This window comes from Astyanax mexicanus, chromosome 8 (assembly GCF_023375975.1).
Source record: "Astyanax mexicanus isolate ESR-SI-001 chromosome 8, AstMex3_surface, whole genome shotgun sequence".
NCBI lineage: Eukaryota > Metazoa > Chordata > Actinopteri > Characiformes > Acestrorhamphidae > Astyanax > Astyanax mexicanus.
Genome location: NC_064415.1, coordinates 44,940,172 through 45,072,441, shown reverse-complemented (window position 1 = coordinate 45,072,441; position 132,270 = coordinate 44,940,172). Strand labels below are relative to the sequence as shown.

The 132,270-nt window shown below is 39.7% G+C and overlaps 2 protein-coding genes across 4 annotated transcripts; both read left to right on the top strand.

Moving 5' to 3' along the window:
* Positions 1 to 41,943: 41,943 nt before the first annotated feature.
* On the top strand, positions 41,944 to 84,907 carry mfsd14a2 (major facilitator superfamily domain containing 14A2). Its single transcript, XM_007236327.4, has 12 exons — positions 41,944 to 42,136; positions 53,044 to 53,139; positions 62,806 to 62,868; positions 64,764 to 64,891; positions 65,188 to 65,302; positions 65,620 to 65,838; positions 65,947 to 66,060; positions 66,935 to 67,006; positions 74,688 to 74,800; positions 80,171 to 80,268; positions 80,908 to 81,074; positions 82,429 to 84,907. Exons 1-12 carry the CDS (start codon positions 42,053 to 42,055, stop codon positions 82,639 to 82,641), a joined length of 1,482 nt encoding a protein of 493 aa, XP_007236389.3. The 5' UTR covers positions 41,944 to 42,052; the 3' UTR covers positions 82,642 to 84,907.
* A 19,641-nt stretch (positions 84,908 to 104,548) lies between these two features.
* On the top strand, positions 104,549 to 122,350 carry LOC103040697 (proteoglycan 4). Of its 3 annotated transcripts, none has more exons than XM_022663595.2 (7): positions 104,549 to 104,717; positions 105,737 to 105,994; positions 106,567 to 106,869; positions 107,763 to 107,945; positions 108,541 to 108,999; positions 121,764 to 121,823; positions 121,949 to 122,350. In XM_022663595.2, the coding sequence occupies exons 1-7, from the start codon at positions 104,660 to 104,662 to the stop codon at positions 122,098 to 122,100; spliced, it is 1,473 nt and encodes a 490-aa protein (XP_022519316.2). In that variant the 5' UTR covers positions 104,549 to 104,659; the 3' UTR covers positions 122,101 to 122,350. The 3 variants fall into 3 exon arrangements, with proteins under 3 accessions (XP_022519316.2, XP_022519314.2, XP_022519313.2); XM_022663593.2 differs by having other exon boundaries at positions 104,553 to 104,717; positions 107,760 to 107,945; positions 108,544 to 108,999; XM_022663592.2 differs by having other exon boundaries at positions 104,555 to 104,717; positions 107,760 to 107,945.
* The last annotated feature ends 9,920 nt before the right edge of the window (positions 122,351 to 132,270 follow it).

The following is a 132,270-nucleotide window of genomic DNA, read 5'->3' as shown; positions in this document are numbered from 1 at the left end:
CCAGGATCAACCAGTTATTAAACACAAAGTTAATTGTGTTCACTGTGAATGTTAACATTATGTGTTCAATAAAACCATGCAAACATATATTTTTTTGTGTGGTATTAGTTTAAGCAGATTGTGTTTGTCTATTGATCTGATTTAAATAAAGATTAGAACACATGACCAATTTATGCAGAAATTCAAGGAAAAGGGTTCACACACATTTTCTTGCAAATGTATATTGTGAAAAGGACTAAGACAATGCCATAAAATTATTCATGTAATTTACAAATGATTCTAATGTATGTACTGCTAGATTTTAAGGGCACCCAACTCAATTTAAAAACACACCTAACAGTAAGACTTCTGTAATCAATGCTGCAGTCTCTTTTGCGATTTTTCAGTTTAAAGGCTGCAGATCTTCTTTCTGATAATGTATTTTAAAAGTAGGATGAGCTTCAGAAAATCTACAATCACAGTTCACTATTGATTATAAACTATACATGACTATGAAATATATGATACATAGGACAGACAAAATGGCAAATACATTTTATAGAAAATATAAAGAAAGTTGATGTCCCAAGAAGCCGGGTCACTGGTGTACTTCATGCTAAAAACCATAATATTGAAATTAAAGCAAAAATGATGGCATTACTTCATTATCACTGGTGTGACCTACTTTTTCTTAGAGAAGTGTGAAAACATGGAAGACAACTAGATTAAATAACATATTTTAGTATATACACTACCAGTCAAACGTTTTAGAACACCCCCATTTTTAGGGGTTCGAGCACGTAGTGCTAGAAACCCTATTGTAATTGTTCTGATTATTATTATTATTATTATTAGGGGTTCGAGCACGTAGTGCTAGAAACCCTATTGTAATTGTTCTGATTATTATTATTATTAGGGGTTCGAGCACGTAGTGCTAGAAACCCTATTGTAATTGTTCTGATTATTATTATTATAGTTCTTATTCTTTTTCTGCCATAGAAGTGATTGGGCAGAAGAAACCGTAAGGCCTACAGGGCTGAGACTTGGTCATATGGTAGTACTTCTCACCGCTACTCAGATTCAAAACATGAGCCCGATCGGCCTCAAGGGGGCGCTATGGCGAAGGTCAACGCGTTTGGCCTCGTAACTCCTACGCCCTGATAGCTAGAGCAAAAATTCTTGCATTATATGATTCCTTGGTTAATGGCAAATCAAAAAGGTCAATAGAACCACTAAGCTCCGCCCACTTAGATTTTTTGCTATTTAGCATAATATGCAAAACCTACTTTTGAGAACTTGTCCTAGGGTCATTGACCAATCCTGTCATATTTGGTGTCAAACAACTCAGCAGAGTCCCAACCTTAATAATTATCGAAAAAATTGTGAAATCTGTAAACAATATGGCCGCCATATGCAAATTAATCTTACCATAGCACACCCAAATTTACTCTAACAGCTGTAACTTTTGAATGCTTAAACCTACACTAATGCCACTTTACAACTTTGATGCCAACATGATTCTGAGGTAGCCTGTCAATCTGTGTAGACATACGCCTCCAGGGGGCGGAGCCAAAGCTAAAAATCTGTTTCTCAGGAACCGTACAAGCTACGAAGCTCTCCTTTGGCATGTATCATCTATGGCCTATGTTCTAATGTTTCACAGAAGGAAAATTTGATATGCAAATTTTTGCGATCGCTATTAGCCAATCAGATTCCAGCAAGCTTTTGACAGGCTAAACAATCACCAATCAGGACGATACTTATACCCTACATGTATATGAGGGCCTTCTATCATCCATTAAAATATGGCCTTGATTGGCCTCAAGGGGTCGCTGTAGCAGAAAATCAGTTATATCTAAAGGTACAAGTGGCCTAGGCTTGTTATTCTTTTTTAATTGTATACTTTGCTGTAGCCTTTACAACTTTGTAATTACATGTATTTACCAAAAATGCAAAGATTTTCATCAGTGGCCAAAAGAGTAAAAATTGCTCTTTTCGAACTTGTCTTTAAGTCCTTAATCAATCAAAACAAATTTGGTCTTGATGCAATCTTGAGACGCTGTAGGTAAATAATTATCAAAAAAATCTTGACATTTTAACTTTTTGAGGCCCATAAACCTTGATCAAACATGTACGTGAAAGCCTTTTCAGAGTTATTTGGCCAAAACTCTGTCAAAGTTTAAAACATGCCAAAACTGTTGAAGCTACTAATTAACAATGACATTTGAAGCACACTTGCCAAGTATGAGCCAAATAAGTCTTCAGTAGGCTCTACAGTGAAAAAATAACTATTTTCAATTTATTCTATTTATCGCTATTTTCCAACCTAAATGGACAGAAGACAGGAACCTTTCACCCTATCAACACACAAATTTATACACATATATAGACTGATAATCTGATCTTGATTGCAAATTTTCAGCCACATCGGACATTTTTTCCCTCTACAACGGCTGGAAAACTACAGCGATTTTGTAGGCCTCAAGCCTGTATTATCGCTTTTTTCAAACCTAAATGGACAGAAGTCAGGAACCTTTGACCCTATCGACACAGAAATTTACATACATATATAGACTTATATTGTGATCTTGATTGCAAATTTTGAGCCAAATCATTTTTTGCCTCTAATATGGCCAAAGAGCAACAGCCATTTTGTAGGCCATAAGCCTGTATTATCGCTTTTTTCAAGCCTAAATGGACAGAAGTCAGGAACCTTTGACCCTATCAACACACAAATTTACACACATATATATACAGACCACTTGATCATGAGTACCAATTTGGAGCCCAATCGGACTTTTCTTCTCTTTTTAATAAATAGAAACACACTGATAGGGAATGTTCTGTCTTACTTATAGAGTGATAGATTTCCAGCAGGTTATATGTGGTCTCTTGCTGCGCTCTGGTGGTCATTTGGTGAAACAGCTACAGTTGAATTATTCTAAATAAAAGCTCTGCTGAACTTATTTAATCTTGCTTGTCTTGCTTAATTGAACATCTCTATCCTTCTTGGTCATGCTGGTCAGCCACCTGGGTCATTCTTGTTTATGCTCCATCCAATTTTTTTTTTTTAATTTGCATAATATGCAAAACCTACTTTTGAGAACTTGTCTTTGCCTCCTTGTCCAATCATGACATGTTTGGTGTCAAACAGTTCAGCAGAGCTTACTCCTCAATAATTATTAAACAAAATCTTTACATTTATAAACAATATGGCCGCCATATGCAAATTAGTTTTTCCATGGTGCAGTAAAATGTCTTCTAACACTTATAACTTTTGAGTGCTTAACCTGACATTAATACCACTTCAGTCCTTTGATCATTACATGATTCTCAGATACCCTGTCAGTTTAAGTAGACATACACCCCCCCAGGGGGCGGGGCTAATGCTCGATAGCTGTTTCTCTAGAACCATACAAGCTATCAAGGTCATCCTAGCCAATTATCATCTATGGCCCATGCACTAATGGTACACCAAATGAAAATTTGATATGGACACTTTTGTGGTCACTATTAGCCAATCACATTCCAGCAAGCTTTTTACAGGTGGAATGTTAATCAGGTCAAAACTTGTACACTATATATGGGTTATTTATATGCCCTTTTTATGCCTTGTGTTTTTTCAATGTAAGAACTGAATTTGTTTCACCAAATGCCCACTACAGTGCAGTAAAACACCACATAAAACCTGATGAACACTACAGCTCAATTTATCAATGCTTTTCAACTAGTTTACTCACACCACTCATCTAGCATTGTCATTATGGTCTTTATGGTCACGCTGGTCACCCAGCTTGGTTATGCTGGCCATCCAGCTTGGTCATGCTGGTCATTCACATTGGTCATTATGGTCCTGCTGGTCATTCAGCTTTGTCATCATAGTAATGCTGGTCATCCAGCTTGGTCATACTGGCCAACCACTTTTGCCATGCTGGTCGTCCAGTTTGGTCATTATGGTTTTCCAGCTTGGTCAATATGGTCAACAAGTTTGTTCATGCTGGTCAATCAGCTTGGTCATGCTGATCATACTGGCTAACCAGCTTTGTCATTCTGGTCTTGCTGGTCATCCAGCTTGTTCCTGCTGGTCATTCAGATTGGTCATTATGGTCCTGCTGGTCATTCAGTTTTGTCATCATAGTAACGCTGGTCATCCAGCTTGGTCATACTGGCCAACCACCTTTGCCATGCTGGTCATCCAGTTTGGTGATGCCGGTCAACCAGCAACATGTTTTACGCCTAACTGGCCTCCAGGGGCGTCTTTGCCTGTAACGCTCGAACCCCGTAAATCGCCGCTTGCGGCTATATTTATTATTAGGGGTTCGAGCACGTAGTGCTAGAAACCCTATTGTAATTGTTCTGATTATTATTATTATTATTATTATTATTAGGGGTTCGAGCACGTAGTGCTAGAAACCCTATTGTAATTGTTCTGATTATTATTATTATTATTATTATTATTATTATTATTATTATTAGGGGTTCGAGCACGTAGTGCTAGAAACCCTATTGTAATTGTTCTGATTATTATTATTATTATTATTATTATTATTCTTATTCTTTTTCTGCCATAGAAGTGATCGGGCAGAAGAAACCATAAGGCCTACAGGGCTGAGACTTGGTCATATGGTAGTACTTCTCACCGCTACTCAGATTCAAAAGATGAGCCCGATCGGCCTCAAGGGGGCGCTATGGCGAAGGTCAACGCGTTAGGCCTCGTAACTGCCACGCCCTGATAGCTAGAGCAAAAATTCTTGCACTATATGATTCCTTGGTTAATGGCAAATCAAAAAGGTCAATAGAACCACTAAGCTCCGCCCACTTAGATTTTTTGCTATTTAGCATAATATGCAAAACCTACTTTTGAGAACTTGTCCTAGGGTCATTGACCAATCCTGTCATATTTGGTGTCAAACAACTCAGCAGAGTCCCAACCTCAATAATTATCAAAAAAATTGTGAAATTTGTAAACAATATGGCCGCCATATGCAAATTAATCTTACCGTGGCACACCCAAATTTACTCTAACAGCTGTAACTTTTGAATGCTTAAACCTACACTAATGCCACTTTAGACCGTTGATGCCAACATGATTCTGAGGTAGCCCGTCAATCTGTGTAGACATACGCCCCCAGGGGGCGGAGCCAAAGCTAACAATCTGTTTCTCAGGAACCGTACAAGCTATGAAGCTCTCCTTTGGCCTGTATCATCTATGGCCTATGTCCTAATGTTTTACAGAAGGAAAATTTGATATGCAAATTTTTGCGATCGTTATTAGCCAATCAGTTTCCAGCAAGCTTTTGACATGCTAAACAATGACCAATCAGGACGATACTTATACCCTACATGTATCTCAGGGCCTTCTATCATCCATTAAAATATGGCGTTGATTGGCCTCAAGGGGGCGCTATAGCAGAAAATCTGTTATATCTAAAGGTACAAGTGGCCTAGGCTTGTTATTCTTTTTTAGTTGTATACTTTGCTGTAACCTTTACAACTTTGTAATTACATGTATTTACCAAAAATGGAAAGATTTTCATCAGTGGCCAAAAGAGTAAAAATTGCTCTTTTCGAACTTGTCTTTAAGTCCTTAATCAATCAAAATAACTTTGGTCTTGATGCAATCTTGAGACCCTGTAGGTAAATAATTATCAAAAAAATCTTGACATTTTAACTATTTGAGGCCCATAAACCTTGATCAAACATGTACGTGAAAGCCTTTTCAGAGTTATTTGGCCAAAACTCTGTCAAAGTTTAAAACATGCCAAAACTGTTGAAGCTACTAATTAACAATGACATTTGAAGCACATTTGCCAAGTATGAGCCAAATAAGTCTTCAGTAGGCTCTACAGTGAAAAAATAACTATTTTCAATTTATTCTATTTATCGCTATTTTCCAACCTAAATGGACAGAAGACAGGAACCATTCACCCTATCAACACACAAATTTATACACATATATAGACTGATAATCTGATCTTGATTGCAAATTTTCAGCCAAATCGGACATGTTTTCCCTCTACAACGGCTGGAAAACTACAGCGATTTTGTAGGCCTCAAGCCTGTATTATCGCTTTTTTCAAACCTAAATGGACATAAGTCAGGAACCTTTGACCCTATCGACACAGAAATTGACATACATATATAGACTGATATTGTGATCTTGATTGCAAATTTTGAGCCAAAACAGATATTTTTTGCCTCTAATATGGCCAAAGAGCAACAGCCATTTTGTAGGCCATAAGCCTGTATTATCGCTTTTTTCAAACCTAAATGGACAGAAGTCAGGAACCTTTGACCCTATCAACACACAAATTTACACACATATATATGCAGACCACTTAATCATGAGTACCAATTTGGAGCCCAATCGGACTTTTCTTCTCTTTTTAATAAATAGAAACACACTGATAGGGAATGTTCTGTCTTACTTATAGAGTGATAGATTTCCAGCAGGTTATATGTGGTCTCTTGCTGCGCTCTGGTGGTCATTTGATGAAACAGCTACATTTGAATTATTCTAAATTAAAGCTCTGCTGAACTTATTTAATCATTTTTGTCTTGCTTAATTGAACATATTTATCCTTCTTGGTCATGCTAGTCAGCCACCTGGGTCATTCTTATTTATGCTCCACCCACTTAATTTTTTTTTAATTTGCATAATATGCAAAACCTACTTTTGAGATCTTGTCTTTGCCTCCTTGACCAATCATGACATGTTTGGTGTCAAACAGTTCAGCAGAGCTTACTCCTCAATAATTATAAAAAAAAATCTTTACATTTATAAACAATATGGCCGCCATATGCAAATTAGTTTTACCATGGTGCAGTAAAATGTCTTTAACACTTATAACTTTTGAATGCTTAATCTGACACTAATACCACTTCAGTCCTTTGATCATTACATGATTCTCAGATACCCTGTGAGTTTAAGTAGACATACACCCCCCCAGGGGGCGGGGCCAATGCTCGATAGCTGTTTCTCTACAACCATAAAAGCTATCAAGGTCATCCTTGCCAATTATCATCTATGGCCCATGCACTAATGGTACACCAAATGAAAATTTGATATGGACACTTTTGTGGTCACTATTAGCCAATCACATTCCAGCAAGCTTTTGACAGGCAGAATGTTTATCAGGTCAAAACTTATACACTATATATGGGTTATTTATATGCCCTTTTTATGCCTTGTGTTTTTTGAATTTAAGAACTGAAGTTGTTTCACCAAATGCCCACTAGAGTGCAGCAAGACACCACATAAAACCTGATGAACACTACAGCTCAATTTATCAATGCTTTTCAACTAGTTTACTCACACCACTCATTTAGCATTGTCATTTTGGTCTTTATGGTCACGCTGGTTACCCAGCTTGGTTATCCAGTTTGGTGATGACGGTCAACCAGCAACAGGTTTTAAGCCTAACTGGCCTCCAGGGGCCTCTTTGCCTGTGACGCTCGAACCCCGTAAATCGCCGCTTGCGGCTATATTTATTATTATTATTATTATAGTTCTTATTCTTTTTCTGCCATAGAAGTGATTGGGCAGAAGAAACCGTAAGGCCTACAGGGCTGAGACTTGGTCATATGGTAGTACTTCTCACCGCTACTCAGATTCAAAAGATGAGCCCGATCGGCCTCAAGGGGGCGCTATGGCGAAGGTCAACGCGTTTGGCCTCGTAACTCCTACGCCCTGATAGCTAGAGCAAAAATTCTTGCATTATATGATTCCTTGGTTAATGGCAAATCAAAAAGGTCAATAGAACCACTAAGCTCCGCCCACTTAGATTTTTTGCTATTTAGCATAATATGCAAAACCTACTTTTGAGAACTTGTCCTAAACTCATTGACCAATCCTGACATGTTTGGTGTCAAACAACTCAGCAGAGTCCCAACCTCAATAATTATTAAAAAAATCTTGAAATTTGTAAAAAATATGGCCGCCATATGCAAATTAATCTTACCGTGGCACACCCAAATTTACTTTAACAGCTGTAACTTTTGAATGCTTAAACCGACACTAATGCCACTTTAGACCTATGATGCCAACATGATTCTGAGGTAGCATGTCAATCTGTGTAGACATACGCCCCCAGGGGGCGGAGCCAAAGCTAAAAATCTGTTTCTCAGGAACCGTACAAGCTATGAAGCTCTCCTTTGGCATGTATCATCTATGGCCTATGTCCTAATGTTTTACAGAAGGAAAATTTGATATGCAAATTTTTGCGATCGTTATTAGCCAATCAGATTCCAGCAAGCTTTTGACAGGCTAAACAATGACCAATCAGGACGATACTTATACCCTACATGTATCTCAGGGCCATCTATCATCCTTTAAAATATGGCGTTGATTGGCCTCAAGGGGGCGCTATAGCAGAAAATCTTTTATATCTAAAGGTACAAGTGGCCTAGGCTTGTTATTCTTTTTTAGTTGTATACGTTGCTGTAGCCTTTACAACTTTGTAATTACATATGTTTACCAAAAATGCAAAGATTTTCATCAGTGGCCAAAAGAGTAAAAATTGCTCTTTTCGAACTTGTCTTTAAGTCCTTAATCAATCAAAACAAATTTGGTCTTGATGCAATCTTGAGACCCTGTAGGTAAATAATTATCAAAAACATCTTGACATTTTAACTATTTGAGGCCCATAAACCTTGATCAAACATGTACGTGAAAGCCTTTTCAGAGTTATTTGGCCAAAACTCTGTCAAAGTTTAAAACATGCCAAAACTGTTGAAGCTACTAATTAACAATGACATTTGAAGTACATGTGCCAAGTATGAGCCAAATAAGTCTTCAGTAGGCTCTACAGTGAAAAAATAACTATTTTCAATTTATTCTATTTATCGCTATTTTCCAACCTAAATGGACAGAAGACAGGAACCTTTCACCCTATCAACACACAAATTTATACACATATATAGACTGATAATCTGATCTTGATTGCAAATTTTCAGCCAAATCGGACATGTTTTGCCTCTACAACGGCTGGAAAACTACAGCGATTTTGTAGGCCTCAAGCCTGTATTATCGCTTTTTTCAAATCTAAAAGGACAGAAGTCAGGAACCTTTGACCCTATTGACACAGAAATTGACATACATATATAGACTGATATTGTGATCCTGATTGCAAATTTTGAGCCAAATCAGATATTTTTTGCCTCTAATATGGCCAAAGAGCAACAGCCATTTTGTAGGCCATAAGCCTGTATTATCACTTTTTTCAAACCTAAATGGTCAGAAGTCAGGAACCTTTGACCCTATCAACACACAAATTTACATACATGTATATACAGACGACTTGATCATGAGTACCAATTTGGAGCCCAATCGGACTTTTCTTCTCTTTTTAATAAATAGAAACACACTGATAGGGAATGTTCTGTCTTACTTATAGAGTGATAGATTTCCAGCAGGTTATATGTGGTCTCTTGCTGCGCTCTGGTGGTCATTTGATGAAACAGCTAGAGGTGAATTATTCTAAATTAAAGCTCTGCTGAACTTATTCAATCTTGCTTGTCTTGCTTAATTGAACATATTTATCCTTCTTGTTCATGCTGGTCAGCCGCCTGGGTCATTCTTGTTTATGCTCCACCCACTTAATTTTTTTTTAAATTTGCATAATATGCAAAACCTACTTTTGAGATCTTGTCCTTGGATCCTTGACCAATCATGACATGTTTGGTGTCAAACAGTTCAGCAGAGCTTACTCCTCAATAATTATTAAAAAAATCTTTACATTTATAAACAATATGGCCGCCATATGCAAATGAGTTCTACCATGGTGCAGTAAAATGTCTTTAACACTTATAACTTTTGAATGCTTAACCTGACACTAATACCACTTCAGTCCTTTGATCATTACATGATTCTCAGATACCCTGTCAGTTTAAGTAGACATACACCCCCCCAGGGGGCGGGGCCAATGCTCGATAGCTGTTTCTCTAGAACCATACAAGCTATCAAGGTCATCCTAGCCAATTATCATCTATGGCCCATGCACTAATGGTACACCAAATGAAAATTTGATATGGACACTTTTGTGGTCACTTTTAGCCAATCACATTCCAGCAAGCTTTTAACAGGCGGAATGTTAATCAGGTCAAAACTTATATACTATATACGGGTTATTTATATGCCCTTTTTATGCCTTGTGTTTTTTCAATTTAAGAACTGAATTTGTTTCACCAAATGCCCACTAGAGTGCAGTAAGACACCACATAAAACCTGATGAACACTACAGCTCAATTTATCAATGCTTTTCAACTAGTTTACTCACACCACTCATCTACCATTGCCATTATGGTCTTTATGGTCACGCTGGTCACCCAGCTTGGTTATGCTGGCCATCCAGCTTGGTCATGCTGGCCATTCACATTGGTCATTATGGTCCTGCTGGTCATTCAGCTTTGTCCTCATAGTAATGGTGGTCTTCCAGCTTGGTCATACTGGCCGACCACCTTTGCCATGCTGGTCATCCAGTTTGGTCATTATGGTCTTCCAGCTTGGTCAATGTGGTCAACAAGTTTGTCATCCAGATTAGTCATGCTGGTAATCTAGCTTGGTCTTCACGGTCATGCTGGTCATCCTCATCCAGTTTGGCGATGCCGGTCAACCGGCAACATGTTTTAAGCCTAACTGGCCTCCAGGGGTCTCTTTGCCTGTAACGCTCGAACCCCGTAAATCGCCGCTTGCGGCTATATTTATTATTATTAGGGGTTCGAGCACGTAGTGCTAGAAACCCTATTGTAATTGTTCTGATTATTATTATTATTATTATTATTATTATTATTATTATTATTATTATTATTATTATTATAGTTCTTATTCTTTTTCTGCCATAGAAGTGATTGGGCAGAAGAAACCGTAAGGCCTACAGGGCTGAGACTTGGTCATATGGTAGTACTTCTCACCGCTACTCAGATTCAAAAGATGAGCCCGATCGGCCTCAAGGGGGCGCTATGGCGAAGGTCAACGCGTTTGGCCTCGTAACTCCTACGCCCTGATAGCTAGAGCAAAAATTCTTGCAGTATATGATTCCTTGGTTAATGGCAAATCAAAAAGGTCAATAGAACCACTAAGCTCCGCCCACTTAGATTTTTTGCTATTTAGCATAATATGCAAAACCTACTTTTGAGAACTTGTCCTAGGGTCATTGACCAATCCTGTCATATTTGGTGTCAAACAACTCAGCAGAGTCCCAACCTCAATAATTATCAAAAAAATTGTGAAATTTGTAAACAATATGGCCGCCATATGCAAATTAATCTTACCGTGGCACACCCAAATTTACTCTAACAGCTGTAACTTTTGAATGCTTAAACCTACACTAATGCCACTTTAGACCTATGATGCCAACATGATTCTGAGGTAGCCTGTCAATCTGTGTAGACATACGCCCCCAGGAGGCGGAACCAAAGCTAAAAATCTGTTTCTCAGGAACCGTACAAGCTATGAAGCTCTCCTTTGGCATGTATCATCTATGGCCTATGTCCTAATGTTTTACAGAAGGAAAATTTGATATGCAAATTTTTGCGATCGGTATTAGCCAATCAGATTCCAGCAAGCTTTTGACATGCTAAACAATGACCAATCAGGACGATACGTATACCCTACATGTATCTCAGGGCCTTCTATCATCCATTAAAATATGGCGTTGATTGGCCTCAAGGGGGCGCTATAGCAGATAATCAGTTATATCTAAAGGTACAAGTGGCCTAGGCTTGTTATTCTTTTTTAGTTGTATACTTTGCTGTAGCCTTTACAACTTTGTAATTACATGTATTCACCAAAAATGCAAAGATTTTCATCAGTGGCCAAAAGAGTAAAAATTGCTCTTTTCGAACTTGTCTTTAAGTCCTTAATCAATCAAAACAAATTTGGTCTTGATGCAATCTTGAGACCCTGTAGGTAAATAATTATCAAAAAAATCTTGACATTTTAACTATTTGAGGCCCATAAACCTTGATCAAACATGTACGTGAAAGCCTTTTCAGAGTTATTTGGCCAAAACTCTGTCAAAGTTTAAAACATGCCAAAACTGTTGAAGCTACTAATTAACAATTACATTTGAAGCACATGTGCCAAGTATGAGCCAAATAAGTCTTCAGTAGGCTCTACAGTGAAAAAATAGCTATTTTCAATTTATTCTATTTATCGCTATTTTCCAACCTAAATGGACAGAAGACAGGAACCTTTCACCCTATCAAAACACAAATTTATACACATATATAGACTGATAATCTGATCTTGATTGCAAATTTTCAGCCAAATCGGACATGTTTTGCCTCTACAACGGCTGGAAAACTACAGCGATTTTGTAGGCCTCAAGCTTGTATTATCGCTTTTTTCAAACCTAAATGGACAGAAGTCAGGAACCTTTGACCCTATCGACACAGAAATTTACATACATATATAGACTGATATTGTGATCTTGATTGCAAATTTTGAGCCAAATCAGATATTTTTTGCTTCTAATATGGCCAAAGAGCAACAGCCATTTTGTAGGCCATAAGCCTGTATTATCGCTTTTTTCAAACCTAAATGGACAGAAGTCAGGAACCTTTGACCCTATCAACACACAAATTTACACACATATATATGCAGACCACTTGATCATGAGTACCAATTTGGAGCCCAATCGGACTTTTCTTCTCTTTTTAATAAATAGAAACACACTGATAGGGAATGTTCTGTCTTACTTATAGAGTGATAGATTTCCAGCAGGTTATATGTGGTCTCTTGCTGCGCTCTGGTGGTCATTTGGTGAAACAGCTACAGGTGAATTATTCTAAATTAAAGCTCTGCTGAACTTATTTAATCTTGCTTGTCTTGCTTAATTGAACATATTTATCCTTCTTGTTCATGCTGGTCAGCCGCCTGGGTCATTCTTGTTTATGCTCCACCCACTTATTTTTTTTTTTATAAATTTGCATAATATGCAAAAAATACTTTTGAGATCTTGTCCTTGGATCCTTGACCAATCATGACATGTTTGGTGTCAAACAGTTCAGCAGAGCTTACTCCTCAATAATTATTAAAAAAATCTTTACATTTATAAACAATATGGCCGCCATATGCAAATGAGTTCTACCATGGTGCAGTAAAATGTCTTTAACACATAACTTTTGAATGCTTAACCTGACACTAATACCACTTCAGTCCTTTGATCATTACATGATTCTCAGATACCCTGTCAGTTTAAGTAGACATACACCCCCCCCAGGGGGCGGGGCCAATGCTCGATAGCTGTTTCTCTAGAACCATACAAGCTATCAAGGTCATCCTAGCCAATTATCATCTATGGCCCATGCACTAATGGTACACCAAATGAAAATTTGATATGGACACTTTTGTGGTCACTATTAGCCAATCACATTCCAGCAAGCTTTTAACAGGCGGAATGTTAATCAGGTCAAAACTTATATACTATATACGGGTTATTTATATGCCCTTTTTATGCCTTGTGTTTTTTCAATTTAAGAACTGAATTTGTTTCACCAAATGCGCACTAGAGTGCAGTAAGACACCACATAAAACCTGATGAACACTACAGCTCAATTTATCAATGCTTTTCAACTAGTTTACTAACACCACTCATCTAGCATTGCCATTATGGTCTTTATGGTCACGCTGGTCACCCAGCTTGGTTATGCTGGCCATCCAGCTTGGTCATGCTGGCCATTCACATTGGTCATTATGGTCCTGCTGGTCATTCAGCTTTGTCCTCATAGTAATGTGGTCTTCCATTTTGGTCATACTGGCCAACCACCTTTGCCATGCTGGTCATCCAGTTTGGTCATTATGGTCTTCCAGCTTGGTCAATATGGTCAACAAGTTTGTCATCCAGATTAGTCATGCTGGTAATCTAGCTTGGTCTTCACGGTCATGCTGGTCATCCTCATCCAGTTTGGCGATGCCGGTCAACCGGCAACATGTTTTAAGCCTAACTGGCCTCCAGGGGTCTCTTTGCCTGTAACGCTCGAACCCCGTAAATCGCCGCTTGCGGCTATATTTATTATTATTATTATTATTCTTATTCTTTTTCTGCCATAGAAGTGATCGGGCAGAAGAAACCGTAAGGCCTACAGGGCTGAGACTTGGTCATATGGTAGTACTTCTCACCGCTACTCAGATTCAAAAGATGAGCCCGATCGGCCTCAAGGGGGCGCTATGGCGAAGGTCAACGCGTTAGGCCTCGTAACTGCCACGCCCTGATAGCTAGAGCAAAAGTTCTTGCACTATATGATTCCTTGGTTAATGGCAAATCAAAAAGGTCAATAGAACCACTAAGCTCCGCCCACTTAGATTTTTTGCTATTTAGCATAATATGCAAAACCTACTTTTGAGAACTTGTCCTAGGGTCATTGACCAATCCTGTCATATTTGGTGTCAAACAACTCAGCAGAGTCCCAACCTCAATAATTATCAAAAAAATTGTGAAATTTGTAAACAATATGGCCGCCATATGCAAATTAATCTTACCGTGGCACACCCAAATTTACTCTAACAGCTGTAACTTTTGAATGCTTAAACCTACACTAATGCCACTTTAGACCGTTGATGCCAACATGATTCTGAGGTAGCCCGTCAATCTGTGTAGACATACGCCCCCAGGGGGCGGAGCCAAAGCTAAAAATCTGTTTCTCAGGAACCGTACAAGCTATGAAGCTCTCCTTTGGCATGTATCATCTATGGCCTATGTCCTAATGTTTTACAGAAGGAAAATATGATATGCAAATTTTTGCGATCGTTATTAGCCAATCAGTTTCCAGCAAGCTTTTGACATGCTAAACAATGACCAATCAGGACGATACTTATACCCTACATGTATCTCAGGGCCTTCTATCATCCATTAAAATATGGCGTTGATTGGCCTCAAGGGGGCGCTATAGCAGAAAATCAGTTATATCTAAAGGTACAAGTGGCCTAGGCTTGTTATTCTTTTTTAGTTGTATACTTTGCTGTAGCCTTTACAACTTTGTAATTACATGTATTTACCAAAAATGGAAAGATTTTCATCAGTGGCCAAAAGAGTAAAAATTGCTCTTTTCGAACTTGTCTTTAAGTCCTTAATCAATCAAAATAACTTTGGTCTTGATGCAATCTTGAGACCATGTAGGTAAATAATTATCAAAAAAATCTTGACATTTTAACTATTTGAGGCCCATAAACCTTGGTCAAACATGTACGTGAAAGCCTTTTCAGAGTTATTTGGCCAAAACTCTGTCAAAGTTTAAAACATGCCAAAACTGTTGAAGCTACTAATTAACAATGACATTTGAAGCACATTTGCCAAGTATGAGCCAAATAAGTCTTCAGTAGGCTCTACAGTGAAAAAATAACTATTTTCAATTTATTCTATTTATCGCTATTTTCCAACCTAAATGGACAGAAGACAGGAACCTTTCACCCTATCAACACACAAATTTATACACATATATAGACTGATAATCTGATCTTGATTGCAAATTTTCAGCCAAATCGGACATGTTTTCCCTCTACAACGGCTGGAAAACTACAGCGATTTTGTAGGCCTCAAGCCTGTATTATCGCTTTTTTCAAACCTAAATGGACATAAGTCAGGAACCTTTGACCCTATCGACACAGAAATTGACATACATATATAGACTGATATTGTGATCTTGATTGCAAATTTTGAGCCAAAACAGATATTTTTTGCCTCTAATATGGCCAAAGAGCAACAGCCATTTTGTAGGCCATAAGCCTGTATTATCGCTTTTTTCAAACCTAAATGGACAGAAGTCAGGAACCTTTGACCCTATCAACACACAAATTTACACACATATATATGCAGACCACTTAATCATGAGTACCAATTTGGAGCCCAATCGGACTTTTCTTCTCTTTTTAATAAATAGAAACACACTGATAGGGAATGTTCTGTCTTACTTATAGAGTGATAGATTTCCAGCAGGTTATATGTGGTCTCTTGCTGCGCTCTGGTGGTCATTTGGTGAAACAGCTACATTTGAATTATTCTAAATTAAAGCTCTGCTGAACTTATTTAATCATTTTTGTCTTGCTTAATTGAACATATTTATCCTTCTTGGTCATGCTAGTCAGCCACCTGGGTCATTCTTATTTATGCTCCACCCACTTAATTTTTTTTTAATTTGCATAATATGCAAAACCTACTTTTGAGATCTTGTCTTTGCCTCCTTGACCAATCATGACATGTTTGGTGTCAAACAGTTCAGCAGAGCTTACTCCTCAATAATTATAAAAAAAAATCTTTACATTTATAAACAATATGGCCGCCATATGCAAATTAGTTTTACCATGGTGCAGTAAAATGTCTTTAACACTTATAACTTTTGAATGCTTAACCTGACACTAATACCACTTCAGTCCTTTGATCATTACATGATTCTCAGATACCCTGTGAGTTTAAGTAGACATACACCCCCCCAGGGGGCGGGGCCAATGCTCGATAGCTGTTTCTCTACAACCATACAAGCTATCAAGGTCATCCTTGCCAATTATCATCTATGGCCCATGCACTAATGGTACACCAAATGAAAATTTGATATGGACACTTTTGTGGTCACTATTAGCCAATCACATTCCAGCAAGCTTTTGACAGGCAGAATGTTTATCAGGTCAAAACTTATACACTATATATGGGTTATTTATATGCCCTTTTTATGCCTTGTGTTTTTTGAATTTAAGAACTGAAGTTGTTTCACCAAATGCCCACTAGAGTGCAGCAAGACACCACATAAAACCTGATGAACACTACAGCTCAATTTATCAATGCTTTTCAACTAGTTTACTCACACCACTCATCTAGCATTGCCGTTATGGTCTTTATGGTCACGCTGGTCACCCAGCTTGGTTATGCTGGCCATCCAGCTTGGTCATGCTGGCCATTCACATTGATCATTATGGTCCTGCTGGTCATTCAGCTTTGTCCTCATAGTAATGGTGGTCTTCCAGCTTGGTCATACTGGCCAACCACCTTTGCCATGCTGGTCATCCAGTTTGGTCATTATGGTCTTCCAGCTTGGTCAATATGGTCAACAAGTTTGTCATCCAGATTAGTCATGCTGGTAATCTAGCTTGGTCTTCACGGTCATGCTGGTCATCCTCATCCAGTTTGGCGATGCCGGTCAACCGGCAACATGTTTTAAGCCTAACTGGCCTCCAGGGGTCTCTTTGCCTGTAACGCTCGAACCCCGTAAATCGCCGCTTGCGGCTATATTTAGGGGTTCGAGCACGTAGTGCTAGAAACCCTATTGTAATTGTTCTGATTATTATTATTATTATTATTATTATTATTATTATTATTATTATTATTCTTTTTCTGCCATAGAAGTGATCGGGCAGAAGAAACCGTAAGGCCTACAGGGCTGAGACTTGGTCATATGGTAGTACTTCTCACCGCTACTCAGATTCAAAAGATGAGCCAAATCGGCCTCAAGGGGGCGCTATGGCGAAGATCAACGCGTTAGGCCTCGTAACTGCCACGCCCTGATAGCTAGAGCAAAAATTCTTGCATTATATGATTCCTTGGTTAATGGCAAATCAAAAAGGTCAATAGAACCACTAAGCTCCGCCCACTTAGATTTTTTGCTATTTAGCATAATATGCAAAACCTACTTTTGAGAACTTGTCCTAGGGTCATTGACCAATCCTGTCATATTTGGTGTCAAACAACTCAGCAGAGTCCCAAACTCAATAATTATCAAAAAAATTGTGAAATTTGTAAACAATATGGCCGCCATATGCAAATTAATCTTACCGTGGCACACCCAAATTTACTCTAACAGCTGTAACTTTTGAATGCTTAAACCTACACTAATGCCACTTTAGACCTTTGATGCCAACATGATTCTGAGGTAGCCCGTCAATCTGTGTAGACATACGCCTCCAGGGGGCGGAGCCAAAGCTAAAAATCTGTTTCTCAGGAACCGTACAAGCTATGAAGCTCTCCTTTGGCATGTATCATCTATGGCCTATGTCCTAATGTTTTACAGAAGGAAAATTTGATATGCAAATTTTTGCAATCGTTATTAGCCAATCAGATTCCAGCAAGCTTTTGACAGGCTAAACAATGACCAATCAGGACGATACTTATACCCTACATGTATCTCAGGGTCTTCTATCATCTATTAAAATATGGCGTTGATTGGCCTCAAGGGGGCGCTATAGCAGAAAATCAGTTATATCTAAAGGTACAAGTGGCCTAGGCTTGTTATTCTTTTTTAGTTGTATACTTTGCTGTAGCCTTTACAACTTCGTAATTACATATGTTTACCAAAAATGCAAAGATTTTCATCAGTGGCCAAAAGAGTAAAAATTGCTCTTTTCGAACTTGTCTTTAAGTCCTTAATCAATCAAAACATATTTGGTCTTGATGCAATCTTGAGACCCTGTAGGTAAATAATTATCAAAAAAATCTTGACATTTTAACTATTTGAGGCCCATAAACCTTGATCAAACATGTACGTGAAAGCCTTTTCAGAGTTATTTGGCCAAAACTCTGTCAAAGTTTAAAACATGCCAAAACTGTTGAAGCTACTAATTAACAATGACATTTGAAGTACATGTGCCAAGTATGAGCCAAATAAGTCTTCAGTAGGCTCTACAGTGAAAAAATAACTATTTTCAATTTATTCTATTTATCGCTATTTTCCAACCTAAATGGACAGAAGACAGGAACCTTTCACCCTATCAACACACAAATTTATACACATATATAGACTGATAATCTGATCTTGATTGCAAATTTTCAGCCAAATCGGACATGTTTTGCCTCTACAACGGCTGGAAAACTACAGCGATTTTGTAGGCCTCAAGCCTGTATTATCGCTTTTTTCAAATCTAAATGGACATAAGTCAGGAACCTTTGACCCTATTGACACAGAAATTGACATACATATATAGACTGATATTGTGATCTTGATTGCAAATTTTGAGCCAAATCAGATATTTTTTGCCTCTAATATGGCCAAAGAGCAACAGCCATTTTGTAGGCCATAAGCCTGTATTATCACTTTTTTCAAACCTAAATGGTCAGAAGTCAGGAACCTTTGACCCTATCAACACACAAATTTACATACATGTATATACAGACCACTTGATCATGAGTACCAATTTGGAGCTCAATCGGACTTTTCTTCTCTTTTTAATAAATAGAAACACACTGATAGGGAATGTTCTGTCTTACTTATAGAGTGATAGATTTCCAGCAGGTTATACGTGGTCTCTTGCTGCGCTCTGGTGGTCATTTGGTGAAACAGCTACATTTGAATTATTCTAAATTAAAGCTCTGCTGAACTCATTTAATCTTTTTTGTCTTGCTTAATTGAACATATTTATCCTTCTTGGTCATGCTAGTCAGCCACCTGGGTCATTCTTATTTATGCTCCACCCACTTAATTTTTTTTAAATTTGCATAATATGCAAAACCTACTTTTGAGATCTTGTCTTTGCCTCCTTGACCAATCATGACATGTTTGGTGTCAAACAGTTCAGCAGAGCTTACTCCTCAATAATTATTAAAAAAAAATCTTTACATTTATAAACAATATGGCCGCCATCTGCAAATTAGTTTTACCATGGTGCAGTAAAATGTCTTCTAACACTTATAACTTTTGAATGCTTAACCTGACATTAATACCACTTCAGTCCTTTGATCATTACATGATTCTCAGATACCCTGTGAGTTTAAGTAGACATACACCCCCAGGGGGCAGAGCTAATGCTCAATAGCTGTTTCTCTACAACCATACAAGCTATCAAGGTCATCCTTGCCAATTATCATCTATGGCCCATGCATTAATGGTACACCAAATGAAAATTTGATATGGACACTTTTGTGGTCACTATTAGCCAATCACATTCCAGCAAGCTTTTGACAGACAGAATGTTTATCAGGTCAAAACTTATACACTATATATGGGTTATTTATATGCCCTTTTTATGCCTTGTGTTTTTTGAATTTAAGAACTGAAGTTGTTTCACCAAATGCCCACTAGAGTGCAGCAAGACACCACATAAAACCTGATGAACACTACAGCTCAATTTATCAATGCTTTTCAACTAGTTTACTCACACCACTCATCTAGCATTGTCATTTTGGTCTTTATGGTCACGCTGGTTACCCAGCTTGGTTATCCAGTTTGGTGATGACGGTCAACCAGCAACAGGTTTTAAGCCTAACTGGCCTCCAGTTATTATTAGGGGTTCGAGCACGTAGTGCTAGAAACCCTATTGTAATTGTTCTGATTATTATTAGGGGTTCGAGCACGTAGTGCTAGAAACCCTATTGTAATTGTTCTGATTATTATTATTAGGGGTTCGAGCACGTAGTGCTAGAAACCCTATTGTAATTGTTCTGATTATTATTATTATTATTATTAGGGGTTCGAGCACGTAGTGCTAGAAACCCTATTGTAATTGTTCTGATTATTATTATTCTTATTCTTTTTCTGCCATAGAAGTGATCGGGCAGAAGAAACCGTAAGGCCCACAGGGCTGAGACTTGGTCATATGGTAGTACTTCTCACCGCTACTCAGATTCAAAAGATGAGCCCTATCGGCCTCAAGGGGGCGCTATGGCAAAGCAAAACGCCTTTTGCCCTGTAACTCCCACGCCCTGATAGGTAGAGCAAAAATTCTTGCATTATATGATTCCTTGGTTAATGGCAAATCAAAAAGGTCAATAGAACCACTAAGCTCCGCCCACTTAGATTTTTTGCTATTTAGCATAATATGCAAAACCTACTTTTGAGAACTTGTCCTAGGGTCATTGACCAATCCTGTCATATTTGGTGTCAAACAACTCAGCAGAGTCCCACGCTTAATAATTATCGAAAAAATTGTGAAATTTGTAAACAATATGGCCGCCATATGCAAATTAATCTTACCGTAGCACACCCAAATTTACTCTAACAGCTGTAACTTTTGAATGCTTAAACCTACACTAATGCCACTTTAGACCTTTGATGCCAACATGATTCTGAGGTAATCTGTCAATCTGTGTAGACATACGCCTCCAGGGGGCGGAGCCAAAGCTAAAAATCTGTTTCTCAGGAACCGTACAAGCTACGAAGCTCTCCTTTGGCTTGTATCATCTATGGCCTATGTTCTAATGTTTCACAGAAGGAAAATTTGATATGCAAATTTTTGCGATCGCTATTAGCCAATCAGATTCCAGCAAGCTTTTGACAGGCTAAACAATCACCAATCAGGACGATACTTATACCCTACATGTATATGAGGGCCTTCTATCATCCATTAAAATATGGCGTTGATTGGCCTCAAGGGGGCGCTATAGCAGAAAATCAGTTATATCTAAAGGTACAAGTGGCCTAGGCTTGTTATTCTTTTTTAGTTGTATACTTTGCTGTAGCCTTTACAACTTTGTAATTACATATGTTTACCAAAAATGCAAAGATTTTCATCAGTGGCCAAAAGAGTAAAAATTGCTCTTTTCGAACTTGTCTTTAAGTCCTTAATCAATCAAAACAAATTTGGTCTTGATGCAATCTTGAGACCCTGTAGGTAAATAATTATCAAAAAAATCTTGACATTTTAACTATTTGAGGCCCATAAACCTTGATCAAACATGTACGTGAAAGCCTTTTCAGAGTTATTTGGCCAAGACTCTGTCAAAGTTTAAAACATGCCAAAACTGTTGAAGCTACTAATTAACAATGACATTTGAAGTACATGTGCCAAGTATGAGCCAAATAAGTCTTCAGTAGGCTCTACAGTGAAAAAATAACTATTTTCAATTTATTCTATTTATCGCTATTTTCCAACCTAAATGGACAGAAGACAGGAACCTTTCACCCTATCAACACACAAATTTAAACACATATATAGACTGACAATCTGATCTTGATTGCAAATTTTCAGCCAAATCGGACATGTTTTCCCTCTACAACGGCTGGAAAACTACAGCGATTTTGCAGGCCTCAAGCCTGTATTATCGCTTTTTTCAAACCTAAATGGACTGAAGACAGGAACCTTTGACCCTATCAACACAGAAATTTACATACATATATAGACTGATACTGTGATCTTGATTGCAAATTTTGAGCCAAATCGGATATAATTTGCCTCTAATATGGCCGAAAAGCAACAGCGATTTTGTAGGCCTCAAGCCTCTATTATCGCTTTTTTCAAATCTAAATGGACAGAAGTCAGGAACCTTTGACCCTATCAACACACAAATTTACACACATATATATACTTGATACTTGATTATGAGTACCAATTTGGAGCCCAATCGGACTTTTCTTCTCTTTTTAATAAATAGAAACACACTGATAGGGAATGTTCTGTCTTTCTGATAGAGTGATAGATTTCCAGCAGGTTATATGTGGTCTCTTGCTGCGCTCTGGTGGTCATTTGGTGAAACAGCTACAGGTGAATTATTCTAAATTAAAGCTCTGCTGAACTTATTCAATCTTGCTTGTCTTGCTTAATTGAACATATTTATCCTTCTTGTTCATGCTGGTCAGCCGCCTGGGTCATTCTTGTTTATGCTCCACCCACTTAATTTTTTTTAAAATTTGCATAATATGCAAAACCTACTTTTGAGATCTTGTCCTTGGATCCTTGACCAATCATGACATGTTTGGTTTCAAACAGTTCAGCAGAGCTTACTCCTCAATAATTATTAAACAAAATCTTTACATTTATAAACAATATGGCCGCCATATGCAAATGAGTTTTTCCATGGTGCAGTAAAATGTATTTAACACTTATAACTTTTGAATGCTTAACCTGAAACTAATACCACTTCAGTCCTTTGATCATTACATGATTCTCAGATACCCTGTCAGTTTAAGTAGACATACACCCCCAGGGGGCGGAGCCAATGCTTGATAGCTGTTTCTCTAGAACCATACAAGCTATCAAGGTCATCCTTGCCAATTATCATCTATGGCCCACGCACTAATGGTACACCAAATGAAAATTTGATATGGACACTTTTGTGGTCACTATTAGCCAATCACATTCCAGCAAGCTTTTGACAGGCGGAATGTTAATCATGTCAAAACTTATATACTATATACGGGTTATTTATATGCCCTTTTTATGCCTTGTGTTTTTTCAATTTAAGAACTGAATTTGTTTCACCAAATGCGCACTAGAGTGCAGTAAGACACCACATAAAACACTACATGAACACTACAGCTCAATTTATCAATGCTTTTCAACTAGTTTACTCACACCACTCATCTAGCATTGCCATTATGGTCTTTATGGTCACGCTGGTCACCCAGCTTGGTTATGCTGGCCATCCAGCTTGGTCATGCTGGCCATTCACATTGGTCATAATGGTCCTGCTGGTCATTCAGCTTTGTCCTCATAGTAATGGTGGTCTTCCAGCTTGGTCATACTGGCCAACCACCTTTGCCATGCTGGTCATCCAGTTTGGTCATTATGGTCTTCCAGCTTGGTCAATATGGTCAACAAGTTTGTCATCCAGATTAGTCATGCTGGTAATCTAGCTTGGTCTTCACGGTCATGCTGGTCATCCTCATCCAGTTTGGCGATGCCGGTCAACCGGCAACATGTTTTAAGCCTAACTGGCCTCCAGGGGTCTCTTTGCCTGTAACGCTCGAACCCCGTAAATCGCCGCTTGCGGCTATATTTATTATTATTATTCTTATTCTTTTTCTGCCATAGAAGTGATCGGGCAGAAGAAACCGTAAGGCCTACAGGGCTGAGACTTGGTCATATGGTAGTACTTCTCACCGCTACTCAGATTCAAAAGATGAGCCCGATCGGCCTCAAGGGGGCGCTATGGCGAAGGTCAACGCGTTAGGCCTCGTAACTGCCACGCCCTGATAGCTAGAGCAAAAATTCTTGCACTATATGATTCCTTGGTTAATGGCAAATCAAAAAGGTCAATAGAACCACTAAGCTCCGCCCACTTAGATTTTTTGCTATTTAGCATAATATGCAAAACCTACTTTTGAGAACTTGTCCTAGGGTCATTGACCAATCCTGTCATATTTGGTGTCAAACAACTCAGCAGAGTCCCAACCTCAATAATTATCAAAAAAATTGTGAAATTTGTAAACAATATGGCCGCCATATGCAAATTAATCTTACCGTGGCACACCCAAATTTACTCTAACAGCTGTAACTTTTGAATGCTTAAACCTACACTAATGCCACTTTAGACCGTTGATGCCAACATGATTCTGAGGTAGCCCGTCAATCTGTGTAGACATACGCCCCCAGGGGGCGGAGCCAAAGCTAAAAATCTGTTTCTCAGGAACCGTACAAGCTATGAAGCTCTCCTTTGGCATGTATCATCTATGGCCTATGTCCTAATGTTTTACAGAAGGAAAATTTGATATGCAAATTTTTGCGATCGTTATTAGCCAATCAGTTTCCAGCAAGCTTTTGACATGCTAAACAATGACCAATCAGGACGATACTTATACCCTACATGTATCTCAGGGCCTTCTATCATCCATTAAAATATGGCGTTGATTGGCCTCAAGGGGGCGCTATAGCAGAAAATCAGTTATATCTAAAGGTACAAGTGGCCTAGGCTTGTTATTCTTTTTTAGTTGTATACTTTGCTGTAGCCTTTACAACTTTGTAATTACATGTATTTACCAAAAATGGAAAGATTTTCATCAGTGGCCAAAAGAGTAAAAATTGCTCTTTTCGAACTTGTCTTTAAGTCCTTAATCAATCAAAATAACTTTGGTCTTGATGCAATCTTGAGACCCTGTAGGTAAATAATTATCAAAAAAATCTTGACATTTTAACTATTTGAGGCCCATAAACCTTGATCAAACATGTACGTGAAAGCCTTTTCAGAGTTATTTGGCCAAAACTCTGTCAAAGTTTAAAACATGCCAAAACTGTTGAAGCTACTAATTAACAATGACATTTGAAGCACATTTGCCAAGTATGAGCCAAATAAGTCTTCAGTAGGCTCTACAGTGAAAAAATAACTATTTTCAATTTATTCTATTTATCGCTATTTTCCAACCTAAATGGACAGAAGACAGGAACCTTTCACCCTATCAACACACAAATTTATACACATATATAGACTGATAATCTGATCTTGATTGCAAATTTTCAGCCAAATCGGACATGTTTTCCCTCTACAACGGCTGGAAAACTACAGCGATTTTGTAGGCCTCAAGCCTGTATTATCGCTTTTTTCAAACCTAAATGGACATAAGTCAGGAACCTTTGACCCTATCGACACAGAAATTGACATACATATATAGACTGATATTGTGATCTTGATTGCAAATTTTGAGCCAAAACAGATATTTTTTGCCTCTAATATGGCCAAAGAGCAACAGCCATTTTGTAGGCCATAAGCCTGTATTATCGCTTTTTTCAAACCTAAATGGACAGAAGTCAGGAACCTTTGACCCTATCAACACACAAATTTACACACACATATATGCAGACCACTTAATCATGAGTACCAATTTGGAGCCCAATCGGACTTTTCTTCTCTTTTTAATAAATAGAAACACACTGATAGGGAATGTTCTGTCTTACTTATAGAGTGATAGATTTCCAGCAGGTTATATGTGGTCTCTTGCTGCGCTCTGGTGGTCATTTGGTGAAACAGCTACATTTGAATTATTCTAAATTAAAGCTCTGCTGAACTTATTTAATCATTTTTGTCTTGCTTAATTGAACATATTTATCCTTCTTGGTCATGCTAGTCAGCCACCTGGGTCATTCTTATTTATGCTCCACCCACTTAATTTTTTTTTAATTTGCATAATATGCAAAACCTACTTTTGAGATCTTGTCTTTGCCTCCTTGACCAATCATGACATGTTTGGTGTCAAACAGTTCAGCAGAGCTTACTCCTCAATAATTATAAAAAAAAATCTTTACATTTATAAACAATATGGCCGCCATATGCAAATTAGTTTTACCATGGTGCAGTAAAATGTCTTTAACACTTATAACTTTTGAATGCTTAACCTGACACTAATACCACTTCAGACCTTTGATCATTACATGATTCTCAGATACCCTGTGAGTTTAAGTAGACATACACCCCCCCAGGGGGCGGGGCCAATGCTCGATAGCTGTTTCTCTACAACCATACAAGCTATCAAGGTCATCCTTGCCAATTATCATCTATGGCCCATGCACTAATGGTACACCAAATGAAAATTTGATATGGACACTTTTGTGGTCACTATTAGCCAATCACATTCCAGCAAGCTTTTGACAGGCAGAATGTTTATCAGGTCAAAACTTATACACTATATATGGATTATTTATATGCCCTTTTTATGCCTTGTGTTTTTTGAATTTAAGAACTGAAGTTGTTTCACCAAATGCGCACTAGAGTGCAGCAAGACACCACATAAAAACTGAGGAACACTACAGCTCAATTTATCAATGCTTTTCAACTAGTTTACTCACACCACTCATCTAGCATTGTCATTTTGGTCTTTATGGTCACGCTGGTTACCCAGCTTGGTTATCCAGTTTGGTGATGACGGTCAACCAGCAACAGGTTTTAAGCCTAACTGGCCTCCAGGGGCCTCTTTGCCTGTGACGCTCGAACCCCGTAAATCGCCGCTTGCGGCTATATTTAGGGGTTCGAGCACGTAGTGCTAGAAACCCTATTGTAATTGTTCTGATTATTATTATTATTATTATTATTCTTATTCTTTTTCTGCCATAGAAGTGATTGGGCAGAAGAAACCGTAAGGCCTACAGGGCTGAGACTTGGTCATATGGTAGTACTTCTCACCGCTACTCAGATTCAAAACATGAGCCCGATCGGCCTCAAGGGGGCGCTATGGCAAAGGTCAACGCGTTTGGCCTCGTAACTCCTACACCCTGATAGCTAGAGCAAAAATTCTTGCATTATATGATTCCTTGGTTAATGGCAAATCAAAAAGGTCAATAGAACCACTAAGCTCCGCCCACTTAGATTTTTTGCTATTTAGCATAATATGCAAAACCTACTTTTGAGAACTTGTCCTAGGGTCATTGACCAATCCTGTCATATTTGGTGTCAAACAACTCAGCAGAGTTCCAACCTCAATAATTATCGAAAAAATTGTGAAATTTGTAAACAATATGGCCGCCATATGCACATTAATCTTACCGTGGCACACCCAAATTTACTCTAACAGCTGTAACTTTTGAATGCTTAAACCTACACTAATGCCACTTTACAAGTTTGATGCCAACATGATTCTGAGGTAGCCCGTCAATCTGTGTAGACATACGCCCCCAGGGGGCGGAGCCAAAGCTAAAAATCTGTTTCTTAGGAACCGTACAAGCTATGAAGCTCTCCTTTGACATGTATCATCTATGGCCTATGTCCTAATGTTTTACAGAAGGAAAATTTGATATGCAAATTTTTGCGATCGTTATTAGCCAATCAGTTTCCAGCAAGCTTTTGACATGCTAAACAATGACCAATCAGGACGATACTTATACCCTACATGTATCTCAGGGCCTTCTATCATCCATTAAAATATGGCGTTGATTGGCCTCAAGGGGGCGCTATAGCAGAAAATCAGTTATATCTAAAGGTACAAGTGGCCTAGGCTTGTTATTCTTTTTTAGTTGTATACTTTGCTGTAGCCTTTACAACTTTGTAATTACATATGTTTACCAAAAATGCAAAGATTTTCATCAGTGGCCAAAAGAGTAAAAAATGCTCTTTTCGAACTTGTCTTTAAGTCCTTAATCAATCAAAACAAATTTGGTCTTGATGCAATCTTGAGACCTTGTAGGTAAATAATTATCAAAAAAATCTTGACATTTTAACTACTTGAGGCCCATAAACCTTGATCAAACATGTACGTGAAAGCCTTTTCAGAGTTATTTGGCCAAAACTCTGTCAAAGTTTAAAACATGCCAAAACTGTTGAAGCTACTAATTAACAATGACATTTGAAGTACATGTGCCAAGTATGAGCCAAATAAGTCTTCAGTAGGCTCTACAGTGAAAAAATAACTATTTTCAATTTATTCTATTTATCGCTATTTTCCAACCTAAATGGACAGAAGACAGGAACCTTTCACCCTATCAACACACAAATTTATACACATATATAGACTGATATTGTGATCTTGATTGCAAATTTTCAGCCAAATCGGACATGTTTTGCCTCTACAACGGCTGGAAAACTACAGCGATTTTGTAGGCCTCAAGCCTGTATTATCGCTTTTTTCAAATCTAAATTGACAGAAGTCAGGAACCTTTGACCCCATTGACACAGAAATTGACATACATATATAGACTGATATTGTGATCTTGATTGCATATTTTGAGCCAAATCAGATATTTTTTGCCTCTAATATGGCCAAAGAGCAACAGCCATTTTGTAGGCCATAAGCCTGTATTATCACTTTTTTCAAACCTAAATGGTCAGAAGTCAGGAACCTTTGACCCTATCAACACACAAATTTACATACATGTATAGACAGACCACTTGATCATGAGTACCAATTTGGAGCCCAATCGGACTTTTCTTCTCTTTTTAATAAATAGAAACACACTGATAGGGAATATTCTGTCTTTCTGATAGAGTGATAGATTTCCAGCAGGTTATATGTGGTCTCTTGCTGCGCTCTGGTGGTCAATTGGTGAAACAGTTACAGTTGAATTATTCTAAATTAAAGCTCTGCTGAACTTATTCAATCTTGCTTGTCTTGCTTAATTGAAGATCTTTATCCTTCTTGGTCATGCTAGTCAGCCGCCTGGGTCATTCTTGTTTATGCTCCACTCACTTAATTTTTTTTTAAATTTGCATAATATGCAAAACCTACTTTTGAGATCTTGTCCTTGGATCCTTGACCAATCATGACATGTTTGCTGTCAAACAGTTCAGCAGAGCTTACTCCTCAATAATTATTAAAAAAAATCTTTACTTTTATAAACAATATGGCCGCCATATGCAAATGAGTTCTACCATGGTGCAGTAAAATGTCTTTAACACTTATAACTTTTGAATGCTTAACCTGACACTAATACCACTTCAGTCCTTTGATCATTACATGATTCTCAGATACCCTGTCAGTTTAAGTAGACATACACCCCCCCAGGGGGCGGGGCCAATGCTCGATAGCTGTTTCTCTAGAACCATACAAGCTATCAAGGTCATCCTAGCCAATTATCATCTATGGCCCATGCACTAATGGTACACCAAATGAAAATTTGAAATGGACACTTTTGTGGTCACTATTAGCCAATCACATTCCAGCAAGCTTTTAACAGGCGGAATGTTAATCAGGTCAAAACTTATATACTATATACGGGTTATTTATATGCCCTTTTTATGCCTTGTGTTTTTTTAATTTAAGAACTGAATTTGTTTCACCAAATGCCCACTAGAGTGCAGTAAGACACCACATAAAGCCTGATGAACATTACAGCTCAATTTATCAATGCTTTTCAACTAGTTTACTCACACCACTCATCTAGCATTGCCATTATGGTCTTTATGGTCACGCTGGTCACCCAGCTTGGTTATGCTGGCCATCCAGCTTGGTCATGCTGGCCATTCACATTGGTCATTATGGTCCTGCTGGTCATTCAGCTTTGTCCTCATAGTAATGGTGGTCTTCCAGCTTGGTCATACTGGCCAACCACCTTTGCCATGCTGGTCATCCAGTTTGGTCATTATGGTCTTCCAGCTTGGTCAATATGGTCAACAAGTTTGTCATCCAGATTAGTCATGCTGGTAATCTAGCTTGGTCTTCACGGTCATGCTGGTCATCCTCATCCAGTTTGGCGATGCCGGTCAACCGGCAACATGTTTTAAGCCTAACTGGCCTCCAGGGGTCTCTTTGCCTGTAACGCTCGAACCCCGTAAATCGCCGCTTGCGGCTATATTTAGGGGTTCGAGCACGTAGTGCTAGAAACCCTATTGTAATTGTTCTGATTATTATTATTATTATTATTATTATTATTATTATTCTTATTCTTTTTCTGCCATAGAAGTGATCTGGCAGAAGAAACCGTAAGGCCTACAGGGCTGAGACTTGGTCATATGGTAGTACTTCTCACCGCTACTCAGATTCAAAAGATGAGCCCGATCGGCCTCAAGGGGGCGCTATGGCGAAGGTCAACGCGTTAGGCCTCGTAACTGCCACGCCCTGATAGCTAGAGCAAAAATTCTTGCACTATATGATTCCTTGGTTAATGGCAAATCAAAAAGGTCAATAGAACCACTAAGCTCCGCCCACTTAGATTTTTTGCTATTTAGCATAATATGCAAAACCTACTTTTGAGAACTTGTCCTAGGGTCATTGACCAATCCTGTGATATTTGGTGTCAAACAACTCAGCAGAGTCCCAACCTCAATAATTATCAAAAAAATTGTGAAATTTGTAAACAATATGGCCGCCATATGCAAATTAATCTTACCGTGGCACACCCAAATTTACACTAACAGCTGTAACTTTTGAATGCTTAAACCTACACTAATGCCACTTTAGACCGTTGATGCCAACATGATTCTGAGGTAGCCCGTCAATCTGTGTAGACATACGCCCCCAGGGGGCGGAGCCAAAGCTAAAAATCTGTTTCTCAGGAACCGTACAAGCTATGAAGCTCTCCTTTGGCATGTATCATCTATGGCCTATGTCCTAATGTTTTACAGAAGGAAAATTTGATATGCAAATTTTTGCAATCGTTATTAGCCAATCAGATTCCAGCAAGCTTTTGACAGGCTAAACAATGACCAATCAGGACGATACTTATACCCTACATGTATCTCAGGGCCTTCTATCATCCATTAAAATATGGCGTTGATTGGCCTCAAGGGGGCGCTATAGCAGAAAATCAGTTATATCTAAAGGTACAAGTGGCCTAGGCTTGTTATTCTTTTTTAGTTGTATACTTTGCTGTAGCCTTTACAACTTTGTAATTACATGTATTTACCAAAAATGCAAAGATTTTCATCAGTGGCCAAAAGAGTAAAAATTGCTCTTTTCGAACTTGTCTTTAAGTCCTTAATCAATCAAAATAACTTTGGTCTTGATGCAATCTTGAGACCCTGTAGGTAAATAATTATCAAAAAATCTTGACAATTTAACTACTTGAGGCCCATAAACCTTGATCAAACATGTACGTGAAAGCCTTTTCAGAGTTATTTGGCCAAAACTCTGTCAAAGTTTAAAACATGCCAAAACTGTTGAAGCTACTAATTAACAATGACATTTGAAGCACATTTGCCAAGTATGAGCCAAATAAGTCTTCAGTAGGCTCTACAGTGAAAAAATAACTATTTTCAATTTATTCTATTTATCGCTATTTTCCAACCTAAATGGACAGAAGACAGGAACCTTTCACCCTATCAACACACAAATTTATCCACATATATAGACTGATAATCTGATCTTGATTGCAAATTTTGAGCCAAATCAGATATTTTTTGCCTCTAATATGGCCAAAGAGCAACAGCCATTTTGTAGGCCATAAGCCTGTATTATCGCTTTTTTCAAACCTAAATGGACAGAAGTCAGGAACCTTTGACCCTATCAACACACAAATTTACACACATATATATGCAGACCACTTGATCATGAGTACCAATTTGGAGCCCAATCGGACTTTTCTTCTCTTTTTAATAAATAGAAACACACTGATAGGGAATGTTCTGTCTTACTTATAGAGTGATAGATTTCCAGCAGGTTATATGTGGTCTCTTGCTGCGCTCTGGTGGTCATTTGGTGAAACAGCTACATTTGAATTATTCTAAATTAAAGCTCTGCTGAACTTATTTAATCTTTTTTGTCTTGCTTAATTGAACATATTTATCCTTCTTGGTCATGCTAGTCAGCCACCTGGGTCATTCTTATTTATGCTCCACCCACTTAATTTTTTTTTAATTTGCATAATATGCAAAACCTACTTTTGAGATCTTGTCTTTGCCTCCTTGACCAATCATGACATGTTTGGTGTCAAACAGTTCAGCAGAGCTTACTCCTCAATAATTATAAAAAAAAAATCTTTACATTTATAAACAATATGGCCGCCATATGCAAATTAGTTTTACCATGGTGCAGTAAAATGTCTTTAACACTTATAACTTTTGAATGCTTAACCTGACACTAATACCACTTCAGTCCTTTGATCATTACATGATTCTCAGATACCCTGTGAGTTTAAGTAGACATACACCCCCAGGGGGCAGAGCCAATGCTCAATAGCTGTTTCTCTACAACCATACAAGCTATCAAGGTCATCCTTGCCAATTATCATCTATGGCCCATGCACTAATGGTACACCAAATGAAAATTTGATATGGACACTTTTGTGGTCACTATTAGCCAATCACATTCCAGCAAGCTTTTGACAGGCAGAATGTTTATCAGGTCAAAACTTATACACTATAAATAGGGGTATTTATATGCCCTTTTTATGCCTTGTGTTTTTTGAATTTAAGAACTGAAGTTGTTTCACCAAATGCCCACTAGAGTGCAGCAAGACACCACATAAAACCTGATGAACACTACAGCTCAATTTATCAATGCTTTTCAACTAGTTTACTCACACCACTCATCTAGAATTGTCATTTTGGTCTTTATGGTCACGCTGGTTACCCAGCTTGGTTATCCAGTTTGGTGATGACGGTCAACCAGCAACAGGTTTTAAGCCTAACTGGCCTCCAGGGGCCTCTTTGCCTGTGACGCTCGAACCCCGTAAATCGCCGCTTGCGGCTATATTTATTATTATTATTATTATTATTATTATTATTCTTATTCTTTTTCTGCCATAGAAGTGATCGGGCAGAAGAAACCGTAAGGCCTACAGGGCTGAGACTTGGTCATATGGTAGTACTTCTCACCGCTACTCAGATTCAAAAGATGAGCCCGATCGGCCTCAAGGGGGCGCTATGGCGAAGGTCAACGCGTTAGGCCTCGTAACTGCCACGCCCTGATAGCTAGAGCAAAAATTCTTGCACTATATGATTCCTTGGTTAATGGCAAATCAAAAAGGTCAATAGAACCACTAAGCTCCGCCCACTTAGATTTTTTGCTATTTAGCATAATATGCAAAACCTACTTTTGAGAACTTGTCCTAGGGTCATTGACCAATCCTGTCATATTTGGTGTCAAACAACTCAGCAGAGTCCCAACCTCAATAATTATCAAAAAAATTGTGAAATTTGTAAACAATATGGCCGCCATATGCAAATTAATCTTACCGTGGCACACCCAAATTTACTCTAACAGCTGTAACTTTTGAATGCTTAAACCTACACTAATGCCACTTTAGACCGTTGATGCCAACATGATTCTGAGGTAGCCCGTCAATCTGTGTAGACATACGCCCCCAGGGGGCGGAGCCAAAGCTAAAAATCTGTTTCTCAGGAACCGTACAAGCTATGAAGCTCTCCTTTGGCATGTATCATCTATGGCCTATGTCCTAATGTTTTACAGAAGGAAAATTTGATATGCAAATTTTTGCGATCGTTATTAGCCAATCAGTTTCCAGCAAGCTTTTGACATGCTAAACAATGACCAATCAGGACGATACTTATACCCTACATGTATCTCAGGGCCTTCTATCATCCATTAAAATATGGCGTTGATTGGCCTCAAGGGGGCGCTATAGCAGAAAATCAGTTATATCTAAAGGTACAAGTGGCCTAGGCTTGTTATTCTTTTTTAGTTGTATACTTTGCTGTAGCCTTTACAACTTTGTAATTACATGTATTTACCAAAAATGGAAAGATTTTCATCAGTGGCCAAAAGAGTAAAAATTGCTCTTTTCGAACTTGTCTTTAAGTCCTTAATCAATCAAAACAAATTTGGTCTTGATGCAATCTTGAGACCCTGTAGGTAAATAATTATCAAAAAAATCTTGACATTTTAACTATTTGAGGCCCATAAACCTTGATCAAACATGTACGTGAAAGCCTTTTCAGAGTTATTTGGCCAAAACTCTGTCAAAGTTTAAAACATGCCAAAACTGTTGAAGCTACTAATTAACAATGACATTTGAAGCACATTTGCCAAGTATGAGCCAAATAAGTCTTCAGTAGGCTCTACAGTGAAAAAATAACTATTTTCAATTTATTCTATTTATCGCTATTTTCCAACCTAAATGGACAGAAGACAGGAACCTTTCACCCTATCAACACACAAATTTATACACATATATAGACTGATAATCTGATCTTGATTGCAAATTTTCAGCCAAATCGGACATGTTTTGCCTCTACAACGGCTGGAAAACTACAGCGATTTTGTAGGCCTCAAGCCTGTATTATCGCTTTTTTCAAACCTAAATGGACATAAGTCAGGAACCTTTGACCCTATCGACACAGAAATTGACATACATATATAGACTGATATTGTGATCTTGATTGCAAATTTTGAGCCAAAACAGATATTTTTTGCCTCTAATATGGCCAAAGAGCAACAGCCATTTTGTAGGCCATAAGCCTGTATTATCGCTTTTTTCAAACCTAAATGGACAGAAGTCAGGAACCTTTGACCCTATCAACACACAAATTTACACACATATATATGCAGACCACTTAATCATGAGTACCAATTTGGAGCCCAATCGGACTTTTCTTCTCTTTTTAATAAATAGAAACACACTGATAGGGAATGTTCTGTCTTACTTATAGAGTGATAGATTTCCAGCAGGTTATATGTGGTCTCTTGCTGCGCTCTGGTGGTCATTTGGTGAAACAGCTACAGGTGAATTATTCTAAATTAAAGCTCTGCTGAACTTATTTAATCATTTTTGTCTTGCTTAATTGAACATATTTATCCTTCTTGGTCATGCTAGTCAGCCACCTGGGTCATTCTTATTTATGCTCCACCCACTTAATTTTTTTTTAATTTGCATAATATGCAAAACCTACTTTTGAGATCTTGTCTTTGCCTCCTTGACCAATCATGACATGTTTGGTGTCAAACAGTTCAGCAGAGCTTACTCCTCAATAATTATAAAAAACAAATCTTTACATTTATAAACAATATGGCCGCCATATGCAAATTAGTTTTACCATGGTGCAGTAAAATGTCTTTAACACTTATAACTTTTGAATGCTTAACCTGACACTAATACCACTTCAGTCCTTTGATCATTACATGATTCTCAGATACCCTGTGAGTTTAAGTAGACATACACACCCCCAGGGGGCGGGGCCAATGCTCGATAGCTGTTTCTCTACAACCATACAAGCTATCAAGGTCATCCTTGCCAATTATCATCTATGGCCCATGCACTAATGGTACACCAAATGAAAATTTGATATGGACACTTTTGTGGTCACTATTAGCCAAACACATTCCAGCAAGCTTTTAACAGGCGGAATGTTAATCAGGTCAAAACTTATATACTATATACGGGTTATTTATATGCCCTTTTTATGCCTTGTGATTTTTCAATTGAAGAACTGAATTTGTTTCACCAAATGCCCACTAGAGTGCAGTAAGACACCACATAAAACCTGATGAACACTACAGCTCAATTTATCAATGCTTTTCAACTAGTTTACTCACACCACTCATCTAGCATTGCCATTATGGTCTTTATGGTCCCGCTGGTCACCCAGCTTGGTTATGCTGGCCATCCAGCTTGGTCATGCTGGCCATTCACATTGGTCATTATGGTCCTGCTGGTCATTCAGCTTTGTCCTCATAGTAATGGTGGTCTTCCAGCTTGGTCATACTGGCCAACCACCTTTGCCATGCTGGTCATCCAGTTTGGTCATTATGGTCCTCCAGCTTGGTCAATATGGTCAACAAGTTTGTCATCCAGATTAGTCATGCTGGTCATCTAGCTTGGTCTTCACGGTCATGCTGGTCATCCTCATCCACTTTGGCGATGCCGGTCAACCGGCAACATGTTTTAAGCCTAACTGGCCTCCAGGGGTCTCTTTGCCTGTAACGCTCGAACCCCGTAAATCGCCGCTTGCGGCTATATTGGTATTTATAATCGCTTCCCGTTCTTTTTCTGACCTAGAAGTGATTGCACAGAACAAACCGTAAGGCCTAGAGAGCTGAGAGTTGGTCATATCGTAGTACTTTAGACCCGTACTCTGCCGCATGATATGCGTCCCAATTGGCCTCAAGGGGGCGCTATGGCGAAGGTCAACGCGTTAGGCCTTGTAACTCCCACGCCCTGATAGCTAGAGCAAAATTTCTTTCGTCATATGATTCCTTGGTTAAGAGCAAATCAAAAAGGTCAATAGAACCACTAAGCTCCGCCCACTTAGATTTTTTGCTATTTAGCATAATATGCAAAACCTACTTTTGAGAACTTGTCCTAGGGTCATTGACCAATCCTGACATGTTTGGTGTCAAACAACTCAGCAGAGTCCCAACCTCAATAATTATCGAAAAAATTGTGAAATTTGTAAACAATATGGCCACCATATGCAAATTAATCTTACCGTAACACACCCAAATTTACTCTAACAGCTGTAACTTTTGAATGCTTAAACCTACACTAATGCCACTTTAGAAATTTGATGACAACATGATTCTGAGGTAGCCTGTCAATCTGTGTAGATGTACGCACCCAGGGGGCGGAGCCAAAGCTTAAAATCTGTTTCTCAGGAACACGTACAAGCTATGAAGCTATCCTTTGTCATGTATCATCTATGGCCTATGTCCTAATGTTTCACATAAGGAAAATTTGATATGCAAATTTTTGCGATCGCCATTAGCCAATCAGATTCCAGCAAGCTTTTGACATGCTAAACAATGACCAATCAGGACGATGCTTATACCCTACATGTATCTCAGGGCCTTCTATCATCCATTAAAATATGGCGTTGATTGGCCTCTAGGGGGCGCTATAGCAGAAAATCAGTTATATCTTAAGGTAAAAGTGGCCTAGGCATGTTATTCTTTTTTAGTTGTATACTTTGCTGTAGCTTTTACAACTTTGTTAATAAATGTGTTCGCCAAAAATGCAAAGATTTTGATCAGTGGCCAAAAGAGTAAAAATACCTCTTTTCGAACTTGTCTTTAAGTCTTCAATCAATCAAAACAAATTTGGTCTTGATGCAATCTTGAGACCCTGTAGGTAAATAATTATCAAAAAAATCTTGACATTTTAACTATTGGAGGCCCATAAACCTTGATCAAACATGTACGTGAAAGCCTTTTCAGAGTTATTTGGCCAAAAATCTGTCAAAGTTTTAAACATGCCAAAACTGTTAAAGCTACTAATTAACAATGACATTTGAAGCCCATATGCCAAGTATGAGCCAAATAAGTATTCAGTAGGCTCTACAGTCACAAATTAACTATTTTCAATTTATTCTATTTATTGCTATTTTCCAACCTAAATGGACAGAAGACAGGAACCTTTCACCCTATCAACACACAAATTTATACACATATATAGACTGATAATCTGATCTTGAATGCAAATTTTCAGCCACATCGGACATGTTTTCCCTCTACAACGGCTGGAAAACTACAGCGATTTTGGAGACCTCAAGCCTGTATTATCGCTTTTTTCAAACCTAAATGGACAGAAGACAGGAACCTTTAACCCTATCAACACAGAAATTTACATACATATATAGACTGATATTGTGACCTTGTTTGCAAATTTTGATCCAAATCAGATATAATTTGCCATTGATATGGCGAAATAGCAAGAGAGGTTTTGCAGGCCTCAAGCCTGTATTATTGCTTTTTTCAAATCTAAATGGTCAGAAGACAGGAACCTTTGACCCTAATAACACACACATTTACACACATATATATACAGACCACTTGATCATGACTACCAATTTATCAATGCATTTCAACTAGTTTACTCACACCACTCATCTAGCATTGTAATTATGATCTTTATGGTCAGGCTGGTCACCTAGCTTGGTTGTGCTGCTCATCCAGCTAGGTCATTCTGGTCATTCACATTGGTCATTATGGTCCTGCTGGTCATTCAGCTTTGTGATCATAGCAATGCTGGTCATCCAGCTTGGCCTTACTGGCAAACCACCTTTGCCATGTTGGTCATCCAGTTTGGTGATGCCGGTCAACCGGCAACATGTTTTAAGCCTAACTGGCCTCCAGGGGCCTCTTTGCCTGTGACGCTCGAACCCCGTAAATCGCCGCTTGCGGCTATATTTCTCTTTATTTTTGCCATTTAAGCCCTTCCGGCCTAGTCAATAACTGGAATTGTTAAAACAAATCCAGTGTACAAAAGTTTGCAGTAAACTGCCAGAGCCTTTAAGGAAAACAAATAAAAAAACTGAATAAAAGTCATGTTTATATTCTAAAACAAATAAATAAATAATAAAAAAAACATATATACAGATTTTGATTTTTTTTACAAACTGATATATTTTCTGATTCTCAAACACTATTTTAGACAAAGATAACCTGAGTCAAACTAAAAGGAACTTTTTAAATGATAATTTTATTTATTAAAGCAAAAAGATATATACAAACCAATCTAGCCCTGTGTGAAAAAGTGTTTGTCCCCTAAACCTGATAACTTGGTTAGGCCACCCTTGGTGGCAACAACTGCAATCAAGCTTTACTGATAACTGACAATGAGTCTTTCATCTCTGTGGAGGAATTTTATTTTACTCTTCTTTACAGAATTGTTTTAAATCAGACACATTGGAGAGTTTTCCAGCATGAACCACCTGTTTAAGATCATCCATAGCGTCTGTTGTAGAAAAGAAAATGAAAGGTGGGCTACCCCCACCTCTCGTCCGGGGTACAACTCCCCTGCGTGTTCGTTTGATAGAGAGAGTCAGACAGGTGGAGTGAAGCTGAAAGCAAACCAAGTGTTTATTACAAAGTACTGAATATTCAGGAGAACCAACACATGAAAGACCGTCTGACAGCCGCCCCAGCATAAGTTCTGCCCCCCCTCTAATCTGACTCCTTGTTTATACCCAAAATGACGTAAGCCTGTTGATGAGGCGTTGTTAAAATCATCTCATGTTAGCATGCACGTGTTAGTACTGAAGTTTCACGTGTCTGACTGGACCACTAGCGTTTGACCTTGACTGTGTTCTTCCAGAATGGAACCTCATGGCACTATCTGTGTGTGTGCGTCACCCCCCGCTTTGAAGCAGAGGTTTTTTAGGGAGGCACTCACTCACCAAAAGGCGCTTTGATCTAATAGCCTTTTTTGTAGCAATTTAGCCCCGTACCAGTCGAGTTGATGACCATTAGTTAGGGTCATGCAGTAAACCAAAATACTTCAAGCCTGAGCTACATCTCATATGTTATATGTTAATGTGTTAATATACGCCTTATGTATCATGTGGGTTAATTTGTCATAATAAGGGTGGTGTTAATCACATGCTTGATCAAACAGTGTTTTACTATATATGTATATATATGTATATATGTACTGTATATGAGTATATTGTGATTATTAGTTAATCTTTTATATAAATGCGTGTAAAATACACTGTGAGTAATAAAGATGATCAAATACAATGTGAGTATTGGTTATGCATATTGAATACAAGGTTTCACACAATGATTATTGTCATTATATATACTAAGATAAGTAATCATAACTGAAAGATATTTGTCAATAAACCCAAAGTATAATAAACAGTTACTCTTTACGTCTCAATCAGACTTTGACTAGGTCACTCCAAAACTTTCATTTAGTTTGTTGAAGCCATTCAGAGGTGGACTTGTTTGTTTGCTTGGGATCATTGTCCTGCTGCAGAACCCAAGTTCACCTGAGCTTAAGGTCACAAACAGATGGCCGGATATTCTCCTTCAAGGTTGTCTGGTAAACAGCAGAATTCCTGGTTCCATTTATCACAGCAAGTTTTCCAGGCCCTGAAGCAGCAAAGCAGCCCCAGACCATCACACTACCACCACCATGTTTAAAGTTCAGTATGATATTATCTAAAAATTATGTTAGTTTCACACACACCTTCCAAAAAGTTCCACTTTTGTCACGTCAGTCCAAAGAATATTTACCCAAAGTTCTGGGGATCATCAAGATGTTTTTTGGTAAATGTAAGTTTGTGTTCTTTTTGGTCAGCAGTGTTTTTTGCCTTTGAACTCTCCTAATAAGACCATTTTGGACCAGTCTCTATCTAATTATTAAATCATTAACACTGACCTTAACTGAGGCAGGTGAGATACGTCGAAAGGGGGAATTGTGGGAAATCTTACGAAGAAACCCTGTTTTACCTTGAATGTATTGACACATATCTCACAATCATGATTACTTATCTTAGTATCTAAAATTACATAATCATCGTGTGAAACCTTGTATTTTATAGGCATTAACCAATACTCACATTATATTTGATCATTTTTACTCACAGTGTATTTTACACGCATTTATATAAAAGATTAACCAATAATCACAATATATCCTTTACACATATAGTAAAACATTGTTTGATATGGCATGTGACTAACACAGACTTTATTATATGACAGATTAACCCACATTAACATATAACATATGAGATGTAGCTCAGGCTTGAAGTATTTTGTTTTACTGCATGACCCTAACTAACGGTCATCAATTCGACTGGTACGGGGCTAATTTGCTACAAAAAGGCTATTAGATCAAAGCAGCCTTTTGGTGAGTGAGTGCCTCCCTAAAAAACCTCTGCTTCAAAGCGGGGGGTGACGCACACACACAGATAGTGCCAGGATGGAAGAATACAGTCAAGGTCAAACACTAGTGGTCCAGTCAGACACGTGAAACTTCAGTATTAACACGTGCATGCTAACATGAGATGATTTTAACAACGCCTCATCAACAGGCTTACGTCATTTTGGGTATAAAACATGGAGTCAGATCAGAGGGGGGTCAGAACTCTTACTTAGACGGCTGTAACACTGTCTTATATGTATTGGTTCTCCTGAATATTCAGCTTGTAATAAATACTTGGTTTGCTTTCAGCTTCACTCCACCTGTCTGACTCTCTCTATCAAACGAACACGCAGGGGAGTTGTACCCCGGACGAGAGGTGGGAGTAGCCCACCTCACATTTTCTTTTCTACAACAATAGGTAAAGCTAATCTATGTAAACTAAACTGTAATTCTCAAACTTGCACTGGATGTTAATCTACACAGATTCTTTTTTCCCTGAAAACAGTTTTTTGATAGATAGATACTTTATTGATCCCCGAGGGGAAATTTTGGTAAAGCCCTTCCGTTTATTTGTAGTAAGCTTAGATTTCCAGATTTCCACTAAGGCTGGGTGCAACAGCATTAGCATTAGCGGCTAAACACTAGCAATGGCCACAACAGTGCTACACTGAGGAACCCTGAGTGTTCCGGTAGGTCAGGGTGATATTAGCTAGCGGTTCATTCCACATAGCTTGTTTAAAGGCCTGGTTGTGGTTAGTAGTGAAATTTAACTCAGTTTTTCAAAAAGGGTGAATAATCACAGTTAATGTATTTTTTTCCTTTAAAAAATTAAATCATTATTGCTCTTTTTATTTACTTGGGTTATATTTGTCTAATATTAAAATTAGTTTGATAATGTAAAACATGTAAGTATGACAAAAAAAAACCTAAATGGCTGATGATGATAAATGTGGAGGCAGGTTCTCTGGTCAGATGAAACCGAAAAAAAAATAAAAAAATTGACTTTTTGGTCACAATGAAAAACGCTATGTTTGGTGAAAAAGTAACACAGTTCATCACCCTGAACACACCATCCCCACACTTGTACATCAATGGAAATCAAATATCTTATCCAATGGATGGAGTTGAAAAACACACACGCATATATATATATATGCGTGTGTGTGTATTTTTTATCTTTTTATTTATTTTTTGCCTTGATGAAGTGAATATTAATGCATGTAAAAATATGCGTTAAAGTGTTTAAAGTCGATTTCCAGCTGTAATTTAAGTGGACTTTTTAGCTTTTTTGTTTTGTGTACCACATTATGTTAATGACCATTGCTTTAGGGCGATGCCTTGGGGCCAATAGCGTCGCGCAGGCCTGTCTCTTCCTCCTGTCGCGGACCAATAGGAGGGCGCCGTCGTGCATAACAATCAGGTGAATTTGCATGAGGAGGAGAAATCGTTTAGCGGCGAAGCTAACGGAGGCCCAGCGCTTAGCCGGCTAAGCTAACCTAAACCTTCGTCCACAAGAATGGATATAAGTTAACGATGACTGGAGAGAAAAAGAAGAAGAAGCGGCTGAACCGCAGCATTCTTCTGGCCAAGAAAATCATCATAAAGGACGGAGGCAGTGTGAGTTAAACCGGCGCTGAGACCGGCCGGACTAGCGCTGTGTCAGCCGAGCCTTAGCTTTAGCTTTAGCTGATCTGCTGTGTTGTCAGACAGGGGAACGCTCTGTACCTTAAATGTAGACTTTAAAATGTACCAAAAACTGTTCTTTTAACACATCCCTGTCTTGTTAAAATAAAATAACCTGCGCTGAGTTCCCTGACTAGCCAGCCCGGTTAGCCTGGAAGCTAACCTGAAATACACACATGCTGGAGAATAGTGACTTATTTTTGTGCTTAATTTTACTTTCGTTTACCTGATTAACCCGGGAAACAGGAGCACAGCTGTCTGGATGAGATAAATACTGGTGTTGTTGTATTATAGGTTCGATTGGACAGACTGTCGCCTTCTCTTAGCCCCTCTAACAAGTAACAGATGCCCATTCAGTCTAATAGAAAACCTGACGTGTGTTTGTCCTCCATAAGGCTTCTGTGTGTGAAGATTCTTCTCATTATACACTTAATGTACTATTATTAAATCCATATATAATCCATCCATATATTAACTACCTTTATAGTTAAAACGCAGATGTCTTGCCTGGCTAGGGTTGTATAGTTATTATTATTTAAGTTATGCAGAAGTATGGCCCTGGATAATAGAAGTTGGAAGGATTTTGTGGCTTAATAATTAGACAGACTGACCAATTATGTCTAATATCTGAATTGAAGAGGTCCAGGTCAGATTGGGATAAGAATTGCATTATAGGATAAGGTGAAATTGCTCTCATGTGGCCTCCTGTCAAAAATCTGATTTCCACTACACAAAACACCTAAAGCTTTCTGTTTAGTCTTTAAATCCAAATATGTGACCATATAAGGATTGCTTAATAGTGGCTCAGCAGATGGTTTGTTTGACTTGCATGGTAGAATGATTTATTATTTCAGCTGTACAGAAATATTGCCCTGGATAATAGAAGTTGGAATAAGTAAAGGAATGAAGACATATTAGTTTGGTATGGCCTCCTTTCAGCATACTTTGTTGGAGACTGCACATATACGCATCTAGAACCTTCTGATTAGTCTTAAACCCAAACACTTGATAGTGGAACGGCAGCTGGTTTGCCTGGATGGAAGTCATTATAAATATAATGACATTATGCAGACAAATGTGCATAAATAAGAAAAGTTGCAGGACGTTAAGCAGGAATCAAAGGAGAACTCCAATTAAATCAACGTCAGCGTAAATATACTGAGGTAAACACAAATCAAAACCATTGAAAAGAAAACTAGAAAATAAACAAATTATCTAATAATACTAACCATATAAAATGTAGTTAGTAAAAAGAAAATAACTTACTAAAATAAATAAACTAATTAAACAGAAATGTTTAAATGGAAAAAGTTAAATAAAATGTGTTATAAATAACAAATAAATCATCTAAAATAAAGATACTGTAAAGTACATAAAGTAAGCAGGTCAAAGTAAGATTTGAAAAAAACAAGCAAATCAGGAACAATGTATCATAGATAAACTATTTGTTTAAATGATAAACAAATAAAATAAAACACTTACAGGCAGGAAGACATACTGTATAATTGTGTCAAATATTTTTCAAAAATATTGTTAAAGACCAAATACCTTTGAATTAGGAGATCATGTTTTAGATTAGAAAGCCACAATGAGAAAGTCACTAATATATTAGCTCATGTTTAGCCACGTTTACATGTATTCAAGTCAAGTTAAGTCAAGTAGTTTTATTGTCAATACTGCATATGTACAGGAGAGATACAGAGATACAGAGAATTGAAATTACGTTACTCTCCTTCCCAATTTTACAGCAGGCACAGATAATAGATATAATAAAAGAGAATGGCAGACACTATGGGTACAATACAGCAGGGACACAAATAGACATACATGAGACAGAAACAAGGTGCAGTAGTGTGGGGGAGAAATAGATATATAAATATAAGTAAAAAAAAAAAGAAATAGATATATAATATAAAAGAGTGGGAGACACTATATGTACAATACAACAAGACACAATAAACATACAAAGGCGGAAGACAATAGTGCAATATTGATGGTGATTGAGATGGGATTACAGTATAAATAGTATATAACAGTAGTGCAAATATGGTATATAGCTTAAGGCTGGTAAAGTGAATGAGTGCGTAAAGTTCTTAAAGTTCACAGTTTTTGGGGAATTAAAGTGAGTATTGACAGTGGAAGTATATCAGTAGTGCAGGTATTGGGTGTTTAGTGCGAGTCCGTTGGAAAGGGTCCAGTACTTTGTGCATTGTAGTGCAGAGTTTCAGTACTGTATTGGTGGGGGGTGGGGGGTCAGGATGCTGAGTGAGTGTGTGCTGGGGGCAGGATTGGGATGGGGGGTAGAGCAGGAAGAGAGTTCAGCATCCTCACAGCCTGATGGATGGGGCTGTCTCGCAGTCTGCTGGTCCTTGCCCCGAGACTCCGCAGTCTCCTCCCTGATGGCAGCAGGCTGAAGAAGCTGTGTAGTGGGTGAGAGGGATCTCCTGCCAGACGGAGGGCTTTCCTGAAGGGAGGGGAGAGAGGTGCCAACAATCTTCTCAGCTGCTCTCACGATGCGCTGGAGGGTCCTGCGGCAGGATGCTGTGCAGGCCCCGTACCACACGGTGAAACAGCTGGTCAGGATGCTCTCGATGGCCCCTCTGTAGAAGGTGGTCATGATGGGGGTGGGGGCTCCAGCTCTTCTCAGCTTGCGGAGAAAGTAGAGACGCTGATTTGCCTTCCTGGCCAGTGATGCTGAGTTGGTGCTCCAGGAGAGGTCCTCTGTGACGTGCACACCCAGGAACTTGGTGCTGCTCACCCTCTCCACAGCAGTTCCGTTGATGAACAGAGGAGTGTGCTGTGTGTGAGTTCTCCTGAAGTCCACAACAATCTCCTTGGTCTTCTCTGTGTTCAGAGAGAGATTGTTGTATTTGCACCAGGAGGCCTGGCGGCTCACCTCGCTCCTGTAGTGTGACTCATCGTTGTTGCTGATGAGACCCACCACCGTCGTGTCATCCGCAAACTTGACGAAGAGGTTGGAGGTGTGTGCTGGTGTGCAATCATGGGTCAGCAGAGTGAACAGAAGGGGGCTCAGCACACATCCTTGGGGAGCCCCTGTGTTCAGTGTGGTGATGCTGGATGTGCTGCTGCCAACCCGCACTGCCTGTGGTCTTCCAGTCAGGAAGTCTAACAGCCAGTTGCACAGTGATGTGCTCAGCCCCAGACTGTCCAGTTTGTGTATGAGCTGTTGGGGGATGATTGTGTTGAATGCTGAGCTGAAGTCAACAAACAGCATTCTGACGTAGGTGTTCTTCTTGTCCAGGTGTGTGAGGGCCAGTGTTGGGAGTAACGGCGTTAAAACTAACGGCGTTACTAACGCCGTTACTTTTTTCAGTAGCGAGTTATCTAACTAATTACTCTGACTGTAACTATAACGCCGTTACCATTTCCGACACCCCGTTACTGCACGTTACTTTAGCCTCTATGAACTTTTTTTGTTGTTGTAACTTTGGTTTGCCCTGGTTAACCCCTCTTCTTTCCGGTGAACTTGAGCTTCTGGCCGCTGTGCCTGTGTGTTGGCGTGGTGAAGTGAGGCACAATTGTGACGATTTGCTGCTCTAATCAATTCAGTGATTGCCCTGGACAGGCCAAGTTCCGATTTAAGGAAGTTAAGCTCTTTTTAGCTGCTCCGGTTTTTGTGGTGCTGCTCCTTTCTCTTTTAGAGCTTAGATTCTCTGCCCGAACCCGACCTGACCCAAAGACCGTCCCAAAATCGGGCTCCTATTTTTATTTTATATAAAGCTCTGGTGTGATAATCACAATGTTGCTAAATAACCAATTATTATTGTTCACTAAAGCGAACGAAATAGCGAAAACTGAAAGTGAAAAAACATTTGTGTTGACTGAAACTAATAAAAACGGTAATTAAAAGGAAAAAACATAACTATCTCGAACTGTATTTTGTGTTTATAAAACTAACTAAAACGAACTAAAATTACTGAATTTTCGTGTTTAATTTATTTATAAGAGCTGTTGTACAGCGGAGTTGTACAGCGGGCGGTGTAGCCGCAAAATACGACAGAAAACACTGAAAAACTGCAGAACTATGTATGGGATTACAATATGAGTGCAAGGCAGATGAAAGAGAAACAGGAGATTCAGTATGTGAGAACATTTACCTGTGAGTAGCTCATTCCAGAACAAGCAAATCTCTCTCTCTCTCTCTCTTTCTCTCTCTCTCTTTCTCTCTCACGTTTATTAGATTGATCTCTCTGATGAGATGTGTGAAAACTAATAAAAACTAGCAAGCCCACCCTAAAAACAAATTAAAACTTACTGAATCAAACTATAATAAAATGAAAAATGTAATCACGTAGCTCTGGGCGCACGTGAACGCCTCCGCGTTTGACTTGCAGCACTGTGTGTAGCTGTTCTTAAAAATCATTTTAATTAAATAATAGTTCTATGCTATGTTTCAGTGTTAATTAACATAATTCTGATTATATTTCACTCATTCAATCAGCCCGAAAACAGACAGTTTAGGTTTGGGTTGGCTCAGGCTCATAATGACAGTTCATGGTTCGGGCTTGGGCAGAACGTGCATGGGCTCCGGCTGGGTCGGGTCGGATTTTTTGGGCTCTATTCTCTATTCTCTATTCTCTTTTGGTGAAGCTGTTATATTAATACCATTTTTAACGGTAATTAGATTGTTGTTTTTGTCCATTATTTTGTTTTGTTTATATATACATATTTCCTTTGAGTGTGGCTTGGTTTGTTTAACTCCATCCCCAGACGCGTTTTTCCGTTTTTTCAGTTTTTTTCAGTATTATATGTTTTAGTAATTTTCTTTGGTTCTGTGAAGAATTTCGTTTTTATTTTTTGTAATTCGTTAGATTATATTTTTGTCAACATTTTGGGTTTATTATCGTTTGGTATTTTTCTAATAATAGTAAATACATAATTAATTTCCTTTTATTTTTGACGGGCGAATAATAAAAGTAACGCGATAGTTACTTTTACTAGTAACTAGTTACTTTTATAGTGGAGTAACTGCGTTAGTAACTCAGTTACTTTTTTGGAGAAGTAACGAGTAACTATAACTAATTACTTTTTCAAAGTAACATGCCCAACACTGGTGAGGGCTCAGTGGAGAACAGTGGAGATGGCATCATCGGTCGAACGTTTTGACCGATATGCAAACTGGTAGGGGTCCAGGGAGGGGGGATTGAAGGCTTGATGTGATGCATGACTAGGATGCACTAGGCACTTCATGAGGATGGGGGTGAGTGCAACTGGATGATAGTCATTGAAACAGGATGGCGATGCCTTCTTTGGGACAAGATGATGGTGGTGGCTTTGAAGCATGTGGGAACCACCGCCTGACTCAGAAAGGTGTTATAGATGTCAGTATAAACCTCTGCGAGTTCCCAGGCACAGTCTCTCAGCACACGACCAGGAATGTTGTCAGGCCCAGGAGCTTTCCGAGCATTGATCCTGCTGAATGCTCTCCTCACACTGTTTGGGGACAGCGTCAGCACCTGGTCACCAGGAGGAAGGATGGATTTCTGGGCGGGTGTGTAGTTGAGTGCCTCGAACCTTGCGACGAACCCATTCAGGTCGTTCAGCAGAGATGTGTCGCTGTCACAGGTCTGTGGATGTGGTTTATAGCCTGTGATAGACTAGATACCCTGCCACAGGTTCCATGTGACTAGTCTGAATGGACTAGTCCAAATGAAGCCATTCTGGAAAAAAAATGATCAATTTGAATGAGGTTGGTGATCCTTCAAATAATAAAATAATAATAGGCATGTAAATTCATGTTTTCCCTTTTGGACAGTTTAAGAGCCTCCTTTCCAGCATGGCCAAGAAAACAGCAGCAACACACTTTTTATATAATGTTTAAGCAGTTTACTAGAAATAAACAAAAAGTCATGAGATCATGAAGTAACATTGTCTCATGAATATAAACTACAGAGCCCTGGGCTGTGGGGTTCTCTGAAGTGTTTGATAGAGCTCTATCTAATACCTCTGTGATGAATTGGAGTGGTAGAATTATTTGTCCTACATCAGTACCTGTCCTCACTGTTGCTCTCACTCTTGTGAGGCAGAATGCAATAAAATGTTCCAGTAATGTTCTCACATCTAGTGTAAAGGCTTTCCAAGTAACTAACTAATATATTCTTGATTTCAGGAGAATGAGCAGTGGACAAGCAGTTGTTCACATACTTTTTGCCATATTTTGGGTTTTGTTAGACTTGAGGTGTTTGTCAGACAGGGGGTTTAGTAGATGATTAATTCAAAGATCAAAGTCAAAGAGTTCATTGACATTTTTTGGTCATTGCTTAACATGTCACATGACCCAGGTTGTGTGGGAACAGAGTGGTTCCTGTACAGGTGCTGGTCAACGAATTAGAATAATCATGAAATCCTTTGAATGCATTTTTTGTGCAGAAAGCAAATCAGGTGTTCACCGCACCTGTCCTACTCGTTAGACTAATCACAGAACTCGTTACCTGGAAAAAAATTTGCTCAGCTGAGCTTTCCAAAAGGCCCATTTAGGCCATTTAACTGTGACACTGTTGTTTTATTGAATTAGAATAATGGAGAAACCGTTTCATTGAATTAGAATAAATGCTCGAATTTTTGTTTTCTGTGAAGAGTGTTCACTGTGCAGTATAAAGTCAGGGTTGAGTAGAATTTCTAAGTTGTAAAATCAATCATGGGTAAGCAGCACGACCTCTCAACTGGAATAGTGGCTCAAATTCAAGCCCTTCGCCAACAAGGCTTGACCCGAACTAAAATAGCTGAGCAGCTCGGCATCAGCCAGTCTTCCATCTGCAAAGCTCTCAAGAAAAACTGCAGCAAGCGCACCAACTGTTCCGGCGTCCGAAAAACTTCTGCTCGCGACAACAAGCAGCTGAGAAAGATCGCAGTCAGCAACCGGTTCAAGTCCACTTCCGAGCTCACCGACTTGTGGAACAAGCAGACCGGCGCTGACTTCTCCAGATCAACCACTTACCGTCGTCTGCTCGAACTCGGCTTCAAATCTCGCGTTCCAGCAGTAAAACCGATGCTGAACAAGAAACAAATGGAGAAACGGCTGAAGTGGGCCAAAGAACACGGCGAGTGGACTGCTGAAGACTGGCAGAAAGTGGTCTTCAGTGACGAATCACGCTTCTGCATCTCCTTCGGTGACCAAGGTCCTCGTGTCTGGCGTCGTGGTGGCGAAACCTACAACCACGAGTGCGTGAAAAGATCTGTCAAGTTTCCCCAGAGCGTTATGGTCTGGGGATGCATCTCCGCTCAAGGTGTAGGGAAACTCTGCTTCCTCAAGAAGACTGTCAATGCTGCCGTATATCAAGATGTTCTGGAAACGTTCCTGATTCCGACTGTTGAGGAACAGTTCGGCGAAGAAGACTTCATATTTCAACAGGATCTTGCACCGGCTCATGCGGCAAAGTCGACATGGCCGGCCAACTCGCCTGACCTCAATGTCATTGAAAACCTTTGGGCCATCGTCAAGCGGAAAATTCGCGACAGAAAGCCTACTACGCTGGACCAACTGAAGCAGAACATCGCCACTGCCTGGGAAGCTGTGAGTGCGGAAACTTGCGACAAGCTGGTCAAATCGATGCCGCGGAGACTTCAGGCAGTCATACAAGCCAAGGGGGCAGCCACAAAATACTGAGAAAGTGATGATTGTAATTATAATAAAAATTATTCTAATTCAATGAAACGGTTTCTCCATTATTCTAATTCAATAAAACAACAGTGTCACAGTTAAATGGCCTAAATGGGCCTTTTGGAAAGCTCAGCTGAGCTAATTTTTCCAGGTAACGAGTTCTGTGATTAGTCTAACGAGTAGGACAGGTGCGGTGAACACCTGATTTTGCTTTCTGCACAAAAAATGCATTCAAAGAATTTCATGATTGCACTATTTCAAATTATTCTAATTCGTTGACCAGCACCTGTAGAATTGTTACACAGTGTGTCCGGAAGTTTGTAGATGCACCTTCTAGTGAATACATTGGAAAACAATGGGACCACTCTTAGATGAAGGTAGTATTGTTGTCATGGTATCAGTGCTGCATGTGAAGTTCTGTGATCACAGAACCCAATGCTTCTCGCTTAAGTACAGCTGCTGTGACATCGCAGACTACACATTCAGGCTCATGACAGTACTGGAATCCATCCTGTTTGCTTCCTAGGCCCCAAACAAATGATGACGAAGCTTTTTAGCTGTGCCGCGGAGCTTTTTAGCTGTACCGCGGAGCTTTTTAGCTGTGCCGCGGAGCTTTTTAGCTGTGCCGCGGAGCTTTTTAGCTGTGCCGCGGAGCTTTTTAGCTGTACCGCGGAGTTTTTTTAGCTGTACCGCGGAGCTTTTTAGCTGTACCGCGGAGCTTTTTAGCTGTGCCGCGGAGCTTTTTAGCTGTGCCGCGGAGCTTTTTAGCTGTGCCGCGGAGCTTTTTAGCTGTGCCGCGGAGCTTTTTAGCTGTGCCGCGGAGCTTTTTAGCTGTGCCGCGGAGCTTTTTAGCTGTACCGCGGAGTTTTTTTAGCTGTACCGCGGAGCTTTTTAGCTGTACCACGGAGCTCACCTACTGTTTTTTCCCCCGCGAGACGGGTTTAAGCTTGACGAGAAATATCGTCACGTTTTAATCTCGCAAGATCCATGCCACGAGATCTCGTCACAGCCCTATTACAAAGTATATGACAATCGTATATTCTGCATTAGCAGAAAAGCAGCTCAAGAATGCAAACTTTTAACATGGCTTGCTTTTCATAAACACTATGAATGGACCTAAAATATGTTTAAGTATTTAAAAGAGATCTTTCTTAAAAGTTCTATTGTGCAAGTTAGACACAAATTTAATATCAATTTACAACATGTTATTCTTGAAGCCAAGGCAATACAGTATGGAAATCAGCCATAATTCCCTTTTGTGCATTAAAATTATCCTTCAAGCTACAGTATTAGTATATTTAAACATGTCTAACGTTACTGCACTTGAAGTTTTATCGCTTGTGCTGAACAAATGATTCCACACCAAGGACAGTTTTTGGGCTCATTTGGGGACAAAAGGAACTTTTTTACGAGCTGTGGATTGATTCCACAATTCCATTCGTCTCTAAAAATTATTATATTATGTTGTTTTTCTATTTTACCTGGATAAAAACATGCATGAGAAACAGCAGCAAGAGCTCCTTAGTTAAAGTGCTGTTCACATTTCTCTCCAGGTAAGACAGAGCAAGTGCAAGCGTTTGACTCCACAGAGCTGAGCTACAGTTACTCTAGTCTGTTGGCTTGTTATGCTAACTGGCTATAATTAGCAAGCAAGTTGTGCCAGTATGCTTTATTAGTGGTGCTGTTCTACACAGAGCTCCACACTGGCTCTAGCGGTATGGTGGTGTGATGTGAATTTGTTTATTATCTATTGTGAAATATTTATGGTCTGTTTTAAGAAATGCGGCATTTAGACTAGACATTAGATTGTGTTTCTCCAGGCTCAAATATAACACAAAACAATTAGACACAAGTAGACATTTATTAGACAGTGGGGATACAAGATTACTGGTATGGAGTACATTTAAAATAGACAGTGAAGGATGCTCATGATCAGAAAGGCTCAAAACCCCTGGTGTAGACTAATGACCTGTGCAGAAGAATATAAACTTGTTTAATTGTTTGTGTTTTTAGGCAGTCTGTTTGTTCTTAAAGTCTTTAAAGGCCAACATGTTTTATGTGTGGTGTCTGTGAGGGTTGAGTAGCTTGATGGCCTGTGGAAGAAAGCTCTTGTTGAATCTGAATGTCTTGTCTTGTATTGTATGCAGCTGTAGTATTTGCCATAGATCAGAGGGCAGCGGGAATGGTACAGATCTTGTATGGACAGAAGTGAGGTTCTAAGGATGTTCTCTCTGGAGGGACTCTCAGCCGCTATACCAGATAAATAAACAGCTTCAGTGCCTCTGTAGAAAGTTGTGAGGAACAGTATTGTGATGTTTGCTCTACTGATCCATTGCAGGAACAGGAAGTGTAGTCCATGTCAGGTCATCTATAAAGTGCACCCTCAGAAGAACAAAGTCTACACAGTGCCCTCACTGCCTGCAAGAGAGAGGAAAGCAAATCTGAATTAATTGGGGTCTTTTTATGAATGTATTCTTTATCCACTATAGGACTGTCACGATAATTAGCGTACGATACGTTTTTTAACCGATACGTTTTTTTTTGCTGACGTCGATAACCGCCATTGAGTTTCCGCATGAGTTTATTTACATAAGAATAACCCGAAGCAGCTGTGCTGCTCTCTCACTGGCTCTCGACGAACGCAGAGCTTGTGCACTACAAGTAAATAAGTAAACAAGTAAATATTACTTGTTACTAAATGTCATCCTTTTGCACTTTAACATAGATTATTTTTTTATAAAGGTCTGTTTAATATTTAGTGCAGTTTTCTCAGTACAGAGTCCCAGTGTGGTTGTACTTTATTTGTTTCATTTATTTAGCATATTAAAATATTTTTATATTAGAAGCCCAGTGTTTGTTCTTAATAATACAAAGTTATTGTCCTATAGCTCCTTTGGGAGCCCAGAAGCAGGAAAAAGCATTTTCTATAGTGGCGCTTTAAAATGACAATATTTTTGTTTATCTCAATTGTTTCTGGGACAATATATCGTCCTGAAAATGTTGTTATTGTGACAGGCCTAATCCACTATAAATTTGTCAATATTTATGATGTATTTAATGTCTGCTTTGATTTTTTTTTAATCAGTAACTACTATGAATTATTTAGTAACTATAGAGGTATTCACTGTGTGTAATATGGTTATATGACTGTTTTTTAATTATGAATTATATAGTTTCTGTAATGAATTATCATTTTGTGCATGTGTTTGTTTTCGATCAGCCACAGGGAATCGGAGAGCCCAGTGTTTACCATGCAGTCGTGGTCATCTTCCTTGAGTTCTTTGCCTGGGGGCTGCTTACGACTCCTATGCTCACGGTAAGACCAGAAGGAAGTGGCAGAGTGTACACCTAAAAGTATACCTTAAAGGTCCTAAAAGTATACCTTAAAGGTCCTAAAAGTAAGGTCCTAAACGTAAACCTTAAAGGCAGGTCTTAATGGCCGAAATATGCAGAGGTATCCTGTACACACCAGCAAAAGGAGCTCTGTGGGGCAGTGTCCCAGACAGTAATTAGCCTAGTCTTGGACTTAACAAGCATTTTGAATGGAAATTTTCTATTTAGTAGGGAAAATGTAGTCTAGCAGTAGGCTTAATTTCTGTACAGGAAGCTAACCCTATAGGTTATATAAAGAACCATCTACAAAAGATTTTCCACTATCCTAAAAAAAAAAAAAAAAAAAAAAAAACATTTGTTGGATTTGATGCTTTTTTTCTTGGTTTGTTGGTGTGTGTCTCTTTGAGCCTTTTATTAGTGATTAGTGAATACTATATTCACTGCATTGTTAAGCACTGTATTTACTGTGTTTACATGCACCTAATATGATCATAAGGGTATTTCTGCATTTATCTGGTTGTTTAAGTAATCATGTAAACAGCATACTCCAATTTCTAAGATCAGCTCAGAATAAGCACTAAACATGTGATCCAGTAATCAGATTTCTTGGCACATGTTTGCGGTTCCTATGATTTCTTTTGGTTTTCTTAGTCTACACATTCATGTACATTTCGCTAGATGCGACAGATGTGCATTCCAACAAAGGAAAACAAACAGAAAACTTTGCAGTTTATCTGTATAGATACATTTGTAAGAAGGGTAGTGTAACATGCTTTTAGAAATTATTAAAAAACTTAAACCTATTTAAAATATCCATATTTGCCTATAAAATCAGTAAGGCTGTCCACGACCAAGGATTTTGTTGGTCGACCAGTGGCCGTCATTTACTCCAACTAATCGACTAATCGACCCCCAACACTATCCCCCCACAAAAAAATAAAAAATATATATTTTGACCGGGATACACATCTGTGAAGTTTTATCTTTAATGCCGGGTTGCCGCGTCTATGCTAATTTACCACCAGTGTTGGGCACCTTACTTTAAAAAAGTGATTTGTTATAGTTACTAGTTACTCCTCCAAAAAAGTAACTAACTTACTAACGGAGTTACTCCACTATAACTATTAGCAGTAAAAGTAACTATTGCATTACATTTTGTTATTCGCCCCGTAAAAAAATAACAAAAGAAAATCAATTATGTATTTACTATTATTATTAGAAAAATAACAAACGAAAATAAACCCAAAATGTTGACAAAAATATAATCTAACGAATAAAAAAAAAAAAAAACGAAATTCACCACACAACCAAAGAAAATGACTAAGACTTGTAATACTGAAAAAAACGGAAAAACAAACACGCGTTTGGGGATTAAATTAAACAAACCAAATTGAAAGGAAAAAATTATATATAAACAAAACAAAAGAATGGACAAAAACAACAATCTAATGTGTGCCCTGCAACGAATTTACCCCAGGACGGGTTACGAGATAACTGATCGGCGCACAGCACCATGTTCGCGGCATTGCCGTGTACGAGAGCGACCCTTTTTTCAGCGGGGATTCTAAACTGCCATTACTTCGCTGAGTCGCTCTGCTATGTTAGCAGCTGTGTGGCTCACTCCCAACTCTTTAGTTTCCAGCACGAATGAATGCAGTCACCAGTTATCAGAAATAAAATGCGCGGTGACAGTCATGTAACTTTCCATCTGGTTAGATATCCATATATCCGTTGTGGAGCTGAGTGCTTTACAGTTTTCGATCTCGTCCTGAAGTGTTTGTTTTGTTGTGCTGTATTTGCTCTTAAAAGCAAGCATCACTGTTTCACGTCCTGGCAGGCTGTATCCGGGCTCGAGGCATTAAATTAGATTTTTTAATCCCTCACCACTGACGATATTCACAGGTCGCATGTCCAGCGTCAGCTATTTTGTCAGTTATGTAGTGATCCCATATTTTAGAGCTCCTTCCAGACATGGCCAGAATGCCTTCTGTCCTTGTCAAACAAATCACCAACGGCAAATTCGTGTCACGTCTTCCTTTGTCACGCCGTTGAAATTAAAAGTCCCAGAAGTGCTTTGACAAGAGCAGCTTTTTTTCCTGCGACCAATCGACCAATGGAATTTGGTCGACTAGTTATTTTTTTGGTCGACCAACGATTAATCGATTATTTGCCGTCAGCCCTAAAAATCAGATTATTAACTGGTTGCAAAATGGAAATTGAATGATTTGCAGGCTAATGAAACCTCAAAGATTTGCTATTTGGTTACACAAGTGCATGGTAATGTATTATCTGAATTACTGCTAAACTGTAAATGTGCTCACTGCAATATAAACAGTTATGATTTGTTTTAGCATTAAGATTTTTGCTCTATTGAATTAAAAACCATATAGTTTACTTAAAAAAACATGACCTCAAATATCCTGCTAGTTGCTTATAATGTTCTGTGCTCAACGTGGATATAAAAGTCACAGTGTAGAACTGCAGCCGGAGCAGTTCTGTTTAGACCCTTACTGATATCCTGAACTTGGTGCTGGGCGTTATACGTCAGTTTAGAACCGGTATACGTTTTTCACATACCACCATACCGCTAGAGGTGCTGCGGAGCACTGTGTAGAAGCACACCGTGTAGAACAGCTCAGGCAAACATGCAAGCTGGGACAGCTCAGTAAATAACACTAGCCAGTTAGCATAGCAAGCTAAAGCACTGGAAGCTCAGCTCTGTGTAGCCAATTTATACTCCTGCGTCGAGCACCCTACACCCTGCCCTGTGCCCTAGTTATGCGCACCTCTCTGGAAAGATAACTACGCACCGCAGACAGACGCAGTCCGCTGGAGCTCGTGTCCACCCCCCCACACATTCCCACCTTCGCAGTTTAAACTGTAGAGCAACGCAGAGCCGCCAATATGCACACTGCACAGCGCACTCCTGCTGAATACGTGCATGTTGCCTGAGAACAGCACTTGATCCCACATGCGGTCCTGAGTACAGTATCAGTTATTTAGCAAGTGAATTCCCTAAAACTCGATGATATGAGGTGAGCAGTAACTATAGTCCTGTTTAAACACTGTATTAACACTGTAGATTGAAGGATAATTTTAATGCACACTAAACTGAATTTGTTAACTGGAGAAAGAAGAGAATTGTGGCTAATTTTAATACTGTAATGGCTTGAAATATTTATTTCAATAGTTTTGTAAAAGAAGCCCTGTTGTTGGCGTTTCTCTTCTTTTTAAGGTATATTGTTTAAATAATTCAGCTGTTTTTAAGCTAATAAAGTGTGATTCCTATATTGTGTAATTTTGTGGGACTAAACCCAATAGTATTTAGAGCCTTAATTTAAAGCCTTAGTGTTTTATATTATATGTACTCCTAACAGTACAGTAAGTCACAGACCAATATAAAAGCCCAGTCATGAAAAATATATAATTAATAATAATAAAAATACCGTGCTATACCGTGTAACCATTAGAATCCTGAAAAATACTGTGATATACAGTACAGGCCAAAAGTTTGGACACACCTTCTCATTCAATGCGTTTTCTTTATTTTCATGACTATTTACATTGTAGATTCTCACTGAAGACTAGGCCTGTCACGATAACAAAGTTTTCAGGATGATATATTGTCCCAGAAATTATTGCGATAAACGATAATATTGTCATTTAAAGCGCCACTATAGAAAATGCTTTTTCCTGCTTCTGGGCCCCCAAAGGTGCTTTAACCCTTGTGTGGTGTTTGGGTCTGTGGGACCCGTTTTCATTTTTCATCAAATGATACAAAAAAAATATTTTTTTCTTTGGCATTGGCTCATTTTTTGTGAAAAACATATATCAAAACACATTTTCGATAAACACACACTGTATACCCCGCCCCCCACACACACATTTATATTACACACAGTATGTTTGGCCAAGGGCTAATAAACATTGCTTCATTTGTAAATTTGAATTTAAACAAATTTTCTACTCATATCTTGAGTTAAATTCATTTTCTTTTACATTTTATTAAAAAACTAATAAAAAAGAGTAGCACTTTTTGAAAGAAATGTAACATAAGAAAGGTAAAGGGCAAATATTAACCATGTAAGCTGTTTATATTGCTTGCAATTTAGGTAAAGCAAACATGTGTAAAGCATTTTAATGTAGAATTGCTTAATTTTGCTGAATTAAATACAAGTAACAAAGTAAACGAGTAACAAAAATATGAACACCACACAAGGGTTAAGACACTGTGCCACACTAATAATATACTAGCATAATACTGTTACACCATTTTACAGTTAAACTAACTTTATATTATTAAGAGCAGACATTGGGCTCCAAATATAAAAATATTTTAATATCGTAAATAACTAAAACAAAGTTCTGAAAAACTGCACTAAATATTAAACAGACCCTTATTCAGAAAATAAAGTAACAACAAATAGATTTAAGTAACATTTACATTAATTATTTTTTAAAAACTCTCAACACATTGGCACTTGCAGATTCCTTTTTCTGATCATATATGTACAGGTCCTTCTAAAGAAATTAGCATATTGTGAAAGTTCATTATTTTCTCTAATGTACTGATAAACATTAGACTTTCATATATTTTGGATTCATTACACACAACTGAAGTAGTTCAAGCCTTTTATTGTTTTAATATTGATGAATTTGGCCAAAAACAATTTTTTTTTTTTTTTTTAATTAGCATATTTCATCCGACCAATAAAAGAAAAGTGTTTTTAATACAAAAAAAGTCAACCTTCAAATAATTATGTTCAGTTATGCACTCAATACTTGGTCGGGAATCCTTTTGCAGAAATGACTGTTTCAATGCGGCGTGGCATGGAGGCAATCAGCCTGTGGCCCTGCTGAGGTGTTATGGAGGCCCAGGATGCTTCGATAGCGACCTTAAGCTCATCCAGAGTGTTGGGTCTTGCGTCTCTCAACTTTCTCTTTACAATATCCCACAGATTCTCTATGGGGTTCAGGTCAGGAGTGTTGGCAGGCCAATTGAGCACAGTACCATGGTCAGTAAACCATTTACCAGTGGTTTTGGCACTGTGAGCAGGTGCCAGGTCATCCTGAAAAATGAAATCTTCATCTCCATAAAGCTTTTCAGCAGATGGAAGCATAAAGTGCTCCAAAATCTCCTGATAGCTAGCTGCATTGACCCTGCCCTTGATAAAACACAGTGGACCAACACCAGCAGCTGACATGGCTGACTGTGGGTACTTGACACTGGACTTCAGGCATTTCGGCATTTCCTTCTCCCCAGTCTTCCTCCAGACTCTGGCACCTTAATTTCCGAATGACATGCAAAAATTGAGCAACAGTCCAGTGCTGCTTCTCTGTAGCTCAGGTCAGGAGCTTCTGCCGCTGTTTCTGGTTCAGAAGTGTCTTGATCTGGGGAATGTGGCACCTGTAGCCCATTTCCTGCACACGTCTGTGCACGGTGGCTCTGGATGTTTCTACTCCAGACTCAGTCCACTGCTTCCGCAGGTCCCCCAAGGTCTGGAATCGGCCCTTCTCCACAATCTTCCTCAGGGTCCGGTCACCTCTTCTCGTTGTGCAGCGTTTTCTGCCGCACTTTTTCCTTTCCACAGACTTCCCACTGAGGTGCCTTGATACAGGACTCTGAGAACAGCCTATTCGTTCAGAAATTTATTTCTGTGTCTTACCCTCTTGCTTGAGGGTATCAATGATGGCCTCCTGGACAGCAGTCAGGTTGGCAGTCTTACACATGATTGCGGTTTTGAGTAATGAACCAGGCTGGGAGTTTTTAAAAGCCTCAGGAATCTTTTGCAGGTGTTTAGAGTTAATTCGTTGATTCAGATGATTAGGTCAATAGCTCGTTTAGAGAACCATTTCATGATATGCTAATTTTGTGAGATAGGAATTTTGGGTTTTCATGAGCTGTATGCCAAAATCATCAGTATTAAAACAATAAAAGACCTGAAATATTTCAGTTGGTGTGCAATGAATCTAAAATATATGAAAGTTACATTTTTATCATTTCATTATGGAAAAGAAAGAACTTTATCACAATATACTAATTTTTTGAGGAGGACCTATATATACTGTAAAACACACATAAGCTTAGTTCATATGATCGAAGACACGCAGATAGCTCAGCATTCTGAGCTCTTGCTATAAATGTATTTTTTAATGTAACTGTCAGACAAATTCTGAGCAAGAAACACCAGCATGTTTACTGTGTGGGACTTGAGGCAGGATCAACAACAACAGGGGGAACAATTTTTCTATTCAGTATTCAGCTGGATGAATTGGGCTGAATGGTAAGATCTCAGGTTAGTAGTATTGCCAGCTTTTGTTGCCACTGTTGTGAAACAAAGTTAAACATACCGGCTGATTCGCGCTGATGGTTCTTCTCATTCATTTGGCTTAAAGTCAAAATACTCCCACAACGGAGCCGTGGAATGCGGCTTTAAAACTTCCTCAATTGTTCTCTAAAGCTGTTTAGTTTTGAGAAAGTCCAATTATCCTCAAATACGTTCGCTAGCTAACACACATCTCCACACACATACTCTCCGCTTTGTGTGTGCGCGCATGCGTGCGTGTGTGTGTGTGTGCGCGAGTGTGTAATGGCACAGTCACTGCTCACTTGCCCTGCTGCATAAACTCTGCACTACACTTAGTTCCTAACCGATAGATGTCGCTGTCTGACAGATCCAGCGAGACCTGGCATGAGAGCAGCGGTTTCTTCAAAATGCCCACCCTTTGCTCTGATTACTGCTTTGCACACTCATGGCATTATCTCAATGAGCTTCAAGAGGTGGTCACCTGAAATGGTTTTCCGGTGGGCCTTATCAGGGTTAATTAGTGGAATTTCTTGCTTTATCAATGGGGTTGGGAGCATGAGTTGTGTTGTGCAGAAGTCAGGTTACTACACAGCCGACAACCCTATTGGACAACTGTTAAAATTCATATTTTGGCAAGAACCAATCAGCTAACTAAAGAAAACCGAGTGGCCATCATTACTTTAAGAAATGAAGGTCAGGAAAGGACCGACCCAGGAAAGGAAGACCAAGAGTCACCCCTGCTCCTCAGGACAAGTTCATCCGAGTCATCAGCCTCAGAAATCGCAGGTTAACAGCAGCTCAGATCAGAGACCGAGTCAAATGCCACACAGAGTTCTAGCAGCAGACCTGTCTCTAGAACAACTGTTAAGAGAAGACTCCGGTGCAAATCAGGCCTTCATGATCAAATAGCTGCTAGGAAACCACTGCTAAGGAGAGGCAACAAGCAGAAGAGATTTCTTTGGGCCAAGAAACACAAGAAATGGACATTAGACCAGTGGAAATCTGTGCTTTGGTCTGATGAGTCTAAATTTGAGATCTTTGGTTCCAACCGCCGTGTCTTTGTCATTCCACATGCCTGGTTCCCACTGTGAAGCATGGAGGAGGAGCTGTGATGGTGTGGGTGGGGGTGTTTAGCTGGTGACACTGTTGGGGATTTATTTAAAATTAAAGGCACACTGAAAGAGCATGGCTACCGTTGCGTTTAGTTGGCAGTTATTTTTCAACAGAACAACGACCCCAAACACACCTTCAGGCTGTGTAAGGGCTATTTGACCAAGAAGAAGAGTGATTGAGTGCTGCAGCAGATGACCTGGCCTCCACAGTCACCGGACCTGAACCTAATCGAGATGGTGAAGGCAAAGGGGCCAATAAGTGCTAAACACCTCTGAGAACTCCTTCAAGACTGTTGGAGAACCATTTCAGGTGACCACCTCTTGAAGCTCATTGAGAAAAAGCCAAGTGTGCAAAGCAGTAATCAGAGCAAAGGGTGGCTATTTTGAAGAAACTAGAATATAAAACATGTTTTCAGTTATTTCACCTTTTTTTTGTTAAGTACATAAAACTCTGTGTTCATTCATAGTTTTGATATCTTCAGTGAGAATCTACAATGTAAACTCATTGAATGAGAGGGTGTGTCCAAACTGTTGGCCTGTACTGTACAATTTTTGTCATACCGCCCAGCACTACCTGAACTTGCTGTACAGAAAGGTTAAAGCTCACTCTGAGGGGCTCTCCACTTTCCCTTTTCCTGCAGGCTCAGTGCTTCTACATGCAACACACTCTTGTGGTGCAGAACTGTAACTGTATCTGTAAAAAAAAAAAAAAAACTCATAGAAATTCAAAAAAGCAGAACTGCTGTCAGCCTACAACTGTTTAGCTCTGCATGTTCAGTCTACAGCAGTGTATCCCCACCCATTCAACTGGCAGCTGTTTAACCCCTCCCATTAAGCCTCAGAAGTGTAGCCTCTCCCCTTCATCCTAAACATTTTATTACTTTGTCTATTCAGCCTAAAGCCCTTTAACCTTATCTATTCACTCTACAGGTATTAGTAGTATTTCAGCCTGGAGCCCATTCTCAATAAGACACAATATTGGACTGTTGATCAGAACAGATTCTTTTATGGTGTATTTAACTGTTAGGGGTGAAGGGAGGTTGCCTGTCAGGATAACTGATTTTTTTGTTAATCTTTTGTTCCAGGATTAATTGTGATGAATGATGGTCATTTTTTATTTTACTAAAGTAATGATTATAGCATACTCGTATATTTACACTCTTTAAAAAGCAACTAACATTTTTAGAATATTTTAAAGTGGAGGAGGAGTCCCCTTATACAGATGTAAACTTGGTGAAAAGAAAGCAGGACAGTGCTCCTGCAGTTTGCTGGACCAGCGAAACAGAAGAAAATTTTCTTGAGCTGTGGCAACAAAACCCCTGCCTTTATTCTGTTTATTCCTTTGTTCTGTTCACACACACTGAAACCTACTTAAAGTAGTTTCATCTTTACCTCAAGTTACACACAGCCCGTGATGTCCTCTTTGGGTCACCAAGAAACGAGCCCACAGTCGCTTCTTTCTCTTCGAAGGGCTTCTGTAACCATAAACGTCAAATTCTTTGCTCCTCCACCGCGATGACCTACGAACGTGGACGTGGACGTGGACGATGATTGATCGGTGACTAACGTGTAGTGTTGCCAGCCCCCCGAATATGACACGAAATGAAGATAACTGCTTAATCTGACATAGTGAACATCGTTAGGGACAAAAATGTTGTGTAGTCTGAACTTGGCATTAATGTGATAGAGTTTTTCCTTGCTGCCATTTTCACTGTATTGGTATATCTCCTGTAAAGTTGCTTTGTGACATTTTATATTTGAATTTAAATAGAGAGTGGAATGGGGGGAAAAACCCACAAATGAAATAAAACCACTGTTAACAAAGTCAACATTCAGCTCGTTCAGTGACTGTCTCTTTTTGCTCTTCTACAAACATTGTAGGGATCAAAATAATTAACTTTTAACTTAATTAAGCTCTGTTTTAAATAAAAGTAATGCACTGTAGATATTGTATGTTAAGTAGAATAAAATATAAGTAAAATTGTACTGAATATAAATGTGTGTGTGTAAGTGTGTGTGTAAGTGTGTGTGTAAGTGTGTGTGTAAGTGTGTGTGTAAGTGTGTGTGTAAGTGTGTGTGTAAGTGTGTGTGTAAGTGTGTGTGTAAGTGTGTGTGTGTAAGTGTGTGTGTAAGTGTGTGTGTGTAAGTAAGTGTGTGTGTGTAAGTAAGTGTGTAAGTGTGTGTGTAAGTGTAATGGAGATGGCAGTCTTTATAATCTTTGTTTCTCAGGTGCTGCATCAGACGTTCCCCCAGCACACATTCCTGATGAACGGACTCATTCATGGAGTCAAGGTACAATTTGCTTTTCCCGACAATCGCGAAAAGTCTCCTGAATATAGGGTGATCGTAAACGCTGATCTTCCCAGATGGTCCTTTAATGTGTGAAGTATATAATGTAATTATTTTACATTTATTTAGTTCTCCATTCTTCTCCCAGGGCACTGGGGGCCTTCCTGGTTGTATATCATAAATATGAAACATGTTTAGTATCCTGTAGTGTGGAGTGGTCACTAATTCTCTGGTGGGAAACGGGACTTTGACCTCATAATTGAAAGACGCTGTCAACCAATGAAAGCTGAGCTGAGTGGCTATACAGGTTGTATATAGGGTGGATTTAAATTATATTCACTTTTAAAATTACTTGTTTTAAATACCATTTTTAAAATTTGAAGTGATTAGTGTATATATACATCTAGCCACATATATCTACATCTTAAACTTATATGTATACACACATGTACTGTACAGTGTACATATGTCACCTCAGTCTTGTTTTGCAGTACCTATAAGCTCTGTTGTCACCTGCTGTCAGCCATGCTCTTGGCTTTTTGATCATAGACTTGCATAGCAATATTTCAGTGTCCTCTGTTGATTGTTGAGATGTGAAGATCGCTAGACTACGTCTTGATATTTCTCTGATTTGGCCAGTTGGATTCTGGAGCCAGGTCCCGCTGCAATGCTGCTGTATGGATGACTGAACAGTTTGGTCACAGGGAGCTGCGTTTCCTTGTCCAGCCGCTAGATGGAACTCCAGATCTAGAGCATGCATGAAAGTACCAGCTCAAGAAACCCCACAGACTGCTGTGAGATTCTTGTCAGTAGCCAGACCAATCACTGGAGTGTTAGGCTAAAAATAGGCTATTTTAGGCAGTTAAATGTTTCTGGAAAGCGGGCAGTGACAAGACTGAGGTTGGTATATCCGTTTCTGTGATACTGGCATCAGACACATAATTATAAAAAATAAAACTATTTACACACACTTCTCTTTTAAAAATGAGTTTATTTGGTAAGTAAAGTGCCTTTTGTCTATTTACAGTCAGCTTAGATTCCCAGTGTCTGCTTAGAGATGGCCATAATTGATGGGTGCTGTTTCAAGTTTGCCTGGCGTCTGTGTGGCATTAATGTGGCATTTAGCCCTGCCCAAGATCGGTATCGGAGATCATGCCGAAAGATGTTCTGTGATCGGAATTTCCTTCAGAAGCACTGATCGGTCTATCTTTAGTTTATTGTTTATGTCCCATGAGGTTTTGAGTGAAAATGTCCAAGTTAAGATAGTAAAATCCTGTACTGTGAGCCAGGCATATGAATGTAAAATTTGCAGTCAGGACTTTGCCAACATTGCTGAATTTTAGATAAGCTGTTAGTTCTAAATGAAATCCAAATCTTTTGGTTTGCAGCCATTCTTTTGTTCTTACAAAATCTGTTTTTACTTGCCACCAGTCACGATATATCCGTCTTTAACAATGCAGTGATTACAATCCGATGTTTGTTTATTGATTGTGTCCTGGCTGACTTTCCTGAACTGTGTGTTGTCAGCAGTGTACTGTAAAGCAAACACGCTTAAAAAATCCTTTTTCTGCACATTTTAGATGCAATTCTTATTTATGTACTTAAGAGATAAAAATGATATGTTTTAAAGGTGACATATATAAAATGTGGTGTTTGTAAAATGTTTATATTTTTGTCTTCAACATTAAGTAAATAAACAATATGAGTGCACATTTTAAAAAGACAGAGCTGTCTCTGCAGAGGAAAAAACATATTTAAGCTCAGCTTAAATTTGTATTTCTGTTCTGTTGATAAACCTCTGAATGGATCAGACTGAACCTCCAGTTCAGAAAACTGTATCATGTTCAGATATTTCTAAGTGTTTGGTTTCCGGAAATAAGCTGTGCATTTCTCTGCAGGGCCTGCTGTCGTTCCTTAGCGCTCCACTGATTGGCGCTCTTTCTGATGTTTGGGGTCGTAAGTCTTTCCTTCTTCTCACAGTCTTCTTCACCTGTGCCCCGATTCCCCTCATGAAGATCAGCCCGTGGTGAGACACATGCTCAAATGCATACACTCTTCACTCTGCTATTCTCACATTTGCCCTTAGCAGTTTAACACTATTCTTTTAATGTGTATGAATTGTACTGTAAAAATTGAAATCGAAAGTACTTTTAGTTTAGTTAAAATCTTTCTGCATTTTCATATTCAGGTCATAATTACTGTGACCTGGGTTTAAAGTTTAACAAACTGCTCATTCAGAGAGTCTTGAGATCTGCAGGAACTGTAGAAATGTAGTGTAGTGGAGACCTGTATGTGTTGTAACGTGTCTGTCTGTTTCTGCAGGTGGTACTTTGCCGTGATCTCCATGTCCGGAGTGTTTGCGGTTACGTTTTCGGTGATCTTTGCGTATGTGGCCGACATCACACAGGAGCATGAGAGGAGCACGGCGTATGGCCTGGTGAGAAATGTTGACCTACATTATTTATATGCTCATCAAAAAAATAGTTGCACCCAGAAGGAATCCTCTGACTGGAATACTTGGTGGGTAGTGGCAGACGGTCATGGAGAGACTCCGAATAACAGTGGGTCATCTTCAGTGACCAGCTTTGCTGTTGTCTTTGTGGAGACAACCAAAGAATCTGTGCATGGTGGCACTTTGATAGCCCATTTTTACGTTAATGGCATCAGGCAACCAATATGGCTCTACCTTTTTTGACGCTGGCAAGAGTCTGTAGGGGGAATTAATATAGCTGATGTTTTTTTCTTAATGTAAAGGTTTCAGCCACGTTTGCGGCGAGCCTGGTGACAAGTCCAGCAATTGGGGCGTATTTGTCTCAGGCGTACGGGGACACACTGGTCGTAATTCTGGCCACGGCCATCGCCCTGCTGGATATCTGCTTCATCCTGGTGGCTGTGCCAGAGTCTTTGCCCGAGAAAATGCGCCCAGCCTCCTGGGGGGCTCCAATTTCCTGGGAGCAGGCAGACCCCTTTGCCGTGAGTGACCTAGTATACACACACACACACACACACACACACACAGCTATAATGAAGGGAGCATGTTTACATGGGCTAAAATGTGTTTGTATCTCTGTGTGGGTGCAGTCTCTGCGGAAAGTTGGCCAGGACTCCACGGTTCTGCTGATCTGCATCACAGTCTTCCTGTCCTACCTGCCTGAGGCTGGACAGTACTCCAGCTTCTTTCTTTATCTAAGACAGGTAAACACACACACACACACACACACACACACACACACAGTAATACTCCAAACTTGATACGTTTGAATAATAGAGAATACATAAACATGAATGTCCCTAAGTCAGGGCTTGGTGAGTTAGGTCTAAATATGATCTATTGTTTGTAGCTGATAACAATTATAGTAACAATACATGTCTCTATAAGCTTTTTAGAATGTGTTCTAGACATCAGCAACACTGACCCTGTACATCAGTCCCACTTTCCTGACTCAGTTCTGATTTGGGTATAAGTGCCAAAAAATCTCAGCTTTCTCCTCGAGGGGGAGCACTTTGTTTTTGTGTGAAACATTGAAAGAGAGGAATCCAGCAAGTGCATACAAATGCAAATAACAATGACTAAATGACTTAAAACAATAAAAAAGAAGGTTGACAACATTGTAAAAATATGTTCCAGCTTTCAAATATCTGTTTTTACAGCAGCAATTATGTATAATTTTTACCATAAATGTAATCTTGTACATTACTGTGATGCTCTGCTGACTGTAATATAGAGACTAGCATATATGTCTGGTGAAGCAAGCAAAACAACACTCACCAGAACTATGCAGCGCTGCATAATCTGCTTCAGATCTATGTAAAATTTTACTTATCCACCCCAGTCAACATGATTCTTTTACTATACGTGTTGTTGCATGTTGTTAATGGTTGAATTACGGTGCCTGACAGTGGGGGAAGAGAGGTCTTGACTAAAAATTGTTGTTGAATGCTGCTTTAAGAGACATTCAGAAAAAGGTTATTAAACTGCATGTGGGAAAAGTTTATGCTTTAACAACAGAGATGTGTGTGTACCCACTGCAGGGTATATACTAAAGTCTTGTGCAATTTCCATCCCCAGGTCATCGGGTTCACGTCAGAGACAGTTGCTGCGTTCATCGCAGTGGTGGGAATTCTCTCCATCCTCGCTCAGGTTAGTGCAGGAGCTGGTCGTTTGCTAATACACCACTGTGTGCTCAATATGAGCAAATGTTGAAACAGCGCAGAGTGACTGTACTGGCTATCTGAGCAGGTGATTTGTAGAGCTCAGTGAGTCAGTGCCAAGTAAATAAATGTGCTGAAACAAAGTCTGATGACTGTATAAGGGTAACCACTGTGTGTTAACGGTTTTCCTTGTGAACATAATGCATAAAGTATATTAACCTAAAAGCTCTATGTGTGGAACAGTGCCCTCTCCCTCCTGTTGTTCGTCTGTAGTCTGTACTACACTCAAACCTTTCAAGTGTTAAAACCACCTTTGGGCCAAAAGAGCTTCAGTCTGGTTTTAACAATAGTGTGGGAAAACAAAAAAAAATATTAATCAGAAAAAAACTGAGTAGTAATTAAGTAAATATGATGAGCTTTCACACCTAGCTTGTTTGGTCCGGGCTTTGACTTTTTAGTTTGGGTCCAAATTAAGGCCGGCCCTCCCGGAGATTTCTCTGCTTCTTGATAGCAGATGCAGCCAAAGAGGTGCCTAGATTGAATTTTGAAGCCAACAGGGTATCTGCAACCATAGACATCCTGATATCTCAAAGGCAGGACAACCGTCCCATTCCACCATGGACAGAACTAATGCTAAAAGAAGCCTTTAACTCTGAAAGACGATGGACAACCCTTTGTACTGCTGGAATCCATGACTCATGAACCTCCTGTAACTAAACTATCTCCATTTGCTATCCACAAGTGTATCCTTGGTATAGCTGGAACAGTTAAAAACGTCAAAAAACTGAGATCGGGTCAAATTTTGGTGGAATGCTCCAAGAAAGCACAGATGGACAATGTACTCCGTGTGGCGGAGCTAGCAGGTGTGAAGATCAAAGTGACACCGCACCCCTTTCTCAACAGCAGCAAAGGTGTTATACGTACCAGGGAACTTGAAGGACTGGAAGACTCTGAAATAACTGAAGAGATGTCAATACAAGGAGTTACACATAAGAGACGAATTATTATCAAAAAGTCAAACTACACTTTCAAGACTCATACATATATTTTGACTTTCAATAGGGCACATCTGCCCGAAAAAGTGGACATAGGCTACATAAAAACAACGGTTGATCCTTACATTCCAAACCCGCTCAGATGCTTCAAATGCCAAAAATTCGGACATGGAGCAACTAACTGCAACAGTCCTGCGATATGCAACAACTGCGGAGAACCTGAACATGGAATTGAGTGCCAGAAACCTCCAAAATGTGTAAACTGTAATGGACAACATAGTGCGGCTGCCAAAAATTGTCCTGGAACAAAGAGAAAGAAATCCAGAAAATGAAACAGCAAAAAGATTCCGTATTTCAAAGCTAGGAGACTTGTAGAACACACTCTGAACTTTCGTCCTGAGAAATCCTATGCAGCAGCAGTAAAGGCTACATCAAACGTGGACACACAAACAGAATTAACATGGGTATGTGGTGAAAAACCCCGTCCAATTTTATGTACAAAAGAAACAATTACTCACAAACAGAAAACAACTCCAGGCCACAAAGCTACGGAAACCGAAACCAATAGTAAATCGAGGGAGAGTTCAGGCTCTCAAATTAAAACAAATCATCAACCCAACAAACAAAAAGATGCACCAAATGAAGTAGAAATGCAAGACCCGAAACCAAGACGCCACAGAAGCTCATCACCCAGGGGTAAACCCAAAGACCAAGTGCATGTTCTACCCATATGACGACCAACATTAATATCGTTCTGTGGAATTGCAGAGGCTTTTAGGCAAATCTTCCGGAACTCCAACAATTTGCGGTGATAGTGAACCCCAGCCTTCTGTCTCCAGGAGACACAAATGGACGCACAAAATATTGCAACCTGCAAAAAGTATATTCTGTATCTATCACCAGGCCCATCCACTTATCGACCAACAGGAGGGACAGCAATACTGATCCGGGACAATGTACTCAACAGTAAAATTACGATAAACTCTAACATCCAAACTACAGCTATTCGAGCGACCCTACATAAACCAATAACCTTGTGCTCGATATATCTACCCCCAGAGATCCGTATACAACAACAAGACTTGGACACACTAATAAATCAACTCCCTCCTCCTGTCATCCTCATGGAAGATTTTAATGGACACAACACATTATGGGGGAGTAAAAAGACGGACAACAGAGGCAAGATGATTGAAGACCTAATAAATGCAAGAAGTTTAAACTTTTAAACAATGGTGACAATACTTATTTGCACCCCGGACATGGAACTTACTCTGCTATAGACCTCACAATCTGTTCCCCGTACCTCTTCCTTGACACGACTTGGCTAGTTTGGGATGATCAATGTGACCACTACCCACTAAAGATCAGTTTTGCATCCGAAACAAGCCAACTAAAACCTTCAAAGTGGCAACTCAAAAGGGCCGATTGGCATGCCTTTCTTACTTCCTGTGAAGCACAATACCAGATCTTCAACCTAAACGACAAACCTTCAATTGAATGGTTCACAAATACCCTCATAGACATAGCTGAACAAACAATACTCAAATCAAAAACAAAAAATACGAAACATTATAATCCATGGTTTAATGAAGACTGCAAAGCTGCTATTCGTAATAGGAAAAAACAACTCTTCAATAGAAACATGCCTGCCAGAATTCCGGAAAATCTACTCACAACAACTCAAAAACCCACTCTCTTTTAACTCGGACAATCATGAACCCTACAACAGTCTCCTCTTATTGGAAGAACTACAACTTGCCATTAGTGCAGCAAACGATACAGCTGTAGGACCAGACCAAATACACTATCAATTTCTAAAACACCTTCCGATTGCACTTACCAAACACTGCTAAATATAATCAATGAAATTTGGACAACAAGCAATATACCAACCAGTTGGAAGGAAGCAACGATCATCCCTATTCCAAAGCCAGGAAAGGATCGCACAGATCCAAATAACTGTCGGCCTATTGCACTTACGAGCTGCCTATGTAAGACCATGGAAAGGATAATAAATCGGCGACTTGTGTGGGTGCTGGAACAACATGGATTACTCAGCAGTTTTCAAAATGGTTTCAGACGTGGCCGAAGCACGATGGATCATTTAGTAAGAATTGAAGCATTCATCAGAAATGGATTTCTAAATAAACAGCACACCGTAGCAGTGTTTTTTGACCTTGAAAAGGCATATGACACCACATGGAAACAAGGCATCCTGGTTGATATAAAGAAAATGGGCCTCAGAGGACAACTGCCCACATTTATTACAAACTTCCTGACTGACAGACGTTTCAAAGTTAAAATAAATGACACATACTCTGAAACTCGTACTCAGAAAATGGGTGTACCACAAGGTAGCATATTATCTGTAACCTTGTTCAACATCAAAATCAATCAAGTAACTGAAGTACTGGACACTGACATCATGTGCTCACTTTATGTTGATGATTTATGTATATGCTACAAAGGAAAATACATGCCAGCTATCGAACAAAAACTTCAACTTGCCAAACAACATACTGCGGTGGACTACCCAAAATGGATTCAAGATCTCCAAATCTAAAACAACATGCAACCATTTCTGTCAACTAAGATCACTTCACCCAGATCCCGTCTTGTATCTGGACGGAGCAGCCATTAAACTGGAGGAACTGAAAGAGACGAAGTTTCTGGGGATATTATACAGTCCAGACTGGACTATGGCAGTATTATATACGGTGCAACCAGAACATCATACCTACACCCTATAAACACAATTCAACATCAAGGACTGAGAATCTCCCGTAGACAGCTTATATGTGGAAGCAAATGAACCAACACTTCGTCTAAGACGACAAACAATGGCACTGAAATATGCTGTTAAACTCTATGGGAATAGATCGAACCCAGCCTACCAAGCTACGTTCAGGAATCACTTCGAAAATAAGTATGAGGCCAGACCAACACAGATCCGACCTCTAGGACTTGAAATCAAATCGGACCTGGAAGCCCTGGAGCTTCCCATGGATTCAATAAATCTGACTTGTCAGCTCATAGCCCCCTGGGAGTATACAACACCAAAAATACTATTGAAACTGGCAGAAAAACAAAAGCAAAACACCCACCCGAGTGACTACTACGAGTTGTTCCTTGAAACCAGAGGATGTTACCCACATTATATGACAGTCTACACAGATGGATCCAAAACTGAAACAAAAGTCCTATCAGCACTCACATCCGCAAACTACCAGCACAGTATACAGCTACCAAACTTCAGTTCCATATTCTCCGCAGAAGGATATGCACTATTATTAGCCTTGGAATACATCCAAACCAGCAACCAGAAAAAAAATATTATTTTTACAGACTCCAAATCCTTAAAGCCTTGGAACACCCTGACACAGTCCATCCCATTGTTACTGAAATGCTGAGAAAGGACAAAGTACTACAAGATCAAGAATTCGACGTTGTCTACTGCTGGATCCCAAGCCATATTGGAATCCCAGGGAATGAACGAGCGGATCGAATTGCCAGAACATCCACTGCAGACAGAATCAGCACACGCCCCATTCCACCCAGAGACAGATATCCAAAGATCTTCACATACTTCAAAAACAAATGGCAGAATGAATGGGACAGTAAAACATTTAACAAACGTTGACATAAAGGAAAAAGTTGGACGAACCTACACTAGAATGGACAGTCGTCTACACCAAACCATCCAAAATGTAGAATCGGACACTCCACGTTGACGCACCAAAATCTACTAACTAGAGAAGATGCTCCAACCTGTCATCTTTGTAAAGGCAGACTTACTATAAAACACATTTTAATGGACTGCAAACCACTGCACTCAGATAGACTGAGATTTTTTAATGAAAGTGAGATGCCAAATGTGCTTAAAACTGCAGCACCTGGAAAAATTATAAATTTGACTTTTTTAAATGTAAAACATCTTTTATAATTGTTTTTGTATAATTTTTTTTTTTAATGACGCAATTTGAAGAACTGACTTAAGTACCATCGTTAAAATGACCCAAGTGTGTCGGCACAGCGTTTAAAAACCTACTCAATCAAACCAAATTAAGGTGTGAAAAGGGGCACAAACCCTGGTCCGGACCAAAGGACCAGAGTTTGGTCCGACCAAAAGAGTAGTTTTTGGTCCAGTACACCTGCAGTGTAAAAAAGCTTTTCTAGATGGGTCAGACTTTTGGCTTAGTTACAGGACGTTAAAGTAGTCTTTAAACAAGCCAGAGGAAAAAAGAATTGGTGTTGTGATAAAGTCAGACACCCCCTGGCGTGCAGGCACGTCACACAGCAGTATGAACACAATAATATGGACAATAATATCCGAGCTACGCTGGGCAGACAACAGTTCCTCCACGCTCCGGCGTGGGGGAGCGAAGTGCTGCAGACAAAGGGCAGGAGGAGGCGGTGCCAGAAGAGGGGGAAGCGCGCCGGTGAGCTAGCCAGGCTAATGGCTAATGCTAACCGACCCCCAATTCCGTTGCTTTTCCTGTCTAACGTCTGCTCTCTGGATTACAAGCTGGACCTGCTGCGGCTGAGGATGAGTGTTTCTGAGGAGATGAGGAAATGCGCTGGGATTTGTCTCACAAAAACCTGGCTGAACCAGACCATGCCGGACTCCGCCTTCCAGCTCGCCGGCCGGCAGCTCTTCCGAGCGGACCGCAGCCAGCTAATTGGGAAAGCCCGTAGGCGGCTTGTGCGTCTACATAAACAAACTGCATGTTGGTAAACAGCCACTGCTCCGAGGTGACAGAACAGCTGAGTGTGAAGTGTCGTCCTCACTATCTGCCTCGTGAGTTTTCAGCGGTGTTCGTGATTGCTGTTTACATAGCATCAGATGCTAATGCTAACAGCGTGCTGAAGGAGCTTTATGACCACATCAGCTCGCTTCAGAACAAGCATCCAGAGGCATCCTATGTGGTAGCGGGGATTTTAACCACGTGGCTCAGTGACCGCAACGCTGTGCTGCAGGACTGCTTCAGCTACACAGACTGGCAGGTCTTCCGGGAGGCTGCTGAGTGTGAGGGGGAGCTGGATCTGGAGGAGTACACCTCTGCTCTTCTCAGGTACATCAGCAAGTGCACAGAGGATGTCACTACCACCAAGACTGTGACTTGCTACCCGAACCAGCCTCTGCAGAGGTTGGTGAAGGCTGCACAGAGGATTGTTGGAGTCAGCCAAGAGCTTAGATCGGGCCCAAAAAATCCGACCCCACCCAGCCCGAGCCTGTTCACGGTTTGCCCGAGCCCGACCCAACCCGCCCCATAAACTGTCTGTTTTCAGGCTGATTGAATGAGCGAAATATAACCAGAATTATGTTAATCAACACTGTAACATAGCATAGAACTATTATTTAATTTAAATGATTTTAAAGAACAGCTACACATAGCGCTGCAAGTCAAACGCGGAGGCGTTCACGTGCGCCCAGAGCTACGTGATTACATTTTTCATTTTTGTTATAGTTTAATTTTATTTTGTTTTTATTTTTTCTCCTACAGTTCAGTAAGTTTTAATTTGTTTTTAGAGTGGGCTTGCTAGTTTTTATTAGTTTCCGTACATCTCATCAGAGAGATCAATCTAAGAAACAAGAGAGAGAAAGAGAGAGAGAAAGAGAGAGAGAAAGAGAGAGAGAGAGAGATTTGTGTGTTCTGGTATGAGCTACTCACAGGTAAAGGTTCTCACACACTGTATCTCCTGTTTCTCTTTCATCTGCCTCACACAATACAGTTCGAGTTAGTTATTTTTTTTCCTTTTAATTACAGTTTCTATTAGATTCAGTTAACACATGTTTTTTCACTTTCAGTTTTCGCTATTTCGTTAGAATTAGAAAACAGTTGCCTACATATCGGACTATTTTCTGGAGTGGTGGGAAATCTCAGCCCGACCCTCCCCGATTTCGGGTCAGTCCTCGGGTCAGGTCGAGTTCGGCCAGAGAATCTAAGCTCTAAGTCAGCCTCCCCAGCACCACGGACATCTACACCTCCAGATGCAGGAAAAGGGCCACCTGCATCAGGAAGGATTCCACCCACCCAGCACACACACTTCTTGTCCCGCTCCCCTCAGGCCGGAGGCTGCGGAGCATCAAGTGCAAAACAACCAGACTCAGAAACAGCTTTATTCCAGAAGCTGTAAGACTCTTAAACTCCACCTAACAACACACTGCACTGACACACAAGGACAAATTACTGTTTACAAACACTGTCACCTTAAACCGCACTGAGACACTTTATGCTCTTCATAATTCACACTATCATGCTGCTATAGCAAACTTGCTCTCTGAACTTCATGTTGCTGCTACCTGTCTACTCTCTCTCCAGACTAAATTTTGAGCACACAATGTAACAAACACACAAAACTTCAGTCTGGACCTTTCAGGTGTGAAGAAGCCTTTTAGTATTCAAAGTTTTAAATATATTTAGATTATTTTTTTAAGTGTTTGACTGTTAAAGCTAACAAACTAATAAATATTAAAAATGCATAATTAAATGAAGTCTTTTTTCTATTTAAAACAGGAATATATTTTAGTAACGAAACACATGGGTATGTTGCAGCAATGTAAAAGCTACATACACATGTTGGTTTTAATAAACAGCTGCATTATGATCTATACACTTTTTAACAAAATGAAAGTATCATTAAACACCGCTGTTCCTTTCTGTTTGGCAGACGGTTGTTCTGGGAATCTTAATGCGCTCCATAGGCAATAAGAACACCATCCTGTTGGGCCTGGGCTTTCAGATCCTTCAGCTGGCCTGGTACGGTTTTGGATCCCAGCCATGGTGAGTGACCTTCTTTAGAGATCTTAATTCGGATACAGCAAGATGACAAATCTTTGGCCATTTAATATTTAGGAGCCATCTACCATTACTGCAATCACAATGTGACTTCATTTCATTAAACGTATTATTATTTTTTTTCTCTTTGTTGTTTGAGTGGTTCATTAAATTTTTTAAGGGGTTATATTTAACACTGATGTTATTGTCGTTGTCCTATTTATACTGCCAACTGAGGGACAACCACTTTACCATGTTTAGCCCCCATGTATCCCATGATCCAAAAACAAGGTCATTGTGACATGCACTTTAGAATAGAACAAGGTATTGCATTGTGAGATAGTGACTAATGAGTTTATTTTAAGAAGTCATTGTTGATTATTATTAAAGAAGATTAGAATGAATGGCAGAATGAAAGTTCTATATTATTTTAGATTTTAATATCATTACTTCCATTATTACAATTCCTAAACTCAAACCGCAGAAAAAAGTTGCCAAGCTATGATGCAGACCAGCTAAGGTCTAAAATTACCCTGTCCAATTTAAAGTAATTTGCAATCTGTCTAAAGGTCAGAGTTATATGCAAAAATATGCCAAAGATTATATAATTATAATATTTAAATTACCTGTAGTTTAAAGCATCTTGTGTTTCATGGTCCTTCAACAAATTTATGAAGATTGTTCTTACCTGGGTCATTGTAAGTATCTCTTAGTTTACACTTATTCTATAGAAAATCTTGTAGCAGACATCATAGGTTGGCTTATTTCTGAAAAAAAAAAAACATTAAAGAATGTAAAACTTTATGCCCTATTTTTATTTTCAGAATAACTATTTCTTAAAATAGTATAATGGCACCAATTCTGATCAAGAGCAGCTGTGTATTTTATATATTTATATTTATTTGCAAAAAGAATATACTTCTAAAATTCTCCACATTATACTCAATGAATTATAGCAACAGTGGATGACTCTCTGTTGGAACATGGGAATGGTTACAGCAAAGCTCACTAAATTCCACATAAACTCATCAGCTTACAGAGGTCTTTTCTGACCAGCATTACATTATAGTGCCATCTACCCACCCAGGCCAATTGTGTGCTCTCGGTTTCTGGCTGCTGATGGAATGCAGCATATAGAGCTTTAGATGGGCCAAAAATCCATGTACAATGAATACATGAATGATGTTAATTAACATTGCAACAATCAGTGTTCATACGGGTGCTTAAAATCCTGGAAAATGCTTGCATTTGAACAAAGTCCGGTTCTTTCTCGTAATCTAAGAGGGGTTGGCTCATGAGGAATCGGTGCTGTTGGCACCTCTGCGTTTTTTTTAAACAGCAAAGCCAAGCTTTGGATTTATCTAAATAATAATAGTAATAATCTGGGTTACACGTATTATATACTAATAGGCTAAACCGAGCCCGGCACTGTTAACGCGGTGTCACCGTCCTCCAACGAGATGCTGTCGGGTCCGCTTGAAACGAGCCGATTTAGCTATGCTAATTAACAGTGCTGGCAAGCGAGTCATTCCAGCCGCGATACAAGCCCCGGAGATCGGCTTGTTTCAAGCACTGAATCCGGGAAAACAGCCCCGGAGATTGGAGGACGCTGACGCCGCGTTAACAGTGCAGGTGTTCTGTCGAGTTCTGCTACTCTGTCAAACCGTACTACCCTAGTGTATGTTTAACTGTAAATAAATAAATATATATATATATATATATATATATATATATATATATATATATATATATATATATATATATATATATATATATATATTAATTATTATTTTATTTTTTTTATTTTTATTATTATTATTATTACATTTTTTATTACTTTTTTTACACTCAAGCAAAAGATGACTTTGAGTCCATTTTGTACAATGCACCCGGAAAAAAAAATTATAATAATCAGGAAAATACTACAGGTGGGTAACCCAGGTCCAGAAAGTGTTTTTTTTTATCTGCAGCTGAGACGCTGAGGGGGTTAGTACAAAGCCCTGGGTGGCATTTTTACTTTCTGGACCTGGGTTACCCACCTCTAAATTTTCGGTAAAAAAAAGATTGAAAGTTATTTACCTAGTGATCTTTTGTGTCTCAGTTTCATTATTGACCCAATCAAGTTGGATAGCAAGCAAACTCTACAGACAGGTGATATATTTTGAATCATAAAACATTTGATTAAATTTCTGATAATCCTAATTGTGTTCACATAAACATAATACAAAAAACATATTTTGCAGTCTGACAAAAAGCAAATCAATAATTTTGGGTGTATGTATGTATAAATGCTCTCAGCTCACCCCCAAATTTGTCATATTACAGTAACTGCTCAATTAAATGAATAGGGTAAACATACGGCGAAGAACATTGGTATTTTAATTGTGTGAAACTGCTACTAAATTCCTACTATTTACTTAATATTATTTTTTCTCAGTAACATAGTCACTGTAAAGTGTGGAGGATAGTTTTGTGATATCTCAAAACGGTGATTCAGCGATAATTAATATATCACCATTATCATTAATTTACAGCTGAAAGGTGCTGGAAAAACTTGAAAATGGGCCTTGAAAGTGCTTGAAAAGTGCTTGAATTTTACCCTGTAAAAGGTGTATGAACCCTGAAGCTCAGAAAATGTTAAAAACAGATCTTCGAAATAATAAAAACAATGCCAACAATGACGCACAGTTCCTAAACATTGTTAATTATATTAAACACTTTCTCAACAAACATTTTATTAATTATGCATGTATCCTACGTCCAGAACGCACAAAAAGAACTGCAATGAGACTTTGCACTGCAAGTAATTTGCGTAATGTGTAGAGGAACTCCCGCTAACTTCTGCAACTTTTCTTTAAAGCGCAGTTTGATTTGTTACTTTTCTTTATTGTGATTATCATGCCATAGCATTACATAAAGTAAAAATACCATTAAAAACAGACGTCTACATCACAGACCATTTTCTTGAGCACGACCCCACCCTGGCTCCAAAAAAGTGGTGGGAAACCGGGTCTGGGTTCGGGTCTGGCATCGGCTTAGGCCTGGGCAGAGAATCTAAACTGTAGCAGCAAGTTTTCAGATTTAAACCAGCGATCCTCAGATCATAGCAGCAGTGCGATTTTTAATATTTAAAGTGGAATAAAAAATAAGACTATACAAGCTTATTTTTAAACATCAATACATGCGTGACGCCTATCTAATTCCTTAAATCCATAGGATGACCAAACACTTATATGAAATGAGAATTGCAGTCACCTAATAAGCCTGCTGAAAATGAAGAATTTTTATTGTAGTGCATGGAATTTATATGGATTTTCTGAAGAGAAGAAATGCCCAACAAATTTATCCAACGCCCTTTGTAGTCTTTCTTCTCACAGATCTTCAGGTCTTTGCTCCTTCTTGTTCTTTGTGGTCTTTGTTTGCAGGTCTTCTATCATTACCAGACATTAATCTTAGCACGGTCAGTGTTGGAGCCTTTTCCTATGCTGCACTGAAACTTTGGAATGCACTCCCTCCCCATATTCCATTACAGAATTCAAATCTGCTCCTAAAACACTCTTTAATTAATCTTTTTAATTGTATTTCTTATAATTGTTTTATTTTGGTATTTATCAGATTTTACTTTTCTTGCATTTTGGCTTATCTGTGTCCAGAAAACTGACCCTATATGTTAGTAATATGTATGTAAGTTAGGCTGCAGTTTTTCAGGTCTTTAATAAAAGAGATGTGGCATAATTGATTTTAAATACTTTAAACTCCTCCAGGGGCGCCAAGTGGTCCAGCGGTCTAATGTGCTACCACTGTGAACGGGAATTCACAGGTTCGAATCCCGTTCATGCAGCTTTGCCATCAGCTGCCGATGCCCAGAGGGAGCAAAATTGGCCTTGCTCCCTTCGGATGGATAGATTGCGCTCTCTCTCCATCACTTTTTAAAAAGTGATGGCGGGCGGCACGAGGCGTCTGTGAGCGGATGTATCGTAACCTAGCCGCTGTGCTCTCCTCCGAGTGCGCTAGCTGCTCAGGCAATGATTCATCAGCAGCAGCTCGAAAAAAGGGGTGACTGATTTCACATGTGTCGGAGAAGGCGTGTGCTCGTCCACAAACTCCTAGCAGGGTGCCACCAAATGGGTGGGACAATTAGATAGCCAAATTGGGAGAAAAAATGAGAAAAACATCAAATAAATTAAGTAACAAATGTATAAATATATTCCTCCTATATTCCTTCTTAATGTAAGTTTCAGCATTGGAACTCGAGCAAGAAGGGTTTTCTGATTGCTAGTTAAGATTAAATTAAATATTAACAACAGCCACTGCACATGCACCTATTATCAAACTGAATATGTATTTAGAGCTGCTTACTGTCTCAGAGTTTTATTACTAACTCAAAAAATCATGGGCTCTTTAACACCATCTGGGTTAAAAAATCCCTCAAGGGTTGGTACAGAATGGCACTACCCGGGGGTGAGTTTACTGTGATTGTCTTGTAGTGGTGTTGGTCAGTCTTTTTGGCTCTAAAAAAGTAAGCGTGCATTGTGAAAAAAAAATATATAATAATAATAATTGGCATGGTTTTATCACTTGGCCACAGTTTATTCAAACAATACAGAATTCTCTCTCACACCCACAGGAAACAACAATGTTTCTTTGTTTTGGCCCTAAACTGGCTTCAAAGTGGAATTTTGTGCTGTAAACAAAAGTCTACTTAGTAATTCTGAAACTGTTTTATTTTTGCAATTCACCAATTCTTCACCAAGTCTTTTTTTAATTTAGTATTTAATTTTGTAAAGGTCATTTTGACAGTATTAGATTCTAAAATGGGCACTTTTAATGCTAATGAAAAAAAATGATCACTGTTACCAACTGGCGCAACCAGCTAATATTTGGCACTGGCCGAAAACATGTAAATACACAATTCTCAACATACTCAATTCAGATTTCATCAAGTAGTGATCACTGGGTTCCAAGCACCACTACATGTTATAAAGCGAGTAAAGCACAAATGATGATGTAATTAGGCTGCTGACCCCTCTGTATGAGTCTTAAAGTGCACCAGAGCTGTGTCTGTTAAATTACTGAAGTGTTTTACTGGAAACAATTCAACTTAAGCTGCTTCAGAGGTTTTGTTTTGCAATCTTTGGCACATGTAAGCAGAACTGTTGGGTGTGTGTTTTGTTTTTATTGTTTATCATGTTTGGGTTTCCTCTTGTTTTTTTGCACTTATATTTGGCTGAAACAGTTGTTTATCTGGGCAGTAAGGGGAACGTTTATAAAATTCCATCATCAGAAAAAAAGAAAGAACAAATGCATGCTATCAGCAGTTCCCAACACCTACAATATGTTTCAGATGTTTCTAATTGTGTATTGTTTGTTTTTCAGGATGATGTGGGCGGCGGGGGCTGTAGCTGCGATGTCTAGCATTACTTTTCCAGCCATTAGTGCCATAGTCTCTCGGAACGCTGACCCGGACCAGCAGGGTGAGCACCTGGTGAACCATGCGTACAGTAGCGCTGCTCACTGTGTTACTGCACTTATTCTTAAAGGTGGAAGAAAGAATTGGTACTGTTTCAAATGCTGTTTGTATAGAATTTTGTCCTCCACATGTAACCTATCCATGCATACACACTAGGGATCAGTGAGTGTACGTCTCTGGTGCAGTGGACAGCCCTAACTGCGTAGCTTCAGTACTTCAGTTGGGACACTTCAGCCATGTCCTGTTGGTTCAGGGGATCAAATGGTGACCTTCTGAATGCAAGGTTATATCTCTAACGTTGTGACTAAAAGAGTGCCAGTCAGTCAGATGTCTACAGCTTAAGTCAAAAGTCACAGAAAACCAAATCATTTCAGAAATAAAAGGACAAATGACCTATTTGAATACTCAGCAAGTAATGGGTGAGAGGCCCATTAGCTTATGTCTGGACTACCTAAAAGCGACCATGTTTTGTTTCTGAAATAAAAGGGTGTCATATGACTTTAGACTCACCCTGAAAAAATAGAACAAAACTATATATATATATATATATATATATATATATATATATATATATATATATATATATATATAATAATAATAATGTAATAATGTAAAAAATTTTGTCTTTGTGTGTATCTGTCAGGTGTGGTGCAGGGGATGATTACAGGCATCAGAGGGTTGTGTAACGGACTTGGCCCCGCCCTGTACGGCTTTGTCTTCTACCTGTTCCACGTAGAACTGAACGAGATGGACCCAGCAGACAGTCCAGATAAAGGCGCCAAACCAAACATGGCCAATCCCACAGATGAGGTTATGCTCTTACACTAAATAAATGTTAATATATTTTACCTAGTATTTCAGCACCACATTAGAATGACAAATTATACTGTTCTTGATTTTAGGGTTCAAGCACCAAAGGTGTCCTTTTTTTTTTCTTCTTCTTCTCATTCCTCTGAAAAAGCAGTTGAGCAGTCTTAGACCATAAGCCGTAGAGACATGAAACTTGGTAGGTCGATGTAGGATCAGTGCATCTCGGCGGACAACAGAAACAGGCACTGATTGGTCAATTAACAAGTTCATTTTTCACATTTTGCTCAATAATTGTATTGCCCTGTAATCACATGATCTGGGGTGCCCAGTCAAAATTGGTGAACATATGTAAAAAGGGGTGGGGCTAAAGGTTAAAAAAAACTGTTTCTTAGCAACTGACACCATACAATTTTGTCCATACAACAAGCAATCCTTGCATCCTTGAAATTTCTAACATAAATTGATGTAACATTGTTCTAATATTTGTTCTTCTGTAGAATAACACTCAGATGAAGTCTGCACATTTACATTCAGATTAGCCTTTAGGGGGCCCTACAGCTCTCATTAACATTGTTTTAAATCTAATTGCAGTCATATTTTGCAGTGTGCAGACAAAACCACTGTTCCCATTTGATTAAGTTCTGGATTTAGAATAACTTTGCGATTACACGTCATGTTAGAAAACTTCTTTGTTTTAAATTTGACTTGTTTGTTCAAAAACTTCAGCCTTATTTTGAAAAGGTCAATCTGAAAACAACCAGATGAACATTCTTGTTGAAGTCTCCTGATCAGTAATCATAACATAGGGACACCTTTTTAACAAATTCTAATTCGCTTGATGAGCATTCAATAAACTTTGGATAATCTCTTTGGATATTCTTTAAATGTGACATAGTGTCTCAAATTGTATTAGACCTTTTTTACACAACATACATACATACATACATACAAGATTCTTTTTTACTATATTATAATATCTCAGGGTAGTTTTGATGCTTCATAAACTAGAAAAGTGTAATGTGCTATTGACTTTAACTGAGAGTTTTATTGGAACAAAAAGAACAGAGAGAGAGAGAAAATTAACAAACTTTAGCATAAATAAAAGCTAATCTGCCTTCTGAACTCAACAGTAGCTGTTGCTGTGTTGTATCACTGAATAACCTGCTTGTGCATCATCAGGCTCTGTCAGTTTTGTCACATGATTTAGCAAATCATTTTTTTTTTTAGGTAAATTAAGGTTTTTAATTTTATTTATTTCTACTTTTGTCTTCCCCAACTTATTGATGCAAATGATTTGCTCTGTGAATGTGAAGGCCTTTAATGCTGATTTCTTTTTTGCGTGTTGTGTTTTCAGAGTGCCATAATTCCAGGTCCACCCTTTCTGTTCGGTGCGTGCTCTGTGCTGCTCTCCCTGTTGGTGGCGCTGTTCATCCCGGAGCACAACTCTCTCAGTGTCCGACCTGGCGGCTACAAGAAGCACACTAGTGGCTCTCAAGGCCACGCCCACAGCCCTCAGGGCGGAGCCTGCGAGGGCAAAGAGCCGCTCCTGGAGGACAGCAGCGTATAACACACACTTTCGCTGACGTGCACTGGTACGTGCACTCATGGGCCTGCTACCACTATCGGGGTCCGCACGGCGACCCTTGCAGGACTAAACCGAGGGGAAGGGCGGAGTCATGACTCGTTTCTGTAGATTTGTCCCTCAGCCAATTTCAAGACACACCTCCACTTTGTGGGATAGAAGTGGTCTTCAGATGAGAGAGGAGGATGATTGCATTGCATTATGGGAAATGTAGTTGCAAAGCACTCTCTGTACTCATGTTCTACTGGTGGAGACTGAACTGTTTTTGTATAGGGTTTTTTTTCCTCTCCCCCTCCTCCCCCCTCTCTCCTCAAAGACTATAAATAAGATTGCACCAAGAGTGCATGATGCTAGCAGTGTATTTTGGGGAATGTCGGCACAGAAGGTAGCCTTGTGCTAATTGTGCCAGGTCTCCCTACGGTTGTGTGTAGGGATTCATTTCTACCCTTGACTCAGTTTTCCCACACTTCTCAATAAAATTCTCTGGGGGTAGAGAAGACCTAGAGCAGCAGGACGGGTTATTCAGCATCCTGTTGCGACTGATCTTATACTGTATGATGGCAGAGAAGTTTAGAAACTTTTTTTTTTAATAAATCTTAAGAGGGAACTCATTCTGGAACCAAAAAACACCTTCACAGAATGATCGCATCTCTGATGCTTGTTGGGACTTTGTGTACAAAAGGCCCCCAGTACTCACAAGCTTCTGTTGTGTAGAAATGCCTGTTTTGTGCTTTATTTTTCAGAGGAATATCTTCTTCTGTTGGGTTTGTTTAAGAATAGGTGTCAAAGTCAAATGTTTTTTTGTTTGTTTTTTTTAAATGGGGATTAAAAGTTGCCTTTAAGTGACTTTAAAGCGATTACGAGACCTAGATGAAGACTTTGTTCAGATTGGGTTTAGTAATGGCGTTTATTGCTCCTATCGGAGCATTCATGCATACAAATCTTGTTAGTTTTTTTTATTACGATTATTATTTGGTCGTCCCTCTCACCTCTGTAGTTGGTAACAGCCACACTGCCTCAGTCAGAAATATAATTCCCAGTGTTGGTCTCCTCCTCAGCACTGATGTTGATAAAGATGGGTTTGTGTCACTAACAGAGTGAATTAATCACATTCTGCTGCTTTAGGAACTTTTAGAAGGTTGCATTGCTCTGTGGTGTTTTACTGTTTTCTATTCTAGGCAGAGAAATGTGGCGTATGGATCTCTTCAAGGACGTCGGTGTCGTTTTTAGGCTTCCATGCTTCTTCTTAGCAGTTGGGGATGTGAACCTTTTGCTCAGTTGACTTTCCTTCAACAAGCCTCAAGTGCATTGGAATCATTGATTTAATTTGGGAATCTGTAACCAGGCTGTGGCCCATTGGGTGATTTTACATTAGGGTGCCATACCTATGAATGTGTGTGTGAGTCTGTTCTGGTGTTTCTTTGTCTTTTTTTATTTCGTTTTTGTGAACTGTATTTCAAGGATTTAACATATCATTTTAACACTATGGGTTATTTTAGAGCTCAAACCAACTGGGCGACACTTAAGTTACTGAAGTCCTCTTTAACACATCAGAAACCACTTTGATGTGACTGAAATAACTCGTCTTTTTAGTCACACCCAGGGGGTGGGAGGGGGTTGTGATATCTTGGTGAAGTTCTCTTAATTCTGTGTAAATGTTCTTTTCTAATTTTGAGGTTTTAATTGTTAGAATAATGAAATTATCATCTTTTTGGTTGTGAGGCGTAATTCTATCTAATTTATAGTCCATTGCCAAAACTTTTTTTTTATATTCTATTGAAATAATAGTTATTCCATTGACTAATAACTGCTCATAATAATCATAATAATTTCAGAAATTGTGCAAATGATAAAATTAGTACAATAGTTAGCTGTAGATAAAATTATGTTTATAAATGTCTTGAACCAACAATCTCAAAATTAGAAACATTTATGGTTAGAATTGATTGTTTCACTCATTAGGATCACATTTTTGTAACAAAAGCCCTGTGTGTTGAAATGTTCAGTAATGTTTTACAGGAGGTTTTTTTTTGTTTGTTTTTTTTGGGGGGTGGTATTGTCTCAGAACTGTTAACTGTTATTCCTAGCCACTAATTTTACAGTGAAACCTGTTCTGTGGACTCAGAAAAAGCCAATTTATTTGTGCCTAAAAAAAGTGTGCTCAAAAATTAATAATAATATATTCGAGAAGTGGACTTGTACATATGGGAAACTAATGGCAAACTATTTATTAAAGGTTTATTGATACTGATGTGCTGCTCTGGTCAGAGTGTTGATGAAAGGAACTGAACTAAATTGTGGTACTGAGGCTTTTGTGGGAAATATTTTTTTTGGCTGAGAGGGAGGGAAGTGTTTGGCTGATAATTTGGCCAAGATCATGGGTGGAAAACTGTAAATTGTCCAGAACAATTCATCAGGACATGTTTGCTTATCAGAACACAACAGAAAAGCAGTAGTAGCACGCACCAGGTTAAATGTGGGTTACAGCGAAGATTTTCTGATTTTAAAGTTGAATTTTTAGTTATTTTACTTTCAGAAAAAACTTTTTTTTTTAATTCCACAGAACAACACTAAAACAAAAACACATTTCTTTAAAGCAAAAGTCCCACCACAGTGCGCCTAATATTTAATTCTTTCATTAGAAAGACCTGCTGCTTTCTACTTACTGGCTACTTTAATAGACACTCCTACTTTTAGCTTTACTGTAGGTGAACAGTTATTACATAGTTCATCTGTTGCTGCACTGTCAATATGAGTCCTGCAGTTATAACCCCAGCTATTAGCTATAAAGCTCTCTGCATCCTTCACTAAGTAAAGAAAGGTGCTTGGGATATAACTTAGAATAAACATTTATTAAGGTGTTAAGCTTTTTGAAGATGTTTCAATATACCCAAAACTGGTTAACATTTCAGAAGACCTGTTGTATATATGGCAAGAAGGAAACCCCACAGTCTGCAATATTCTATCAGATCGGCCAATGTGGTGGTAGTGGCATGGTATACGGTGGTGAACATTTTTTTGTTTGTTTTTTTTTTTTTTTTATGTTTGTCACTCTTAAATGTTTCAGACCATGAAACAGATTTAAATATTAGTCAAAGACAACACAAACAGACAGAATGCAGTTTTTAAATGAAGATTTTTTTATTATTAAGCGGTGAAAAAAATCAAACCTACATGGCCCTGTGTGAAAGTGTTTGCCCCTGTGGTTTATCACACCTAAGTTCGATTTCTCTAGCCACACCGAGGTCTGATTCCTGCCACACACATTCTCAATCAAGAAATTACTTAAATAAGACCTTACTGACAAAGCAAGGTGACCAAAAGCTACACATCATGACAATAGCCAAAGAAATTCAGGAACAAGTGAGAAAGAAGGTAATTGAGATCTATCAGTCTGGAAGGGGATATAAAGCCATTTCCAAAGCTTTGGGAATCCAGCGAACCACAGTGAGAGCCATTGTCCACAAATGGCGAAGACATGGAACATCTGTAAACACAATACTGTTTACACCATCTTAAACAATTTCAGACCCCCAAGGGCGATTTGTGAGAGTATCTGGGTCACTATTTAGCACTCCAGTAATACTAGCAAGTGTTTATGGCCCAAATTGGGATGACGTTAGCTTTTTACATAAACTCACTTCTCTTTTCCCAAACTTAAACAGACATAGGGCCCTATTTTAACGATCTATAGCGCACTAGTTAATTGCGCGTTGCGCAGCTGGATTTAGGGGCGTGTCCTGTATCTTTGGTATCTTGAGGGCTCAAAAAAACACCTTGTGCAGCTCCAACGGCGCAAAGGGCGTGTTTTAATTCCCTTAATTATTCATGGGTGTGTTTTGGGCGTAACATGAGATAAGCCAATCAGTGTGTGTCTGTAGTCATTACCTTTAAGAGCCAGGACTTCTGTTCATTCCTATTTTAAGAGCACATTAACTGACTGTGCGTCAGGCTGTAAAGATAAACCAGCAGATTATATAAGAGTAATGTTATTTTATTCTTTATTCTGTTTATTGTTTATGTAAAAACTGGGTTTGCAACACTGAATATTAATCAAGCAATTCATTATTTACATTTATGAGGGGGACCCTCATTTACATTTTAAAAGGGATTAAAAATATAAAAAAATTGAAACAAAAACTAACATTTACTATAGACAAATAAAATATATACGTAAGAAAGGAAAAATAGGACATTTTAAAAAGATCATAAAAATTGTCATAAAAAGTAAAGAATTTATATTTTATGAAGAAAATATTTATAGCAGTGAACGTAAAGTAAAATGATGAGAATGATGAGATCGAATTTATATCAATAAACTAAGACCATGGGAATCATGGAAAAATATATATAATTTGATTAATAAAATAAAAATAATTAAAATGAATTAAAAAATCAGTTTCAAATCATGAAAACAGCTTGCCAAAACCTCAACCTATCCTTTATATTTATATAATTTATATAAGACAATATTTGATTAACTTACTTATTTCTTACTGAATTCAGCTCCGCGCTGCGAAAGAGAGAGAGAGAGAGCGAGAGAGAGAGAGAGTCGCAGCGCATTTGGCCTGATTTCTATTGATTAATTATTGGCTTTAGTGAGTTTAATAACATGAATTTTACTACACTTGTCCGACCTTATTTATTAAAACGTTTTTATTTTTAGAAGACAGGTTATTCTGCGTGCAATGGTGCGCGCGCTGCGCCAAGTTCCACTTTGCCTGCCTGCGACATTTTAGAACACTGGACGAGATTTTAATTAATGAATTACTATATTTAATATTTAAATAAATTTGGTGATAAGAAACGAATGCTAACATACAGCTTTATATTTCTGTGTATTTCAAATGTTTTAAGTTTTATATAATTGATGGGCAGCACCACATGCCAGGGTGATGATGTGCTTTATTTTTCAGATATAAAAGTGAATTTCAGTTAAATAATAGCAAAGTTAAATAAAATAAATTTATGTTCAGTCAAAGTTCTTTTCTCTTTTAATTTTCCATTTCCTCCAGAATTTGAGTGAGAATAAACATCTGTTGAAATTCTTAAACAGCAGAATGCCTGTGTCTGCTATATTAAGCTACAGTTATTAAGTCTGTGTACCGAACAGAAATATAAATCCTTATAACTGACAGAAATAAATATAACTAATAATAATTTATAGTTATTGTGCAGATTTTTAAGTATATTTTATTTTTATAGTTGATTGCTGAAGGCTCTGGGTGAGGTTTAGTTTTCTGTGGTAAGGAAGTGATGGGGGGGTATTTTGGAGCGCAGGGTGATGTGATTCAGTTTTTGGTGCGCGACTGACTGTTGAATTTAGACGTCCTTTCAGAGGAGCAATCGCGCAATGCTTTTTTTCTGCCGCCAAGATACAATAGATAGAAACACGGCAGGAATTTACCTGAACACACGACATTTCCAGACCACCACGCCCATCGGCATTAATATATTCCAAAAGTCCTATTTTAAGGATGCTTGCTCAAGACGTAAAAATAGACTGTTGACGGTGTGTGCGATGGCAGTGCGCCTCGCCTCGCCCTGCACGGGGTGTACGATACGGCCCCTAGTCTTATTCTTTCGGGTGACTTTAATATTGTTATGGACCCAGCTACGGACCGCTCTAAAATGAGTTTGCTGACAAAGCAGGCTGGGTTGACCCTTGGAGGTTCTTTAATCCTCACAAAAAGTGACTTTTTACTTTGCAAAAGTGCATCGTACATATAGCCGGATTGATTTTTTCCTCATTGATAAGACACTTCTCCCTTTAACAGAGAAAACTGAATATACTGCAATTGTCAAATCTGATCATGCACCAGTTTCCCTGGATATTTCATTCTCTCAAAATGTCACACAGCCAAAAGTCTGAAGACACTTCCCTACTATCAGACAGTCACTTCTGTGAATTCATTGGTAAAGCAATAGATGAGTTCATATACTTCAATAGGTCTGACTCCATATCCCCATCCACATTATGGGAAACACTTAAAGTAGTTATGAGAGGGAAGATCATTTCTTATTCTATTTCATGCAGCAAGGATGGAAAAGAAAAAGAAAAAGAACTCCTGGAATCAATAAGATACATTGACCAACAATATTCTACCACTCCAACACCTGAGTTATATAAAGACAGGTTTGCACTGATAAAGGAAATTATAAGGACATTATTATGAACATGGAGATAAAGCAGGTCGTCTTTTGGCTTACCAGCTTAAATGTAAATCTGCCTCTCGTCTAATACCTCAGATACATAATAACTCACAATCCTTGACTGTATACATAATAGAGATAAACAACACTTAAATATTTCTACTCCAAACTATATACATCTTCTTCCCCACAAAATAAATCAAATATGACGACTTTCTTAGACAACATTGATATCCCACTAGTAGATACAGGGGCCAAAGACAGCCTTGAAGAAACCATAAAGTTACAGGAGCTTGTTGACTCCATCCATAAAATGCAAAATGGCAAATCACCTGGGCCGGAGGGCTTTACTGTGGAGTTTTATAAAAAGTTCTCTCCTCAACTTACTCCCCTGCTACTTGAGATGTTCAATCACTCCTTCAATCCGAGCCATTCACCACAAACTTTAACAGAGGCTTTAATTTTACTTATTTTAAAACCAGGCAAGGACCCAAATGATTGTGGGTCATATCGACCTTTATCCTTGCTCAAAGTTGATGTAAAAATTTTAGCCAAACTACTAGCTTTGAGACTAGAGAATGTTATAACCAACATCATAACACCAACCAACAGACCAAACCAAAAACTAGTTTCATAAAGGGTCGTCAGTCCTTCACAAATATCCATAAGCTTTTAAATTTCATTTCCCTGCGTCCAAGTAGACCCCCGAAGTTGTTGTTTCTCTGGAAGCGGAAAAAGCATTTGACAGGGTGGAATTTCGTTATTTCTTTACTGTACTGGAGAAATTTGGCTTTGGCTCAAACTTCATATCCTAGATAGGTTTACCATATACATCACCTAAAGCATCAGTAATTACAAACAAGATATCTTCCCAACTATTTTCTCTCTCAAGGGGTACACGCCAGGGCTGCCCTCTTAGCCCACTTTTCTTTGCATTAGCTATTGAGCCTTTATCAATTAAATTTAGGGCAACCAGCAGTGTCTTTGGTATCCGCCAGTTTGAAACCTCAAATAAAATCTCTTTATATGCTGACGACTTACATCGCCGGCAACGCCGCCTGGGTGAGCTGCAAACACCGCCACCAACTTGGCTCCACCCGCTGCCTGGGCTGTAAGACATACAACAGCACCAACACCTCTACCAACACCAGTACCTCTGCATTACATTTTTAAAACATGGATCTTGGAAACATGGAGCTGGAACTGGAACCTGTTACCACATTACCCATATTTTCTGCGTGCTTAAAAGTCTCAGAGAGTTGCAAAACTTCAGGAAAGGATAAATATTCTACATTCTGTATGGGAGGATGAAGAATATCTGGATATTGTTCTTGCAGCAAAAAATGTTGCTGATAAGACTGTTCAAGCAACTGGTAGAACAAAAGACATTTTATTGAATTGTCGCTGGGGTGTACTGGGGGCAAAGCCAAAGCTGATCCTGGCTTCTACTCTAAGTTTAATGGCCAACAGTCATAAATAAATAAATAAATAACAGTGGTGGTAAACAGCCATTGCCAAAGCAGGACATTACACTAGAAAATAGGTACAAAGTTCTCTCTTCAACAGAACCTTTAGCAATTGAGCAAACACCTCATGTATTTTTTCCCTCTTCAGGTTATCAAGCGACACTAGTTCCATTATCAACAATCAGTGTGACACAAATATTGGCTGTTTGTGTGTTAACAGTGAGCTTATAATGACTGTGGTGCTAACTACCAGCAGGCAAACTGTGCAAGCCTTGTCTGCTTCCAGGATGCCGATAACATTAGCAACCAGCGCGCTAATCATGTCAGCCACCAGCATGCAAATCGACCCATTCGCTGGGGCTCTGGTCGTACCAAGCGGCCTGAAGGAAACCAGGATGCTAATCACATTAGCCACCAGTTTGCTAATTGACTAGGTCACCGGGGCTCTGGTTTGCTTAAGCCAAGAAAAACATCCTCTGCACAAATCTTTGCTGATTGGTGACTCCATCGTCAGAGACGTAAGACTTTAAAAACATTTAGCTTTCCTCATGTGACTGTCTGTAAAATTATGCCAATGATTCCACACATACTGCAGGACAATCCAGCTGTGGAACACTGATTATGCACGTTGGATCTAGCAATGTTTACAGACAAGAGTCTGAAACCTTGAAGCAAGATTTCAATCATTTGCTGGACTTTCTGGAGTTGTCCCCTCCAGAGGTGTTTATCTCTGGACCAATACCAACTCTGCGTCAGGGGAGTGGACATTTCAGTAGACTGCTGGTATAAACAGTCTGTGTCCAACGGAAGGTTAACTTCATAGATAACTTTAACATCTTTTGGAAGCGTCCTGACCCCTTTAAATCTGACGAGCTCCATCCTAATAACACTGGAACTCAAATGCTTCGGGACAATCTGCTCTATGGTGTCGCTTACTTGCAAAAACTGTTTATTAGTGGGAATATTACTCAGAAAATTTCACTTTCACCAGACAGAATCTGTTAATTGTCATGAAATACTACAAAATAGCAGTCCGCAGTCAATTTTTCAACCACTGTTTGTACGTACGTGAATGGTTAGTTTTGACACCCTGGAATCTATGCTCTGAGTTTAACATTCCAGTTCTATTCAATAGCCAGTGCCATGGCTCTCAGTATCAAAATAAAATTCAGTAGACATAAGAGTGTAAACAAAATCTGATTCCTGTGAAGTGTGGGAATGCAAGTTATGAAGTTCAACCAGATCAGATTTTTAAATTGCTCTACTAAATGTCCGTTCACTTACAAATAAGTCTTTTATAGTAGCTTAATTTATTGAAGATTATTGTCTAGATTTTCTTTTTGTAACAGAGACTTGGCTTGACAGCAATGGTACTGTAGATCTAAATGAATGATATCTCCTCATAATTTTATATTTTTTATTGTTTCAAGATTAAATAGAAGGGTGGTGGTGTTGCATGTTTTTATCATACTACATTCTGCTGTAGGCAGATTTTATTAGCAGAGTATTCTACATTTCAATACTTGGCATTACAACCTCAAAATAAAAGTAATTATCCAGCTCCTTTGATTGTTATCCATCATCCACCTAGGTTACACACAGACTTTCTTTTTTAGAATTTTAATGGATTTTGATAATGTCTTAATTACTAGGGATTTAAGTATTCATATAGATAATCAGTCAAACCCGATTAGTATTGAATTTACGAAATCGCTTAACTCTTTCGATCTTATACAACATGGTTTTCCGGTGGGCCTTATCAGGGTTAATTAGTGGAATTTCTTGCTTTATCAATGGGGTTGGGAGCATGAGTTGTGTTGTGCAGAAGTCAGGTTACTACACAGCCGACAACCCTATTGGACAACTGTTAAAATTCATATTTTGGCAAGAACCAATCAGCTAACTAAAGAAAAACGAGTGGCCATCATTACTTTAAGAAATGAAGGTCAGGAAAGGACCGACCCAGGAAAGGAAGACCAAGAGTCACCCCTGCTCCTCAGGACAAGTTCATCCGAGTCATCAGCCTCAGAAATCGCAGGTTAACAGCAGCTCAGATCAGAGACCGAGTCAAATGCCACACAGAGTTCTAGCAGCAGACCTGTCTCTAGAACAACTGTTAAGAGAAGATGATCAAATAGCTGCTAGGAAACCACTGCTAAGGAGAGGCAACAAGCAGAAGAGATTTCTTTGGGCCAAGAAACACAAGAAATGGACATTAGACCAGTGGAAATCTGAGTCCAATTTTGAGATCTTTGGTTCCAACCGCCGTGTCTTTGTCATTCCACATGCCTGGTTCCCACTGTGAAGCATGGAGGAGGAGCTGTGATGGTGTGGGTGGGGGTGTTTAGCTGGTGACACTGTTGGGGATTTATTTAAAATTAAAGGCACACTGAAAGAGCATGGCTACCACAGCATCCTGCAGCGACATGCCACCCCATCTGGTTTGCATTTAGTTGGACGATTATTTATTTTTCAACAGAACGACGACACCAAACACACCTTCAGGCTGTGTAAGGGCTATTTGACCAAGAAGAAGAGTGATGGAGTGCTGCAGCAGATGACCTGGCCTCCACAGCCACCGGACCTGAATCCTATTGAAATGCTGTGACATGTCCTTAAAAAGGTGGTTCATGCTTGAAAACCCTCCAATTTAGTGAAATTACAACAATTTTACAAAGAAGAGTGGAACAAAATTTCTCCACAGCGCTGTAAAAGACTCATTGCAAGTTATCACAAATGCTTGACTGGAGTTGTTGCTGCTAAGGGTGGCCCAACCAGTTATCAGGTTTAGGGGCAAACACTGTTTTCACCACTGTAGTACTGCTTGTTCACTTTCCATTAATTGTCAGAAAAATCTGCTGTAAACAGTGACTGGAGCCATCAAGTCAAAGAGTCTTCACCTGCAGCCCACACAACCTGTCAGGGCCAGACAGGAAGGAGACTGGTGCAGATACAATAAAATAACTTTTATTAAAGTTATAGAGTAAACAGGGGTAGTCAACAGAAACAGGGTCAATACCAAAAATGCACAGTGTAGAGAAACCATACCATAAACGGAGGACAGTCCAGAGTTCATACACGGGAAGGCAGTATCACAGGTTAGGCAAAAATCCAAAGTACAATAAACAGTCCAGGTCATACACGGTAATCCAACACAAGGGAGCAGGCAAAAATCAAAGTCGGTAGAAAACAAAAACAGGATCATACACGGAAAATAGCAAGGGCAAGAGAAACGCTTTGTATTGTAGGATTTACCAAACAGATACTCGGCGAGGTGTGAGTGTGAGCATGGTCCTTAAATACACTGAGTAATCAGTACTCGGGACTTCCTGGTGGCGTCATGTGACGTGTCATGTGATCGGGAGTGTGTGTTGTGTCATGGAGTGGTGCGTTCTGGGTATTGTAGTTGTTACTGTGAGAATCGCAGATAGAGCTGGATGTGGGAGACACAGACGTGCTTTCAGCACCAGACATGACAGTACCCTCCCCCTGAGGGCCCGGAGCGGAGGCAGAACGGGGCCGACCCCGGCGACGACCACCCGGCGGACAGGGAGTACCGGCGGGAGGTGCAGGTGTCGGAGCGGAGGTGCCAGACAGACGGGGCTCACCAGAGCGAGAAACCCGACGAGTTGGAGCAGAGGAGGTCGGAGGACGCTTGGGACGTCCACGGGGCCTAGGAGCAGGCTTACCAGGAAAACGAGCATGAAACTCCACGAGCAAGGCAGGGTCCAGCACGTCTTTGGCAGCCACCCAACAACGCTCCTCCGGACCATACCCCTCCCAATCGATAAGGTATTGGAGCACACCCCCACGTCTGCGTGAATCCAGCACCTCCCGGACAGCATACGTGGACGACCCCTCCCCCTCCACAGCCGCGGGTGGAACATCAGCCGGTGCAGCGTCAGCGAGCGGACCCGGGACCATAGGCTTGAGGAGAGATACATGAAAAGAATTATTAATACGATACTGAGGGGGTAACTCCACCTTGTAAGTAACTTCATTAATACGTGACAAAATCTTAAGAGGACCAATAAACTTAGGCAGGAGTTTTCTACAACTACCCTCAAACCTAAAGTCCCGGGTAGAAAGCCACACCCGATCTCCTGGTTGGTAGTCTGGGCTGTCACCACGGTGCTTGTCAGCACGCTCCTTGTACACACGCAGTACCTCAGAGACTTTACGATGCGTGTCTTCCCACACCTGCTCACTGCGCTTCATCCATTCATCCACAGCCGGCACATCAGTGGACACCGCTGTCCAGGGAGCTAGAGGAGGCTGAAAACCCAGAACACACTGAAAGGGGGTGAGGCCAGAGGTAGTATTAACTAGGGAGTTTTGTGCAATTTCAGCCCAAACGAGGTATTGTGACCAATCGGTGGGATGTTTGAAGCAGTATGTGCGGAGGAATTTCCCGAGTTCCTGATTAACCCTCTCACATTGACCATTACATGTAGGGTGGAAACCAGAAGTGAGACTGACATGTACACCGAGATGTTCAAAAAATGCCTTCCACACACGAGAGGTAAATTGAGGACCACGGTCAGACAAAATATCTTCGGGGATACCAAAGTGTCTAAATACATGCATATAAATAGCTTGAGCAGTTTGGAAGGCAGTAGGCAGAGCTGGGAATGGAATAAATTTAACCCCTCTAGAGAAACGATCAACAACAGTGAGAACTGTAGTATAACCCTCAGATACAGGCAGATCAGTGACAAAATCAACAGCAATATGCGACCAAGGTCTCTCAGGTACAGGGAGAGGTAGTAGCTTACCGGCTGGAAGGGTTTTAGGTGTTTTACATTGCGCACAAACAGAGCAGGAGGTAACGAATGAGTGAACATCAGCACGCATAGAATTCCACCAGTAACGGGCAGAGAGTAATTGTAACGTGCGTGTGACACCAGGATGACCAGAGGTTAAAGCGGAATGAGCCCAGGTGATGAGCCTGTCTCGAAACTGGACGGGTACGAACGTTTTACCCTGAGGACAGTCCTCAGAATCGGGCTGATTAGCGTTACTTTGGCGAATCTGATCGTCTAACTCCCATTGAATGGCTGCGATCTGAACAGAGGGAGGAAGAATGCGTTCAGCCTCCTGGGGCTGGGATGCGCTATCCACAGTGCTGTAAACCCTGGACAGCGCATCAGCTTTAGTATTACGGCTTCCCGGACGGAACGAGATCGAAAAGTTAAATCTAGAGAAAAAAAGAGACCAACGTGCTTGTCTCGGATTAAGTCGTTTAGCCGTGCGGAGGTATTCCAAATTCTTGTGATCAGTATACACAGTAAACGGATGAACGGACCCCTCCAGCCAGTGACGCCATTCTTCTAGAGCTAACTTCACAGCAAGAAGTTCCCTATCCCCTATCCCATAGTTACGCTCCGCAGGGGAAAGCTTGCGTGAGAAGAAGGCTACAGGAAACAATTTGGGTGGCGACCCACTACGCTGAGAGAGAACCGCGCCAACACCCGATTCGGAAGCGTCCACTTCCACTACGAAGGGAAACTCGGGATTAGGGTGCCTAAGTACAGGGGCTGAAGTGAACGCAGCTTTCAGCTCACAGAAAGCGCGATCCGCTTCGGGTGACCACTTCAGGGTTTTAGCAGCCCCCTTAGTGAGAGCAGTCAGGGGCGCAGCAATGGAGCTAAAGTTACGGATGAACCGCCTATAAAAATTAGCGAAGCCAAGGAATCGCTGGAGTTCTTTAATGGTCTGGGGCACTGGCCAATTAGTAACGGCAGTTACTTTCTCATCGTCCATAAGGACACCGGAGGAACTAATAACGTAGCCGAGAAATGTGACCCTTTGCGTGTGGAACTCACATTTCTCGGCTTTGGCAAACAGGCTATGTTCTCTCAGGCGTTGGAGAACTTGGCGAACATGCTGTATGTGTGTGGGGAGATCTGGGGAATAGACAAGGATGTCGTCTATAAAAAGGACAACAGAGTGATTAATAAGATCGCGAAATATGTCGTTCATAAATGACTGGAATATGGCTGGGGCGTTAGCGAGACCGTAGCTCATGACCAGGTATTCATAGTGGCCGTTGGTGGTGGAAAACGCCGTTTTCCATTCGTCACCTTCCCTGATGCGAATGAGATTATAAGCGCTACGGAGATCGAGTTTGGTGAAGTACACAGCATTACGTAACTGTTCGAGTGCTGCTGGGATTAACGGGAGCGGGTAAGCGAATTTTTTCGTAATGTCGTTTAAGCCTCTGTAATCTATGCAGGGTCTCAAACCCCCATCCTTCTTCTTCACGAAGAAGAAACCTGAACCAACTGGGGATTTGGATGGGCGAATGAAACCCTGCGCAAGAGCTTCACTAACATACTCTTCCATAGCCTTCTCCTCATCACGAGACAATGGGTATACACGAGCTTTGGGCAGTACAGAACCCTCTATCAAATCAATAGAGCAATCATAGGGGCGATGCGGAGGTAACTCGGTAGCTTTAGCTTTACTAAACACATCAGAAAAATCATAGTACTCGGAAGGAATAGCAGGGGTATCTACAGAATTAGGGCTTTCGACAGAGGTAGATTGCAAAGAGAGTGAAATTAAAGATAAACAGTTCTCACGACAGAAAGGAGACCAGGCAGTGATGTCTCCCAGGCTCCATGAAATGACGGGGTCGTGTGTCTTTAGCCATGGCGCTCCCAAAACCAGTGGATGTTCTGTGCGTGGGAGCACATAGAGAGAGAGCTGTTCCACATGTAGAGCGCTGGCTTGAAGGGTGAGAGGAAGAGTCTGCAGGGTCACAGGTTTGGAGCGTACAGTCTCTCCATCGATGGCATGGATGGAGATCGACTTGGAGAGAACTTTCGTGGGTATGGCGTGCTCCTCCACCAAATCCAGGCTGATAAAGTTCCCCTCCGACCCAGAATCTACAAGCGCTGAGACACAAAAAACATCCGTTGGAGTGGTAATAATAACAGGCAACACAAAACATTTTTCTTTAAGTGTAGAAACAGGGGTACATACCACGTTAGCGCGTGGAGCACTCTCCACGCGCTGTCCCAGAGCAGACGCTTGAGCAGAATTGGGCCGGAGTTCACAGTTAGCCCTTAGATGATCTGGACCACCACAATAGAGGCACAGGTGAAGGCGTATGCGACGCTGCCTCTCAGCGACGGATAGTCTGGATCGTGTGATGTCCATGGGTTCGGAGCTGGGTGCAGGCACAGATTCCGGAACTGGATTCCCGGACTGGAGTAGTGCAGGGCGAACCACAGGAGTGTGGCTAACAGCTTTGGGCTTACGGGAGAGGAGCTGATCCAGACGGATAGACAGAGCGATCAGCCGATCCAGGGTGAGTGAGTCGTCCTTGCATGCAAGTTCTCTTTGAATCTCAGGGTTAAGTCCGTGTCGAAACATGGAGATGAGAGCAGGGTCGTTCCAACCGCTGCTAGCAGCTAACGTACGGAACTCCAGAGCAAAGGCTGCCACAGATAGTTTACCTTGCTTCAAGGTAATCAGAAGCTCTCCACTAGATTGCCCATAGCGTGTATGATCAAAAACGCTGCGAAAAATAGACAAAAAAGTGTCGTAGCTGGATTCAGAAATGTTCTCCCAAATAGCTGTAGCCCAGTCCAAAGCCTTGCCAGACAGTCGAGAAATTATAAACCCGATTTTAGCTTTATCAGAAGCAGGAGGTGAGTTGCTAAAAAACACGGAGCATTGGAGCAGAAACCCATTACATTTCTCAGTGTTTCCGTCATAGACTTCGGGTTTACACACAGCGAAAAAGGGAGTAGTGGTTTTGTTAGGGCTGGCTACAGGACTAACCACTGGGCTAGGGTTCTGGGTGGACAAACCCCGGAGGTGACTCATAATCTCGGCTAGCTGCTGCTGTTGGTTAACCTGGTGGCGTGCTAGCTCGTCAACAGCTTGGGTCACACCAGCGAGCGTTTGCTGGTGCTGACCTAAAAGCCGACCCTGGTTAGCCAAACCAGACTTAATAGACTCTGTATCCGCAGTCTCTGTCATTACGGCCGAGTATCTTGTCAGGGCCAGACAGGAAGGAGACTGGTGCAGATACAATAAAATAACTTTTATTAAAGTTATAGAGTAAACAGGGGTAGTCAACAGAAACAGGGTCAATACCAAAAATGCACAGTGTAGAGAAACCATACCATAAACGGAGGACAGTCCAGAGTTCATACACGGGAAGGCAGTATCACAGGTTAGGCAAAAATCCAAAGTACAATAAACAGTCCAGGTCATACACGGTAATCCAACACAAGGGAGCAGGCAAAAATCAAAGTCGGTAGAAAACAAAAACAGGATCATACACGGAAAATAGCAAGGGCAAGAGAAACGCTTTGTATTGTAGGATTTACCAAACAGATACTCGGCGAGGTGTGAGTGTGAGCATGGTCCTTAAATACACTGAGTAATCAGTACTCGGGACTTCCTGGTGGCGTCATGTGACGTGTCATGTGATCGGGAGTGTGTGTTGTGTCATGGAGTGGTGCGTTCTGGGTATTGTAGTTGTTACTGTGAGAATCGCAGATAGAGCTGGATGTGGGAGACACAGACGTGCTTTCAGCACCAGACATGACACAACCTACTGCAGGTCTCACAGTGTAGCTTCCTTAGATGGATAAAGGGAATAAGATGAATGATGAATAAAACTGCACAGAGCTTAAAAAAAAACTAAAAGTTCTATGCCTTGTATAAGACAAACTTCAACCCTCCACTAACACCCAAACTAGCCCCTAGTGCTGTGTGAATATGACGATAAATATGGTGGGGACGATAGAAAAGTGTGTATCGTGCTACTTACCTTCTATCACCCCTATTGTTTCTACAGTAATTTCATCAATTATTCATGCAAATAAATAAAGGAGGTTACGATGAAATGTATTGGCGTGATCACTTTGCATAAACTCTGTTTATATAAGTGATAATAAAGTAATCCTCGCCAAAAAAGCTTCATAATGTGGTTTTGCGACATGATGCTGCTCTACGTTATTTCGGTTTGTGACATGCTTTACGTTATTAAACTCATGAGAGCTGAACAATGGAGACGCATTGTTCTTTTGAAAAAATTAGCTACTGCATCTACCTCATCTGTTTTCATTTGATACATGTTTATTGCTGCACTAAAAGGTAGTAATTCTCATTTGTGAAAGTTGGGTTTAATGTCACTTTGAAATAAAGTTGGAAAAAGTAAGCAATGATATTATTTTGTCATATTTTTCTAAGAATAACTGAAAACATACTTAAATGTGATATATTATGAAATATATCGTTATCGTGATATAAAACATTCCATATCGTGTTATATGATTTTTTCCATATCGCCCAGCACTACTAGCCCCTACCAATAAACATGTGACCAGTCTTGCTAAGAGTGTTTAATATTGAGCAAGGATTTTGGGAAGCTTAGTTCAGAGTACTTTAGCTAGCTATCTCAAACACTTGCTGCATTGATGACCCAACAGTACATCTGTTTCCAAGAAATATAGAAGGCTCGCCCGTTTCCATGGCTGCACACACTTTTTCCACACTTTTTCAGTTTGACCCCAGCAATTTTAACCTCCTGAAAAGATCATTAAATTTTTACTAACGTTTGTCACATGCTGTATTTGTTTGTTGAATAATTAAGCAGCCTTTAAAAAAATTTGAGTGATCAGTTAGCAGATAGCACCAGTGCTTTATGGATAATTTAGTTGGGTCTTTCCAGTTGAGTAAAATATATTTTAGCCATTGTTGTAGAAATGAAGATGAATGTTTGCAGATATTTTGAGGTTGATGAAGATGAAAAAGGCACCAAGCAAGGCTACTTCAAAGGGTATGTCATAGAGAGGAAATGTTGCTCCACCTTTTGACTTGTACACTCCTGCCAAAAGTATCCACCCAATGAAGGCTCACAAGCAGCATTAAGTCTATCCTGTTGTTCAGGTAGAGAGAAAACAATAGTAAGGATGGTCAAAACTAAGGGCCAAATTCCCGTAGGAGGACATGTCATAATCCAGATCCTCCTCAACATTATCCTCTATATCATGGTCAAAGAGATGTGAGAACACCTCACTGATAGAAGACCTTCCCTTAGATGTAATTTTCAGTTGAGAGAGAGCAGAAAGAGACAGCACCAAAAGAAATGCTTTCAGAGGCTGATGTTTTCACGTGAACTATAAGTGGTTCTTGCACTACTACAGTTATAGCTCTGTTAGGTTAGGGGCCTAAAGTTTTTTGAAGATTATAAAATTTCATGTCGTAATGTGATTCACATTACCTAAAACAAATCTGTGTAAAATGTTGATATTTTATGTTTTATGCAGCTAAAACAGCCTGGGGTCAAATTGAATCCAAAAGTCACCGGTGTGAAAAAATTGTACAAGTCATTGAAAACATACCATCATGTTCATTTTATATTTACCCAGCCATCCTCATTAAATTAAGAAAAGTCACTAAATATGAAGTAAAGAAATTATAACAAGTATTTATTTAAAGACATTAAACTTTAAATGTGGTCAAAATGACCCAAAGACAATAGGAGGGCTAGGTCTCTAATCCCTGTTGATTTAGCCACTCCTAACATTTCCAGTATCTTTCTGTTTCTCTTCCACTGAGAACTCCTTAAACCACATGTTGTGGTTTCACAGCAACAGCTTCCAAATGCAAATGCCACACCTGAAATCATCTCAAGATCTTTTACTTGTTTAACTGGTGATGACTTAGCAAGGGAATAGCCCACGAAGCCCATCAAATAGCTTTTGAGATAATTTGCCCAGTTATTTTTATACCTCTGAAATGAGGAGGCTTTGTAAAGTAAATGGTTGTAATTCCTAAATGCTTCATGGGATATGTTTGTTAAAGCCCTTGAATTAAACCTGAAAGTCTACATTTAAATGACCTCTCATTGGTTTTATTTAATTTCCAGTGTGGTGGCCTAACTATATATAAAGAAAAAGAAGGAAAGTAAATGAATAAAAAATAAAGAAAAAAACTGCTTGAGAATGTTTTGTGCATCATCACTTCTTGTTAGTAAAAATAAACATGCGAGTATTTTAATCATTTCGTGTACTAACTTACCAAACTCAAATTATAGACATTTTTCAGACATTTTTATTGTGGACGTGATTCCCGGTCATGTTGTAATCAATGGCTGAGGCTACTGCTTGTTCCTAAATACATCAGTAATTCAGTTAAACACTCAGAGTTTACACTCAGGATTAATCTGTTTAACTCCAGCTGAAAAGCCCTGTTTATTACTGATATTTTAACCAGCAAATCAATAAAATCAGAGTGAAACTTAACCGTGACCCACCATTCAACTCAGTGTTCACTCCGGTTTAGTTTCAAATTAAATGAAAATTAAAACAGTGAATAAAAATTATAAACTTAACATCAACCTTAATTCATTAAGCATTTATTCAGATTCAGACACATAGAATTCACACTAGCCTTTAGTCCAGGCTGGAGGAATATGGAGTAAGATCACTGTCAAAAATACTTGTAAATGCTCTTTCACACATCCATATGCGATTAAAATCGTACACATAAAATATGGATTTATATTGTTGTGTGTGTTTTGTAAGAATATGACTTACGGTTACACAGGTTTATGCATACAACTTTTTTTAATGTAATTTTATTTCTAATTTTTCCCATTTTCTCCCCTATTTACACGGCCAATTATCCAACCCACTCATTAGGACTTCCCCTATCACTAGTAATGCCCCAACACACCAGGAGGGTGAAAACTAACACATGCTTCCTCCGATACCGCTTCTTTTCGAGCTGCTGCTGATGCAGCATTATCGAGCAGCCAGCGCGCTCGGAGGAAAGTGCAGCGACTCGGCTCCGGTACATCAGCTCACAGACGCCCTGTGCTGCAGACATCACCCTATGAGTGATGTGGGGAGAGAGCGCCACCTACCCACCCAGAGGGAGCAGGGCCAATTTTGCTCCCTCTGAGCGCCGGCAGCTTGATGGCAAAGCTGCATGAGCTGGGGTTCCAACCTGCAACCTCCTGCTCATAGTGGCAGCGCTTTAGACCACTGGACCACTCTGGGCCTATGCATACAACTTTAATTATCTTGGGTACGTCTCTCTGATCTTGGGTACGTCTCTCTAATCGTGGGTACATCTCTCTGATCTTGGGTACGTATCTCTATTCTTGGGTACGTCTCTCTGATCTTGGGTACGACTCTCTATTCTTGGGTACGTCTCTCTGATCTTGGGTACGTCTCTCTGATCTTGGGTACGACTCTCTATTCTTGGGTACGTCTCTCTGATCTTGGGTACGTCTCTCTGATCTTGGGTACGTCTCTCTATTCTTGGGTACGTCTCTCTGATCTTGGGTACGACTCTCTGATCTTGAGTACGACTCTCTGATCTTGAGTACGTCTCTCTGATCTTGGGTACGTCTCTCTGATCTTGGGTACGACTCTCTATTCTTGGGTACGTCTCTCTGATCTTGGGTACGACTTTCTGATCTTGAGTACGACTCTCGGATCTTGAGTACGTCTCTCTGATCTTGGGTACGTCTCTCTGATCTTGGGTACGACTCTCTATTCTTGGGTACGTCTCTCTGATCTTGGGTACGACTTTCTGATCTTGAGTACGACTCTCTGATCTTGAGTACGTCTCTCTGATCTTGGGTACGACTCTCTGATCTTGGGTACGACTCTCTATTCTTGGGTACGACTCTCTATTCTTGGGTACGTATCTCTGATCTTGGGTACGTCTCTCTGATCTTGAGTACGACTCTCTGATCTTGGGTACGACTCTCTATTCTTGGGTACGTCTCTCTGATCTTGGGTACGACTCTCTATTCTTGGGTACGTCTCTCTGACCTTGGGTACGACTTTCTGATCTTGAGTACGACTCTCTGATCTTGAGTACGTCTCTCTGATCTTGGGTACGTCTCTCTGATCTTGGGTACGTCTCTCTGATCTTGGGTACGACTCTCTGATCTTGGGTACGATTCTCTATTCTTGGGTACGACTCTCTATTCTTGGGTACGTCTCTCTGATCTTGGGTACGTCTCTCTGATCTTGAGTACGACTCTCTTGGACAGGCGACTCGGAGCGATTTTATCGCGTTAGGTGTGGACGCACAGTAAGTGTTTGAAGAAGAACTTTCTGAAGTGAACAGAGATAAGCTTTATTTACTTAGCTGGGTTAGAAGGTCTATCTGAATATCTACCCTAACCTAATAAGATATCATACAGTTCACAAACAACAGAGCAAATCCATTTTTGCGATGTTAAATGATGATGAATCTCCTATTTTCAGCTGAAAGTTTCTAGCTCACCTGCTGCAGGGTGGAGGGATTTGTGTCTCGTTCAGTTTTCAGCAAGGCCGCCACTGAGTGTAAACAGCAGCAGTTCACACATGCGTACTATGTCTAATCGATTGTGCACCCGCTTGATGTGTTTAGCCTAATAGCTGGGTGATGTATTTTTGACAGTGTTTGCTCACTTGTTTGATTTGTATTCATAAGGAGAGAGATGTACCCAAGATCAGAGAGATGTACCCAAAATAATTAGAGTCGCATGCCTAAAATTTTATAATCGTATATTTTTAAGTCAAATTCTTACAAAACACACACAACAATACAAATTCATGTTTCATGTGTACGATTTTGATTGCATATGGATGTGTGAAAACAGACTTTTGCATACACCCAAAATGTTTATGCACAAAATTAGATGAGCATTAAGTGCTGAAGCTTAGTAACAATGTTTGATAGAGTTTTTCATTCCTTTCATTCCCGCTTTTGTGTGTGCACATCTAGGGATAGGGAAGTGTTACGTCTACATGATCCATTAACATTTTTCTAACATTTTTCAGAGGCGCACTTCAAACAGAGGGCTGAGAATGACTGGCAACGAAACCCACAAATTTGAGTATTTTACCACAGTTTAATGTGCAGTTTCAATGTTTTATGGCTATTTTCTTCATAACAAACATAAAACATCGCTAGTCATTTGTCTCAAGTAGCTAGCTAGCTAACTTGCAGGTTCCACCTTAAACAGTGCAACAAAGGGCAGAGGCTGCTTTGTCCCAGTTTTTAAGGGGAAGATATTACCCCTTTCTCTTGTAACTCTGTTCAAAGTGGAAGTATTATACTTGAAGGGGTAGGGGTACAAAAAAAGTAATGTGACTGGCCTATGATATGTTGTGTTAAAAATAAGACTACTTTAAAATATTTAGTAAATATTTCCTCCCTAGAGTAGCATTTGAACAAGGAAAAAAAACAACCTGTACTAATATATATATATATATATATATATTTTCTGAAGTATGAGGATCTGTAGCTTTAAGGGAACAAATGGGAGGTGGTCAGAGTGTCAGAATGTCTTGTCTCTGTTCTTTATGTGTTTTTTTCTGACTGACCAGGAGTGAAAGAGGACAGGACAGGTCATGGAGGTTTTACAAGGACTCTTTGTTCTACTCATAGCTGTTCTAACATCTCCACAAGGTAAAATACTCTTATACTACACATTTTTCAAAACAAACTGTACAATTAGTGTCATTTAGACTGGGTTTAATGCAAAACGCTTCATTTTCGGTAAACTTACCCAGTCAGAATTGCTCACAGTTGTTGGTAATGAGTATACTGCCTTGTGTCTAAGACACAGTTTTACCTGTGTTTTGAGAAGATTTGGATCTAATATGTAGTTTTAAAATTGCATATCTTTAGAATAGTGGAAGTGTACTTAATTAGATTTAGTGACATTTGGCTTCCACAATCACCACTGTACAGAAATCTTTTGTATTTTGCATTTGTTGCACCTACAGTGTCATGAAAAGGTTTGTGCACTGTGAAAGATGAAGTGAGTAAAAGATGAACTCATCTATATAGGCATAATGTTAAAAATGAAATGTTATTTTCTATCAAGATAGTTTCTATCAAGTAGTTTTTTAGATTAGTTTATTATTTATTTAACCAATTTTAGAGTACACTGTGCTAAATTTGGATATCTTTCTAAGGGAACTGCTCATCGAATTGATAAAAGGCACATCAAACCCATGTTTGTCTGCAAAATACTTTAAGGAATATTTAACAGACCTTCACTGAATTGAGCCAGTAAATGAAAACGTTTCTTACATGCTCACCGCTAAATTAATTGGCAGAAACATTGGACGTTTCAGAATCCTGTGTGCTGTTAAAGATAAATTATATATTTTTGACTGAACTGATTGGCTGCTACAAAATGCTGTCTTTAAAAGCTGTAATTCTCACCAACAGAGGTGTAAAAACTATGTATTTCCTTTTATTTTAAAACTGTGAAATATAGAAATAAAAAGTATTTTTGTTTAAAATATTAAATAAATATATTTAATATATAAACTTAGGAATTTTGGAAGTCTACTTGCTAAACTATTTACAGTGACATATTTTGATCAATGTTTTTCTGCTCACTCTGTAACTGTAACAGAAGTTTTAGTAACCCTGAAAGTGATGAACGATTGTGACTGGATCTTTTCTTTCTGTAGATTCCGTCTTCTGTGTACCTCAAATCGCTCCAGAAAATACGATAACCAGGCTCAGCAGCCCACTGACCCTCAACTGTTCATCATCCTGTCCCCATGGCAAGGCTACATGGAAAGTTATGCAGGATTCTCTCTTTGCAAGTGTAAATCCTCATGGGCACTACAGCACCATGGAGGTCCAAAGCATTACAATGGAACACACATCTTTTACCTGTGAAGAAAGGTGTGACAAAAAACGTTCAAGAACGGTCAAGCTTTATCGTAAGTACCAGATTTCAGAAAATAGCTAATAGACTTACATATGTGGTTTCTGACATGATATACTCACTACAGTGTTATGTAGAACAGAACTGTTCAACATGGTGGTGAATGAACCTTTAAAAGCTCCCACATAAAGTTATTACACCAAATGCATCTTTGAACTTGAAAAACATGTTTTTAAAACTGCACATCCTTAAAACTGTGGAGTGCTACATTCTTCAGTGTGGCAAACAAATAGCTATAGAATTTTAACATATTGTGTTTAATAAAACCATGCAAACAAATCATTTTATGTGTGGTTTTAGTTTAAGCAGACTCGGTTTGTCTATTGTTGTGACCTAAATGAAGATCAGAACACATTTAATGATCAATTTATGCAGAAATCCAAGTAATCCCAAAGGGTTCACATACGTTGTCATGCAACTGTATTGATTAAAGTAACTGCTTAGCAAAACCAAAGCCTGAAATTATACAACATTAATCACTGGGGGTCCCCAGACTCCCCCTTTGCATGTTTAATTGGTTTAATTAATCCCAATAATGCCAGTTTTATTATTTTGTTCTCCAAAAAGATTTTTTAGGCCCAACCATCACCACTGACCCAAAGGATCCAGAGACAGGTCAACCATTCCAGGTGAAGTGTGAGGTGAAAATTCATCCAGGCCTTTCAGCAGAGCTGGAGTTAACACATGGAGAGAGGGTCCTGTCCAACCAGACAAAGTGTCCAGAAAATTTCTCCAGCATTCTCCAAACCTGTGAGGTTTCTTCTAAAGAGAACATTTTGGTGTCTGAAGCCCAGTACAAGTGTGAGGCTACTCTGCGAAAAGATTCCTCACAACGCATTGAATCAGCGAATTTATCATTGAAACTCAGAGGTATGTCACACAATGTCAATTTACACTGAGGGCAGCACTGTTTCTATCATATTTCTGATCAAATTACTAGGGCTAGGCCCATTTCCACTTTGAGTAAAATGTGAATAAATCCTTCCATTTTTTGTTTACTAAAAATACAAACTCAATTTCAAATGAGTTGAGATGATGGGTAAAATAAATGTAAATAAAAATAGAGTATAATGATTTGTAAACATCACACCCATATTTTACTCACAATAAAACTTGATGGCAGCAACACATCTCAACAAATTGGGACAGGGCAACAGAAAGCTGGAGAAAGGAGGAGGATCAATGTGTATCTAACTCACAGGACTGGGTATAAAAAGTTCATTTGAGAGTGTCAGAGTTTCTCAGAAGCAAACATCACAGAAAAAAAAGGAAAATGTTCCTCAGTGTAAAATTGTGAGGACTTTGTATATCCATCTACAGTATATGACATCGTTAGAAGCTTCAGAGAACCTACAGAAACATGTCTGACAGTCAGTATTGGGTGCTGGTGTTCTTCTGTACAGACTGTACTGATTCTGTACTGTAAATCACTACATAGGCTCAGGAACACTTCTGCCTGTAAACACAGTCACTCATTGCAATCCTTAAATGCAGGCAAAAGCTGCATCACGCAAAGAAGAATTCATGTGATAACATGACCCAAAAACGCTGCCTTTTTTCTCTTTTATCGAAATTTTACACAATGTCTAAGCTTTTTTTCTTGCAAACATTTTAACACCATTGGTTGGGACTAGACTGCAGTTGGCTGAATAGGTGTGGGTACACTGTTTTGAGCTGAATTAGCAGATATATGATAGAGATACAACCACATGCTAGATGTATCGATTGGCTTCCTGATGGGATATTTTCATGTGTTCCAGAAGCTGCTTTGACCACACACCTTCCTACAGAGACCACACCCCTTGCTAAAGAGACCGTAGCCTTTCCTAAAGAGACCACACCCCTTCCTACAGCATCCACCCCTAAGTCCACAGCATCAGTGGTCACCAAGGAAGTAACCATCCAAACAGACCTGCTGAACACTCAATCTAACACTGCTTTGAAAAGTAAGGTTTTATTTTTTCTCCTCTGTACACACCTACATATGGAGGATACATGAAGGGTGCAACAAACAGAGGTCCCCAAATAAAATGTGTATTTGACCCCAGTTTGATTTTAGTGGCCTGAACCGAAGGTAGAACTTGTTATTATCAGAATACTGTGCCTTCAGGCATCTCAATTCAATTCAATTCAATTTTGATTATAAACCCTGAGATCTAAGTTATCGCCATGGTTCATAATAGGGCTTTATACGTTAACAGGAGAATTTTATAGTCTATGCGGAATTTGACTGGAAGCCAGTGCAGTGCTGACAGGACTGGACTAATATGGTCAAATGTTCTAGTTTTAGTGAGCATTTTAAACTAGCTGAAGTTTATTTAAGTTACTGCAGGAACAACCTGACAGTAACGCATTACAATAATCTAGCCTTGAGGTAATGAAGGCATGTACTCATTTTATTGCAGGAATAAGGCATTTCTTATAACTTAAAAATGTGAGAGTGTCAGAGTGTAAACTGTTTTGAGCTGAATTAGCAGATATATGATCCACATGCTTGATGTATCTATTGGCTTTCTGATGGGATATTTGAATGTGTTCCAGAAGCTGCTTCGACCACACACCTTCCTACAGATACCACACCCCTTGCTAAAAAGACCGAAGCCGTTCCTAAAGAGACCACACCCCTTCCTAAAGAGACCACACCCCTTCCTACAGAGACCACACCCCTTCCTAAAGAGACCACACCACTTGCTAAAAAGACCGTAGCCTTTCCTAAAGAGACCACACCCCTTGCTAAAAAGACCGTAGCCTTTCCTAAAGAGACCACACCCCTTGCTAAAGAGACCGTAGCCTTTCCTAAAGAGACCACACCCCTTGCTAAAGAGACTGTAGCCTTTCCTAAAGAGACCACACCCCTTGCTAAAGTGACTGTAGCCTTTCCTAAAGAGACCACACCCCCTCCTACAGCATCCACAACAAAGTCCACAGCATCAGTGGTCACCAAGAGAGTAACCATTCAAACAGACCTGCTGAACACTCAATCTAACACTGCTTTGAAAAGTAAGGTTTTATTTTTTCTCCTCTGTACACACCTACATATGGAGGATACATGAAGGGTGCAACAAACAGAGGTCCCCAAATAAAATGTGTATTTGACCCCAGTTTGATTTTAGTGGCCTGAACTGAAGGTAGAACTTTAAGAGAGTTAAACGTGTTATTATCAGAATACAAGCCCAATGCCTTCAGGCATCTCAATTCAATTCAATTCAGTTTTGATTATGAAGCGCTTTTTACAACAGAAGTTGTCACAAAGCAGGTTTACAGAGAAAAACAGCACCAGCAGTTAATTTACAGTTTCCTCTGTCCATGAAGCCCTGGATCTGCAGCCTTATCTAAAGGGAAAAACATTAATTACCAAAAGCTAAACTAAACAAGTAAGTTTTCAGTCTAGACTTAAAGATTGAGACAGTAGGTGTGTCCCAATTAAGGGGCTGCATCGTTGGAAGGACTCATTTGAAGGCCATTATGTCACCACGGTGCGACTAGACTGTCCCATTTCAAAGACTCCTTCAAATGCAGCCGGCGAATGCAGCCTACTTTTCCTCAGTAACTAAGGATCCATCTGGCTCATCCTTCACAGCCTACAGTATCCCAAGATTTATTGCATATATATATATAAACTAAATAATACTTTATTCTAATTTATTCTCTTTTTTCAACATTTCAAACTCCCTTTTATTTGTTTATGTTCAGTTCCACCTGTTCACATTTAAAATATTTAAGTAACTGCACAGTTAATTAACCTGGACTTAATTAATTTGGTATTTTGAGGTCTGAAGCAAAACTTGAATCAAAATCTCTGTCTCATTTCTCAGCTCTGACTTCGGTTGTGGTGGGTAGAATCTCAAACAGGAAACAGGAAATACTCCGTAGGGTAGACTGTCCCATTTCAGTACTGCCATCGCAGCCTACCCATCCTTCGAAGAACACACCTTCATAGACCACATCCTTACAATGATGCAGCCCCTGAATTGGGACACACCTAGTGTCTGAGTCCCAAACATATTCGGGGAGATTATTCCAGAGTTGAGGCGCTTTATAAGAGAAAGCTCTTCCTCCTGCAGAGCTCCTCTGAATTTTAGAAACTACTAAGAAACCAGCACCCTGAGATCTAAGTAATCACGGTGGCTCATAATAGGAGATGAGGTCTCGTAAATACTCAGGAGCGAGCCCGTGTAGGGCTTTATACGTTAACAGGAGAATTTTATAGTCTATGCGGAATTTGACTGGAAGCCAGTGCAGTGCTGATAGTACTGGACTAATATGCTCAAATTTTCTAGTTTTAGTAAGGACCCTGGCTGCAGCATTTTGAACTAGCTGAAGTTTATTTAAGTTACTGCAGGAACATCCAGACAGTAACGCATTAGAATAATCTAGCCTTGAGGAAATGAAGGCATGTACTATTTGTTTTTGCAGGGATAAGGCATTCCTTATAACTTAAAAAAATCATCTCATAACTTAAACATAACATAGGATATTTATTTTTCATATTTAAACTAGACAGAAATAACATTTGCAAAAATTGGCAAGGTTAACATAAACAGTGGTGTGGTGATTTCTTATTTTTTTGCATGTGTTTTACTCTTAACTGTTTAAGATCATCAAATAAATTCAAATATTAGTCAAAGACAACACGAGTAAACACAAAATGCAGTTGAAAATGCAAGTTGAAGGTTTTTATTATTAAGGGATAAAAAAATCCAAACCTACCTGTCCCTGTGTGAAAAAGTGTTTACCCCCAAAACTCATTAACTGGTTGGGCCACACTTAGCAGCAATAAATGCAGTCAAGCATTTGCGGTCATTTGCAAGGAGTGTTTCGCAGCGTTGTGGGGGAATTTTGACACTTCTTTGTAAAGTTGTTGTAATTCTGACACATTTAAGGGTTTTCAAGCATGAACGGCCTTTTTAAGGTCATGCATCTCAATCGGATTCGGGTCAGGACTGTGACTAGGCCACTCCAAAGTTTTCATTTGGTTTTTCAGAAGTGGACTTGCTGGTGTGTTTTGGATCATTGTCCTGCTGCAGAACCCAAGTTCGTTTAAGCTTGAGGTCACGAACAGATGGTCTGACATTCTCCTTCAGGATCTTTTGGTAGACAGCAGAATTCACAGTTCCATTTATCACAGCAAGTCTTCCAGGCCCTGATGCAGCAAAACCGCCCCAGACCATCACACTACCACCACCATGTTTTAGGGGAGAGCGGGGTAATATGAGCCATTTTTTACATTTGCTCCTTGCTAGCTGAGCTACAATGATATATCAGTAAAATGTTAAATATTCCTATTAATTCAGGATGTTTCCTACCTATTAAAGTTATCAAAATGTCTTCAAGACAAAGGGCAATGAAAATATGTTTGTTTTTAAAAAAAAGTGGTCTTGTGTCTCACTTTACCCCAACTAAGGGGTAAACTAAGACAGACCAGAGAAATCAAGGGGGTAAAGTGAACCAGTTGGGGGTGTGCTGTTCCACTTATGTTTTCCACTTTTAAACTACCATTAACATTACAAGTTGTAACAATTACAATCCTTCTGTAACGCCACAGACGGGAGTCAGACGCTCGCGGTAAAAACAAAACAAGGCTTTATTATAAAGCACGTAAGCTGATAGGGTAGTCCGATAACAGGCGTGGGTCAAAGCCAGAAAAACAACCAACCAAAACATCAGAGTCGAATCACAAACCGAAAACGAAACCATAAAACAGAAGCAGAGTTCAATAAACCAGAAAATCACAAAACAAACAGAACAAAAGGGTAAGGCAGAAACGTAGTCGAAAAAGAACAAAACAAAGGTCATACACGGGTAATATAGACGGAAGAAGAACGCTCAGTATATCGCTGGAAATACAGAGAAACTACCTCACAACACGCGAGACAAACAGACTGATATTTATATTAAAACTAAATTACAAACACCTGAACACAGTCTAAAATTCCGGTGACGTAGAACGCCGGAGTGAGCCGCGGTTGGCTGAGTCCGAGCGCGTGGTGTTGACAGGGGCATGCTGGGAGGTGTAGTTCCGGACCGGGGATTGTCCATAGACGGGAACGGCAGAGTCAGAGAAAGGAACTACAGAGTCTGTGGCAGGCGTGACACCTTACAGCTAGATTGACAACCACCCATTCCAAAACTAATATCAGAGTAGTGTTAGAATCATGGAGTTTGGTCAGTTAAGCACATTTAAACACTTTAAAGTAACCTAAAAGTTTCCAAAAAGCAAACACAAGATAATATAATTCAAAATGTTTTAATTCACATTCACAGTCAGAACCAGCTAGTACTTAGTCTGGGGGTCAGAACATAAAACCATCAGAACCTGTTAGAACAGCCTGGTACTCAGGAAAGAGGATTAGAACATCAGCCTCATACTATACTCTATAACAAGGCCTACACTTCATCCAAGACCTGTAGGGTACAGTCTGGGGTTCAGAACATAAGACAATCAGAACCAGCTAGTACACAGTCTGAGGGTCAGAACATAAAACCATCAGAACCTGTTAGAACAGCCTGGGACTCAGGACACAAGATTAGAACATCAGCCTCATACTCTATAACAAACCTATGCTACATTCCAGCCCTGAAGGTTACAGGGAAAGGTGAAGAGTTGCTCTCTCCGTGTGGTTCCTCCAGGCCTATTAGGTTGAGGCAGCTTCTCCACCACATCACCTTTAGGAACATATGCCACATCAATTTATTTTATGGCAAATGTGGGTCTCTCCCACTGGTTCTTATTTCCCTGGATTCTTCTGAGGAATTGTGTAAGTATTTCATCGTCCTCCACCTTCTCAACCATGCCAACATAAAGAAGATTCCTGTTTTTGGTTGCAAAATTAACTAGGACAAAGTCACCTATGTTCAGATCTGTGTCTTCATGATCACTTCTCTCATCCTCAGAGCTCTCATCATCATCGAGTGGGACAGGGACATCACTCTCTTCAGAGCTGCTATCTATGATTTTCCTTTTGGGTGCTTTCTTTTTCAATTTTTTCTTTCTATTTTGCTTTTTCTTTGCCAGTTTCTTTTGTCTCCCTTCATACGCCTTTTCTATTGTCTGCTTCTCAGGAGTATCGGTTAGGATGGCTGTCTTCACACGCTTTCTTTTGGTTTGTGCTTTTGGGGGACATTTGGGAAGCGGTAGGATTTCTGGAGAAGATACATATCCAGGACGACTGGGAACATCTGAGTTAGCTGGCAGTGCAGATCTATGTGGACCACACAGAGTGAAAGGATCAGCGAGTGGATCGTCTGCAGGGTGTGGACCATCTGGATCATCCGAAGTGGATAGACCAGTGGATGCAGGCTGCAGCTCAGGGTTTGGCCGGTCTGATATCATGAATGGTTCAAACGCTTTCTCAGGGAAAATATCTCTATTATATGGGAAAATCCCAGTGAACTTGAATCCAGAAGTGATATTACATGGTGTCATTGCTGAAAAGAAGGCCTTATTCACAAGTCCTGCAATCTGGTATATGGAGACTGTTTTGCCAGGGTTAGATCTGATCCACCCATCAAGAGCTCAGTTGTATAGGGTCTTAAACGGGCCCTACACGGCCATGTCAAGAGGCTGCAGGCGATGGGGTGTGGGGTGGAAGGGTGAGCAATACAATACCATTGCTCTTTGCTTTTTCGACTGCCTTGAGTGAGATGTGAGCTTTAAGATTATCAAGAATTAGCAGCATGGGACGGTCAGGAGTGCACTAAGTGTGCTGTATAAGGTGATCAAGGAACTCAGGCCAGGTGTCTTCATTCATCCATCCTGTTTTGGTGGAGGCACCTATGGCTCCTGCAGGTGCTCCTGTCATGAAGTTGTCCTTAAACCTAACTCTGGGGAAGACAAGCATGGGAGGTATGGCATTCCCAGCAGCATTCACAGCACACACCACATTCACCAGTTCTCCTCTCTCAGATGATGTGATAGAACCAACTTGCTTTTTACCTTTTTCTGTCGCAACCTGAATCAAATAGAAAACTTAGAATTAATGTTGTGCGCAATAAGTAAGCTACTATTGGTCTACAGGTACATGGTATTTTGTTTCAGTCCATTAATATTTTGCCGTTCAAAGGTTCACTAGTCATTATCACAATCCACTCACTATTAGTCTGGTGCTCTAAGGTATCATGTATAGCGTACCTGCCGTGGTTTTTGAACTGTAAAGACATGTTTCGTCCACATTGTAAATCATGTGTGGAGGGAATGCGTGTCTGTTAAAGATGAGAGACAAGGGAAGAACCTTATTGTAATCAAAGCCAAAAATTACAGGTAAAGCCTCCAATAACTTATGCAACTAAAGAATTGATTCTGTCACCTGTCCATTACTACAGCTAGATTTTCGAAGAACTCCCTCACTGTTGTTTTATTCAAAGCTATAGCCCTTCACAGGGATGTTGCCTCAGGAGTGAGATGTTGACGTGCTAGGAATCTGCCAAACCACTCTATTCCTAAAAAGTACAGTATTCATTATTATAGATTTTGCTTTTGGAAAGTTAACCTACAGAATCATATATTCATTTAATCTCTTATCTATATAATCACTCTCTAGCCTACCTGCACATTGTTTCTCAGTCCAATTGGCTGGAACAGGGATATTGTTTCTCTCTGCGTATTCAAATGCCAATTCATGACACTTAACTGGAGAGAGGCCATGGAACTGGTGTTTGGCAAGCTCCTCCTCCATCTCATCTTTGAAAATTCTCTGTGCCTCAGCTACTGCACCCCAGGCTACTGATTTTACTGCCACTTTTATTTTTTTTTCTTTATGAATCCTTGTAGGGTTGATTTGTCAATATTTCTATCCCTTCCAGCTTTTCTTAAGGACTTCTTTCCTTGCATAACCTCAGCAGCTGCACTCTCCAAATCTGCAAGGGTTGTCTGGACCCAGATTGTCTTCCTGGTGTACTTTCTTGGCATGACGGCTTTTCTGCAATGTTTATGACATTAGAAATATGTAATGTAATATTACAAAATTTATATATAATATTTATATATAATGTAATATAGACTAAACTCATTTTGTGCCTCATGGTGGGTTAAAGTATTCACTTAGTGTGCTTTGAGTTTACTTGATTATCCTCTGCTTGTAAGGTAGGCTGGCTTTAAGATACTTTTAGCTTAATTCTGTTAGAACTGTTTTTGTAATCTTGGGCTTGTTGGGACTTGTTGATTTGGGTAGCTGATTCAGGTGTGGTTTCTGGCTAGTTAAGGTGTGAATTAGAGAGGTGTGGCTAACAGCCTGCAGTTGTTGATAAATTAAGTGTGTTATCCGTGCACGTCTGTAGCGGTTTGTGCAAGGACTCTTTGACTCTTTGATCAGCAAATTTTAGTCTTTCAATTTCAAATCAAACAGTAAAACTTAAGATTTGACAATGTGCTTCCAAATTCCTACTCTCATCTCCTGCAACACCCGTAGACACCGGCATCAGGGCAGAAACCGCAATCCTAGCAACCTGTTGTACCCACCTAGTTCATTAAGTTCTCAGGTGTTGGTGCATGGGGGACTCTGGAATTGCCATTCTGCAGTTCTGAAGGCCGACTTCATCACAGCTTTTGCCTCTGCTCAATCTCTGGACTTCCTGGCTCTGACTGAGACTTGGATCACTCCAGAAAACTCTGCAACTCCAGCTGCCCTGTCATCTGCTTTTGCCTTCTCCCACTCTCCACGGCCAACCGGCAGGGGTGGTGGAACTGGCCTGCTTCTGTCTCGTAAGTGGTCCTTCACTGTACTCTCTTTTCTGCATCTTGACATCTCTTCTTTTGAATTTCATGCTGTCACTATCTCTTTTCCTGTTAAACTCCATATCATTGTTCTCTATCGTCCTCCTGGCCCACTGGGCAACTTCATTGATGAACTGGACACTCTCCTGAGTGGGTTACCGGTTGAATCCTCACTTATCCTCCTTGGTGACTTCAACCTCCCCTCAGAGAAACTACAGTCATCCTGTCTTCTTCCACTTCTGTCTTCTTTTTCTCTCTCCCTCAATCTGTCTGCTCCAACTCACAGAGCAGGAAACACTCTAGACCTTGTCTTTAGCAGACCTGCTCCAGCTCTGGATCTAACTGTGACTCCTCTAGATTTCTCTGACCATCACTTCCTATCCTTCACTCTCTCTCTTCCTGCTCTTCCTACAAACACAACCTCTTCAACTTCCACTACTCATCGCAATCTTCGTGCTATATCTCCCTCCTCTCTTGCCTCAACTATCTTGACCACTCTTCCGAATCCTGACTCCTTCTCTTCCCTCCCTCTGGAAACAGCTACCAACACCTTCCTCTCATCTATCACCTCTTCCATCAACACTCTCTCTCCTCTTACTTCAAGGCCAGCAAAATCCTCTCCAGCCACCCCATGGCTGTCGGATGTTCTACGCAACAACCGTAGAGAGCTAAGGCTAGCCGAGAGGAAGTGGAAAAAATCTCAACAATACTCAGACCTCTGCTCTTACCAATCTCTCCTATCCCGATTTTCAACAGAGGTAACTGCTGCAAAATCCTCTTTCTACAAAAGGAAACTGGAAGAATCAGCATCTGACCCTCGCAAACTCTTCACCATCTTCTCATCTCTTCTAAACCCTCCCACTCCTCAACCTCCCACAACCCTCTCCCCGGATGATTTTGTCAACTCCTTTGAGGAGAAAGTAGCAAATATCCGCCAATCCTTTCCCCCTGCCTCTACCCTTCCCACCAAGCTCTATCTTCCACATTCTACCTCTCTGTCTCAATTCTCTCTGCTTTCCACAGATGAAATCCTTCATCTTCTACATTCTAACAATCCAACCACTTGCCCACTTGACCCTTTACCATCTTCCCTCGTTCAGACAATTGCTCCTGACCTCCTTCCGTTCATCACTCACATCATTAACATCTCTCTATCATCTGGTCATGTTCCATCAACTTTTAAGACTGCCAGAGTGGTTCCTATCTTGAAGAAACCAACTCTAGACAGCTTGGACGTTGGCAACTACAGGCCAGTTTCTCTCCTCTCTTTCCTTTCCAAAGTCCTTGAGCGTGCTGTCTACAACCAACTTTCTCTCTTTCTCACTCAGAACAATCTTCAGGATCCAAACCAGTCTGGCTTCAAACCTGCACATTCTACTGAAACTGCCCTCATTGCAGTTACAGAGAAGCTTCATGCAGCAAAAGCTACTAACCTGTCATCTGTTCTGATTCTGCTTGATCTCTCTGCTGCTTTCGACACGGTCAACCACAGCATTCTCCTTTCCATCCTCACCAGCCTTGGAATCACTGGCTCTGCATGGCAGTGGTTTGCATCGTACCTGGAGGACCGTTCCTACCAGGTAACTTGGCAAGGGGCAACATCTGCTCCATGCAGACTCTCCACTGGGGTTCCACAAGGCTCGGTGCTTGGTCCTCTTCTTTTCTCACTCTATACTCGCTCTCTGGGTGAAATAATATCTTCTCATGGATTCTCATACCACTGCTATGCTGATGACACTCAACTAATCCTTTCATTTCCTCCTTCCGACACTCAGGTTTCATCCCGCATCTCAGCATGTCTCAATGATGTGGATGAGTTCTCATCACCTAAAACTCAACCCCAGCAAGACTGACCTTCTGTTCATCCCAGGAACTACAAGCCCTCACAACAATCTCTCCATCTCTTTCGAGAACTCACTGGTCACTCCATCGGCAGAAGCAAGAAGCCTCGGTGTAGTAATGGATGACCAGTTATCGTTCTCGAGCCATATTGCAAATCTGACTCGGTCATGCAGATTTCTCCTGTACAACATTCGAAGAATTCGACCGTTTCTGTCTCAGGATGCCACTCAGGTGCTTGTGCAGTCTCTTGTCATCTCAAGACTTGACTACTGCAACTCTCTACTGGCTGGTCTTCCACTGCGAGCCACCAAACCACTACAGTTAATTCAGAACGCGGCAGCACGACTCGTCTTCAATCTTCCGAAGTTCAGTCATGTGACTCCTTTGCTGCGTTCCCTCCACTGGCTTCCTGTTGGCGCCCGCATCCGATTCAAAACCCTGACGCTGGCCTACAAGGCAAAAAACGGACCAGCACCTTCATACCTGATGGCGATGGTCAAAGCCAGATCTGCACCAAGAGCTCTTAGAGCTTCCAGTACGGCTCGGCTCGAACCTCCATCACTCAAAACACACAGAAAACAGACATCCAGACTCTTCTCTGCGCTGGCACCAAGGTGGTGGAATGAACTTCCACTGGATGTCAGAACAGCAGAGTCACTCACGGTCTTCAAACGTCGACTGAAGACACATCTTTTCAAAGAGTTCCTAAACTAATAATAAAAAAAAATAAAAAAAAAGGTTCCTAGGGTTCTTAACATGATTAAGCTCTATGTATCTCTTGATCCTAGTCTACAAACTAGCTTTGGATATCTTAAGTAACTTTGAAGCACTGTTGTAAGTCGCTCTGGATAAGGGCGTCTGCTAAATACCATAAATGTACCGTATTTTTCGGACTATAAGGCGCACTTAAAAACTTTTAATTTTCACAAAAATTGACAGTGCGTCTTATAATACGGTGCGCCTTTTGTATGGATTTTACTCGTCAGGTTGTAAGGAGCAGTAAACACACACTCCGTGCAGCGTTATACAGAGTTTCAGTGCTATACAGAGTCCAGAGCCGTGCAGCTCCGAGGCTGGAGCAGCAAATAGCATTAGCTAGCTTATTCACTGTTCAGAGATCAGTATTATCTAAATTTTACCCGTCAGGTGTAAGGAGCAGTAAACACACACTCCGGTGCAGAGCCGTGCCGCTCCGAGGCTGGAGCAGCAATAAATAGCATTAGCTAGATGCTAACCGCTTAGCTAGCTAGCTTTTTCACTGTTCAGAGATCAGTATTTTCTAAATTTAGCACTTTTAATACTGCTGGAGCAGTATTATTAGAGTTAGATGCTAATCGCTAAGCGTTCACCGTTCAGAGGTGAGTTATCGGCCTGTAAGTCTGTGCTGCTTTGCCTGGCTAGCATTAGCTAGATGCTAAGCGCTAACTCTCTCAGAGGTGAGTTTTATCAGCCTGTAATCTGCTTGTTTACCGTGTTAAAACAAGCTACGGGGGACGAATCGCTAGCTAATATCTCACTGTCTTACCAGAACACGCAGGATTACTCAGTGTAACGCTGTCGTTTAAGTTTGGGTTAACTTTACTAGTTTAGGTGACTAGCTAGCGTGCTAGCGGATAGCTATGCTAACGCTGGTGCAGCAAGCCTTAGTGGACATCTGGAAATCTAAGCTTACTGTAAATAAACTGAAGCACGTTACTCACCCAAATAAACAGTTTTCAGGAGAGGAATCTGTGTAGATTAATATCCAGCACTCGTTTGACTTTGAAATAGCTAGATTTGTATACTGAGACGCTCCACCGGCAAGCGACCACCCCCGGTGGGGGAAGGGAAACATGGCGCCACCCCTGTTCACTTTGATATAGGCACCCTTTCTAGTGTCACTTAACGCGCCTTATAATGCGATGCGCCCTATGTATGGAAAAATAGCAGAAAATAGGCGTTCTTTGATAGTGCGTCTTATAATACGGTGCGCCTTATAGTCCGAAAAATACGGTAAATGTAAATGTAAATGTTAAAGTGTGACAGTGTCTCACTTAACCCCACAGCCACCATTTAAAAAAAAAACATCTCTAGCAATTCAGGCTAATCTTCAACTAGCATCAATCACATGGTTTGATATGTTGAAAGTTCATCAACATGTATGATATACATTTTTCTATGTGAATCCATTTACTTTGATGAAATAGTTGATTTAGTTAAAAGCAAGACAATCTACTTTTACATGCAAAAAACTTTTTTTGTGGAAAAAACAAAACTTACCAGCACCAGCAACAACTTCCTCTTCCTAGTAGTGGGACATGGGAGGGACTTGACAACATAATGGTCACATGACCACAATTGTGTTCAGTTGTCAAGATACAAGGAGTGTCTCACATTACCCGATGTCTCACATTACCCCGCTCTTGTTCTTTTTCTGGAATGCATTGTTTCTTTTACGCCAGATGTACTGGGACACACACCTTCAAAAAAGTTACTTTTGTTTCATCGGTCCACAGAATGTTTTCCCAAAAGTCTTGGGGATCATCAATATGTTTTCTGGCAAAACTGAGACGAGCCTTATTCAATTTTGCTTAGCAGTGGTTTTGTTGATGCATGTCTCTTTTTGCCCAGTCTCTTTCTTATGGTGGAGTCATAGACGCTGACTTGAACTGAGGCAGTTGAGGCTATTCTTTTGATGTTGTGTGGTCTTTTGTGACCTCTTGAATGAGTCACTGCAGTCTTGGGGTAATTTTGGTTGGCTGGCCACTCCTGGCAAGGTGTGTGAGTCAAAAACTTTTCCAGACTAATATATATCAATAACTTTTTTCATTTGTGCATAATTTTCTTGGATATTGTCATGATGTCTAGCTTTTGAGTATCTTTTGGTCACCTTTGCATTGTAAGGCAGGTTCTATTTCAGTGATTTCTTGATTGAGAACAGGCGTAGTAGTAATAAAAAAACTTTATTTAAAAACTGCTTTTTTCGTTTACTTGTGTTGTCTTTGATTCATTTGTTTAATGATCTAAAACATTTAAGAGTGACAAATATAGAGGCCAGACATTTTTTCACATCACTGTAAATTATATATATATATATATATAATCATTCAGAGTTATGAAATTTAAACAACTATGTTTTAGACAAAAAATGCATATTATATTTTTATTGACCTAATCACTGTTATTATGCCACAGGAGGCATTTTTGCAGAAATCTAGGTCTCATTATAAAATAACTTGTATACTGTCAAAAGTACAGTCAGTATAACATACAGTCGTATGAAAAAGTTTGGGGACCCCTGATAATGTTCATGATTTTCTTTATAAATCACTGTGTTCGTCTGCTATATGATATATTTAGCTGAAATTGCTAAACCAAACAAACAATGATATTTGAGAGGTGAAATTATGTTTATAGGATTATAGGATAGCAAAAATTATTTAAATCAAATTAGGCATGTGCATAAATTTGGACACCCCAACAACAGAAAAATGACATCAGTATTTAGTAGATCCTCCTTTTGCAGAAATAACAGCTTCCAAACACTTCCTATAGCTTCCAATGAGAGTCTGGCTTCTGGTTGAAGGTATTTTGGATCATTCTTCTTTACAAAACATCTCCAGTTCAGTCAGGTTTGATGGTTTTTGAACATGGACAGCCCACTATGACTGTTCTCATCATCCTTCTCCTCTGCTTATCTGAGATTTTACTTGACCTGCGACTTCAGGCCTTAACTAGAACTGTTCCTGTGGTCTTCCATGAGAGTTCTGTTTTGAGGCTCCCATGTTGCCACTTTTCAGAGAAGATGCAAAGAGAAGAAAAACTTGCAGTTGGCACCTTAACCCTATCTCATAATAAGATTTACCTGTGTATGTAGGTCAAGGGTCAATAAGCTTACCAAACAAATTTTTGTCAAGGGTCAATAAGCTTACCAAACAAATTTTTGTGTTCCAATTATTAGAGCTGAAGGTATTTTTTTTTAAATCAGTAAAACCAAAAGGGTGCCCAAATTTATGCACCTGCCAAATTTAGTTTAAAGAATTATTGCACAGTTTCTGTAAATCCTATAAACTTCAATTCACCTCTCAAATGTGTTCCTCTACTATATGATATATTTAACTGAAATTACTGATCCAAACAACCAGTGATTTATAAAGAAAAATCAGGGGTGCCCAAACCTTTTCATACCACTGTATAGCAGTATAATGACAGAGTTTATATGTTGTTCTAGGTTCTGCCGCTGTGAGAACATCATCATCAGCATCGTCATCCGATAAACAGGCAACTCTGAGTAAGACTGAAGTGTACATCCTATTACACACCAACTACACACTGACTACTAACTTATACAGGATTACTCTAAAGTGCGTGTTTAGTTAATCTGGTCTGTAATGCATGTATTCTCTTGTTTTTTAGATGAAAGCTCCTCCAGCACCATCTGGGTGGCAGTGATCATATGTGTGGTCATTCTGGTTTTGGTCATCTGCTTTGTCTTGTTCTTCTGTTTTAAGAAACGTAAAGAAGCACAGCCTCAGCAGAAAGAAACTCTCCAATTCTGTAATCTGTGATGTACAGTGTTCTGTTCAGCCAGCGGTTTAAACTTGATGATTTAAACAATTTAAACTAGATGAATTCTGACTAATGTCCCAGCTGGAAGCAGTCATTTAAATAAATCAAATATATTTACCAATTTAATGACAACACTGGCCAGAGAACACGCTTATAATCATATATTGGGTTATGCAGTGTTCCACTGCTGTGGCTTATGTAATCATATACTTTATATTACAATTCCAATAAAACTCAATAATTACAAAACAGTAAATGACTCATCTTTTCTAGCACTCTGAAAAAAAAAACAGCACAGTGCCCACATGGCACACCATAGCAACACCCTAGCAACTATCAAGAACACCACAGAGCCCACATAGCACAACCAAGCAACACCCTAGCAACAAAAAAGAACACCACAGTAACCATCTCCTGCAAACATCTTCTGCAACCTTCTCCACAACATGATTGCAACTAACTTTTGCAACCATTAGGAACACCAAAAACACCTAAATGTCCCAAATGAGGCAAACTCCATATCCAACACACCTTTTGTAACAGCAACAAAGTTGTTTAAATTTCATGTAACCACTGCATAACAACATATTTTTCAAGATTTACTCTAAATTAACAAATTCTTAAAAAAAAAATAGAGAAATGTTAACCTTCACTTTAAAATGTACATTTTATACCGTTTTATCTGAAGTTGTTGGGATTCTTTTTACTTCTGGTGCAACCTGGTTATATTGAATGATTCTTGCTTTTTTAAATAATACATTTTGAGTACCGGTATTTTTTGTTTATAATTTAGGTATTTCAATTAAACTTTTAGCTGATTTTATAAACATCAAGCAATTTAAATATTTCCAAGAATTTCCTGTTTACCAGTAGCTTTTGATATTAGTGACATCAAAGCCTTCGCACTCTTTTATTTTTAAGGGTCTGAGGACACTTGCTGCAAATCAGCAATTATTATTATTAATTTTATTTAATAATTCTCATATTGTCTCCAATGTCACCAAAGATTTAACTTTCCACTCTATCATGGTAAAACCTAAAGTTTAAAATAAGATCATTTTAGAAAAGCAAAAGGTTACCATGAACCATTCAAAAAACAACATTCAGAAACACAGACACACGCATGCATGGAAATTTGTTCACATGTTGCCAAGCCTGTATATAATCCTCAAGGGGGATTGCTAGTTGACTACCGATCTCTTACTGGGGGCTTGTGACAAAAGAACTAAGGTCTGAAGAGACTTGTGTGAGATCATACAGGAGAGAAGTTGTTCGGTTTACGGTGAAACATTTTTGGTTTAGACTTTTACTGCATATGATAAATATAAGATAAACATATGATAAATCATACATAATTCATCATCAGACTAAAAACTAATTGGTATGATATACAAATATTCCCACACAGCAGACTTTGGTGTTTGTTTGAGATTTTATTTCACACATACTAACGGTTTGAGAAATTATGAGCAGTAAATAATAGTTATGTAACATTTTTCTCCACAAAAAACAGTAACAATACATACTATCACTGTCCTATATATCAGAAGAGAAACAAACACAGTCCACAGTCATTACAAACGAAGAAGAACGGAGAGAGTCCACTGTCCTATGAACAAGAAGAGAAAAAGATAGTGTCTACAGTCCTTTAAAACCAGCTGCTGTTTGAGAATTTTAACAGATGCTCATTCTCACTCAAATGCTGGAGTTCTTAAAACAAAAATTAAAAGATAAAAAAAAATTAAAAAGCACTTAGACTGAACATAATTTTTTTTTTATTTCGCTTTGCTATTATTTAACTGAAATTCACTATTATTTATTTTTATTTATATCTGAAAAATAAAGCATTGTCACCCTGGCGTCTGGTGCTCAATTATATAAAACTGAAAACATTTGAAATACACAGAAATATAAAGCTGTATGTTAGCATTCGTTTCTTATCACCAGGGCAAATTTATTAAAATATTAAATATATTAATTCATTAATTAATATAATTAATTCCAGCGCTCTAAAATGTGCAGGCCACATAGCGGAGGTTGGTGCAGCTGGCGGCATTCTGCATGGCGTTGTCTGTTTTCTTAAAAAAAAAAAACATAATGTTTTAATAAATAACATTGGATCAAATGTAGTTTAAACAGCAAAGCCATGGTATAAAATACACTATAACCACCATATTTGCTGTTATTTAACCAAGAAAGCGGAGCTGAATTCAGAGCGACGCTACTAATAATATCAAACTCAGTTCAGTTAAATAAATTTAAGATAAGGACCTGTAAAGTTAATTAAATTTGGTCAAATTTAAAGCATAGGTTGAGGTTTTGGTGAGCTGTTTCCATGATTTGAAAATGAAACTAATGTCACAGAAAGCCTGTGATTGATTAAAGTGAGTTTTTTTTATGAGTTATATTTATGAATATATTAATGAGTATATTTTATATTATTTATTTTTTATTAATTACTATTTTTTCTTTTTTACGTACGGTATATATTTTATTCATCCATATTGGTTGGTCGGTTTAAAATATGTAATTCTTTAATTTATTTATTTTTTACTCTTTTGTTTCTTTTTCTTTTTAATTTGTATTAAATATTTTTTATACCTTTTAATCCTTTTGATTGCTTGATTACTATTCAGTGTTGCAAACTCAGTTTTTATATAAACAATAAACAGAATAGAGAATAAAATAACTTTACTCTTCCCTAAGCTGCTGGTTTATCTTCACAGCCTGACGCACAGTCAGTTTCCTCTGCACTCTTAAAATAGGAATGAACAGAAGTCAGCGCGCAGCTGCCTCTTAAAGGGGATGGATACAGAGACACTGATTGGTTTATTTCATGTTACGCCCAAAACACACCCATGAATAAATAAGTGAATTAAAACACGCCCTTTGCGGCATTGGAGCTGCACAAGGCGTATTTTTCGCGCCCTCACAATACCAAAGACACAGGACACGCCCCTAAATCCAGCGGCACAAAGAGCAATTAACTAGTGCGCTATAGATCGTTAAAATAGGGCCCACCTTCCCTTAAAATGGAAGAGAGAAAGGGCTCAGAGTGGTCCAGCACTGCCACTATGATCAGGAGATCACTAGTTACAATCCTGTTCATGTAGTTCGCCATCTTCTTCTGAAGCTCTGAGAGACTACAACTGCGCTTGACTGGGCGGGTAGATGGCACTCTCTCCCCACATCTCTCCAAAGGGTGATGTCCACCGCACAAGGCGTCTGTGAGCTGATGTATCGGAACCAAGCTGCTGGGCTTTCCTCCAAACGCACTGGCTACTTAGCAATCCTGCACCATCAGCAGTTCAAAAAGAGGTGGGGGCTGATTTCACATGTATCAGAGGAGGCATGTGCTAGTAGTCTTCACCATCCTGGTGTTGAGGCCGAATGAGTGGGTTGGGTAATTGGTCGGGTAAATTAGGGAAAAAATGGGACAAAAATACCAATAAAAAAATGGAAGAGAAACAGATAGCATTAACCATATTTTAAACCAAAAGAGAATAGATAAAGCCCACAATCCTGTAAACCAGAATAAAAACAGATAGAGTCCACCATCTGATAAACCAGAAGACAAACAGATAGAAAAGACCATCCTTTAAATAAGAAAATGATCAGATAGAATCCACCGTCCTTTAAACCTGAAAAGAAACAGAGAGAGTGCATCATTCTCTAAATCAGAAAAGAAGCAGATAGAATCCACCGTACTTTAAATAAGAACAAGAAAAGATAGAGTTTACTATCCTTTAAACCCGTGGAGAAACAGATAGACTCCACTGTTCTTTAAACAGGTAGAGAAACATCTGTTTCTCTTCTGGTTTAATCTTTTTCTCATCTAGTTTAAAGAATGGAGAATTTTATCTCTTTCTCTTCTGGTTTTAAGAACAGTGGACTCTACCTATTCTTCTTCTAATTTTAAGGACGCTGGACTCTATCTCCTTCTATGTTGATTAAAAGTACAGTCGGCTCTATCGGTTTCTCCTGTGGTTTAATAGATCTTGGTCTCTGTCTGTTTTTCTTCAGGTTTAAAAGACAATGGACACTATCTATTCTTCTTTTGGTTTAAAGATGGTCTCATTCTATTTCTCTTCTGTTTCGCTTCTGTTTAAGAGATGGTGGACTCTATTCTTCTTATAGTATAAAGAATGATGGATCTTATCAGAGGTTTCTCCTCTGGTTTAAATTCCTTATTGCTAAAATGAATCAAAGCCCACCCTATAGTGTCAACATTTGCAGAATTACAGTTAATCAAAAAAAACATTTTTTTCTGTACTTCTGTTTATTATTAGTTAAATCCAACCAAAGGTGACTTTATAACCTAAACATGTTACTCCACATTACATTTACAGTTGATAGAAAAAAATATGTGTGAAATTTCTGAATTATATACATAGATCAGTTATGTCTGTCCTCAGCTGATGTGCAGAGAATACAGAAAGCCCCAGGACCAGACAGCATACCTGGCAGAGTGCTCAGAGGATGTGCAGACCAGCTCACAGATGTTCTTACGGACATTTTCAACATTTCTCTGAGCACTGCCATCGAGCCGCCTTGCTTCAAGCACGACCACCATCGTCCCTGTGCCAAAGAAGTCTCAAGTGTCCAGCCTCAATGACTACCGTCCCATTGCACTTACTCCCATCGTCATGAAGTGCTTTGAGAAGCTGGTCATGAGGCACATCAAACACCAGCTCCTCTCCTCACTGGACCCACTGCAGTTTGCGTATCGTCCAAACTGATTAACAGATGATTCCATCTCAACTGCACTCCACCTGGATCTCACCCACCTGAGACTGCTATGTTTGAATGCTGTTCATTGACTTCAGTTCAGCATTCAACACCATCATCCCTCAGCATCTGATCAGAAAACTGAGCTTGCTGGGCCTGAACTCCTCCTTCTGTAACTGGGTTTTGGACTTCTTGACTGAGAGACCACAATCAGTCAGGATCGGAAACAACACCTCCAGCACCACCATACTGAGCACCGGCGCCCCCCAGGGCTGTGTGCTCAGTCCACTGCTGTTCACTCTGCTGACTCATGACTGTACTGAAAAGTACAGCTCAAACCATATAATTAAGTTTGCTGATGACACAACTGTAGTTGGCCTTATCAGCAAGAACGACGAGTCAGCATACAGAGAGGAGGTGCAGTGGCTGACGGACTGGTGCAGAACCAACAACCTATCTCTTAATGTGGATAAAAACATAAACATAAAGAGATGGTTGTTGACCTCAGGAGAGCTCCAGGTGTACACCACCTACTGAAATTGTAAAGAAAACCAAGTTCCTCTGTGTTCACATTTCAGAGAACCTCACCTGGTCCCTCAACACCAGCTCCATAAAAAAAGAAAACCCAGCAGTGCCTCTACTTCCTGCAGAGACTGAGGAAAGCACATCTCCTATCTCTAATCCTCACCATGTTCTACAGAGGGACTGTAGAAAGCATCTTGAGCACCTGCATTACCGTCTGGTTTGGGAACTGCAACACTTCAGACCCTACAGCAGATAGTGAGGACAGCTGAGAAGATCATCGGAGTCTCTCTCCTCCATCACCAGTATTGTGGACGACCCCACACATCCCTCACACAGACTCTTCGCTCTGATGCCATCTGGCAGAAAATACAGGAGCATCTGAGCCTCCACTACTAGACTCTGCAACAGCTTCATCCACCAGGCAGTCAGACTCCTCAACACACAGAGACAGAGCTGAACCCCACCCCACCCACCACACACCCAACACATATAACATAATGTTATAGTTTTATGTTGCACTTCGTTACAACTTGCACTTTATGTTTGTCTACTGGTTGTTGTCCCATATTGCACCATGGTTCCAGAGGATCGTAATTTTGTTACACTGTGTACCTGTACTCAGATGTAATGCCAAAAATTAACCTCTTGACATGACTTGACTTGATCTTTATCACAATGGAGTTCTGAAGTCCTTTGAAGACCTGATTTAACAATTAGGTAGATAAACGTGCAGCTTCCGAGGCACGTAAAAACGAACACCGGGGGCTGGCAGCGGGGAGGGGCCAGGGAAAACAAGGGACGAGACATGGGGCATGAAAAGAAACTGGACAGGGCTAGGAGACTGGACAGGGAACAAGGACTGGACAGAGAACAGAGACTGGACAGGGTTCTGGACAGGAGATGGAGACTGGACGGGGAACTGGACAGGGGACGGAGACTGGACGGGGAACTGGACAGTAGACGGAGACTGGACGGGGGTCTGGACAGAAGACGGAGACTGGACAGGACTGAACATGGGAACAGAGACGAGAACATCAACAGTGACAGACACAAACAGGGACGAGAACAGAAAAAACACTGGGGACAGGAACAGGAACATACACAGACACAGGGACCAGAACAGGGAGCCAGCCTGGGCACAGTTCTGGGGCATAGTTCGGGGGACTAGGGACAAGCCTAGGTAGGGGGGGCCTAGGGCCAAATAAAGTCCTGGGAGCAGGAAACAATAGGGTGGCAACTCAAGCAGCTCGAGCTGGTGGCGCAGTGACTTGGACAGCTGGCGTCGGTGCAGGAGCGGTGGGCACCACTGACAGAGGAGCAGAGAAAAAAAGACACCGCTGGAAAAACAACGCCCTTATAAGGAGATAGGGAGCCCAAGAACGGGTGGAAAAATGAGAGTGGACGGAAACTAAAGTCACGCCGAGTGCGTCAGAGAGAGACAGGGGAGGAATTTTAACAAAGGCCGCCAGAGAAACATTTTATTTTTAAATTAATTCATTATCGTACATTATAGTTCAAACAACCTCACGGGCCAGATGTTTCATACTTGGGGGCCACATCTGACCCATGGGCCGCCTATTGACGACCCCTGACCTAGTTGGATTCAAACAAACATCATGGTGGGCAGACAGATACTGCTCAGGAGATGAAAGCATGAAGGAATCCCACCAGTCTTAACCAATGTAGAGACGCACGGTTTGTTTGTTTTATATGTTATTTTTAAATTAATGTGTAAACATCAATACCAACATTCTTTTTTCACATTTTGTGCATTTTTTGATTTTTATAAAATATGGTACAAAGAAGAAGAGGATTGGTGGAATATAAATGAAAATGTCCATAACCAGACCAGAACTTATATTTTGTATTTTTTTCCCCTAGGGTGACCAATAGGAGGAGTGAGAGGAGTGGGGAGGAGTGGGAGTGGGTGGGAGGTAGAGTATGAATTTGGGCATCAACAGAAGTCGGGGGAGATTTAAAAACAGCATGGCAGAACCCGAGCTCCTCTTAAAACTTGTGCTGCTATCCTCAGTGGAGCACTTTTGATTCATTTTCATTCATTTAGCTGCTTCTGCTGCTCTTAGCTGTGAATTGAGGTGAGGTTTGTAAACAACTTTGTCCTGGAGATGCTTCAACACCCCTTTTTGGCTGCTTGTGTCACAGGTTCGATGGTCCAGACCAGCAAGAGTATGGGTCCAGAACGGAACCAGCTTTTCTGGCCCAGATTCTGTGATTTTGCGGTGGAAACGCAAAGAACGTTTGGGGACCTGGCACCAGCACCGGCACCATGCCGGTGGAAAAGCGTCCTTAGTGTGGGGGCTTTAGCTTCATGCTTTTCCAGCGAAGCTGCCCCGAACTCCTGCCCAACCATCTGAGTTGGCCCCCACTCTCTTTTCCTTCTCTTTCAGTCAAGGGCGTGGGGAAATACTAGCAAAATAACGTTTACATTAACTTCTGCCAAAAATCTCTATAAAGCTTAAAGTTACATTCTTTTAATAAAAGGACACCATCGTAAGAAGTGCTTTTAGTAGACAAAATTAAAAACACAGGATCCAACAAGTTTTTTTTTAATGGAAAAATGGTATCAATTTAGTAATGAGGGAAGGTGTTAATTCCTGACATAGTTGTGAATATTTTGTCATAGATGCTAGAGACAAGTGCAGATGCAGTATAAAGAGATATTTATTAAATAGAGCAGATATAAATACAATAGCAGGGTAGTCAGACTGAAGAATAAGGTCAGCGGGGGCAAACAACAGCCAGAGAGAAATAGCACAAACCAGATAGAGGGACAGTCCAGAGTTCATACACGGGGAGGCAAGAAACAGAGGCAATCCAAAAATCAGAAACGGTAACAGTCCAAGTAATACACAGAGATCCAAACAGCGGAGAGAAGGCAAAAATCAGAAGATCAAATATAGGAAATATAGAAATACGCTTTGTAATTACTCGGCACAGAGTGTAAGTGAAGGGGGTTTTTATAGTGTGGATAATCAATATTCAGGGCTGTGGTGTGTTCTGGGAAGTGTAGTTGGGAGACTGGAGATCGTCAGCAGCGCTGAATGTGGGAGAGACAGGAGTGCTTTCAGCACCAGACCTGACAAGAATACTAATGCTGAAGTACTGCTGATGTCCTGGATAATATCACATGAGATTTAGCCTTCACTGGGTAAGCTCTTCTTTTTTTATTTAGTTTTTCTTATTTTTGAATTTTTGCTTAATGTATCTTTTTAATATATAATTTTTGAAAAATGGATTAAGTTCAGTGTATTTATTTTATTATTTTGTTAATATTTTCTGTTTCTATACAGAGGGCTAAGTCCCGTTTTGTTTTCCTATGTGTATTTATATGAGTGCCGTGACGGTAGCTGAGCTTAATTTGCACTAGGTCTGCTGTGTTTATTTTAAGAACCAAACTGACTTATTTGTGGGGGGGGTTTGTGTGCACGTGTGCAGTGATACAGAGTATTTGTTTTATACAACCCTCATACATATCAGAACCAGAACATGAATGAGTAGTATTTGATTAAATTATTCTAATAAATTGTATAAATTGAAACTTAATCTTGGTGGTGTGGCTTCATTATTGGGCAAATATTTGATTAAGTTGTTTACTTTGAAGATCTGCTACAGTGTAAATATTAGCTTCCAGTAGACTCCACGACTCAGGCCAAAATTCAGCTTCAATAACAGAGACTCTGAAAATGGTAACGCTTGAATGAGGGAAACAACAGCAGGTCAAAGATAAATCTGAAACAATGTGCAGTTGACTTTGGCACAAGCTTGGCTTTTAGAGAATGCCTCTGCCAAAAGAAATAGCCCTGAATCCCGAGGGTCAAGCATAGACCAGCCAAGGAAGACCTTTAACAAGCAGGGACAGAGGCAACTGCAATTAGAAAGAAAGCAACTGACTGTTAAAAAGAGGAAAAGCAAAAGAGGAAGCAGATAGTGAAAAAAAAATGTGAAAGGAAGAAAAACAAAGACAGTGAGATGAAATAGGAAAAGGAGCAGAAGGAGAAGATTTTTTATTTTCAATGATGATAACCTTAATCTGGAGAGCCAGTCAGCCATCAGCTCCAAACTGCTTTGCTAACTCCAGACTATACTCATACGCACAGCAGAACAGGAAGTCTTTTCTTCTCTTAAGACGGCTAGAGAAGCCTAGGTCATAGATCAGCTAGCCTTCTTTCCCTGCAGGCTGTGAGCAAAGTTCCAGCACTAACTGCTGCCATATTTCCTGGATTGCGTTTAATGTAATTTACCTAGTGAGACATCTGTTTTTTACCAAGGCCATGTATAGAGACCCTGCGATTCAGTCCTATATGTTGCTACTAAATATCTTGTATAGATAAAAGACAAATAAGGCCAATTTGTTTTGAAACTCCAAAAAAGTACTCTGCCCTTTATACTAGAATACATCTTACTCTCCACTACAGATTACATCCAAGCCATTAGTGGCGCTATTACACTCCTGAGTACATAAAACCTATATAGATGTATAAAAGACTTTTTAAATTTCTATTTAAAAGCCGTTTGACCAGTGGTAGGATGGTCCCCCCTTTAATGTGAGTCTTGGTCCTCCCAAGGTTTCTTCCTCCTCCTGCAGCTCTGAGGGAGTTTTTCCTTGCCTCCGCGCTCACTGGGGGTTCTGTATTCTGTATTTTCTATGTGTAATGTTTTGCCTGATTCTTTGTCCTGTAATCATGTTTCTGTAAAGCTGCTTTGTGCCAACACCTGTTGTAAAAAGCGCTATACAAATAAATTTGATTTGATTTGATTTGATTAGAAGAAAAACAGATAGAACCCACTGTCCTTTAAACCAAAAGAAAAACGGATAGAATCCATTGTCCTTTAAACCAAAAGAAAAACAGATAGAATCCACTGTCCTTTAAACCAAAAGAAAAACAGATAGAATC

Coding starts and splice junctions, on each gene's coding strand:
- mfsd14a2 (XM_007236327.4), top strand. CDS start 42,053: ATGACTGGAGAGAAAAAGAAGAAGAAGCGGCTGAACCGCAGCATTCTT. Junction 64,892..65,187: donor CTCATGAAGATCAGCCCGTG/GTGAGACACATG, acceptor CTGTTTCTGCAG/GTGGTACTTTGCCGTGATCT. Junction 80,269..80,907: donor CGCTGACCCGGACCAGCAGG/GTGAGCACCTGG, acceptor TGTATCTGTCAG/GTGTGGTGCAGGGGATGATT.
- LOC103040697 (XM_022663592.2), top strand. CDS start 104,660: ATGGAGGTTTTACAAGGACTCTTTGTTCTACTCATAGCTGTTCTAACA. Junction 104,718..105,736: donor TGTTCTAACATCTCCACAAG/GTAAAATACTCT, acceptor TTCTTTCTGTAG/ATTCCGTCTTCTGTGTACCT. Junction 121,824..121,948: donor CGATAAACAGGCAACTCTGA/GTAAGACTGAAG, acceptor CTTGTTTTTTAG/ATGAAAGCTCCTCCAGCACC.